At 42.0% G+C, this 144179-nt stretch overlaps 2 protein-coding genes and 1 non-coding gene across 4 annotated transcripts; 2 read left to right on the forward strand and 1 right to left on the reverse strand.

The window, feature by feature from the left end:
• Positions 1 to 4826: 4826 nt before the first annotated feature.
• Positions 4827 to 17519, forward strand: pafah1b2 (platelet-activating factor acetylhydrolase 1b, catalytic subunit 2). The gene is made up of 6 exons (XM_034178698.1): positions 4827 to 4962; positions 5221 to 5302; positions 10916 to 11005; positions 14287 to 14403; positions 15351 to 15473; positions 16178 to 17519. The coding sequence occupies exons 2-6, from the start codon at positions 5222 to 5224 to the stop codon at positions 16454 to 16456; spliced, it is 690 nt and encodes a 229-aa protein (XP_034034589.1). The 5' UTR covers positions 4827 to 4962; position 5221; the 3' UTR covers positions 16457 to 17519.
• A 12226-nt stretch (positions 17520 to 29745) lies between these two features.
• On the reverse strand, positions 29746 to 65822 carry LOC117517612 (transgelin-like). Of its 2 annotated transcripts, XM_034178700.1 has the most exons (7): positions 65815 to 65822; positions 48258 to 48263; positions 44024 to 44183; positions 32143 to 32329; positions 31870 to 32041; positions 31691 to 31793; positions 29746 to 31551 (listed from the first exon to the last, which is right to left on the reverse strand). In XM_034178700.1, exons 4-7 carry the CDS (start codon positions 32320 to 32322, stop codon positions 31404 to 31406), a joined length of 603 nt encoding a protein of 200 aa, XP_034034591.1. In that variant the 5' UTR covers positions 32323 to 32329; positions 44024 to 44183; positions 48258 to 48263; positions 65815 to 65822; the 3' UTR covers positions 29746 to 31403. The 2 variants fall into 2 exon arrangements, with proteins under 2 accessions (XP_034034591.1, XP_034034590.1); XM_034178699.1 differs by lacking the exons at positions 48258 to 48263; positions 65815 to 65822 and having other exon boundaries at positions 44086 to 44195.
• trnag-ucc lies at positions 32542 to 32613 on the forward strand. Its single transcript has one exon. It is a non-coding gene; the product is annotated as a tRNA-Gly (tRNA).
• Positions 65823 to 144179: the final 78357 nt, after the last annotated feature.

Genomic DNA, 144179 nt, shown 5'->3' on the forward strand with positions numbered 1-144179 from the left:
AGACAAACAGTAAGAACAGTAGGACAAGACTAGTAATAGTGTGTGAGCTTGGTGTTAAGATCCAGGTTAGACACGAAAGCTAGCAGAAGACATTAAGAAGCCACTGTTCTGAACATAGGTGTGCTGTAGTGTGCAGAAATGGCGAAAGAAAAAAAAACAAAAGAACGAGGGTTCTGGACCCCATGGACAGTCCTGTTATGCTACTTTTCTTTTTTGGATTGGGCTTATTATTAAAAGCCATAAGCACGGGACATGATGATAAGGATCACCTCCGCAGATTGCAGAGACCAAAAAGAAGTAACGAAGACCCCAGTCCGAAAATAAATGCCACAGTACATAGCTGTGATAGGAACAATGCGTACAGATTTGGTATACAAGCCTGCATTCCTAGAAAAGCTTCTGTGGTCATCTCTGTACCATATAGTGCTCTTACCCATGGAATATGGGATGGTGGGGATGGTGACAGAGGGACTAATTACGGAAATAGTTTCTCATGGTATATGACCAATGATCACAAGATAAGAGATGGGAAACGTTGGTAGCCGATGAATGGAGTAGATGGACACCAAGATGGCACAAACCGAGTGGGCTAAGTACCAGAGTCAAATTCTCAAAATGTATCAAACAGATGATAAGCTGTCTATAGTGGTGAATACCACAGAAAAAGGAACCATATTCCCACCTGATATAGAGGGAGACTGTTGGTTGTTCCTCCTTTGGGTATACAAACCAGGAAAAGATCCGTATTTCCATTTTTTCCTCTGTGAAACAGATAGAGTACAGCAACCAATATTGACAGAATTAAGTATGTCAAAGGGGGGTGTCCATACAAGCAAAGGGGGTGTCCATACAAGCAAAGGGGGTGCCCCATACAAGCAAAGGGGATGTCCGTACAAGGCACAAAAGACATGAAGGCAGATGACTGGTTCCTAGTAACTACAGAATTAGTGGACAAAATAACAATTGGCTTTTAATGGCAGAACAAGCAGGACTAGCAGCAAAGAAGGACTGTGTTGTATGTATGGGACCCAGACCTATATTACAGGTGATACCGGCAGCATTACCCAAAGACTGTCTGCTGACTGTTATGACACAGACATACATTGCAGCAAACAACTATTGTTCTAAGTGGGACAAGATCTATCCACTGACCAAATTGACTAAGATCAAACCTTTATTTTCAAGCAAAGTTGGGCATGCTAACCATACATGTGTACACTTGACAGGGACAAGTAAGACTTTGGGTAGCTTAAGCCACACTGCCTGGTGTAAGAATGTGGTCCATAGTACTCCCACATTCAAACCTGTTGGTAGGAGTGACGTATGGTGGTGGTGTGGTGATAACAGAATCTTTGACAGACTGCCACGAAATGTGTCAGGTTATTGTGCATTAATATCATTATTGTTACCAGTTAAAGCCATACCCATGACCCCTGAAGACGTTACGACATATGCAGCCTCTCTTATTCCTGAAGATTGGCAGAAAGGCATAGCCAGACACAGAGTAAAAAGAGAGTGGAAAGGAGTAGGAAATCCAACATATATTGATGCAATAGGAGTCCCCAGAGGAGTGCCTGATGAGTATAAACTGGTTGATCAAATAGCAGCTGGATTCGAATCTTTCATCTGTTGGTGGTGTTCAATTAATAAAAACGTGGACAGAATAAACTACATCCACTACAATGTACAGAAATTAGGAAATTGGACTGAGGAAGGATTTAAGGCTGTCCATTCACAGTTAGAAGCCACGTCCCTTATGGCCTTCCAGAATCGTATTGCTCTGGATATGTTGTTGGCGGAGAAAGGAGGTGTTTGTGCCATGTTCGGAGAACAATGTTGCACATTCATTCCCAACAACACAGCTGCAGACGGCAGTCTCACTCAAGCCATTGACGGGCTGAGGACGTGAACAGGAAGATGAAAGAGCACAGTGGAGTAAACACCGAAGGCTGGGATTGGTGGCTGGAAGGGATGGGAAGATGGAGGTCTTTGATTTCTTCACTATTAGTGTCTATAGCAGTATTTGCTGCAATTCTAACATTGTGTGGATGTTGTTGTATTCCATGTCTCCGAGGCCTTGTAAATAGAATGATAACCACAGCAATAAGTCCAGGACCAGGAGGGGGACCAGCATCATATCCACTCCTGGGGCAAGACGACACCGAGGAGGACGATGACTCCCATGACCTGTACCCAGACCAATGGAAGTATGATCTCAAAAAGAAGTGCTAAGCTAGGTGATAACTACTACTGTATGTTTAACAGGCGATAAACAGGAGGGGAATGTTAAAGATTTTGTATATATGTTATCACTGTTAAACATTTGGACCTTTGTCTTCTTTCTCATGAGAACGGTGTTGTGCTGTTTGCACTAACCCGAGAATGTACGTGTTATTCAACCTTGTTTTAGCATGCTGGGGTCAATCTGAACTGGGAATGAAGAGCTGGATGTACTTATTATTATTATACAACTTGTTTTTGTAGCCGCTAACACTGGGAGTGAAGCATGACGGGGTCAGTCATGAACTGGGAGTAATAGACCTGAAGGTTGTTTTGACTGTTGTGATGTGATGCTTAGTGTGAAGACCAGGACACTCCAGGCAGATGCACAACAGCTGATAACTGCAACAGACGAACGAGATGTGCTGACCTCCGACGATAAGAGTAAAAGAAAGAAACTGTTTTTCCTTACAGCTGCGCTTATTGACGTATGTGTTTATGTTACGGGAAGAAACTTGTCTCGCGTTGTCCCCCCCCCCCTTAGGACAAGTTTATGATGTAATGAGGGCATCTCTAATAAAAAGAGCGGGAGCACAGGCCAGACTTTAGTGTAGCCTTGGTGTACAGCCTGGACTGCACTCCGCGCGTGATTAATTTGACTTTCTGTCTCACTGGTGTTTCTTGACTCTGTTTGTCTTATCAAAGGTTTTAAGAATGTTTGGAGGAGAAAATACCCAACACCATACTACATCACAACAGTTCCGCAAGTGATCCAGGGTTTTTTCTGATTGGTTAAAATTGTGTCAATGGCAGCATTTATGAATTTGTCAATGATGGATGAATTCTGCTTAAATGCTGACTTTCAGAGGCAGGTATTTCAGTTGTAAGAGCTCCTTATGGGCATTGCACCAGTTGTCTTGTATAAAGTACCTCAAAGTGATACTTTAGTAATACAAAGTGATACTTTAGTGAAATCTTACCATAAAATGACTTTGGTAAAAGTTAAAGTCTGCTCTCATCTGTGAAAAGCACAGTGGTGGACCAGCCAGCTCTGCCAGTTTGCTGACACAACAGTGGCACTGATACCATTGACTGGCTCTCACACTCACCTGACCTAAATTCAATAGAAAACCTTTGGGACATTATGTTTCAGTCCGTCTGACGCACCAGGGTGCACCTCAATCTGTCCAGTAGCTAAGTGATGCCCTGGTCCAAATCTGAGAAGGGGATCCCCAGGATGCCATAAATTGTCTCATTAGGAGCATTCCCTGACCAGTGGTGGGTACAGCTAACCAAAAACTTTGCTTCAATAACCGTTAATCCACTAACTGAAAAGTTAACTTTTATAAAGATAAACGGATAAATCTCTAAACAAAAATTAGCAGAAGTTACACATAAAAGCTAACCCGATAACTTTCAGTATTGACTTCAGTACACAGCAGCTGCTGACACGAGTCAGTGCTTCTGTCTCAGATCAACCTTCTCTCAGCAAAGATACCCGGTGATCGGAGAGAGAGAAGGGAAAGGAAAAAAAAAGATAATTTCATTTCACACCATACAGACTTGCTGGTCATTTCACTGGAGCCTTGCAGGCAGACAGTTTTGACTTATGGTTATAATTTTAAACAAACTAATTCTGGACAAGTTATTGGAATTAACATCACATCTGTCTTTTTACAAAGTGAAAATATCAGCTATATGTTTTAGTTTTAAAGTTGTTGTTGTTGATTCGGCTGCTCCTGGTTTTGTTCGGGGTCGCCACAGTGGATACAGCCAGATCCGCATTGGTAATTGGCACACATTTTACGCCGGATGCCGTTCCTGACGCAACTCTAGTTTTACCTGGAGAAACACACACAGCCGCTGGTGTTCCAAAGAGGTCTCCCATCCAAGTACTAACCAGATTCTGCCCTGCTTAGCTTCTGAGATCTGACGGGATCAGACTGACACAGAGCAGACCGGCTGCTTGTTTTAGTTTTAAAGTAATGCACTAATTTGGAAGGGTTTTAGCATTTAGACACACATGCCACATTCCATTATGGGTACATTAGTTTCTTGATGTCAGTGGTTGGTTGGTCGGTATAACACACAATTACTGAAACGTGTGGTGGGTTTTATAAATAAATCTGTATTTGTAAATATGTCATTTTTTCATTTGTATAAAAAGGCAATTTGAAAATTCTGTTTAAGTCCTTCATCACTTTTAGAGAATGCGTGGCACACTGCCATGAACATTGCCATCTACTGTAGATGGCAGTGTTCTTACCTGGACAATTGTAATGTTTCCAATTCACCTAACCTGCGTGTCATTTTAAATGTGGGAGGAAACCGGATCAAACCCAGGGAGAACATGCAAACTCCACCCAGAAAGGCCACAGGCGGGAATTGAACCCATGATCTTCTCGCTGTGAGGCAGCAGTGCTAACCACTAAGTCACAGTTCAGCCAAATAAAGGAATTTTATCATGCCATAGGACTGACATAACTGGATCAAAGTCAAACAAATCCGAAGGCAAACTTCTCATGCTGTTCTCCTTAGAGGTTAAACTCAGGGGAAAATTATTTGCAATCTGTGGTGTTGTTACACCTTGTGGGCGCAGGTCGGCGCTGTTCCCCTGAAAGTTTGATTTGTTGACACGCCTTTTGTTGTCTGATCCGGAGGCTGCGTTTAACCAACGAGCATCGCTCACCGACAGCTTTGGGATTCATTTGAGCCCAAAAGCGACGGTTGACAGCCTGATAGGTAATTTGTCCTGTGAACTAGCAATGACTGGACATTTTGTAAAACTAACTTCTACCGTGTATTTCATGTCGAGTCAGGCAACGGTCTTCAGTTAGCTTAAAAGCTAACACCAGATAGCCATTAAGTTAGCCGTTTTTATGTAATATTTAAGCGGTTCCCATTTACATTCTTCTGTCTGCTCCATTCCTCGCTTCGTATTAGAGGCTACCGATACCTCCAGCACAGCATGTATTTTCTTATGTGAACTTTATTCTGCAGGATGAGTGGAGAGGACCTGAATCCAGCTGCAGTGGCGCTGCCAGTAGAAGATGTTCATGGAGATGGTCGGTGGATGTCGCAGGTTGGTGAGATTTCCTATTACAACCCCTGGCAAAAATTATGGAATCACCGGCCTAATTTTGTAGAAAAAAAAAGCAGATCACAGACGTGACACAAAATTAAAGTCATTTGGCAACTTTCTGGCTTTAAGAAACACTATAAGAAATCAGGAAAAAAAAATTTGTGGCAGTCAGTAACGGTTACTTTTTTAGACCAAGCAGAAGGAAAAAAATATGGAATCACTCAATTCTGAGGAAAAAATTATGGAATCATGAAAAACAAAAGAACGCTCCAACACATCACTAGTATTTTGTTGCACCACCTCTGGCTTTTATAACAGCTTGCAGTCTCTGAGGCATGGACTTAATGAGTGACAAACAGTACTCTTCATCAATCTGGCTCCAACTTTCTCTGATTGCTGTTGCCAGATCAGCTTTGCAGGTTGGAGCCTTGTCATGGACCATTTTCTTCAACTTCCATCAAAGATTTTCAATTGGATTAAGATCTGGACTATTTGCAGGCCATCACATTGACCCTATGTGTCGTTTTGCAAGGAATGTTTTCACAGTTTTTGCTCTATGGCAAGATGCATTATCATCTTGAAAAATGATATCATCCCCAAACATCCTTTCAATTGATGGGATAAGAAAAGTGTACAAAATATCAACGTAAACTTGTGCATTTATTGATGATGTAATGACAGCCATCTCCCCAGTGCCTTTACCTGACATGCAGCCCCATATCATCAATAACTGTGGAAATTTACATGTTCTCTTCAGGCAGTCATCTATAAATCTCATTGGAATGGCACCAAACAAAAGTTCCAGCATCATCACCTTGCCCAATGCAGATTCGAGATTCATCACTGAATATGACTTTCATCCAGTCATCCACAGTCCACAATTGCTTTTCCTTAGCCCATTGTAACCTTGTTTTTTTCTGTTTAGGTGTTAATGATGGCTTTCGTTTAGCTTTTCTGTATGTAAATCCCATTTCCTTTAGGCGGTTTCTTACAGTTCGGTCACAGACGTTGACTCCAGTTTCCTCCCATTCGTTCCTCATTTGTTTTGTTGTGCATTTTTGATTTTTGAGACATATTGCTTTAAGTTTTCTGTCTTGACACTTTGATGTCTTCCTTGGTCTACCAGTATGTTTGCCTTTAACCACCTTCCCATGTTGTTTGTATTTGGTCCAGAGTTTAGACACAGCTGACTGTGAACAACCAACATCTTTTGCAACATTGCGTGGTGATTTACCCTCTTTTAAGAGTTTGATAATCCTCTCCTTTGTTTCAGTTGACATCTCTCGTGTTGGAGCCATGATTCATGTCAGTCCACTTGGTGCAACAGCTCTCCAGGGTGTGATCACTCCTTTTTAGATGCGGACTAATGAGCAGATCTGATTTGATGCAGGTGTTAGTTTTGGGGATGAAAATTTACAGGGTCATTCCATAATTTATCCTCAGAATTGAGTGATTCCATATTTTTTTCCCTCTGCTTGGTCTAAAAAAGTAACCGTTACTGACTGCCACAATTTTTTTTCCTGATTTCTTATAGTGTTTCTTAAAGCCAGAAAGTTGCCATTTGAAATGACTTTAGTTTTGTGTCATGTCTGTGATCTGCTTTTTTCTACAAATTTAAACAACTGAATGAACATCCTCCAAGGCCGGTGATTCCATAATTTTTGCCAGGGGTTGTAGTCTGAGACAGTCACATGTACATACAGTGAGTGAGGCAGAAGTATTTGATACACTGTCAATTTTGCAAGTTTTCCCACCTAAAAGAATGGAGAGGTCTGTAATTTTTATCATAGGTAAACTTCAACTGTGAGAGACAGAATCTTCAAAAAAATCACATTGTTTGATTTTTAAATAATTAATTTGCGTTTTATTGCATGAAATAAGTATTTGATCCCCTACCAACCAGCAGGAATTCTGGCTCTCGCAGCACTTAGTTTTTTCTTTAGAAGCCCTCTTATTCTGCACTCTTTACCTGTATTAATTGCACCAGTTTGAACTTGTTACCTGTATAGAGGGTTTTCAATCACGTGACTGATTTGCTGCAGGACAGGTGCCGTCTCCATTCTGGATTACAAGGAGGCTGGCGCGTGATAGAAAAATGGAGAGAATGTACAGTTATTATGATGCTTTAAATGCTCGAGATAAAGCTATTTATCGTGATGAATGTGTAGCAGTTGGTTCAGTGGATCCGTATCTTATACCAGATAGTGAATTTAGGGGTGATGTAACGAACTGGCCAACAGTGTCACACTGCGATATTGTGAACTAGGAAGCTGCCGACCAGGTCAACCTCGCCGGCCTCCTGCAGAGCATCACAGCGGAGCTCTGAAAGCGGAGGTCGGTCTTGAAGTCCTAGAGCGATTTCTCTCACCAGGCGCTAGAAGGGCAGCTTGTGGATCAGCAGCTCGGTGCTCGAGGACCACAGTGTAAATAAGCATCCGTATTGGAAGCGTTCTTGTGTTATCCTCTGCAGTATTTTTATATATTCTTATATAATTTTATTGCAAAATAAAATAAAATAAAATTCTGGGAGCAGTGGGTTTCTGGTAGCGACGGATCTCTCTCAGCACCACGGTGCCGTGAGGCTTCTTCACACCGACGTTGAAGCTTCTGCAATTGTTCGCCAAATGCACGTAGTGTATTACAGCGGCCACCGCGTCGTAATCCAGAATGGCCGCGGGACACAAAATGACGTGACCGATACGTCACATGAAAACCCTGTATAAAAGACACCTGTTCACACTTTCAATCAATCACACTCCAACCTGTCCACCATGGCCAAGACCAAAGAGCTGTCTAAGGACAACAGGGACAACACTGTAGCTCTGCACAAGGCTGGGATGGACTACAGGACAACAGGCAAGCAGCTTGGTGAGAAGGCAACAACTTATGGCGTAATTATTAGAAAATGGAAGAAACACAAGATGACTGTCAGTCTTCCTTGGTCTGGGACTCCATGTAAGATCTTGCCTCGTGGTGTAAGGATGATTCTGAGAAAGCTCAGAACTACATAGGTGGACCTGGTCAATGACCTGAAGAGAGCTGAGACCACAGTCACAAAGATTACATTAGTAACGCATGATGCTGTCATGGTTTAAAATCCTGCAGGGCAGCATGGTCCCCCTGCTCAAGCCAGCACATGTCCAGGCCCGTTTGAAGTTCACCAGTGACCATCTGGATGATCCAGAGGAGGCATGGGAGAAGGTCATGGAGTTATTTGGAGATACTTTGGCTGTTTTTAAAAAGATGTGAAAGTTCACAAGACGCAGGCCACTGGTAAAGAATGGCATGCTGCTAAATCATACGGCCACTGCTGCTCCACTCGGATATTCCTCAGATTGTAAAACTTTGATGAGAAAAGCATCTCAAATTATTTTTGCCAAGGTGGTACTCTGTCAGTGAGTGACTCACTTTAAGTCACTCAGTGAGAGTGATGTTGTCTTCCTGTTAAGTGCTGTTTAAGTGACGAAGCAGATTCCATATATGAGGGAACCGATTCCTGTTCCATAATGTTGAATCTGGTAAATTTGCTGCTTACAAGGAGTAAAATAATCTTCTGCCTCTAGTAGAATCAGAAAAAGAATACTACAGTACCGTACTGAATTGCAGCTTCCTATTTTGTATTTAAATTTTTGGTATAACTTCTTTGCATCATGTTGAATTGTCTTGCATTGTGAGGGATTAAATTGGCATCAAATATATATCAATTTGCATCGAATCGGGAACAGGGGTGAATTGTATCGCTATATGTATCGTATCACTGGTAGTGTATCGAGATGCGTATCGAATCATTGTCAGTGATGAGATTCACATGCCTAGAAGAAATGTCGGACTTTTGTAATTGTAAACAAAGGTTTCTGTACCAGATATTAAGGTTTCTTTTTCTATTGTATCAAATACTTATTTCATGAAATAAAATGCAAATTATTAATTTAAAAATCATACAGTGTGATTTTCTGTTTTTTTTTCTTTGTTTGTTTTTTTTTTTTGATTCTGTCTCTCACAGTTGAAGTGTACCTACAATAAAAATTACAGACCTCTCCATTCTTTGTAGGAGGGAAAACTTGCAAAATCAGCAGTGGATCAAATACTTATTTGCCTCACTGTATGTATCCTTCTGTTATATAGCATTTGCAGTTTTTTCCTAATCATTTGCAGTCAGCGCTGTATTTGATCATTTAGAGCTGTAGTTGTTCATTGGGTCACCTTCAGTTAACCTTGATGTCATCAAGGCTTTGTAGCCTTGATGACTTGTCCTGCTAAAGTAACATTTGTCACACGATACATTCTCCTAGACATCATTTTGATAAGATATTGGCATGTTTGACAGCTTTATGAAACTGGTAATGTACCCTTTTGAAGAAGAATAAATTAGTCAAATGGCAGCAAAAGCAGACTTCTTAGAGCTGCAACACTTCACTTGTTTTATCTAACAGTGAAAAGACAAAAAGTATGCTAATATTAGTCATTTTTTAAAATAAAACACAAGAAAAGCAACATCTCAAAAAATGTTTATTCAAGAATAATGTGGATAATTAACTTTTAATCAGGTGACTAAATAAATCTTTCATCACTACACTGACGAGGTGATGGATGGACGCTGGCCCTGCCTGTGGTGCTAATGACTGTGTGACTGTTTGTTTTAGATGCTATTCTGTTTTTCTAGTTCCTGTTTCTTCAGCTTGGTAAAATTTTGTTAAAACCTTTTATTTATGTGTGTGTGTGTGTGTATGTATATATATGTGTATGTATATATATGTGTATATATATATATATATATATGTGTATATATATAGCATCTTGTCATAAGCGTTCAGATGCCCTACGTGCAATGACATGCAGTATTTTTGAGTAGGTTGCGCAGTATTCATGACTAGTTCATGAAATTATTCCATGCCAGAAGTTTTGAATATTTCAACATTTTCTTTGTGCGCTGGCACGTGGCCGCGCACAGTTAACAGTAGTGTATGACAGTGTCAAGGTGCATTTAGTCATGTGAAGCACCTTGAGGCAGCTTTGTTGGGATTTGATGCTACATAAATAAACTGAATTACACTTACCCTGAAATGGAGTAAGCGGTTATACAAAATGGATGGATGAATTACACTTCTGTTGAAATCCATGGCCAGTTTCACATATCTACATATATACATTAATTAATAAAGTCAAGTGACCTACATGTAATATCTACAATGTAATCTGTTGTCATATAAGTCACATTGATAGTGTGTAGTTTTTATTGTTAGTCTGCTTTTTTGTTGAGTAAATGCTATTTCCTCAGGTAGTCATTGACGTTCAGCCTTGTTGCACCACTTCCAATGTGGTTAAAATCTTCAAATGAAAAACAAATTGTAAGGGTTGATGTGGGTGGTAAACAACAGTGCTTTACAGCTGTCTAATAAATCTTGCCTTCATAAGTTCTAATGTTTACCAAGACATGAATTCCAGACTGGTGAGTGGCAGTCTGACTTGTGAAGTTAACCAGTATTATTATGCAAACACTTAAAAAAAAAAAAAAAAAAAAAAAAAAAAGATGAGTATTTACAGGGTGTATTTGGACTGAATAAAATGAGCCCCAAGGAAAATGGATGATTAAATTGTTTTTGTTTTCCTCAGCACACAAGGTTCAAGCAGGAGTGCAAAGATGCTGAACCAGATGTGCTTTTTGTGGGGGATTCTATGGTGCAGCTTATGCAGCAGTATGAGGTGAGAGAAGATGTTTACGGTCCGGTGAATATTTGCTGCCATTGCAGCGCTTGTATAATTCTGCATTTCAGTATCTGTGTATTAAATACTGTGGTATGACACATTTGACTTGCTGTGCTCAGATACGAGTCATCCACACGAAACCATTCATTCTCTATTTACCTAACCTGGATGTCTTTGGAAGTGGGAGGAAGCCGGAGCACCCACGCTAACACAGAGAGAACATGCAAACGCCACACAGTGATTCCCACGGCCTTCTGGCTGTGAGGTAACGGTGTTAACCACCGTGCCGCCCACACATTAAACCAAATTGTTCAAAACAAGCACATCTGTAGAACCTGTTCTCATAGATTGTTAAAGCCATGCATATGTGACATTTTGTTCCAGAGTTTAAAATGGGCTTGGTTATACATTGGTATACAAATTAATGAATGTTTGAGTGCAATGGTAAGACTATTTCATGAGGTGAAAGATGGAACATTCCACCTTTCATCGAATTAAATATTCTTTCCATTGAACAAATGTAAAAACAGTCTATTTGCTTTATATAACACCTAAAATAGATCCTTGTCATTTTATAGTTTATTAATTCATAAACAAGAGAAAAGGGGCTTACAGTTTGGTGTGCATCACTGGTACTTTGACATCAAGAGGTTCCAAACAGTCCACCACAAATTTTAAATAGCAGTCCAATCTGTTCCACAATTGTTCTCAGTGAACTTGCAAAAAACAGGCAGATAGTTCAAAAATAATCCTGACGACGTAGTCCATAACTGTTGCCGTGCACTGACTTATTTGTGTATAGACTGCAATTCTGCTTTACTCAGTCCAGTGAAAATTTGCAACAGAAATCGGTCGAGCTCTTCATCTGACAGCTAGATACGTCCCAGCGAATATTGCAAATGCCTCCAGGTGGCTTACGCTGTATTGGATTTGGTTTTTTGTGTGTGTGTGTGTGTGTGTGTGTGTGTGTGTGTGTGTGTGTGTGTGTGTGTGTGTTAGAAGAATGATCAGCATTAATAAGCTGCTAAGCATCATCGCTGGTAGTGTGTGCATGCGTTGGTTGCAGCGTACAATGGTGCAAAACATATGGAACTAACTTTGCATGCTAAATGGAACCAAATTTACATGGTAAATGGCAGTGTTGTATAGTAACGAAGTAAAAATACTTCACTACTGTACTTAAGTACGTGTTGGGAGACTTTGTACTTTACTTGAGTTTTTTTTTAATTTGGCTTACTTTCACTTTTACTTCACTACATTTCCGACCTTAATTGCATACTTCTACTCTGATACATTTTCTATACGCCATGCCGTTACTCGTTACAAACAAACACACACACACGAAAAAAGTCGTGTTTTCACCCAGAGACACCATTGATTACTAGTGACTGCAACGGAGTCAAGCCGATTTGTCATGTCCGGTAGGCTTTTTTGCAGTTGCGCACTTGTTTGTCAGGAAAATGATAATTTCTCTACATTGATTACAGACCTGCAGCGGGTCTGTAATCAACATTTCTGCAGCGCGGCTTTGCTTTGAACCTTGAACCAATCGAAGCAGTGATTCGCAGGTCGAAGCAGTGCTTCGATCTACGATTCGTGGATTTCGCTTTATCCTAATTTTTTTTCCCGCTAAAACCCTGAGGAGCATGTCTGTGAGTAATATTTAATATTTTTATGTTAAACCGACCTGTTATGGTCTTCTGAAACAGTTGATAGATGTATTTTATAACTTAAAAACGGGCCCGATGCTAACGCGTTAGCATGTCTATGGCGTTTTCAATGTTAAAGGTAGCACTAAGCTGTTCGCATCAGCACGTTTGTGTTGATTTGTAAGAGTCAAATTGTAATTTTTTAAATTTATTTTTATTCATATATTATAGCAACAACAATAGTCTACATAACAGACAATAATAGTCAATAATAATATACTAATGTTACAATACAATTTTAGAGAAAGAGACAAAAAACCTAATGAAACAAAACACAACAGAAAAGATAAAACTATGCAACAATGAAAATAAATAAATACATAAAGAAATAAGTAACTGTTTCCTGTGAACACCTAGTGAGTAGCCTACTCTCGTTTAGGTTTTGAAACCTTGTTTCTGAAGTGTTTTTGTGTGCTGTGCACAATTTTCAGTATTTTGACTAGTACTACCAGTCATTTACAAGCCTAGATAAACTTTTATTTAAAAAAAAATCAGTCCATTTTTGATTAACATTTACTTGTACTTTTACTTTCAATACTTGAGTACATTTAGTTGTACATTACTTGTCATACTTAAGTACAATAAATACTAGATACTTTGAAATGCTACTCAAAGTCTTAAAGTATCTATGACTTGAACTTCTACCAAAGTAATTTTTTAATGGGTATCTGTACTTTTACTTAAGTGTGATTTTCCGGTACTTTATACAACACTGGTAAATGGAACACAATGACAAGTGGGATGAATGATCAAGATCACGTAACAGATAAACCACCAATGAAAAGACAAGAATCTATTCAGACGTTATATAATTTGTGATATCTGCATTGTATAGGAGACCTGTGCATTAACTATGACCTCAAATGTGTGCTTGTGAAAATGTGCTCAGTTGTATGTGGGAACTTTATTGATTTATTGAGCTCATAACAGACAAAACATTATAAAATACAGAGAAATTCAAATGTTACATATAATTTCTAAAGGCTTGTGCACAGAACAGTGTACTAGGTTTTTTTTTTTTTAATAGCATTTGGGGTGGTGCAAAAGAGAAACATTTAGCCTAATGTCCAAGATAGCTGCAGCACTGTTTTTGACCTAAGGTTACATTGTATCTGCTTACAGTTTGGCCCAAAGGCTGCCTTCATTTCTCCTGAGACAAAATAGTTGATTGTTTTTCTGAGGTGTTAAGTTTGTGTGGAGCCGGTAGACCAGCCACAATGAATTATTGCCCAGATTAAATCCTAAGCTTTTAATCATAGAAAATGAGAAATGAGGCAGTTGTTGACATGTTGTTTTCTGCAAACTTACTGCCAGTGTAAAGTGAAATCTATATTTATGATGGTGCACATGTAGCAGTGTGAAGTGATCTTTTTTTTTCCCCCTGCTATTTTACACACTTACATGTGTTGGTGTTACATATCCAGTCACACACATCAAGGTGATGGTGACAGCATATAGTCCACAATAGAGTATTCTGGGTTTTGTTTGTTTGTTTTTAAGAAACGCACATCTTGTTTTTCTTTGGTAACTATTGGAATACAGTTGTCTGGGGATTTTTGGGTTCTACAGATCTGGAGGGAGTTGTTCTCCCCTCTTCACGCCCTCAGCTTTGGCATCGGCGGGGACACAACCTGTAACGTGCTGTGGAGGCTACAGAATGGTGAACTGGAGAACATCCGCCCAAAGGTGGGGTGCACCTTCAGATAATTGTGGAAATCATACGGAATATTAAATCTTGTAGAATTAGGTCTTTGTGTAGTGCTTGTTTTTAATATATACACACACATTAGCCATCCACTTATTTTTCAAGATTTTCTGTGTGAAAACTTGTTTCTGTGTATCTTTTGTGTGCTCATAACATTATGCAAAACAACTTGTAAAGAGCCAAATCATTTCTCAGAGAAGTCAATGTGGTAATGAAAGCTTTAGTCTTATTAAAAAAAAGCAATTAAAATGCAGTTGCATTTTTTTTTCTTGCACTTCATGTGTAACCTTTATCTGTTTACCCTGTGAAGGAAAAGGAGACACAATGAATAATACATTACATTAAATTCATACAGAAAATCTTCTGCAAGGTAAAATTTATCAGTTAAATGTAGTTAGTTAGATTGACTTTAGTGACTCTGTCACAGCACATTAATAACAGCATTAAGAACGTTTTTCTTTCATCCACCTACGTTGTATACTGAAGGAGGAAAAGAAACAAGGTCTTGTTTTTAACCCATTTCAGCATCACTGTGTGAACAGACCCACTGATGCCGGTTTAACTGAGTGACTTTGATTGCCTGCACTTTTGTTCAGCTTCAGTGTCACATAAACTTCAGCAGGGGGCGTCAGAGCAATCTGCCTTGAAATAACAGCAGACACCATTTAATTTCTTTTGTGTCAACTCCTTCCTGCCTGTAGGTTTATGAGAAAAAAAAAGGTAATGTTGGTGTTTAATAAATAATAGTTATAGAGACAGTATTGCTCATCCTGGTTTCAGTCTCTTCATTCAGTCTACTAACGAAGTTCAATTCATGTTTTGTGATCTTCCTGCATTACATTCTTCAATCAAATCTCAGTCTTGGATTTTGGACAGAGACTGTTTGCTGAATGACAGTGATGTCTGGTCTACCCGTGGTCTTATCCAGGTGGTGGTGTTGTGGGTAGGAACAAATAACTACGAACACACAGCAGAACAAGTTGCACGAGGAATTCTTGCAATTGCACAGCTGCTCACGTCCCGACTCCCCAAAGCAAAGATAATTGTTCTGGTAAGTTTCTTCTATTGCAGAGGTTTTGTCTTTGACTTACTTGTGTCTGTCTGGCTCTGTGTGTCCAGGATTAATCAAATGATTGTTTTTTTGGGGGGACGGTTGGCTTTTTTTTTTTTTTTTTTTGCTCCAATTAATGACTCTCAAAACATCTCCAATATAGTTTTGTGTTTAAAACATTTAGTTTGATTCAGATTCAGCTAAGGCAGGTGGTTTTCCCTCTGCAGAGGTGTTTGCTGTAATAAATGGTTCTCCCGTTAAATCTGTTTCAGTATTGATGTTATTGCCTGCATCCAGGGGCGCCACCAGAGATTTTGAACCCCACTCGGTACTTTAACGTTTCCCATAATCCCCCTGGCAGCTCCCTGCGCTTCCCAGAATCCACTGCGGCGCCAGTAGAGTTTCGACATCTCATGCATGTAAACATTGGCTAGGGAGGATGTGGATGGCGCTCTGGCGAGTTCACGGGCGATTAGTTTATCACTTAAAGTTTGGTGTGCTGACTACAGAGTTTAAATCCAAAATACAGAATTTGATGTGGATGCATGTTTCTCAATCACACTGCAAGTGCCAGTGTCCAGCAGCTGTAGGCATAGTTAGAATTTTTACCCTGTATGAGATATTTGTTTTTGATGAGGAAAAACAAATGCACATCGACAATGCTTTTTTAAATGTTTATTATTATTTTATTTATTTTACCTCAGGGACTGTTGCCTCGAGGGGAGCATCCCAACCGGCTGAGGGAGAAGAATGCGGCTGTTAATGGGTTTCTGCACTCTTGGCTACCACGTTTAGGCCAGGCTCAGTTCTTGGACGTGAGCAGGGAGTTTGTCCAGTCTGATGGAACCATCAGCTCACACGACATGTTTGACTTCCTTCACCTGACTTCAGCTGGTTACCACAATGTGGCAAAGCCCCTCTGTGACCTGCTGCTCCAGATACTGGAGGAAACACCAGAGGAGAGACGGGCGTCCCTGGTCTGAAGGCTGCGGATCAGCAACACATACTCAGAGGCATGTCTCGCCCACTGCTATGGTAGATGGGAAAGACATGCTCCTGGTACCTACAGGAGGAAGGGCCCATTCACAAAAGGACAAGGTGCTCTGGAGGCCAGTGGGATCACATTCATGAATGGATGGTTTGTTTGGGAGAGGCGATAACGAGGTAGTGTAGATGTAGACACTGTCTGTGCAGTAGCCAGCTTTATAGCTTGTAGTATATACTGGGTTCTCATTATTTTGAACACTCACCACTGCATAGGCATTCAGATTTATTCATTTCAACCTGTCTACAGAATGGGTGGTTCCCATTCCCACTTACACACCCGACAGCTTGAGTTTGTTATGAGACAAAAGATTATCGCAATATTTAACAGCAGTCTGGTGCAAAGACAGCCGCTGAGTAATGTACAAATAATGAGTGTTTACTGAGTGCAATGGTAAGAATATTTTCAGGAGTTGAACAATGGAACATACCCTTTAGCAAGTGCCAGCTGACTTGAATTGTACATTCCACCTTTCTGCCAATGAAAATATTCTTTCCATTGCATGAATGGAAAATATTGTTTGTTTTATGTGATACCTAAATAAATCTGTGTCATTTAACATTTCACTTAAAATTGGACTAGTGCTTCTTCTCAGAGCAGGAAATGTAACAGAGCAGTCGATGGAGACCTACCAGTTAAGTCCGTCCTGCGGGCAACTCTCAAACACACCGCTAAGTTCAGCAAGTGCCACTGAGGTGCTTAGCAGGATGTGTGTGCATGTATGGAGCACACACTTTGCTTTTGTCAGTCCAGCACAAATCATGATCAGAAATTTGTCTAATTCTTCATCTGACAACACTTAATCAAAGATGTGTTTTTACAAAAAAAGATAATGGGGCCATGCAGTACAGCAAAATGTGGGACAAAATGCACACTAAATGGTACAAAAATACATGGTATATGACTTTACTCATAGAATGGGATTAATAACTGTCAGGCGACATACAATCCAGCAGTCAATTGACAAGGAACTATTTAAGTGTCACATAACACAATTAAAGAAAACTGGTTGTCTGTTGTTTTGAATAAGTAAGTGTTTGTCAAACCATGGCTTTTCCCACCTTCCTCAAATTTGATTCATCCACCACACTCTGTTTAGGTAAATTTATATATTTTTATTTATTTTTATTTCTTTGTAGTGTTTGAGGCTGTTGGTAAGACAAAACAAGATATGTTAAAAATGCAACCCTTGGCTATGGTAAATTAAATTGCCAATTTTAGAATTATGTTTCTAAATGCCCACACATATTAATTGATATTTTAAAGAATACTTATCATTTGCAGTACCACCTTTAGCAAGTGGTCCATAATTACATGTCAGAAGGGAGCACTGATGTTGGCTTAATGAACACTGAGCCTCAACAGTGGATCTATTTTACTTGTCATAATTGAGATAAAAAATATAAAGGTTTGGGTCTGTGTGTGATTAGACCAAACATAAATCACTTAATGTATTAGCAAAATGCAGTGCACCCAGAAAGTATTCACAGCGCTTCACTTGTTCCACATTTTAAGTTGCAGCCTTATTCCAAAATGGAGTACATTAATTTTTTCCCTCAAATCCTTTGATATTCTGGCTGTGTGCTTAGGGTCATTGTCCTGCTGCCCCATTCTGAGGTGAGCTCTGGAGTAGGTTTTCATCCAGGATGTCTCTGTACATTGCTACATTTATCTTTACCTCAATCCTGACTCGTCTCCCAGTTCCTGCTGCTGAACAACATCCCCACAGCACGATGTTGCCACCACCATGCTTCACTGTAGGAATGGTGTTTGGTTTCCTCCATGACGCCTGACATTCACACCAAAGAGTTCAATCTTTGTCTCATCAGACAAGAGAATTTTGTTTATCATGTCTGAGAGTCCTTCAGGTGCCTTTTGGCAAACTCAAGGTGGGCTACCATGTGCCTTTTACTAAGGCCAAGGTTGGGTAGGATTACTTTGAAAGAATACATGTGGATTACATGTATGTATGTATGTACATACATTTGGATTACTTGTAATCGGATTACTTTAGGATTACATTTCAAAGTAATCCTACCCAACCCTACTAAGGGATATGGCAGCCCACCCTGACTAAACAGAAACATGATACCTCCCTCCCCCGATCGCTCAGTTCAGACAGGTGGCCAGCTCTAGGAAGAGTCCAGGTGGATACAAACATCTTCCATTTACGGATGATGGAGGCCACTGTGTTTATTGGAACCTTCAAAGCAGCATAAATGTTTCTGTACTCTTCCCCAGATTTGTGCCTTGAGGCAGTCCTGTCTTGGAGGTCTACAGACGATTCCTTTGACTTCATGCTTGGTTTGTGGCTCTGACATGCACTGTCAACTGTGGGACCTTATATGTAGACAGGTGTGTGCCTTTCCAAATCATGTCCAATCAACTGAATTTTCTAAAGGGGACTACAGTAAAGATGGAGAAACATCTCAAGGGTGATCAGTAGAAATAGAATGCACCTGAGCTCAATTTTGAGCTTCATGGCAAAGGCTGTGAATACTTGGGTACATGTAATTTCTTAGTCTTTTATTTTTCATAAATCTGCATATATATAGTCATTATGGGATACTGTGTAGAATTTTAACCCCTTAACGCCTATTGTCGTATATGCTACAATATTTGACTCAAATATGCAACATACCAAGTTGACCAGTATGCCTGTTGTCGCAAATTTGCAACATACCATTATTTTTATTATAACATAACATAAAGTCATTACCAAAATACCAAAATTACTATTTATTTTTTGTGCAAAAGTGAAATTAATAATCTCAACATTATTTACCATCTACTTAAAGGCAAAAACACACACAAAACATTTTTTTATATACAGCTATATAAATTCAGGCATTAAGGAAAAAAAATTAATTTTATCCATTTTGGAATCGGGCTGTAACAATAAAATGTGGAAAAAGTGAACTGCTTTGAATTCTTTGTGGATGCACCATCAATAATTTGATTAAATATACTTTATGGTTGGAAATAAATGTCTGTGCGAACAAAGCCAGCAAATATGAGATCCCCCTCTCCCCCAAAAAAGGAAAAGAAGTGAGATATTTACATCAATTTCCTCCAGTGATGAAGATGTTAATGTTTCTGTAGGTTTGGTTACTGAAATCAATGCTGACATTAAACTGCTTGTTTACATATTGGAACTCTATCATTTAAATGACCATGTCAGATGTGATTAAATAGACACTCTGTAGACATCTACAGTGTGGACCCTGCCAGCAGCCAATATTAAAATTTTTGTGTTTTCCCCATATGTTTGTTGAGACGTGACTTTGTGGTAGAAAGTCTATCAAGGCTTCATTACCTCATCATTGAGAACCATGTATTCCTTTATAAATACATATTTGATCCTGTGCTGATAATTCTGTTACACTAATTTATGTCAGTCTTCCAAATATTCACATATTCGTATATGCTAACGACTGATTAGATTCATATTCAGTCCTTAGTTGAATAACTTCACTCTTCTGTTTTATTTGTAAAAGTCCCTGCCATATGGAATTCAGATTGATGCATGAGTTCTAAATATGTAAATAAAACAACAAAGATTCTAACTAGGTTACACTGTTCAAGGGTGATTCTTTAACTACGGGCACTATTGGCCTTGTAAATGTAATTTCCACCACACCATTGCCTTACAATATAAAGCGCCTTGGGGCAACTGTTTGTTGTGATTTGGCGCTATATACATGTGCTCTGATGTCACTGTTTAACTCCATAGAAACTACCCAAACAATCTTTCATGCAAACTGTTTAGGGACATTACAGTGTTGTGGTGGAAATTATGGCAGTAGTGTGGGACAACTACATTTTATTTAAAAAAAAAATCACAACAGTTGTATGACATTGAATACCCCAATTATGTTTTGATTATTTTACTGATATTTTATTAAGAGATATTTTAAAACATTAGAAAAAATGTTTCTTTACCATTCATTTTTATCATTGAAGATCAAAAGTCTGGGTGTGGGACAAGCACAAAACGGCAATATTTGCATATAATGATGCTGGAAAAAAGGTGAAAAAGTCATCATAGACTACTAGAACAAATTTCTTAATACACTTTCATTGTAAAGATAACTATAAAAGTGTGAAATTTCCCCTTTTTTCTGTTTTTCATACAATATGAGTCAAAGGACATAAGTGCCCGTAGTCTAAGAATCACCCTCAAATGCATCGATTAAATGTTAAAGTACTTAATGGCACTGACATGCAATAATGGACATTTCCAGATGTATTTTTTATTCAGAAGTGCAAATCAGTGATTGTTTCAATGTCTGCTGCTACTTTCTTGTAGAAAATGTAAAACTGTGTTAGTAATAATCAGACGCTCTGACTGACGCGCGCTCTCCTTAAACTGTATATATACAGCATTTTCACATAGAAACACCTTTCCTGTTATCTCTTTGTATTATTAGTCAGCTGTCACCCTGCTGCTCTGGAACCCAACGTTGTAATCACAAGATACCTGCTGAATATTTCTGGACATAAAAAATAACTTGGCAGTTTATCTGACACGGTTATATGACAACACTAAGCGCTCAAATGCAATTACAGACATGCAAAGAAAACACTGTGGGCTTAGTTTGATGTTTATCGCTGAGTGAAGAGTTTTTGTTTTCCTTTGAGCATTGGATTACCCACCATTACTGCTGTCTTAAAAGCTGCACGTTTGTGTTCAGTATTTCTTTTACAGTGTTTGTGTGTGCCTTATGTGTAGATGAGAGCCTACACCATATGGGGATAATGTATATCTATTTGTGTGTGTTTGTGGACGTGAACCCAGTTATACAGATGTGAAGCTTGAGAAATTGAAGAGTGAAGTGGGTTCATATTGTGGGCGATTGCTTAGTGTGATTTTTAGTATTTGCACTGTTTCTGCTCATTGTGTCATTACTGATAAGGCATTCCAATAAAAAACAAAAATGTGATTTAATCACATGCTTGTGTGCTTTCAAATTTCTAATGTTGAACATAAATACAGTTGTTTGAAATGTGTGACCATACTGAGTTTAAAGAATTATACAGATGATGCACAGATTTATATATACATATATATTCACTCACACTCTCTCTCACTCACCAGCCACTTTATTAGGTACACCTGTTCAACTGCTTAACACAAATAGCCAATCACATGGCAGCAACTCAGTGCATTTAAGTGTGTAGAGATGGGGAAGATGACATGCTGAAGTTCAAACTGAGCATCGGAATGGGGAAGAAGGGATTTAGGTGACTGTGATATGGTTGTGGGTGCCAGATGGGTTTGTCTTGAGGCATACTCTCGCGAGTGCCACTAGCTTAGTTTATGGCAAGCTAAAAGTGGACGCTCTCCTTTTGGCTGAACAACTAACCAGTTTCTAGGTATTCTGTGTTAGTACACACCTGCGGCTGACGTGCTTGGTGAATTCCTGTGCAAAAAGTAGTTCCCAGATCTGCAATGACAGTGTGTTTTCATGGGTAACAAAAACATCAGCAGTATATTTGGCACAAGAACTTTTGTATCTCGTGTGTTTTTACGCCTAAATGATCCTACATCAATACTCACACTCATCCAGTAGCATCTTCTCATGTTGGCAAATTTAGCACTGGCTCAGGCGAAAGTAGTCCGACGAGCTATCCCATAATGCCAAAATAGCAGAGATGTCACTCTGAGAGTGGCACGGTCTTTAGTGTTTCAGAAACTGCTGATCTGGAATTTTCATGCACAACTTTCTCTAGGGTTTACGGAGAATGTTCCACAAAAGAGAAGATATCCTGTAAGCAGCAAAATGCCTTGCTGATGTAAGAGGAGAATGGGCAGACTGGCTGAATGGGCAACTGCGTGATACTACCATGTCAGTATGGACCAACATCTCTGAGGAATGCATCCAACACCTAGTTGAATCTATGCCACAAAGAATCAAGGCAGGTCTGAAGGCAAAAGGCTTTTAACACGGTACTAGCAAGGTGTGTGTGTGTGTATATATATATATATATATATGTAGCCAAATTAGCCCACCACTTAATTTTGCTCTAATAAACAATTTATGATTACTGTATTACTGCCCGACAGTATATGTTTGCATTTTGGTTTGTCGCAATAATCTTTTCCAACACGCAAAGCAGGATGGACAAATTTAATATAAAAATGAGCTATGTAGGACCTTGGACCAGTTTGTCTCGGATTACAGCTGTGCAGATTGAGACTATGCGGATTAGGCCCAATCTCCATACTCTACCTTCACCCTTTTATTTTGCACATTTACTTGAATGTGCAAAATTAAGGGAGTGTTGTGGGATTCTTGTCCCAGAAAACAGTTAGTGTGAGTAGGATTCAAACCCAGGTCTACAGATTTGTAGACCACCTCCTTATCCACTGAGCTACCTGCTATTTGCCCAATTTTGTCCTGAAGTGTGGCACGTGTGACATCTATAGTAGCAGCTTCAATCTGCCTTGAACAAAAACATGGCATTAGCCATTATGGAATTAGGGTAAACCGGGGCACAGTGAATCACAGGGCACAGTGAATCAGTAGCTATAGCTGCAAAACTACATATATATTTGCAGCAGTTGTGCCATATTTTTATGCGTAAAGACATCCCCCTTATAAATTAGTGTTTTGTTTTTGGATACATTAAGGGTAAAACTAAGTGGCAAGTGAAGTCAGTTTCTTCCTATCAAAGTAAATTTTGTGGATGTCAGTGTCTTTGTATTTATTTCTCACAACAGAGGAAAGGTGGCCCAAAAATTATTAGAAGACTACCCCGTCCAACTGACGAGCATGTGTTATGTCTTCTCCAGACTATCAGTGATTTGATAACATGACTCGTGTCACATGCACCTGGGGCACAGTGAATTGGGGCACAGTGAATCAGTCTAGAAAGTGATTTACTAAGCCCCAGTATCAAGTGGATGACATATATTACTTGTTGAAGATTATACATTTATTTGAATGTATAAATGTATGAATTATTTCTGTCATTTGTGTATAAACAACTGTTTTCACGTTTGAACAGAAATTATGACAGTTGTATTTATAATCGTTTATAAAGGACTTATATCACTATATAAGACACTCACACATTACATAGCTGGTTTGCTGGATTATAGTTTGTATATGCATCAGCATATATTTAATAATTTTGAAGAAATCTTTATAATCATGTGTTTTTTCATTATATTCTAAGTTGATTCACTGTGCCCTGTGAATTAGTGTCTGGGGCACAGTGAATCAAAAATTTTAAAATCGATTTTAAACACCTGTAAATTACACTTGGGGAGACATAAATAACACAGACTTATAAACAATAACTTGCTGTATTAAATCCACAATAGAATGACCTAAACCTATGTGTAATGTGTTTATGCTGCCACAAAACATTTCTGATCCACTGTGCCCCGGTTTCCCCTACATTCGTTTTCATACATAATGGTTGTGATATATTTGTTGACTGTTTAAAAGAAGCTGGAAGTCTGTACCTCAGTCACATACTGATTGTGTCATTTTAACTCCATTGTTGTGGTTTAGAGAGAATATTTTTTTAAATCACTTATTAGTACAGCAGATAACTGTAAGAATCGTTCAAATCCGGTTACAAGTACCAAAATTTGACTGTGTATACCTTTTGGTACATATTGTAGAAAAATGTTAGCCATTTGAATTTTCAATAGGGGGCCAAGTTGGGGTCAATTGAAGAACTGCATTGGGGTCAAAAAAAATGTTCCAATCATATTGAAAGTGATACCACATTATGTGTCTGATCACAAAGATTCCAAAAAGGTATAGTTTGGACTATCTATAACTGAATGTTCTGGAGTTATGGGGTAAAAACAGCAAGAATGGTGACAAAGGTCAGTTTCAGTTTGTACAGGGGTCAAAAGTTAAAGTTGCTCCAGTTTTGGAAAAACGTGGTGCAAATTATTGGTTGAACTAATAGGATTAACAAATGGAATAGTTCTGTGTTGAATGTTTGGTCTCCAAAGTAAAGGTCAAACAATGTCGACGTCCATTGGATTCTATGAAATGTGACATATGTTACCCTGTAACATGATAACTAAGCATGACACATGGTGCAAACTATTCCTTTTAAAATCCTACTAACTCAACCAATAATTTGCATCATGTTTTACCATAATTGGAGCAACTTTAACTTTTTACCCCTGTACAAACTGAAACTGACCTTGTCACCATTCTTGCTGTTTTTACCCCATAACTCCAGAACATTCAGTCATAGATAGTCCAAAGTATACCTTTTGGAATCTTTGTGATCAGACACATAATGTGGTATAGCTTTCAATTGAGTGGAACTTTTTTTTTACCCCTATGCAGTTCTTCAGTTGACCCCTACTTGGCCCCCCTATTGAAAATTCAAATGCTAACGTTATTTTTCTAAAATATGTACCAAAAGGTATACACAGTCAAACTTTGGTGCTTGTAACAGGATTTGAAGGATTCCTCTGCAAATATTCTGTATCTGCTGCACTATATGGACCTGACTGTGTCAAGTATCTGTGTTATGTTGTTATATGCCACCAGCAGAGGGAACCATTTAATCAGGCAAGTACACTCCAAAAATGAAATCAAAAGTTCCACCTTTTTGCCAGGAAACTTTACTTTGTCTCTCGAAGATAGAGACGTTTTTTCTCTGAATACTTTGATGGACTTAATAATAATACTGCCATACTAAAAATATACTCAGACTTCACAAAGAGTCAGTTCAATTTATTTGTATATCTCCAAATGATAATGCAAGAGTAAAGTCGAGAGTGAAGTTTTGCAGATACGTCACATCTGTCAGGGAGAGAGCACACCCAACAATCTTCTGGAGACAAGTACACGTTAATGATTCTCAAGAGAAACTGTGTAATGATCTCCTTTGTTCTCTCCATCGATAACAGTGCAGGGCTTGTACAGCAAAAAATGTAACTGGGTTTGTCTACTCCAGGCAGCGTGTGTGCAGATGGTAACGCAAATAAGTGTTATAATTTCTGTTTTGCCTGTGAGATTCCATAGACGTGCCTGCCTCGGCATGCACAGGTCAGCTCTGACATGATCCAAACCCACTGCTAAAAATAAATTATACACACCAAAAAGTTTTCTGAGTTGGATATCCCACACACTACCGCCACCTGTCTATAGCCACGCCCATCTGTCATTAATATTGAGCTTTTTGTCCCATGCTATTTGCTCATAATATTACATTACTTCATCTCTTTATGTAAAACTAAACAGAAACATGATACCTAAATACTGGATGAAATGTACAACAGAACAGGAAAATAAAGGCAGAATTAAAGAATGCATACAGCGGGTTTGAGAATGACACCAAAACTGTCGTCACTGCCCGTGAGTGATGGCTAACATGAAACACTGCTCCACAATGTTTTCAGATCTTTTTTTTTATCATTGTTCTTGAGTTTTTTCCAAAGGGAGACGGATTCTGTGCTAAAATAGGACGTCAGTGTGTCACAAACGGTTTCATACAAGTATTTAGAAACCTTCCAGTTCATTTGCACTTCTTGTGTTGAAACATCAACAGAATGTAGTAGGAACATGCGTATTTAAGTTCAGGGTCTGTACGTGTACTAGTGTAGGTGCTTGTTGTTATCCGTGTCAGCAAAAGCAGAGTAGGTCTAGTTTGACACTATGGGCCCTTTGGGATCAGGTGCAAAGCGCAGTTGGTAACGAAGTGCCATGCTGAGCCTTGTATTGTTTTCTCTAGAATCATGGGATGGATGAATGCCGGGTGTCCGTTACGAGACGAGGTGTCATCACTGCCGAAAAGCACCTTAACACTACACGTTTGTGCTGCTGAGAGTTTTGCAACAATTTGATAACAATTTGATCTTATATCACCCAATAAGAGAACCCAAAATGTCCCCACACGTTTGCCTAAAATTACTCTTATGATTTTGTGACTGTGGTCTTACTGTGGCTGTTTCGTTGTTCACCGAAGACTGAACAGCTGATTTTATTTAAAGGTTGCGTGCTTTGTGCTGCCTGTTTTAGCACTTCCACGCTGACTCCTGGTAACACTTCTGCACGAGATGCATGACCACGTCCATTTCTCAAATAATTCCTGCATATGACTGCATGAAGTTTGGTTGTGCAGTGGTAGTACTCTTGTAGTAGAAGTCTCCACCACAAGTATCTGTTTTCAAAACCCATTTGGTAAAATATGCCTTAATGAGCTTCACTCACTCAATCATCTTCAACTGCTTACTCCAGTTAAGCGTCGCGGGGGGCTGGAGCCTATCCCAGCAGTCATAGAGTGTGAGTCGGGGTACACCCAGGACAGGACGCCAGTCTGTCACAGGGCCACATATAGACAAACACATTCATGCTAAAAATCCAATTTGAACTGGCAACAAGGCGTAAAAGAGGTATTATGTTCGCACAATTGAGTCTTAAATTCCAGTCCCATAGAACCATATTTTTTTTAAGCAGGTTAGTCCCATAGAGATCGAGACCTCTTTCGTAAGGGAGACCTGGACAATCTAACGAGCCTGCATGTCTTTGAATGTGGGAGGAAGCCAGAGCACTCAGAGAACACGCAAACTTCACACAGAAAGGCCCCAGGTGGGAATCAATCCCATGTCCTTCTTGCTGTGAGGCAACAGTGCTAACCACTAAGCCACTGTACTGCCCTTAATGAGCCTCTTGTGGTCAAATTAATGTAGCTGTCTGCCTTTTTGGCTGACCCTGTATTAGGATTTGGCACAAGTTTGACATTGGATAGCCTTCCTAATGTAACTCCACTTCTACATGGAGAAACACACACACATACAGACAGACCTGGTGACACATGCAGTCATATTGCAACGCCTCTGTGTGGTTTACAGTTCTTTATCAAACTCACTCTGGCCTTCAAACTTGAGTCATTTACATATCACCCGTCTCATGGGAACCTCACCCTGGAGGCAAAACTTCTCTCCCCCACCGATTCACAAATGTAATTACGTACTGGATTTGCACAGTAAATGCATTTTGTTGTGCAGGCTGACAGAACAAAGCGGCGCCTGCTTTTCTACAGGGGCTGTTGTATGTGCATTAATCCTCATGTACAAATGATTACAAATACTAACAGTGGTTTTCATTAGTTTTTAGACAAAACATTATAAACCTGAATAATATACGTAATATAAAACATTCATGTTCGTGGAGCTGATACAGTAGGTTAAAAGTGATGTATGTACTCAGCCTTTTGTATTTTGCAGTGCAGCCAGAACGATGAAGAAAACAGGAATCTGATTGCTCTCTTCATACATTGTTTACTGGGTGCTCATGCATATTATCAGAAGAGAAGGCAAGGGAGCATGAACTCCCAACACCAAAGAAGCAAAAACATGAAGAGAAACAAAATCATGCTTTGCAGCGGCATAATGCAATCTGCAATCTCACCACTAGATGTTACTAAATCCTACAGACTGCAGCTTTAATCCTGACTTACCAAATGACTTGATTTTGTCTACTTTGTTATGAGGTGTTTAGGTTTTGGATCTAATACAAGTATTTCACTTTTGTCTTGTTCAGTTTTAAACCTTTATCTACAACCCCAAATCAAAAAAGTTGGGACGTATGTCAAATTCAAATAAAAACCCAGCAGTGATTATTGCATTTACTCTGATCAAGATATTTCATGTTCTGTCGCCACCCTTAATCACACCTTCATGTTCTTTTCAGTCCTCCACCTTGAGTGGACAGATTCCTTTCTTTGTCATATCTGCTTATCTCGGGTTAAATGCAAACAGAGCCCGCTGTTCGGATAAAGTGGCAGATTAAGTTTTATTTGGTGAAACCAGCATGATGGTGTGCTTCTCGCTTACATTTTAACCGGGTATAGGAAGATCAGTAGTCACACACTGATTTCAGCACAATGTGCAATCAATATTAACATTAAAGGTGTAGTCTCTTTTGATTTTTCAACAAAATTGACAAAATTTGTTTCATGATGAAATCTAGTTATTATAAAGTATTATATAACAGTGGAGTGGATCCTTGTCATTTGATTGGTGGCTTGTATGTCACATGACATGGATTATTTGTACCATTTGCCATTGTGTTTCATTTACCGTGCAATAGTTCTTTTCAGCATGCAATCTTGGTGCTATATGAAATGTGCTATTGCACGCCCCGACCACCGCGCATGCTGACACTACTGGGGGCGGTGTTTAGCTAAACATTGTTTTGCTGGCGAACAACAATTTATTGGAGCTAATTGACGCTGCTAATTCTTCTAACAAAACAAAACAAATCCACTACACTGTAAGCCGTCTGGAGGCATGAAGAGCTGTTAGGATGAAAAGCTGGGCAAATTTTGGACTGAGGAAGTACACAAAGTCTTTTTTTTTTAAGTACACAAAGTTAGTGCATGGCATCACGGATGACACTGTCGCAATTATTTTTGAACTATCTGTTTTTCCCAAATTGACTGTGAACAATTTTGGACTTGAATTTAAAGTTCATGTTAGACTGTTAAGCAGCAGTAGAACACCAAAATGTAAGTCCCTTTTCTGTTGTTTATCAATTAATAAAATATCAAATGAGAAGGATCTATTTTAGCCGTTATGTGAAACAAATAATGAATGTTTTTTCATTCTTTCAATGAAAGGAATATTTAATGCGGTGAAAGCATCCTTCACCTCATGAAATATTCGTACCATTGAACTCATAAACATTCAGTATTTGTATATCATTATTTCTGTGCTATATTGCCAAATTACAGCTAATTGTATTGCTGTTTTTTTTTTTTTGTTTGTTTGTTTTTTTTTTGTTTTTTTTTTCCATTTTGAAGGGACTCCACCATATAATATAGTGAATTAAAGACAACATGAAGGAGGAGTCGCATGTGCACAGGGGCAAGGTTCATGCTGGATTTGATGGAAGTTTGGAGCGGCAAATTCACGGCTTACAATTTGGAAAAGTACACAATAAAATATGGCCCAGTCTCCCCACTGACTTATTTTAACAAACCATATAAGAACCCAAGGTGAAAATGTAACCATCACAAACTGATAGAGTAGACCTGTGTGAGTGTTGTGTTACCTATCCAACCGATAAACAGCAAAACGTTAGTGTGGAATTTGGTCAGATGTTATCCAGAGTAAATCCCACTGTGATCTCTGTGTCCTATGTTTATCAGCGGTGTGTGTGGTTGTTTTTTAGTTTGTTTGTTTACACTTGAATCTCCACCAATTCTTTGTGTAAAAGAAAGAGTAAGTAAGAAAGCAACTACATCTTTAATAGTTGATTTATTATTGTTCCAGTCAGTCTATTTATTACACAAAAACCTGTTTACATTTTAACTGAGATTATTTCACATGACTTTTTGTCGTCATCATCATATGTGATTTTGGAGTCTAACTGCAGCTTTGGTAACAGGTATCTTGTAAAACATATTTTCATTAAACAAACAAGTAAAAAAAAAAAAAAGAGTCCACAGTGGAGTCGTGTAATTTAACCCATTAAGCATTGGATGGAAACGTGCTGTGGAAGTGGTCCACTGCCCATACACAGTCAGATTTATAAGTGACAGTGACAATATTATAATTTTGCGTCTGTACTTCACCACAGTACAGTTGAAAAGAAACTGTCATGGTGTTGTTTTCCTTGTGTTTGAAATGCTAAAAGAAAATAAAATAATTCTAAATTATTTTTCAGGGCTTTGAAAAGTTTGATAAACTCCCAGTTATTTTCATAAAATCATAGAGCCTGTCTGATATGGATATTTTGGGGGTCTATACAATACCGATATTTGGGAGTAAAATAAAATTTACAATACCAATATATCTCCCAATATGTAAAGGTTTTTATTTCTCATTAGCTTTTACAAAATATAAGAGGAAAAAGTGCCAGAAATATAAGATTTACACAGAAATACAGCTGTCTGGCAGCATATTGGCCATCTAGGATTATTGTATTCAAGCAACAAAACAATGTACATCATGTTGCCGTCTCGTTGCCTTGACTTGCATTGGTATTTGCATAAAATAGACTTCTTGTCCATTTTGGCCCTGCCTAGTTGTATAGCAACCAGTTGCCTCTTGTTGCTGTAAAATTCCCACTCTGATTAAAAATTAATGGTATCTGGTTCCTTAGCCTCCCTCTCTTGTAGCTAATGTGACCAAGGGGTGATGGGGGCCCTAGCCATGCTTGAGAGCATTGTTTAAAAAAATGCTGCAGGAGGACCCTCTGGCAAATGACCTAATGTCACCATTTACAGCAGCCAGTGTTTTCTGCATTGTTTGTTTTGTAAAATAAGTTTTCATGTCAGAAAAAATAACACAGATATTGATATGTTTGTGAAAAGCTCATATTGGCTGATAATATCAGCCAATTGATATATCGGTCGGGCTCAAGAAAATGATTCATAATTTCAAAGTGGCTCAAAACATTGAAAAAAGCAAACAATTTAGTTAATGATTCACAATTTCTAAAGGCTTAAGCTTCAACGTTAGTGACACCTAGTGGACAGCAGAGGTCACAGAATGCAACAAAATTGTTGAAAAATTGTTCGGAAAATTATTTTGGTTGTTCACAATTTGGTTTGTAGTTAATGCGGAAATGTGGAAAAAACACAAGGAAGGTACTTTTATAAATAAATGAATGCGAAACAAGGGGGTCAGATGATCTTATTGTTACATAAGTAACAAAGTGTTCAAAGTCTCAATATCTTTTATCTTTATGTTGTATGAATGTGCTCAAAACGGAGTGTATATTGTAGATTTATGTGTACACATGTTCCCATTCGTCCCTGTCTTGCTCCAGTTTGGTCTTTAAGGCAGTCGGGTCACATTTTTTCTCTTAGCCAGAATAAAAGTCAGAGCTTCTCCGCTACAGCTGGCCTTTAAGTGGCCGAAAGGAGGAGGAGCATCATCAAGAAGCTCAGGTTCAGGGGTTCAGAATCTGCCTTTGCTGCCCATAGCCTGTCATACCAGATTGAGATGCTCCTTTATTTGTGCCCATTTGCAGGCCAATGACACATTTGCCTTGGTTAAGCTGCTCTTCCGTGAATTCTCTCTTGTTCTCCTGTGCCTTCCTGTATACACACACACACACACATATAGGTATCTCACCGCACAGTTCATTTCTGTGTTCTAAAGTCAGACCTCCTTACTGTTAGCAATTTTCCACAGAGACATTCAGTGATAAACCTGGGAACATGTGCTCAAACTCACCGGTGGAACCAGTTGGGGTCTCCTTTGTAATTGCCGTCATCCTTTGTTACAGCCAAAGATCCTATCCCCATCAGGGTCCTCTGGACCGCAGCCATGTCCTTCCCTTAAAACGCACCACAATCTCACATGAAGGGATAGGAATTCCATCTCTACTGGGGATAATAATAAAGATGTCTTACCTTCGTAGAGATCGACGGTCTGGAACATGTCTGTTTTGGTGACTCCGTAGTTTTCTGCAGCCTTGAGGAACAGGGAAATTTGCTCCATCTGCTTAAATGCCATTTTGGTTCTGTTAATGGATTTGACTGGCTTGTTAGGACTGCATAGACTGTTGATGAGCTCAGAAAGGACCTGGAATGCCCAGAAGAAGAACAGATCTCCATGAAGGCACGGTTCACAGCAGGAATTACTTACTGTACAGAGGTATTTGTCCTTTTAAACAAAACACTCACACATCCATCCTTGAGCCACTTTTGGAAGCCAGCCTTGCCTGGCTCTGGTTGACCCACTGCAGGGCCACACTGGATTTGAATCCACTCAGTCAACCTTTGTTCCAGTTCAGGGTCATATTTTTGATCAATCTTCTTTTGTACCTCACGGCTCAGACCGTAGGCTGGACCTGAGGTTGCCATCTTGTTTCTGTTGGGAGGCAAAATCATAGTCGGTAAACAGCTTTAGTACTTATTAGCCTACATGAAGGTTTTCATATATGACATTAAATTGGTGTAACAATATTCATGTCAAATTCCCCACATGCTCACCTGTGTAGTTTAACATGTAGTCAGAATAAGTTAGATCTTAGTCACTGTTTTCTGATGTTTGCATGTATGTTTTATGCATCTTCTATGGAAGCGTTGGTGGTATAGTGGTTAGCATAGCTGCCTTCCAAGCAGTTGACTTGGGTTCGATTCCCGACCAATGCAAATTTTTGGGCAGTATGGTGGCTTAGTGGTTATCACTGTTGCCACACAGAAAGAAGGCCATGGGAACGATTCCCGCCTGTGACCTTTCTGTGTGAAGTTTGCATGTTCTCCCCTGTGTTTGTTTGGGTTCCCTCTCACATCTAAAGACATGCAGGTTAGGTGGATTGGAAACTTTATAACTGTCCTTGTCTCCCTGGTAAAAGAGATCTTGATCTCAATGGGACTAACCTGGTTAAATTTAATTTAAATTTGTGTTTGTCAGAGCCTAGTTGACTTGAACGCTGTCAGAATGAAGAGGTTTGTTTTCAGTGCTTTAATTTCCTCATTTCCTCAAATAGCTACTTTTGGAGATCAGAAATTACTGAAGTAAAAATTAGAAATGAATTAAGGTAATGGTCTCCAAGATGGTCCCCAGAACAGCCTGGTCAACCAAATCAAACACTTCATGAAAATCAACATATCCTGGTACTGTGTGTGCTGTATATGGTGGGGGATGACTCTGTCCGCATTCTTCCACCTGAATTCTGGCGTTCATCAGGGATGTGTTCTTGCTTCTTTGGTGAGGTAAACGTTTAATGAGCTTCACTTATTTGATGATGCTTTGATGTTTGAAGAATTCATGGATTCCCTGATTGAAGCACCTGAGATGCCAAATGAGTCAGGATGTCTGGGTTTGCAATTGTCTTGGATCAAGAATAAGAGCCAGGCTTTCAATGACTTCCTGTGCTCAATCATGAGAAGTGCACCTGTGTGTGGGGAAAGTGTCAAACTTGAGAAGACATCAACTTATTCATTCCTGTCTCTGACCCTTATCCTTTGACATCGAGAGATGCCCAAGAAGAGCTAATGGAGTCACGAGGTCCCTGTAGAGACGTGTTTGGTGATGCTAATATCTATGCAGGAGAATGATGGTCCAAATCTTTAGGGTCCTGGTGCTTCCTATGTTACTGTGTTCTGAAACTTGATCGCTAACCAGTGACCTCGGATGACAACTGCATGTTTTTGGTGCTAGGCTTTTTGGAGCATCTTTCGGTACCATTGGAAGGGCTTTGTGTCAAATGAGTGATTACTTACGGAGAGACATGAGTAATGTCTACTTGCACTATAAGGGAATGTCAAGGAAGACATTGTGGCTTTGTGGCACACTTTTCTGGCCTTGATCCTGGATGCACGTGCTTCAGTTTTGATGGCTCCATTGACTATAAAACACCACGAGGATGCCCACATATCATCTGGCTACGGTGGATAAAAGGCTACTTTCGGGAGGTGGGGATGGTGTGGTCATCTGGCTGGGTGGTTGCCATTTAGGAGTCAATGCATTTTAGGAGATTGGTCAGTGCCACGCTCTCAGACATGACGTGACCCGACCCGACATAAGAAAGTCAATGCATGAAGTAGGTACGTGATAAAAAAAAAAGAAAAGTTAACGGAATTGTAACAGAAATGGTGTGGTTGGAAAGAGCCTATAGAGACCTTCAAAATGGTGTTTAAATATTTGTTCTATGTCACATGTGAAAAAGGTATGAGCATTTGAAGGTCGGACGATCTTGGTAATTTTCGTCTGTGTGCTTAAGTGAAAAGCTGTGACCGGTGTCTCATTGTTTGCTTTTCAAAATGATGGTAGTGTTTTCGGACAGTAGTTGCCAAGCTAAAAAAACCTGGCTATTTCGCCATGTCCGCCGTCTTGCCGGCTTGACACTGGTGTTGCGGATCCAAAAAATATGCATGCGAACGCTGCAATCACCACCAAACTTCACAGCAAAGTACAGTATATATTCACATGAATCAAATGTTCTGTATTATTTGAAAACCAATCTTAGTCACCTTTACAAACAAATATTATCCACGCAATTTTCCAATTCCATTTTTCACAGATTTTCCTAACTTCTACTCGTCACAGGAATACCGTTTGAAAATGAGGTTGTAGGGGGATATTTCATCAACGTCATCAAATAGGGAGATTCCCGACTGTCAAAAAATAAACACATTCCTTGAAGCGCGAACTCAGCGTTACTGCCTGGAAAGTCTCACAAGCCAGAAGCAGCTGATATGTCCAAAACAGCCATATTTAAGTCATACGTGTGCCTACATGAAGTAAAATGGTTGTAGTTTGATTAAGGAAATGACTGGAAGCAACAGAGGCTCATCATAAGAGCACATGTATCTGTATGAGCATGCATGTGACCGCTTTTCTCCAACAAAATCTGTTCATTTTGGGAATAACCCTGTGATGGTTTGCAGATGCTCATGCTGGTTATACGGTCTATCTGCGACAGCACGAACATCCACAAACCATCAGACACAACAGGGTCATTCCCATTCTAATTCAATTCCATCGTTTGCACGGTTTATTTTTCTGTAGGTAATTCAGTCGGCGAGGCTTACCATCGAGCCGAGGCAGCGTTGCTCCAGCAGCGGTCAGGGTGTGGAATAATCTATTATATGTGAAAATCCATCAAATGTGAAATGGTAATTCTGTATAGAATCCACATCAGTACTTTCGTATGGTAGCTTAAATTCACCCATTTAGGCAGAGGCGTCAGTACGCAACTTTCTGTAGCTCTCAGCTAACAGGTAGCAGCGCACGCAGCCGGTGTTCTGTCGAATTGTACGTCTTGTCGCATAAAATGACAGTTGCGTGTCCTGATAATCAGAATACACATCAGTACTTTCATATGGTAGCTGAAATTCACCCATTTAGGCAGAGGCATCGGTACGCGACTTTCTCTCGCTCAAAGCTAACAGCTAGGAGCGTGCAGCTGGTGTTCTGTCGAATTGTGTGTCTCGTCGTATAAAACAACAGTTGCACATCCTGGCAATCAGAATCCACATCAGTACTTTCATATGGCAGCTTAAATTCACCCATTTAGGCAGAGGCGTCGGTACGCGACTTTCTGTCGCTGTCAGCTAACAGCTAGCAGCACGCGCAGCCGGTGGTCTGTCGAATTATGCGTCTTGTTGCATAAAATGACAGTTGTGTGTCCTGACAACCAGAATCCACATCAATACTTTCGTATGGTAGCTCAAATTTACCTATTTAGGCGGTGGAGTCGGTACGCAACTTTCTCTCGCTCTTAGCTAACAGCGCTATCAGCTAGCGGCGCTTGCAGCCAGTGTTCTGTCAAATTGTGCGCCTCGTCACATAAATCTACACTTCCACGTCCCGACAATATTGCGCATGTGCAATATTGACATTCACATTGACATTCAACAAGAATGACATCTCATCAGAACACTGGTCAGGGTGCGGAGTAATACATCCAAATGTGAAACGGTCAAATATTTTGCCACCGTTACCCCGACATTATGCGGTCTGAAATTTCACATGCTTAAGCAATCAAATTCACAGAAAAAATGTAATTGGATTAGAAATCTGCATTTAATCCTCATAATGCAATGTACAGCTTTTTCTGTAATGGCCACAATAATAATCAGCATGATGGTTTGTTTTTCATTAACTATTAAAAATGGGGGTTAACAAAAGCACTCAAAAGTGGCACTAAATGACTTGAGGTGACTGTGGTTGTTCAATAACCTGAGGGGTGTTGATTTGATCCCTGGCCATGTCTCTGTGTCTTTGAGCAATTGAACCTGTAATTACTTGGATGTACAAGGCAAGACTTTGCACGGAAAGTCCTGACGTGGGTAAAGTCCAATTACCCATTTAACACAAACATAAAACTACCATCACACTTCACAAAGAAACATGTCACCATTCATTAGTCATCATGATCTGAAGACAGTCACATCTGTAAAAATGCTGGTGAAGTACTCAAGCGTGGAATTAAGCAATTGCATCCTTCAGTCAAACGTCTCAGATACATGCATCGTTTCATTCACAGTCTTTCATGCATGCACACAAGTATGCACGCACACTGCACAGAGCACAGGTTTTGGGGCGTGGCCCCCTCAGTGTGTACAGGAGGTCACTGCCTAGCTTCTTCTCACTTGAACTTCCTCCGCTTTTAGCCAAGGTCATGAAGTACAGACCTCAATTCAATGTGGTGATGTAGTTGCAAAAAAACCAAAGAACTGCAGATTTTAGTGACAAATGTTTTGTTGATCATCAAAAATCAGCATTTAGAACAGAAGGATTGTATCATATATATATATATATATATATATATATATATATATATATATATATAATATAAACTCCACCGATTTCTGACTTTAACGCACTGTGAGGTTCAGCTCTGCAGTGCCTACTCCCTACATCCTGTTTGCTCATTTACTTCACTTCCTTCCTCTGTCCTTCGCAGAGTCACAGTTTAGACTCCTGTGTAGTAGGGCTCTAACAATACACCACTCGCTGTGTGTGTGTGTGTGTATATGTATCGGGGGGGGGGGGGGGGGGGGGCATCCTTTTCTTTGGCGCAGGCGTGAGTGGAAAAGCAGTATTAGTAAAAAAAAAAAACAAAAAAAAAAACAGGTCACTTATTGATGTTAACAGCTGTAATCAAAATCTACCTCTTTCTCTTCTCACCTTCCCACACAAATACGTACACGAGTTCACGAGTAAACTGAAGACATTATCCCGCGTGTTTCCCATTTGCTTCGTTTTCTTTGTGTTTCAGGTACACAATATGCAGCGTATTTGTCTTTCGGGGGGAGAGAGGCACATTCTTTGCAAAACACAGGCTTGTCAGTGTTGCACAACACATGCTGATAGTATGACATTTTTCTCAGACTGCCACAGGTCACACTCGTGTTTCTCTGCATTGTCTGAGCATGTCGTGTTTCCATAAAAACGTGATGAAGCACAGTTATTAAACAATCCCATTTGTAGGCATCTGAGCTCTTTCTCTGAGGATTTCCATCTGTCCCGACAGGCCCAGACACCATGCAGCAGAAGCACAAGTCAGGACGTTTCTGTGTGTGAAGCTAATGACGATAACGTCAGACAGGCTGTTGTCTCACATTAACCCTTATGTGTGCTGCGGTCTGTTTGGTACGGGTTTAAAACACTGGCTGGGTGCCACACGATGGTATCATGTGGTTGTCACCCAGGTTCAGAATGTTTCTTGATGCTTTTCAAACGTAGCTACTCAGAACCAAAACTGCACACCAAACAAATTCTTGAAATTGTTGAAATTATCCCCAACATACAAAACCATTTCCTTCCTGCATTTCTTCAGAGTCAGATTTATCTTTTAGTGGAACAGTTTGCTCATCTGTTCATAAAATACAGACCGGGGTCATTATACCCCCTGCAAACAACAATTTTGGTGTATGTGCCATACTGCATGATATTTGTTTCTTAAGGGCAGCACTTCCTAAACTGCTTCAATACATCATATTGATCAATTCCAATTAGTAAGACAGATCTGTGTAGTTTCTTCTTTCTCTTCATCTTTTACCCCACATTATCATGTAGTTCATGGTAGGTAGATGTATACTACAATCTTCTCCTGTATGAACACTTAGGATTCAGGAGCTAACTCCTATAATATTATGTAGTAACTATATTTCTTGTATATAATGTTTACTGCCCTGATTGTGTAAATGTCACTTATATACATGCTGTCCTTTTTCTTGAGCTGCTTAGGTGGGTAGGGAAAGTTCCAATGGGTTAAAAAAGCTTTTCAACCTACCATCCCTGGTTCTCAAGACCAGGCACCTAAGTGGCTCTACTCCTCTTTTTTTTTATATATATATAAGATCTTTAGATGTACCTTAGTATAGAGGTCCACCTTATATTTGTTGGAATGTATAATAGAAGATATACCTTACTGAATTTTCATGTGTTGGAGCGTTTATGTTCAAATGCTGAACCGTTTTGGCTCTTTCATCTCAGTCAAAGGTGAAATTAAACTTTCCAGTCATTTTGACAAAATGCTCAATTGGCTGAAATTGAGACTTGGAGACTCTACTCCAGCTGGTTCTGCTTATTTCAGGAAAACTGTTCAATAGGATAAAATAAAAGTTTAGGGTCTCAAAGTAATTTAATCCCAAAATCCTTTCTCCAACTGATTACTGTGATATAGTTGGGCGTAATGTTATTATGTTCAAAACAGGAACCTCTGGTTATTTTCTGGAAAAGTGTTCAGTAGAATCAAATACAAATTTAGGGTTTCAGAGTAATTTAATCCTAAAATCACCTTGCTACACCAACTCATTAATGGGATGTAGAATTTAATTTTTTTTTTTTTATATTGTCAAAACAGACATTTCTGGCTATTTTCTGGGAAAAATGTTCAACTCTATCAAATAGAAACATGGGGCCTTTACGTAATTTAAGCCCAGAGTTCCGTTTTTACTCTATAGTGAGATGTGTTTCATTTGTGTCAAAACTGGAATTTCTGGTTATTTTCAGGAAAAAATGGTCAAATAGAGCAATTGCATATAAATGCGAATGCTGACTTAGCCTGGGATGTCTTACCTTACAGAAATTAGGTAGAGGTGAATATTGTTGTTTTGACTGTTACCATGGTTGTGCTTCAGTCAAATGTCAAATGTTCCACAAGGGTCTGTAAAACTTGTATCTTGTAATTACCATTTGGCACTAACAGTAACGCTATAGGACCAGAGATAAGAAATAACAACCATGGAATGACAGACAGAAGAAATATAGAATACTGCATATTTATTTATTTGTGCAGACTTCTGTGATTGGATTCATACCTACATGTCAATGTAATCCAAGATTTATTGACCCTATTCAAGGTCAGAGCCAACTTTTTCAGCTTTTCCAATCGTCACCTTCCTAAAATAATGGCCTAAGTCATGTTTTCATGTTTTTGAGAAAACACAAAGGAAAACACAAAAGCTTCAGTGCCTGTGTAGAGTTTAATTTTCCTGAAGCAGTCGCAATTTTGAAAAGCTTCTAAAATTGCCTAAATCACATACTCTTTTGACTTAAAGTAATATGGCCTAAGTCACACTGTTGAGATAGGCCATTATACAACTGGGGTGGAATTGCATGATCTCCTCAACTGAAGATTTAAGAGATTTTACCACAGATGGTCAGTATCATAGGGAGTGGGAAAAAAAATTACTTTTGGAAAAAATAATTTAGGCCATTATTTTAGGAAAGTGACACAATGTCAAATCATTAATTAATCTACGTGTTTCTGGCAAACCTGTCACCACCCCGTATGCAAAAATCGAATGGTTATCTTAATCTGTCTGTAAATATATTTTGTCTTGCTGCATAACATTAAAAATTCTTCAGTGTTTCATTTGTTTTGACACTTACTTTGTGTTCCGTAGATCAGAACATGCTAAATCAGTCTTCTGGCTTGAGTCGTGTGAATATTGTAAACTGTTAATTTCCTTATGCAAGTTACAGGAAGGACATTACATCTGCTATATCATCTTTCACTGGGTTCACTCTCACTGCTCAGATAGTGCTTTAGTTGTAGGATGAACCTACTCAAATATTGTAGTGCGAAAGGTGTCACATACTTTTTCAACAGGCTAACTGTAGGCCTCCAGTTATCTTAAAAACAGATTTAAAAAAATTTCAGGTCTTTACAAAATACCCTTTTCCTGCTTTCCAGCTGCTGCTCCCCATGGTCCCTCCCTGAATGTTGCACAGTCAGTCTCCCTCTCACAGACTGTGGCATTGTTTATACCGGACAAACCCTGCGTGACATCAATCATATGTTTTCTACAGAGACCCGGAAGAGTCGATATGAAGCCCATACCTGGGCGTCGCCATGTTGGCAGTGCTGACTCTAGCTACATCACAACAAACCCATAAATGGATAAGTGGAGTACCCATAAGTGGGACACGAGTGACTCAGTTGTGTGACAAAAGATGCCTGAACACGCCCCTATCTTTATGTCCAAACCAGCAAAGCTAACTATTAAATCATATTTTTGGGGGACTGTGCTGTGGTTGTCATAATGGTTTGTTTTTCTGCTAGCCTTAAAAGTTATGAGCCGCTTATTTTCTTAGTAATAATGCAGATGTTGGGGAAGTGTAATGACACGGACCCACAACAGGGGGCGCAAATGAACAGTCAATGGGTAGTCAAATAAATACAATTTATTGTGGCAAATGTGCACAACAGGTCAAATACTATTTTTAGACAGTCAATTACAAAAGTCAACAGGTGACGTGTGGGCAGGTCCGAGGGTAGGAGACGCCTATCCAGAGAAGAGCCGGGGTCCACAAGGTTCCGCCTCCAACGAAGACCTGCAGCAAACCGAAGCCGCCAAGTCCCGGGTCCCCAGGTGGCCTCTACTTCAGCTGTCAGATCCGGTACTGCTGGCAGGAACAGAAGACAGGTTAATGGTGGGTGTGTGCACACCCAGCAGAACAATCAGCAATTCAGTTCAGTTCCTTTGTGGGAGAATCTCCACCTCCGACACAAAAACACAGAAACATGCAGAGACCAACTGTTACTTCTCTGGTTTGGAAAGAGGAGTGAAGTCCGTCACTCTTCTACGTCCAAAACCCAGCTCCCAGCTGACTGAAGATAACTGGTACTCCTGCAAAGGTTTTCAAAAGACAATGATACGTGCGTTCAGCACAGACACGGCTGAGAGTTTTACCTGAGTGGTAAACTGATATCTCGGCAGAGATGTGGTGTCTCCTCCAGTCTTATATGGGATGGGATGATGATGAGATGATTTCTGACAGCTGGTAGTCCTGGCTCCTGGGTGGTGACTGCGCCCTCTGGTGCCTGAAACCCGACTACAGGCAGGGTGCCCTCAGGTGTTGGCCAGCAGTACCTCCTCTTCGGGCGGCCCACATAACAGCAGAGCTCTCAAGTCTCATTCATTCGGAGTGAGAGTTATGCTTTAAAGCGGTCCTGTCATGTCTCACGCATTCGGTGTGAGACTCAACATGTTGTCACACTCTCATGCTAATACTGTACATGACATTCTCCAGCATTTCACGGCTATGACCTGCAAGACAAGATACGCTATGAGTCAGAGGCGCTTACCTCAGTAGTTGTCACTCAAAGCAACCACGTCCCTAACTTTATGGCTTAAAACGTTGGACTTCTGGACATTTTAACACAGACTTGAGTAGAAACCTGCTCCCTTTCTGAGCCACCAGTCAAGGTCACACATGGCAACTTTTTACTCTTTCAGGTGGGCTTCTTCTGAGACTACTGAAGCTTCCCACTTGGTGTTTGTATAAAATGGCGGAAGATGTCAAACACACTACACTTCCCACTCAGAGTAATGACAACATGACACTTAACTAAACTCACTAAACTAAATGAACTACAAAAACACAATAAATCATTAACACTAACAACACTGTTAAACTAACATGAATCACAATAACATTTAAACCCCAAAAGCCTGAACTCCCATGGTGCCTTGCAGCACAACATCCATTGTTCACTGTTGTTAGCCAATATTCCTAATTTGTCCAAAAATATTAGTCCTATCAACTTTCACAGTGTTCATCCTTGACCCAAAATACATAAGCATACCAAACGGCAAATGTCAGCTCTCCTCAGTTTCTCCATAATCAAAGCAATACACACACACACACACACATATACACACACACATATAGGCCACGTTTTCCGTGTTAAATTGTACAGTGTTTGAGTTATTTATGTGACTAATCATATCAGTGAGGATTCAACACCAAAAATGTAATCTAACTTTCTGAAGGAGTCATTTTTACTCTGGCCATTAGGTGAGAAACAAGAAAAACATAGTTGTGACGCATGCAGTAAGTTTTCAAAGGTGTAGCTTTGACATTGCTGTCACCTCATTGCCAAAAGGTTGCCACTTCAAAGCCAACCTGAGGCCTTTGTGGTATACCAATAAACTAAATTTCAAAAAGGTTACATTTTTTAATTAATTTTAGTGTTAAACGTTGCAGAGCAGGCAGCCCAGTGGGATTACAAACTGGATGATCAATATGTAGACCTGGATTTGATTCCAAGTTATACTGCCTGTCTATGGCCTCAGACAAGACACTTCATCTACATTGACCCAGTCCACCCAGTTGTAAATTGCGCAGTGAAGGCAGGGTGGACCAATTTTTAGTGGGGACCTTTCAGTTGGCGACACCGGCTTTGAATGGGTAGTTGTTTACGTTCATCTACTTCATGCTACATAATCCAACAATAAGTACTGGCATCACTGCCACTGAGGATTTTGCTGTGTCGTGGGAATGTTAGTCTGTAGTAAAAGAAAAAAAATTCTTTAGGTGATAATTCAGATTAAAATACACAATTATCAGTGTCAATATTACAAGATTGGGTGTTTTTCAGTATTTTGGTCTCCAACTTATTTATGTAACTTTATAATAATCAGAGGAGGGTGTGTGTCACACAACTTGACACAAATGCAGATGGGTTCAAATACAAATACAGATTCAGATCTGGTATATGGCTATGCACTAATGGGTACGGCCCTACGTACTTTGTTTCAAATTAATGGCATCTTGAGATGATTTTACCTCAGTAAAAATCATATTGGTGCAAACACTCGGTGGCTCTCCCACACTGCAGGTTATTTTAGTTATATGTGATTATTTCTTACACTCTACCTGGATGTATGTTCATTCACTCATGTTCTACCTCGCATGCCAATTCTTTGTCCCACCTTATCATTGCAGATAGTGAGTGCTGACGCACACTGCCCAAACCTTCAGTCCTGATAGAAATCTCAGTTTTTCCAAAGCATTTGATGACACATAATTCTTAATCCTGATCCATAAAAATTCCATAAAAGATTTTCCAACCTGCAGCCTCATTGAACATACAATATATGTGTAATGTACCATATTATTAGACGATAATGATGTGCGTGGGACGAGAGATTTGTCAAAGGCTGAAGCTATTAACATTCCCTGAAACGGTAAGGCCTACCATGACAACAGTGCTGAGAACTCAAAAATATAAACACAGTACTTTCATTTTCACTCCCATTTTTCATGAATTGAAGATAAACATAGAAGGCTTCGTCTATGCACACAAAAGGTTTATTTTCCTCGAATTTCCTCACAAATTTGGCAAAAACTGTATTACTGAGCACTTCATCTTGATATGCCACACCTATCAGCTAGATTCATTATCTTGGCAAAGGCGACATGTTGATTAACACAAATTTTAATAAATTTGTCAACAAAATTTTAAAGAAGCTTTATGTGTGCAAAGAAAAAAAAAAATCAGATCTTTGATTTATTTAATGAAAAACAGAAATGAAAAGAAAGGTGTGTTTTTGCTGAGATGTGAAACCTGAGAATTTACAGACCTCTGGGTTACTGACAGGGTGTCTAATCTGTAAAAGTAAAACATTAACTGAGTGTTTTGTCTTAACTGTGTATGATTAAACTGTGAAGAGTGGAAAGAGGGTGAGACAGAGGGTGGAGTATATGATGCAATATTCTTTTCAGCATGTCTCGTTTTACAGAATTATCCAACCGAGCAAGAAAGAAAAACTCGTAGAGAAATTGCTTGTAAAGTGTCGTTGGGTGTATACTCACTGTTTGTAGGAGCTTTCAGGTAAATGCAGGTGACTATGGGCTGGTTTCGTGCTGATCCTCACCTTCTTGTTTCCAGCACAGTGCAGAATGCTCGTTATGGGAGTGCCTGCATAAATACACCGTCTGAAATATATGACTTCACCACAGTGAGCAGAAAAAGGGAGAAAGAGGCCTTCAGGGCCTCTTATTTCACTCTACGCCCCGCCTCTTTTCTCTTTTTCTTTTTTCCTCTATTCAAATGATAACTCCTTATTTAGGAGAAGGACGGGGCATGTGGTCACTGAGAAGAATTCTATAAATTTCTCCCTCTACCGCTAAAGAACAAGGCAGGATTAGGAAGCAGGCGGAGCATCTGATAAAATCCCACAGAACAGGAAGTGTGCTGCAGTAATGAGAGAGCACTGAAGCACACGCACAGGATTATTTCCTGCCTGAAGTCATCTGGTGATATGTGTGAAATCTTTGAAAATTAAAGTGGCAGCTGTAGAATGTGTAAATCTCCCCCTCTGTTCAGTTTTCACATCAAGAGGAACATCACTACTTTTTTTCCCTGAAACAGTCACCTCTTGCGTTTCTGCCCTTTCACACAGTGTTAAGAGCTGCACAAACTACAGAGGATCTTCAGACAGCACAAAATCCCAGTTTACTTTAAACCGGTTAACACCTTGAGACAGAAATGAGTTCACCCTAAGGACAGGATCCCTAGGTACAAACAGAGCAATGTAGTGTATTCTATCAGATGTCAGGAAAACTGTAACGAACACTACATAGGTGAGACTAAGCAACCTTTACACAAAAGGCTATACCAGCACCGCAGAGAGGGTGCCAGTGGACCTCAGTCTGCAGTTCATCTCCACCTTAAAGACACTAACCACACGTTTGAGGACAAGGAAGTTAAAATATTAGCCAGAGAGAAGAAATGGTTTGAGAGAGGGGTCAAGGAGGCATTCTATGTGAAACAGTTGAAACCCAGCCTTAACCGGGGAGGCGGTCTGAGACACGCTTCGTCCCCTGTTTACAATGGGGTACTCAGGTCAAAGCAGTTTCAGTCTTTTGTTCATGGTAATGAGTCATTCACGTCATCAGCAGAGTCGTCAAGGGAGGCATCAGGAGAGGGACAGCTGCCCTGTCATTAGGAGGGTGCTAACTAGCGCACAATAGGTGCTAATTAGAGCTATTATTTAGTCACCAGCCTATAGCAGTCTGCCTCTCGGTAAGAGGGGTCTGGTTAGGTTTAAAACTCCAGCTTTTGTGACTTCTTGATTATTCTTCTCTACAAGAGTCAAGACAGAAGTCAGACCACCAGAGCAAGAATTTTAGCTGAGGAAGCTTCTGCGATTTGAAGCGAAACGTCCTCGCGTCAAGCAGCCCAGTCCAGTCGAAGATTCAAGCTTCTCTACTAAAGAGCTGCACAACACAGCCAGATGGTTTCTATAACAACAAAACTAGGCGCATCTCCTGAGGCATTTCAATCACGTGAAAGGAAGCAAGTCAGGACCTGGTGAGATCAAACGATGACATCAGAGATGATAAAGCTGGGAGGAGCTGACAGTGTGTGAAATTACAAGCTGACAACAACAACAAAAAAAACTACTGGAGCACATCTGATTGTGAATGCACTTATTTATGTTTTAGCTGATTTTCTTTCCTTTTTTTTTGTAATTCAAGTTTTTATTTACTTTCTCCTTGGTGGTTAACAGTACAACATTTTGAATTGTGAGATGTTTCTTGTTTTACATATTACACAAAACAGCAGTGGCTTAAAGATAAAATGAAAATAATACAAACATACAGTTCAAATAAGACCCCTTGCATAAAAGGACATATCAGTAGTCACATGACTAGGTAGAGTAAACATATAGCAGATTATAATGTTGGATACATCTGGATACAATTGGATATACTAAGAGGAAGGTGTTCATGCTGAAGGCTTATAAGGTAACGTGATGTGAGTCCAGAATAAAGCCCAGGTTGGTGCCTTATTCTTGTTTCTATTGTTCATCTTGAGTTCATATGAGGCTGCTTTTATCATAATGTTAACCCACGCTCTCAGTTCTGGGGGCTTGGGTGTTTTCCATAGTCTAAGTATCGTCCTGGCAGCTGTTGTAATACCTGCCATGGTAACAGAGAAGTTTCCAGTTGATATGTTGTGTATTTGGCTTCGGTCTCCAAGTAGACAGAGTCTGGGTGATAATGGTATGGCACTTCCCAGCCAGTTGCTCACATTATCCAAAACTGTTTTCCAGAAAGGTTGAATGACAGGACACTCCCAAATGCAATGTAGCAAAGTACCAATGTCTTTCTGACATTGCCGGCACCAGTTGTTATTTGTTATACCTGCTCTGTTGAGTCGTTGTGGTGTCCAGTAATACCTGTGTGTGATTTTATATTGTGTAAATTTACCTTTAACCTTCCTGATGTATTTCCCATTGTTTGATATTATTTTCATCCATTCCTAATCATTCATTCATCCCAGGTCTTTCTCCCATTTTGTTTTCAGGCTCTGACAACCATTGCTGAGCAGTTGCTTGGTCATTCTATAAAATATAGAGGCTCGGTGGTGATCAACAGGTAGCGTGAAATAGTCCATGATGGGGTTTCCATCTTTGTATTGGATCCTGGAGGTAATAGAGTCCCTGATATGCAAATACTTCCAAAAATGTTCCCTTCCCTCAAGACCATATTTTCTTATCACTTTGGAAAATGACAAGAACACCCCTTCTTCATATAACGTGACATAACCCTTTAAGGTGCCATTCTTTCCAGTATACTGATGCCAATGTTGATCACCGGATTATGCCACAAAGAAGAATATGTTTGTTTACAATGTGATAATTTATGCATTTTATGTATTTTAGTCCAGATCTCTTTGGAGTGAGACATAATTGGATTCAATACCTTGTATGAGGAATGGGATAATCTATCAATAGGAGTAAAAGGGAATGAAAGGTTATTTTCTATAGTAACCCACTCTGGATGGCTATCTTTATTCCAATATTTGGCTAGTTTGGCCATTTCACATGAGATATGATATAATCTTGGGTCTGGCAACCCAAAGCCCCCTTTATCTCTTGGAAAGCAAAGTTTACTGAGTTTAACTCTAGGTCTTTTTAAAGATCTGAGGAGATATAGTTACTGACAGCATCATGAGTACATAGTTAAATTGTGGTGCAATCACCATTTTGATCACATTAACTTTCCCCCATAATGTAAGCCTAAGTTTCCCCCATTTATCCAAATCAGTTTTAATTTTTTGCAGCAATGGTTCTAAATTTAATGGAGGTATTTCCTCCACCTCCCTGCTTAGTTTTATTCCCAATATGTCATCCCTTTTGGTATCCATTTAAAGCCAGAATTTGTCAGTAAGTTTGAATAGTGTGATCCAGATATAGGCATAGCTTCTGACTTAGTCCAGTTAATTTTGTATCCTGATAGTTTGGAATAAGATTATATTGTTTCCATCAGATGTGGTATTGAGTGGGGTGGCTCTTATCATTAGCAAAATATCATCTGCATATAATAATAATTTGTGCTTTTTCCCTCCCCCTTCCACCCTCCTAATAGCAGCATTTGCTCTGATGGCAATGGCCAATGGTTCCAATACAATATTGAACAGTAACGGTGAAAGGGCACAGCCCTGTCTAGTGGCTCTGGTGAGGCTAAAAGGAGGCAAGATTACACCGTTGCCTTGGGGTTCTTGTATATAGTTTTAATCCATTTAATTTTGTAAAGGTTGGTCTAAATCCAAAATGTGATAAGGCTGCAAATAGAAATTCCCACTATACTCGGTTGAATGCCTTCTCGACATCAAGCGAAAGGGCAACGACAGGATCTTTATCTGACCGATTCAGCCAGATCAGGTGCAGTAATCTTCTCATATTGTCCGTCAAGGACCTATTTTTCATGAATCCAACTTGGTAGGTATGTTTAATGCTTGGCAGTGCTTTCTCCAGGCGTGTAGCGAGGATCTTAGTTAGTATCTTGTAATTCAAGTTTATCAGACTTAGAGGTCAGTAGTTAACATGATTTGTGGTTTCTGTAGCTTTCTTAGGTACCACTGACATTAAGGCCTCATCAAATGTCAGGGGGAGGGTTCCTAGTTTAAAAGCTTCATTGTATAATTGTTGTAATATTAATGCAAGTATATCTATATATTGCTTGTAGTATTCCACAGGAAATCCGTCGAGACCTGGTGATTTCCCTACTTTCATACTTGAAACTTCATTCCTGATTTCATTCTGTTATTAAATTATCTAATAATTCTACTTGCTCAGGTGCCAATCTAGGCAAATTAATTTCAGAGAAAAATTGTGTCATTTGTCATTGTTTGGGATTGATGTCTGACATATATATAGTTCTTTGTAAAACTGTTGAAAGACCTTATTTATTTCCTTTGTCGAGGAAGCTATTTCATCACCTCTTCTAACTGCTGGTATTACACTGTTTGAATTTTGTTGCTTCAGTTGCCTAGCAAGCAGCTTACCTGTCTTCTCTCCTCCTTCATAAAAATTTGTCCCCAATCTAAATAAGGCGCATTCCACCTTTTATTGTAAATTTCTTGCAGTTGAAACTTAAGTTTACATATATCTTGATGTAGTTTGTCTGAGAAAATTTTTGATAGTTCTATTTCCTGATTTCTAATTTCATATTCCAATTCCTTAATTCTCTTCATAGCCTCTTTTTTCTTGTTAGACGAATACCTCTGATGTATGCTTTTGATGCTGCCCATTCTATTGCCTTTGAGCTTGCACTGCCAGCATTAATTTCAAAAAAAGATATAAGGAAAGCCCCCCCTTTTGTGGGCCCATGCCAGCGCCCTGTGTGCTTCCCTTGGGTATGGGGTTGCTTCCTGTGCCTCCGTGGGAAGGGGGAAGGGGGTGTTGGGGGTGTGTTCCGGTGTCGCCGGGCCGTTCCCCTAGTGGTTCGTCGTGCTGCCCCAGTGCTCTGGTGGCTGCCCTTCCTGGCCCCTGTGCCCTTCTGCTGCCCTTTTTCTTCTGGTCCCTGCATCCTGGACCAATTTCTGTCTGTTGTGTACAGTCGGCCATATGGCTTCTGACGTGCCAGAGTGGTTCACGTCATATGGTAAGGTTCTGTACTCTTGTCTTGGCCCAACACACCAGCCACAGTAGTGATCGGATATTTAGCTGTGATCTGGGTCTCTGTGTGAGGATGGTTGTGTGTTTGTGGCCATCACCACAATTCAGTTTTGGGTGCTCTCAAGGGGATCAAGACTCTGGTGTCCTAGATTAAGGTATGAATGCTCACTAACTAGACAACAGACCTTTGCTGTCACTACTTGTTCATGTGTGGTTGTTTCTCCTTGTAAGTTGTATGGTTGGGGCCCCGTCTGCTCAGTGTCTCACTTCTCATCACTTCACAGTTATTGCCTTCACCACTTGTCTTTCGTTCTCATCTGTCTTCGTATTGTTTTGGTGGTTAGCCCTTCCTGATAGAAGTTGTCGGTTGGCTTTGAGTAGGATGCTGTAGGCTGACCTGGAAGGGCGGATAGAGGTCAAACACGCACACCATGTTCACTCACACACTTCATACCTTCTGTCTTGCAAGAATAAGTTGCATATATGTGTATTAATCTACATAAATGGTTCTGCCAGTGTGGCATTTACCATTACTATATATGCAGACAGGGGAAAAAAGATATAAGGTCATCCTTTAACAGTTGGCTGAAGGTTTCATCCTGCAACAAGGATGTATTCATTCGCCATCTGCCTTTTTTCTCAGTGTCAGTATTTATGTCAATAATTTCTACTGCTGCATGATCTGAGGGAGCCATTGCATTAATTTTACAATTTACAACTTGTTTTATTAGAGTATTTGATATCAAAAACATATCAATCCTGGAATAGGATTGGTGGCAGTGTGAGAAAAATATATATTCCCTGTCATTATGATTTATCATATGTCCACCAATCCCATGCCCTCACCTATCATCTGTATTGTAGCTCTATCCCTAGCTGTTATTGGGCCACTAAATTTTCTCCTATCGAGAAAGAGATCTGAAATTTGGTTAAAGTCTCCTGCTAATATTATCTGACCCTCCTCTTCACCCAATACATTATTAACTTCATGGAAAAAATGTGGGTCTCCCTTATTCGGAGCATAAATGTTGCACAATATCATCTTAGTTCCATTTATTAGTGCCTGTATGCATACCATTCTGGCCTCATCATCTTTAATCTCCTTAAGGAAAAGAAAATTCATGTTTTTGTTCACCAGTATGATTACCCCATTTTGTTTACTACAGAAAGAACTATGAAAAATATGACCAACCCAACCCCATTTCAGTTTACAAAGTGTGTTTCTTGTATGAAAGCAATGTCTGCTTCATTGTACTTCAGAAAGGCCAAACCCCTCCCTCTTTTTGCAGGATTTCCACATCCATTGATTTTTCAACTTATGCATGTACGAGGTCTGTTAGAAAAGTATCCGACCTTATTATTTTTTTCAAAAACCATATGGATTTGAATCACGTGTGATTACATCAGACATGCTTGAACCCTCGTGGGCATGCAAGAGTTTTTTCACGCCTGTCGGTTACGTCATTCGCCTGTGGGCAGTCTCTGAGTAAGGAGTCGCCCACCCTCTCATCGTTTTTTCATTGTTTAGGAATGGCTCAGAGACTGCTGCTTTGTTTGATAATTTTTTTTTTCAAAAGCTGTAAGGCACAACTGAGTAGACACCATTCGATAAATTCAGATGGTTTTCGGTAAAAATTTTAACGGCTGATGAGAGATTTTGGTCTGGTAAGAGAGAAAACTGACCCACCTTTCGTCAAAAAAGTGACAGCTGCCAATCAAAATCGGCCACGTCACTAAGCCCCGCCCCCTCTATGACGTCATAGCCAATCAGAATCGATGACGTCACTATGTCCCGCCCCTAAGCCCCTCCCCTAGTCCCGCCTCCAAGCCCCGCCCCTTATGACGTCACAGCCAATCATAATCGATGACGTCATTATGCCCCGCCCCTAAGCCCCGCCCCTGATCCCGCCTCCGAGCCCCCGCCCCTTATGACGTCACATCCAATCAGAGTCGATGACGTCAGTATGTCCCGCCCCTAAGCCCCGCCCCCAGCTCCTCCCCTAGTTCCGCCCCTGGCTCCTCCCCTAGCCCCACCCCCAAGCTCCTCCCCTAACCCCGGCCAAGCACCGCCTCCAAGCCATACCTCCCCTCCCACCCAGGGTCTAATATTTTAATGTCACTTTATTTCATGAATTAAAGAACGATTAAAAATACCTAGATCTTTTTAATGTATTAAAGAATTAACTAATTCTGAAATAATTAAACATAAATCAGTGTCTATTATTTAATGCCCCTTTAATATTTTTAATTCTTAAATTATTACGTTTCCTTTTCTGTTTTTTAATTCGTAAATTAAAGAAGGGGGTACAAATAGCCGTCTCTCGGCTGTAAGTCTTTGCAGCAAGACGGTCAAATACCCACGCATAGAGCCGCTCGCGGAAACATGACCCCACGGCTGTAAAACCTGTTGCAGAGCTGTGTCTGTGTGAGTGCGTGTGTGTGTGCGTGTGTGTGTGTGTGTGTGTGTGTGTGTGTGTGCGTGTGTGTGTGTGTGTGTGTGTGTGTGTGTGTGTGTGGCGGGACACCCGCTGAGCGGAGATGCTGCCCCGAGGTGATGAACCCGAAGAACAATAAACAATGCTCCTTATCACTCACGCCAGATGATGTTTTCTTTTAAGATATTAGCCGATCGATCATGGGGCGCGGGACACCCGCTGAGCGGAGATGCTGCCCCGAGCCCGAACAATAAACAATGCTCCTTATCACTTACGTCCCTGGGAACGAGTCAGCGAGCATTTCCACTACAACCGGTGAAGAGTGAAGATGCCTGGACCCCCAGCTATGGGTATAAAATAGAATAAATTTGCGGAAAAAATCCTGGAAAACCATGTTGTTTAATTAAGTTTTCTTGTCTTCGAGCAGAGTGCGAAAACCGCATCAGCTTTCAGGGTAAGTGATTTAAGTAATCTGTTTTGATAGAAATGAGTGTTTTTAAATGATGCACGCCGTCTGAAACTGTTTTTTTTTATTTTTTTTTAGACAAAACCACGCAGACGGTCCAGAGCGCGTTCGGACCCGTCCTCGGTAATATATTTGAAATAGTACAGAATATCCGCTTGCGAGGGTGATGCTTTGTATTCATTTATTTATGTTAATTCTAGAAATCAAGTCAGAGCCCCCTGAAGAAGTTCGAAGGCTGGAAGCCCCGACTTCACCACGCAGATGTAAGTACAGCGATCGAGATTAAATCACGATTAAAACTCTGGAATAACCCGATTTTTTCTGTCACAGCCCATGGAGAAGCGGGTCAGTGGGAGAGACCCGTAAAACGATCCGCGGATGTACACGGTAAGGAGTCGGAGTTTATGTATTTATTTATTTTAAATATTTAATAACTAACGATTTTCTCTTTTTTCAGCACGCGGTGGAGGGAGACCGTCTATTTTCCACAGAGACGCAAGGCTCGAAGATATTCTGAGCTGGGATTAACCTCATCACGCAACTTTCTTGAAAATGTGTAGTCTGTTTTTATTTTTTTATTTTTTCTCTTATTCCGATGGAACGGGAGAATTCATTTTGAAGAGGTATATTAACTGAATTTCTTGAGGTAGATTCTTCCTGCTACAGATTTTAAAAGATGGAAGGAGAGAATTCACATCGGGAAAATAACTTCGGACGTGTATTGGATTTAAACGCTTCAATAATCGACTCAGCGGGGAGCGCTCCTGGAGCAGATGGTCCATTACCCGAGGCGTTAAATTCGCCGCCTCAAAATAACATCGAGTCCGGAGAGAGACTTTTAAGCCGTGTTCGTTTAACACCGTTAAATGAGGCTCTTAACAATTTAGCGGCTGAACGAGAATCGGAAGAAATTAACCCCTACATCATTTCTGCGATTAACGCTATAAATTCGACGGTCCAGTCTGATACTGAAGAGCCCCCTGACCCCCCGCACACCTCACCTCCAGACGAGTCCGGTCCCGCGGCGTTGAACCAGGTACGTCTGACTCCGTTAAATAACGCCGTAAACCTCCTCGCGTGTGAAGTTAATCCTCACGTCCAATCCGCGGTGGATGAATTAAATCAAACGCCTAACGACGCTCGCGCTTTTTCACCTTTAAGAAGTCCCTCCCCGCGCAATGCGCGCGGAGAAGAGATTTTAAACAGAGCTCGTTTAACCCCGATAAACGCGGCGATCTCTGTTTTGATGGAAGACGGAGATGATGCACGACCGGGACCCAGCCGACACTCTCCCATGACGGGTGGTGGGGCTGCTAACGTCATCAGGAGACCTGCTTTTAACAATATCGAAATCAGGCTGCCTCTCAATTTCCAGCGCGCCGACGAAATTCCCGACTACGCGGAATTTTACCGTAACGTCGTTGGGGCTCTTCATAACTCGGTCGAAAAGGCTTTAACACACGCCAGGGCCGGGGACTTTATCCAAATGGAGATTCGTGGGGACTCAGTCTACAACGAGGCCGCTTTGATCAGCTCATATAACGACGCTGGCGATGTGACGGGCTTCCAAAATCTGTTAGAACGATTGATACAATCAAATTCCAACGTTTTAGCCGACGAGTCTCTGGAATTAGTGGTTCAAGTCATCCGCAACCAGAACGGCGCGGGGAAGCGCAGAATAGATGACCTCCTCCATCACGAGGTTCTGAGGAAAAAATCCAAATGCCTTAATATCGTGTATAATCCTGACAACAGTTTATGTTTCGCGATAAACCTCGTTCAGTTATTGAATCCTCATCTGAGTACGCACGAGGCGGAGCAGCGCGGACTGGCGTTACAAAATAGCGTCGGATTAACGGAAGCTACGCCGGTATCTTTAGAGCAGGTGGGAAAATTTGAAAACGCTCTGGGTTGTAAAATTGTGGTGTTTTTCAGAGCCGAAGGGGAGAGAAAGCTGACAAAATTCCAGACAGGAATACCGGCGCAGCAGAAAACTCTTTTCGTTTTTCTGTTTAATAATCATTTTTACGGAATCATCGATTTAAAGAGATTTTTGGGAGTGAAATATGTATGTAAGTTTTGCTTTGAGGGGTACAATAACCACGCCTCCCATAATTGTCCGTCATATTGTAAAATTTGTGAATCCACGCAGTGTTATGAGAAAAATAACCCTGTATTCTGCAGCGAATGTAACAAGGAGTGTCGCTCTCCCACCTGTTACAGCCTGCATAAACAGCCGAAGTATCGTCCTTCCGCCGGTAAGTTCGTTAATGTGTGTGATAACAGAAAAAAATGCTCTCGATGTAAACGTGAGTATTACATAGCGTTTTCTAAAAACAGCGCTCCGCACGTGTGTAAGCAGAAGAGGTGTCATATATGCGGCGAGGCTCTCCAGGAGCCGAGCGAGGGTCACCTCTGCTATATGACCCCGCTCAAAGCTGAAGAGACGCATTCAGAGAAATATGTTTTTTATGATTTTGAAACGTATGTCGATAATAACGGGGAACACGTACCGTTTTACGTCAGCGCTGTAACAAAGACGGGTGATTTTTGGAGCGCATGGGGGACAGACTGCGTAGCCCGCTTCTTTAAACATTTTAGAACGAGAAAATTCAAAGAATACGTGTTCATCGCTCACAACTCAAAAGGTTTTGACGGCTATTTGCTTCTAAAGTATTTAGTCCAGCAGGGCGTAACCCCCGCTGTGATTATGACCGGGAGTAAACTATTACTCATGACAGACGCCGCCTTTAAACAGAAATATATAGATTCGTTATCTTTCCTTACAATGCGCTTATCTCAGATGCCTAAAGCCCTGGGGATCCGGCTGAAAGACGAAATCATCCGCAAAGGTTACTTTCCGCACCTGTTCAGTTCAGAAAAAAATCTGAACTATGTCGGTCCGTACCCTGACTCAGCGGCTTACGGGGTCGCAAATATGTCAGAGGGAGAAAGAGAGGAATTTAACGCGTGGTACGTGCGGAAAAAAAAACGCAATTTTCGATTTTAAAGCCGAGGCCGTTATGTATTGTGATAACGACACAAAAATCTTGGCTGCAGCCTGCTCCAAATTTATGTCTGAATTCATCGCTGAAACACTCGTGGATCCTTTTACCTGCGTTACAATCGCCTCGGCGTGTATGAAAGTCTTCCAAACTAACTTTCTTGCTCCAAAAACGCTGGCGATCCCCTCCGCCGACAATTATAGAACGAGGCATAAAAAATATTCGGACGTGGCCGTGCAATGGTTAGAATGGGTTGCTGAGACGCAAAACATTATCATCGATCATGCTCTAAACAGGGGCGAGAAAAAAATAGGAGGTTATTATGTTGATGGGTATGCTCAGATTGACGGCCGGATAAAAGTGTGGGAGTTTCTCGGATGTTTTTACCACGGGTGTGCAAGGTGTTTTACACAGCATGAAATAAACCCTCTCACAAACACCTCATTTGGAGAGCTCCACGCAGCGTGTCAGAAAAAAATAGCCTTTCTGCGGGCTATGCCGGGCGTCACCCTCAACGTAATTTGGGAGCATCAATGGCTTGAAATGAGGCTGAGGGATGAGAGCGTTCGGTGTTTCCTCGCCCGCAGGGGGTTACCGCCGCCCCTCGAACCTCGCGACGCTTTATACGGCGGTCGGACTTGCGCGGCCCGTCTGAGGTACACGGCTGAGCAAGATGAGACGGTCTATTACGTCGACGTGACCTCGCTGTATCCTTACGTTAACGTAAATTTCACATATCCCACGGGGCATCCGGAAATTATAGAGAGAAATTTCAGAGATCCCAGGACTTATTTCGGGCTCATCAAAGCCATCGTGTACCCGCCCCAGGGGCTAAAATTCCCCGTCCTCCCACACAGAACTCCTCACGGTAAACTGGTGTTTACTCTGTGTCGCACCTGCGCTGATGAAAATAATCAAGCTGCAGCGTGCACACACAGTCAGCAGCAGAGAGCTCTGTCTGGGACTTGGACGACCCCGGAATTCCACAAAGCTCTGGATACAGGCTATGCTGTAGCTAAGATTTTTGAAGTCTGGCATTTTGAGGAAAAAAGTGATAAAATCTTTGAGGGGTACATAAACACCTTCTTAAAACACAAGCAGGAAGCCTCTGGTTTCCCTCCCGAATTTGATAAAGACTCCGAGAGCAGAGAAAAATACATCACGGACTACTGGCTGAATCAGAAGATTCGTTTAGACCCAGAAAAAATCAGTCACAATCCGGCAAAACGTCAGATGGCTAAGATCTGCCTCAACTCCTTCTGGGGGAAATTCGCCCAGAGGGCAAATCTGACGCAGACCGCGCTCGTTAAAAATGCTGACGATCTGTTCAGGTATCTGTTTTCTGAAGAGTACGAGGTCACATATCTAACATTCCTCAGCAGTCAGGCGGCTATGGTTCAATGGAGGTACGGCCCGCGGCACGTCAGCCGACCGGGTAAAACCGTCAATATTTTCATCGCGGCGTTTACAACGGCGTACGCGCGTTTGACCTTGTACGGTTTTATGGAGGCTGTGGCAAATCCTGACAGGATTCTGTATTATGATACCGATAGCCTGATTTACGTTTGTAGGCGGGGTGAAACCCCGCTGCCTACCGGTAATTATCTGGGGCAGCTCACCGACGAGTTGAACGGCGACGTCATCACAGAGTTTGCAGCGGCGGGACCTAAAAGTTACGCATATAAAACCGCACGAGGTAAAACGGTCATGCGTGTGAAGGGGATCACTCAAACCCACGAAAGCTGTCAGAAAATAAACTTTGACAGCGTCAAAGATCTGGTCGAGGGTTATATAAAAGATCCCGCCCTCGCTGCATCTATCATAACGCCGCAGCAGGGAATTAAACGTCATAAAAGCAGTTTCAGTTTGACAAACGTGTCATTTCAAAAATCCTTCAGGGTGGTGTATGACAAGCGGCGTCTTTTAAAGGACGGGGAAACCGAACCGTTCGGATTTTGAAACATGTCTCACTCTGGAAATACGGTGGAGATTGACCCCAGACTTCAGCTCCCATTCTCCTGTCTCATCGTTGGACCGAGTGGTTCGGGAAAGACTGTGTTTGTGAAAACATTGCTGGAAAATTGTAGCCACGCTATGAGACATGTGCCTGACAACATTGTATGGCTGTATACGTCTGAACAACCTCTGTATTCTGAACTGAAGAATAAAAATATTAAATTTGTAAGAGGACTCCCTGACTCATTTCTGGACGACAGCCTTTTCCCTGAAGGTCAGAGCCATCTGGTTATTTTGGACGATCTCATCTTTCAAGCAACGGATCATCCTGAAGTTGTAAGAATTTTCACCCAGTACAGACATCACCGGAATATGAGCGTCATCATGATCACACAGAACGTGTTTCATAAAGGGAAATACAGTCGAACCATCAGTTTGAATTGTAATTATATGGTGCTGTTTAAAAATCCCAGAGACAAGTTACAGATGAACATTCTGGCTCAGCAAATGTTTCCCGGCAGAAAACAATTTTTTTTGGAGGCACTTGATGATGCTACGAGCGTACCTTACGGGTATTTATTACTGGATTGCACGCAGGAGTGTCCAGATCAGTTCAGACTGAGATCGGGATTACTCCCGCACGAGTGGCCCACAGTTTATTTACAGAAAGATAAACGGATATGAGCTCTCTTTTAAAAAGGAACGCCCCCGCTCTTAAAGCGCTAATCAGAGCCGGGGCGAGGGAGCGTCACCACAGCCTGAAGACCTGCAGGGCGGAGCTTCTGAAAACTTTATCCGAGATCGCTTTGAATATATTAAAGGGGAATATCGCCTTGAGCGACTCTCAATTCCGGGCCTTGAAAAAACGAAAAAGAGTTTTACGTCTTCTGGCCGACAGAAAAACCAGTTATAAAAAGAAGCGGGGAGCGCTGATTCAGACGGGCGGCTTTCTCCTGCCTCTGCTCGCCGCGGCCCTGCCCGTTATAACGAGTCTAATAGTACCCAGAGGATAATGGCGTTCAAAGCGGCGCAAAAGATGTTTTTACTCACTCCACAGCAGATGCTTCAACTCAGTCATTCCGTTCCGCCGAGCGGAAATAACATCAGACAAACGGCGGAAAATGATTTAGACTCGCGAATGCGAGGTATACTGGAAGAACGTACTCACTCTCCTTATGAAAAAATTAAAAAGTATGAGGCTCTGCTGCAGCGCTATTTAACCCTGATCAAGCAGGGGGAACTCGAATCACGCGTTTCACCCCCGCAAGAGACTCGCGTCGCTAAGCAACCTGAGGAGGAGGGGGTGGAGGAGGAGGAGGAGGAGGATGAGACTGTCACAGAGGTCCTGAAGAATATCCCCTCCAGAGAGCGTAGAAACGCTGAATATATTATGAGGAAATTATCGAAGGGTGATACGCGCTGGAGTCCGTCGGGGGAATTTATTTACAAGGGGAAAGTCGTGAGGGGGTCTCACGCCATAGATCTTATGAAACATCTCGGATCCTCGTTCAAGAAATCGAGCCCTCCTACAGGCTGGGTGAAGTTCCTCAATATTTTACAGGAGCGGAACATCCCGGTGGCGTGCGTATCAAACCCGCAAGCCCGCGAGCAGCTTCAGAAGCTTAAAAAAGGCCGGAGCAGCTCGCCGGATGAATCCCTTCTTTTAACCGATTCGCCGGCCAGGAAGAAACTTAAGAAAAAAAAAGACTTCCAACGCTGGGAAGGTTTCTCACCATAAAAGGAGGGTATCGAATTAAAAACTGACTGGATATTATGATCAAGATTCTTTAAAATACATCGCAGTCAGTCACGTTTTTGTATATTGTTACTAATAAAACACAGACTGAAACTCATCTCCGGCCTTCATCACTTTTATTCGGTATACGGTTTAAAAAACAACTTTCAACACTTCTCTACTTAATAACAACGATGCAAAAACATTAAAGGTATGATCGGGGGTGCATTTTCTACACATTCGGAACATTTTTCACAAAAAAACACATAAAAAAAATCAAAGGTCAAAGGTCAAAGCTTCTTTCTACGTTTAAAAACGGGGGTTTACATCATGCAAACGCGATAAAACTTTAAAGGTATGATCGGAAGGCCGCTCTCACACATCCACCCCGTTTTCAGGCGAAAAAAAACATAAAAAAAATTTAGGATCAAAGATTAACACTTCTTTCTGTACTTAATAACAATGTTTTAAAGCGTGCAAACGCGATAAAACTTTAAAGGTATGTTCGGAAGGCCGCTCTCACACATCCACCCCGTTTTCAGGCGAAAAAAAAACACATAAAAAAAATCAAAGGTCAAAGGTCAAAGCTTCTTTCTACGTTTAAAAACGGGGGTTTACATTATGCAAACGCGTTAAAACTTTAAAGGTATGTTCGGAAGGCCGCTCTCACACATCCACCCCGTTTTCAGGCGAAAAAAAACACATAAAAAAAATCAAAGGTCAAAGGTCAAAGCTTCTTTCTACGTTTAAAAACGGGGGTTTACATTATGCAAACGCGTTAAAACTTTAAAGGTATGTTCGGAAGGCCGCTCTCACACATCCACCCCGTTTTCAGGCGAAAAAAAACACATAAAAAAAATCAAAGGTCAAAGGTCAAAGCTTCTTTCTACGTTTAAAAACGGGGGTTTACATTATGCAAACGCGTTAAAACTTTAAAGGTATGTTCGGAAGGCCGCTCTCACACATCCACCCCGTTTTCAGGCGAAAAAAAACACATACAAAAAATCAAAGGTCAAAGGTCAAAGCTTCTTTCTACGTTTAAAAACGGGGGTTTACATTATGCAAACGCGTTAAAACTTTAAAGGTATGATCGGAAGGCCGCTCTCACACATCCACCCCGTTTTCAGGCGAAAAAAACACATACAAAAATCAAAGGTCAAAGGTCAAGGCTTCTTTCTACATTTAAAAAACGGGGGTTTAAATTTTCCAAACGCAATAAAACTTTAAAGGTATGATCGGGAGAGCGTTCTAAGACGGGGGTTACATTTTCACACGGAAAAACATAAAAAAATAGGAACGCCGGTTAACACAAGCCGTGACAATATTTAAACTCATGCAGAGGCCCTGCTAGCTGGTTACAGGAGGTATTGCAGCTTTTCTTAAGGCAATAACGATATCTTTTCACAAAATCAGAAACCAAATCATCGTTCGCGATAGTATTTTCGGAGTATAAAGACACCACGTCCCGGTACGACTTCCCACTGGCTCTGTTATACAGATAATACACGCAGTGTTGTCCGCATACGTCGGATAACTCGTGCTGAAGCTGCTTGTTGTGATACAGAATGTTTTTAACATCTGGGAGATTCTCCAGATATTGCAGGATGCTTTTAGGGTAGTAATCAAAGTCAGGGCTGAGGCCGAACGAGTCAAAAAATGTGGCTCGACCATTTTTTTCAACGGTGAGCGCTAACCAGTGTTCTCCCGGTAAATGTCTAGGGTGGGTGTTTACAATGAAATATACGGGAGGGCCCGGCTTGATCCGGAATAACTCGTCAGACGCAAAAACACCGGCAAACAGGTCTCCTATTAAGCCCCTCATAACTGCGTCCAATTCCAGGGTGTTCATCAGTAAAAATCCACAAGGACCTGTCGCTTGGAATTAATCTCCAGGAGAGAATCATAACACGCGTACACTATCAGCGTGGTGGTATGCGGAGTCGCGACTCTGAATCTCATTTCAAGTCGCAGGGTGCCTGTGGAGACGGGGCTCAGAGCGCCGCTGTCCTCCTCCGGGTTTAAATTGAAGACGTACAGCGCGTAGCCGCGCGCAAAATCCTCCCGGTCTATACAGAGAGGCTGGTCTTTGAGGTGTCGTCCGGTCGCGGTGTAGAGATTGTAAAACTCCCTGACAGAGAGTTCGTTGTTAAATTCAGGCTGGAAAGCTTTAGCCGGCAGCTGTCTCCCGTTTTGACTGAGTGCGAGGTACTCCAGGTCATAGTGTGCAAATTCAAACGGGGACAGATCTCTTCTCCCACTGAATGCATTGTGATTCACCATACCCAGAACCACATATTTGGGCATGGTTCCTAAAAACAGGTTCTCCTGGTTGCATATCCTGGAATGGCTGGGGATCACGTAAGTCTTAACGTTGATTCGTGATAACGGGTACACGGCGTTCCCTTTCATGAGAGCCGCGGAGTGGCCCAATCTCACTGCAGGGGATACGGTGACTTTCTTAACGAATAGGGATGCGCCCAGAATTTTCAGCTTGAAAGTGGAGGCCGCCAGCCCCATCAGGCAGAAAGCATCGCTGGCTCGAATTAATTTAACTCTTAGATCAATGTTATTCAGAAGAAGCCTCTCGCAGAAAAATATGTCCGCGTGCAGCGGACCCTGAACTTGAAATTCACGCGATTCGGCGCTAAAGCGCGCTCTGCTCACGAGGCCTTTATTCGGGCCCGCGTCATCCACAGCGGTCGAATTGTGCTGACCCGGGGTGTCCTTGTAAAACAAACCGCCCGTGAACTGCGATTTCAATGAAGCGGGGGAAAAGTTCAGCAGCGTCTCAATCATTGCCCTGTACGGGTGCGTCGCGCTGGACTGGGAAATCAGCCGGTCACCCAGAGTCACGTCGACTTGTGAGAAAATCGTATTGAGAGGATAATTTATGACGCCCACGCGGGCGTCATTAGCCAGGTCAGTCCCGTCGGCGTTTGTAATTTTCATTCGCAGATAAAGCAGCGTATTATTGAGGTCTAAATACCTCTCACCGTCTCCGGGGATAAAAAACTCGATAGGGCCCATGTCCGTCAGGGCTGATAACGGGCTGACTTCAACGTATTGGCTTTGCTCGATGGACAGCTGGGTCCCGGGGACGGCGAATAAATCCAATTCGCTCATGGTGCATTCGGGGGAATTATTTCGCAAAAGAGACATTGTTTAAGAGAAAATATCCCCGGACAACCTCCTCTTCTTATGCTTCCTTCGAACTGTTCTGCTTTTTCCGGGGGTCTTTCGCTTTTTAACTGTTTTGACCCGTTTCCCCGGGGGGCGTTTCCGGGGCCTTCTTGAGAGCACCATGATCCCGGACCCCCGCTGCTGCTCGGGCTCCTGACTCCGTCCGGCCCTCTCAACAACGCGGCTCACTACGTCGGAAGCGATGCTTCGGGCTGCGTTTTTCAGGTGAGGTTTGGCGATCGTGTATCCTTGTTTAATCAGCGGCGACACAAATTTGAACAGTTTCGAAAATATGTTCCCGAGCCCGCGCCCGTACATAACAGGAGCGCCGTGGAAGCCGTGAAGGCCGTTCCCGACTTGATTTTCATAGTAAGGCACAAATCTATAAATGTCGGCTTTGTGCGCTGCCCCAGCCATTTTTTTTTTATCCCGCCGGTTTAAAATGTAATGTCACAACCACTTTACCGTATCTGAAATCCACCGTTTGATCTTGATCGCTTTTGATTTCGATGCGTATTGTCTCAATATGTCTTTTGGAGACCGGGATGTAATAAGCGGGGTTGAATTTCTTTGTAATTATTTCCCCGAAACGACCTCCAATTTCGAACGCTCGGAGGAGAGGAGCAAAAGCGTCACCCACCGCCTGAGGCTGTACAACGTCTGTATAACAGAACAGGTGATACATCCCTGCTTTTATATCGGGGTAGCGGGGACAGCTCGTGACCCCGGGTCCGCATCTCAGCCATTGATTAGGGTGCATCCCCAGCATGTACGCCGTCGGGGCTTCAAAATATACCTGGCTGGTACCGTCTCCTTCCCACAGAAACTTTTTCTGGATATCGTCATATTTTAAAGTCAGATTCGGATCTATAGTCTTCAAACGAGGGTTTATCAGCCCTGCAATAACCTCAAAGTTATCATAATATCCCGTGTCAAAATATCGCGAGTGAACGGCGAGTTTGTTCTTGCCCGTAATTTTCATCACCTGGAACGTACAGGAAGGCTTTTCCGGGATATTTAACCAGGTGTGCGGATAACAAATTTCCGTCAGCGCCACATCCCAGTCACCCTCTAGATCCAGGTGTCGAGCCAAGTCCACCTGGTAGCATGAAATTGTGTTGTCCGGGAATACTTTTAGGCTGGCGTTTGAAGGCAGAGTCATATAAAATCCGTGTTTCAGATCCCGATCCATTTCTCATATGTCGGTTGAAGATGGAAGTTCTCATATTTATACGGCCATCAGCTGGTCCACGGGAACCCAGGAGTTAAATTTCTCGGGCCAATTTTTCCATCTGACAAATACAAATTTCTTTCCCTTGGTAAAACGTTCACGAATAATTTCTTGAACCTGATACGGTCTGTCTTTTGCTATTTTAACCTTCTGCAATTCCGGTTCATAGAATGAGCCTTCAATGATCTCACCGTCATAATCTTTCAATTTATAAACGGGCGGCGTACGTTGTATACATTCTGACACCGTGAACATTTCATCCGTAAAACTTTGTTCATATTTTTTATCAAAAACTCCCCTGAGCTTGGAGACCCTGACTATATCTCCGACCTTATATTTACACTTCACAGGCCTCCTGCGTAGGGTGGATGCCCCATACAAATTTTGAAACACTTGATCGACATTTCGATCATTAACCTCATTCGGCCTCATCTTAATGCTTTTATGATAACTCTCGTTATAAGCCGTGAGTAAAGACGGTAGGACGTCGATGTATCTTCTCGTGTTTTTAGCAGTAAAATATCTCCACATTCTCGTCTTTAGCGTGCGATTAAACCTCTCGACAACCGAGGCTTTCAGATCACTTGCGGTGGCAAAATGTAGAATCCGGTGTTTTTTCATTAAATCCTTGAACGATTTGTTAAAAAACTCTTTCCCGGCATCAGTCTGCATCTTCAGAGGCACCCCGCTCTGCTTTAAGAGTGAGGCAAAGGCCTGTGAGACTTCGCGCCCTTGCTTTGACTTCAGAGGTCTGGCATACGCTTTTTTTGAGAAGATATCGATAACGGTCAGCAGGTACTTGTACCCGTCGTTAAAATCTGATAACCCCTGCATGTCGCATAAATCCGCCTGAAATTGGTTAAGCGGGTTTGTGACAAATACTCTATTTCTTGGAAAATGCGTCCTGGCAGGTTTGTGTAATGTGTATGCATCTTCCCCCGACAGGAAATCTCTGATATGCTTCATACGAATTTTAGAGCTGTGTTGATCATGCAGAGCCCTGCGTAAACGCTCCGGCCCTCCAAAACTCCCCGGATTTACCGGACTATAATATACATCCTTCATTAAACCCTCATCACCCATCTTTTAAGACGGATCTCTTCAGAATGATGAACCGGATAGTCCTTTTGCATTTTTATATGTTTTAGCGACCATAAATATTAGTCTTTTGTTTTAAATTGAACTCTGATTCAGCACCGCGGAGAGCGCTCACAGAGCAGCCTCGAGCTTTTAATAAGACCGTGTTAAAACCCCTCATTAATTCATACGAGCACCTTTTTTCCACCAAAACCTCGTTTGTATGACTCTGTCTTGCAATATGAAGCGCCTTGAGGCAACTGTTTTGTTGTGGTTTTGGCGCTATATAAATTTGATTTGTAAAACATTTCACCCTTTTTCAACAATATTATAGGAAAGAACACAGGCCGTATAAGGTTTAGAATATATGCTTTATTACATTCATTAAAGTCACGCACAGAGAAAAAAGCAATTGTTCATGTTTATTAAACACAACATGTGTGAAGGAAAAAAGTATACGTTTTAAATAGGAGCTCTTGGAAACGTTAAATTGAACTCTGATTCAGCACCGCGGAGAGCGCTCACAGAGCAGCCTCGAGCTTTTAATGAGACCGTGTTAAAACCCCTCATTAATTCATACGAGCACCTTTTTTCCACCAAAACCTCGTTTGTATGACTCTGTCTTGCAATATGAAAAACATTTCACCCTTTTTCAACAATATTATAGGAAAGAACACAGGCCGTATAAGGTTTAGAATATGTGCTTTATTACATTCATTAAAGTCACACACAGAGAAAAAAGCAATTGTTCATGTTTATTAAACACAGCATACGTGAAGGAAAAAAGCATACGTTCACGTACAAAACTGGAAAACTCTCAGTAATACATCTCCCCCGCATTTACGGTTTATTTCAGTATTCAGCTGTAAAAGTGTAGGAACAATCTCCCCTCTGGACACCCCCATCTGTTTCACCCGGCACGCTATCACATCCACAAACAGAGTGTATAATGTAAGCAGATGCATCGTATTACACCGTGTAAAATCGTCAGTGGTCAAAACAGAGATTTTCAGTAATACGTTGTACAGAGATTTTTCAGATGAATGGAGAGCCGCGCTGTAGATATGATCTGTCCAGACTCCGGGCCCGGGGCGACGTCTGATAACGTCGAAAACCCTCTCCATAGCGCATAAAGGCGGGGCGTCTGGGATCTCCAGCCTGCGAATGACTACCCGCTCCAGCTTATACGAGAGTCCACGTATAATATAAACTTCCCGCAAACTTTGAAAGAGAATCATCACACAATTACCCATGACTGTAAAACAATATAATGATATTTAAAAAAAAAAAAAAAAAAAAAAAAAAAAAAAAAAAAAACAACAGGTTTTTCTTCAGTCGTCTGGGTTATAGACGGCTACCATCCCCTCCAGGTCGAGATCTGCGTCTTCACCGAAACATGTGTACAGTTCGTTGATCTTTGCTTCAAAAGTATCAGTGTATTTCAGCTCAGTGAGGATGTTTTCTACCACCCCCTGAACCCTCGCAGCCGATGGGTTGAGGAAGCGCTGGGCTAGGAGCTTTACCACAGCCGGGATGAAGGTCGGTCTCCAGAGTCTCACCATTAATCTCTCAAAATGTCCGGTAAAGAAATATTCATTTAACGGGTCCAGGCACTCGTGCTGGCGCTGGCTGGGGTGATCGATCTCACACCCGTAACAGAGTTTTTGTCTGTAACTTTTGATCACAGCCAAAAGTAAGTGTGCCACGCCGACTTTCACCGTTTTCAGGAATTCCTCTGACAGGAACCCGTCAGGCCGGTCAGATGCGTAAGATGTGGCGTATTTCTCAGCCGGCTCGAGGTCTTGTACCTCCCGCGGACTCGCGGCCTCCGTGACAGCGGGAAGAGACCCCACGCCTCCCGGGCTGGAAAGCGCGTGAGAAGGATGGATCTCGCCCCAGACCGCCTCGAGCTGAACTCCCCACGGGCTCTCGTACCCACCGCGGGTCCGTGAAGCCTGGCTCAGGGAGGGCCGGTCTCTTCCACAGTCGAGCGCGCAGTCACAAGCGATGTCGTCGGCCGCTGCAATGGGAGAGGTTGAGGAGCTCATGCTGGTTCGTCGTCCGATGCTTGAATGAGATGTGGTCCCCTGGTTTTTATAGAAATCCCCGTGCATGCGGGGAGGAGCTACGTCAGAGTTTTTTTATTTTTTTTATTTTTTTTTATTTTATTTTTTATTTTATTTTTTTATTTATTTTTTTTAAGTAAAAAGAGGGGCCAAGTTTTTTCGGACTTCGATAACGTCCCTCCAGGCCAGGCACCTTGTAAAGAGGCCCGTAATCCTGTCGTTGCAGGTGTTGAACATCTCATGCCAGCTCTCAGCCGCAGCTGTGACGCTTCTGACGTGGCCGCTGGCACTAACCCGCTCCAACTTAATTTCACCCTCAGAGACAGTGTCAGGAGGTCCACGCTGGAATATCACCCTATAGCGAGGCCCCTGGGCGCTGAGCCAGGTGAGTTGGAAGCGTGTTTTCTTCTTTTCCGGCGTCCGATCTCCTGGAGGTTCAGGGTTGACCGTGTCGCGAATCATCGAGCCCGCCGCCGCGGAGAAGACACCCCAATCGGCGGAAGTAAGCGCCACCCGTGGGGTTCCTCGAGTGGCAGTCTCACCCTCGGTCAGAGTGAAGAAACTTACTTGGGCATAATACGGGTCGAACGTGTAAGTTAAACGTTCGTGCCCCTCCAGGCTGTACGTCAGATCTTCCTCCGGTATCGGCTGGCTCAGACGGCTGACGTACATTCTCGCTTTTTTTGGGGCAAGCGAGCCTTCTGTTGTCATGGTGATGTTAACCGGGGTCTCGCAGATGTAGCGGAGGATCGGAGTTCGTCTCGCCATGGTGAATGCTGTATGTCACTCTATCGTCGAAAGGGGATTTTTAAACCCTTCTTCGTCCGCGGGGCGTAATTCCTTACCTTTTGCTCTAAAAACACCGTTTGGCGTAAGTGATAAGGAGCATTGTTTATTGTTCGGGCTCGGGGCAGCATCTCCGCTCAGCGGGTGTCCCGCGCCCCATGATCGATCGGCTAATATCTTAAAAGAAAACATCATCTGGCGTGAGTGATAAGGAGCATTGTTTATTGTTCTTCGGGTTCATCACCTCGGGGCAGCATCTCCGCTCAGCGGGTGTCCCGCCACACACACACACACACACACACACACACACACACACGCACACACACACACACACACACACACACACACACGCACACACACACGCACTCACACAGACACAGCTCTGCAACAGGTTTTACAGCCGTGGGGTCATGTTTCCGCGAGCGGCTCTATGCGTGGGTATTTGACCGTCTTGCTGCAAAGACTTACAGCCGAGAGACGGCTATTTGTACCCCCTTCTTTAATTTACGAATTAAAAAACAGAAAAGGAAACGTAATAATTTAAGAATTAAAAATATTAAAGGGGCATTAAATAATAGACACTGATTTATGTTTAATTATTTCAGAATTAGTTAATTCTTTAATACATTAAAAAGATCTAGGTATTTTTAATCGTTCTTTAATTCATGAAATAAAGTGACATTAAAATATTAGACCCTGGGTGGGAGGGGAGGTATGGCTTGGAGGCGGTGCTTGGCCGGGGTTAGGGGAGGAGCTTGGGGGTGGGGCTAGGGGAGGAGCCAGGGGCGGAACTAGGGGAGGAGCTGGGGGCGGGGCTTAGGGGCGGGACATACTGACGTCATCGACTCTGATTGGATGTGACGTCATAAGGGGCGGGGGCTCGGAGGCGGGATCAGGGGCGGGGCTTAGGGGCGGGGCATAATGACGTCATCGATTATGATTGGCTGTGACGTCATAAGGGGCGGGGCTTGGAGGCGGGACTAGGGGAGGGGCTTAGGGGCGGGACATAGTGACGTCATCGATTCTGATTGGCTATGACGTCATAGAGGGGGCGGGGCTTAGTGACGTGGCCGATTTTGATTGGCAGCTGTCACTTTTTTGACGAAAGGTGGGTCAGTTTTCTCTCTCTGGTAGTGTCGCTTTAAGGACGGCCCACAGCGCCTGACGGCGATCTGCGCTTCGAGGCGGCAGCGTCTCGCCGTTTCAAGTTGAAAACTTCCACATTTCAGGCTCTGTTGACCCAGGAAGTCGTCAGAGAACAGAGAACTTTCAGAAGAAGTCGGCATGAGGAGTTTATTCGGACATTCCATTGTTAACGGACATTTTGTAATGAAAGAACGTGCGGGCAGAGTCGCATGTCGGGCCGGACCCGACCGCGGGGGGTCGCGACAGGAAAAACACCTCCGTTGGAAACCTTAACGGGCAAGTTGGAACATGCCCAAGCTGTTAAACAATTTCTCAGTTACTCACTTGTTGAAAGCCATCAAAAGCCGCCTGAATTTTACAAATGGTTTTCAACACGGAGGTGTTTTTCCTGTCGCGGCGCACACAGATTCACCGAGTCGTCACGGAAACAACTCGGCGAATTTGCGTGCACGTCTTTCATTACAAAATGTCCTTAAACAGTGGAATGTCCGCATAAAGTCCTCATGCCGGCCTCTTCTGAAATTTCTCTGTTCTCTCACGACGTCCTGGGTGAATTAAGCCTTAAATTAGGATGTTTTCAGGTCAAAACAGGCTGACAACGGCACCTGGAAGCGTTGCGCGACGTCCCGCTCCGTGGGAAGTCCTTACACCGACAGAAACACCCCATAATCTCTCATCAGCCATTAAACTTTTCACCGAAAACCAGCTTAATTTCTCGAATAGTGTCCACTCGGATATTCCTCACAGGTCCAGAAAAAATGTTGATAAAGCAACGCGCGCCGTCTCGAGCAGCGTGTGAAACAAAAAAATTCAGCCGAGAGGGCGGGACCACATCTCACTCAAGGCCTGCCCACAGGGAAATGACGTCACCGACACGCGTGAAAAAACTCACGCATGCGCATGAGGGTTCAAGCATGATTGGTGTAATCGCACGTCATTCAAATCCATATAGTTTAAAAAATAAAATAAAAGTGTCGGTTTCTTATTTAATACACCTCGTGATATAATTCCCAGTCATATTGTGTGTGTTTAAAAAATATATATATTATATATAATATTGAATGTGTCCCTTTGACATGTTTCATATAATCTCAACATCTCACTTGTCTCGTTGATTTTATCTGTTATCACCAAACGCAGCTCAATGCGAACCAGCTTGTAAAGAACAGTGTAACCTTTAATAAGAGGCAAAGAAAAAATACAAAAGACTAAATTGAAAAAGCCCCACATAACATAAGTTGGGGCCCCTGGCTTTCCTCCAGCCATGCTAAAACTAAAGCAAAATAGGAAAGAAAAATAAGCGATGTTTTGGTCCATGGGGTACTACACCTCTAGCCAGTTCTCTGTGACTTACTGCTCAGACAGTACAGGATCAGGTCTAAACCCCCACCGATGTCTGTTACACATTCAGTTGTCCACTTTTAACTCAGTCCATTTCTCATTGTCCATTTCACCTGTTATTGTGCATCATTATCACCTTACCGAGGTGTTGCTAGGCTGGTAGCGTAGATTTACGTCGACGCTACCTAGTTATACCCACCCGCTGTGCGTAAACAAATGACGTCATAGCACGCAGCCCAAGAGCTGTCCGCAGACGATAACATGAAAAGGCGAGAAGTGTGTGTTGGTCCCACTATGGATATTCCAGATGATTTTATCATGGATCGTACGACAATGAACAGCAGCCAAAGCAGCCAGCTTGATAAAGGATGCACTGGCGAATTTGGAGAGCAGCGCGCGCCAGCCAACACCACAAAAGTTAAAGTGAGCCAACTTTTTATGTACGCGTTTTCTGGGTGTCGTGCATTTTGAAATGACATTAAATATTGTTAATGTGATTCCACGTGTTGTGTATCTCAGTAAGTGATAATAATGCAAATAACATGCTGTTGTCGTGCGGTATGCCTTTTCTGAGTCCCTCCGTCCATGCTGTCGCCCACAATGACAGATATTCGCCCTTGTCTAACTTGGGCGAATAGCTGTCATTTTGGGTGACTGGGCGTGAATGTCAGGCCTCTGAAAATGCATACCGCCCTCCAAAAGCATGTTATTGTATTAGTATTTCTGCTTTAAGATAGAACATTCATGCTCACCCATCTACATTGCTGTGTGTTCTGATGAATTTCTCTGCCTCCTTGGCACTTTTAAAGCCCCGTTTTTTTCCTTCCCATGTGAATCGGAGGGTAGCCGTGTGAGCCAGCGTGTATCTCAGGTTGAGTCGCTGCAGTATTTTCTTCGCACATGTGAAGGTTTTCCTCTTCTCGGCCAGTTACCTCGATATGGAGAGTCTCAGTCCTTCCCACTCAAGCCCTCGTTTTTCTCTCACAGCTTTCAAAACTTTCACCCTCACTGACTGCCACAGGAGTCTGATGAGCACCAGTCTAGGTGACTGCTTCTCATTGGGAGCGGGAGCTAGCGCTCAATGAGCCTGCTTTATTTCAAATTCACCTCCGACATCCACTCCGAGCCCGACGCTCAATATTTCCCTCATGTAGTCCTCCATTGTGCTGTTCGTCCCGTAGGTTTGTTTCAGCCAAAGTAGCCTCACGTTGTTTCTTTTGCTGTGGTTTTCAAGCATTTGTATAAGATCCCATAAAACTTTGATCCTCTTCTCTCCATGCTCCCAGTTTCTCACCAGCCATTTAGTGGTGTTCTCCAAGTGAAAAATCCGACCCTCCACAGGGCCGTATATAGGAATGTGAAAGGGGGGGTTCAAATCCTTGAGCTGGGGGTCCAGGGGGCTGCAGGTCCCCCGGTGGGGTCAAAGCAGAAGCTTTTTGAGGATTTCGAGGGGTAAAAAGCTACATAAATTTCATTTCAAACCCAAAATGAATCATTTTAGGAAATATATTTTTATATACAAATAGTCCTTGCTTGGGATTGGATCAGTTGCCATAAGAACCACCCAGGAAGAACCAAGATAACATTAATGCAAACTTTATACACGAACACCTTAACAATTACATAAAATATACCTGTAAAGTACATAAGCATTTTTAAACAGGCACCTACAACAAATATCATCACATACATAATAATAATTGGGAGCGAATTTTCGCAGCGAAAGTCCACCCAAGCAGAGTGACACACCGGGCGAAGGAGGCGCGTCCGTCGCCTGGCAACCCACGCAAATTTGTAGGCACTTTTATACAAAAGAACAAAATTAATTAGTACTGTAAAGGTACAAATATTCGCTGGGATTATATTTCGCGTTTTTTGTTTTCAAACATATTTAGCGGTATTAATATTCGCGTTTACATTATGAATATGTACGTATATGTACGTTATGTATTAAAATAGCGGTATTTAATTTGGCGACCTTGTTTAACTCGCAAAATTCGCATAATAAATCTCTCTCGGGGGGGGGTTCGGTTGAACCCCCTGAACCCCCTCTATATAAGGGCATGCTCCACCTCCTCCAGTCTGTCTTATATACCATTCACCGTGTCGTTTAACTCACTTGTTGTTTCTTTAATAGTATGTCTGCAGCCACTCCCTGTAGTGTGGTGCTCATCTTTGAAATTTCAGCAAACATATTCTCCAGGCTTGCAGTTTTTTCGGCATGTTGTTTTTCTAGGTGAGCAGGCGGCGGTGAGTGTGAAGTAGTCTTTTCCTCAGTCGGCGGAGGGTTTTTCCTGGTAGCCATGCGGACCGTATCTTTAAAATACTTCGATGTGGTTGCCATTGAAGTCCAAAAAACACTTCGAGCTATTATATATAGTTTGTGACCACAAGGAAAGTCTGTTTTGCTTAAAGATTGTGGGTTTTCTTTCATACAGTCAAATGTTGTAAATATCGGTGGGTGATCGGAACCCGTCTACTGTGCCGCCATCTTGCTTGGAGTACCCACGTGACTCTGTTTTAGTTGATTTTCAATGTCTGAATGATTTGTAACTACGGAAACATCTACACCTTTAATCCTGGGGATAATCACATCCAAGCCAATAAATAGTTGCATGAGAATATTTGCTCTTTTCTGAATGTATACTTTACCTCTTATGAAAGCTTTACACACTTTACACATGCAGTATTAGTCATATATTATTCCAGTTTGACTTCATGTTGAAATTCAAAGTAGAAGGGCACCCAGAGAGTAGTATGGAGCACATACCTACAACATCATCCAGCAGTCCTATTTTTATGGCTCTGTTGACATTACCCTTTAGTCTCTTTATTTGTTATTGTCAAAAGTAATTCCTTTGATCTATTCTGTAGCATTCATTGATCCTGGTAACTTATCTTTGATTCTGTTTGCTAATCTTTGATCCTTGCTGAGGAAGATTTGTTTTTGTCAGGTTGCTTTTTCATTGGGATCAAAGGAATCTAGATCAATCAATGGATCATATCTTTGGATCCTGATAGTAGAAAAAGAAGAAGAACCTTTGGTGTAATTGTATATGCACTTCAGTCTAATAAGCAGTGGCGGAAGGAAAAAATATGTTTTATTTTCCAAAACAGAAGTAGGTTTTGACCCATAATCAACTTAAGAAAACCCCAGAGATGAAAAATTGTCTTTCACAACTCAAAGACTTTCCAAAAAAGGTTTAAAACAAATAGTTTCTTCCTCCTTTTAATAACTGTTAGAATGTCAGTAGTTTCCTGTTGTCAGAAGTCTTTTTCCTGTCACCTTTGTTGTCTCCTTCAGCCCTACTCACTGTCTTGTATATTTGTTCTGACTCCCCCAATGTATTCTGGGAGATGTAGTCTGTTCTGCAGTGGCCATTTTGGAGTGTGGCAGCCAATCCTGTACAGGGTCATACTGTCCCCTGTTGTAATTGTCCCCTGGTGGTTGGCTCTCACTGCGGTATTGTATCACTTCCTGTTCCGGAGCACAGCGGTGTTTTGCTGTATCTGTTAGCTGTTTAATCTGCGTAGTTAGATTGATCTAGATATCTAGATAACTAGATAACGATTTGTTTCACAGTGTAATCTTCACATGCCTTAACTAAAGCACTCCCTCTGCTGAATCACCTCTAAATTATTTACACATTATTCACTTTGTGTGTTTTTAGGAATCCGCTAGCTTAGCGCAGCTACTAGCTCTTAGCCGGTTTAGCATGGCGGCTTCTCCTGTCTCTCCCGCACTTTTCTGCTCTGTGTGTGAAATGTTTAGTTATTCCTCGGCCTTGTTTAGCAGTAATGGTACTTGTAATAAGTGTAGCTTATTCGTAGCTTTGGAGGCCAGGCTGGGCGAATTGGAGACTCGGCTCCGCACCTTAGAAAATCCTACAGCTAGCCAGGCCCCTGTAGTTGGTGCGGACCAAGGTAGCTTAGCCGCCGTTAGCTGTCCCCCAGCAGATCCCGAGCAGCCGGGAAAGCAGGCTGGCTGGATGACTGTGAGGAGGAAGCGTAGTCCTAAACAGAAGCCCCCTGTATACCACCAACCCGTTCACATCTCTAACCATTTTTCCCCACTCTGCGACACACCCGCTGAGGAACAAACTCTGGATATTGGCGACTCTGTTTTGAGAAATGTGAAGTTAGCGACACCAGCAACCATAGTCAGTTGTCTTCCGGGGGCCAGAGCAGGCGACATTGAAGGAAATTTGAAACTGCTGGCTAAGGCTAAGCATAAATTTGGTAAGATTGTAATTCACGTCGGCAGTAAGGACACCCGGTTACGCCAATCGGAGGTCACTGAAATTAATATTGAATCGGTGTGTAACTTCGCAAAAACAATGTCGGACTCTGTAGTTTTCTCTGGGCCCCTCCCCAATCGGACCGGGAGTGACATGTTTAGTCGCATGTTCTCCTTGAATTGCTGTCTGTCTGAGTGGTGACCAAAAAATGAGGTGGGCTTCAGAGATAATTGGCAAAGCTTCTGGGGAAAACCTGGTCTTGTTAGGAGAGACGGCATCCATCCCACTTTGGATGGAGCAGCTCTCATTTCTAGAAATCTGGCCAATTTTCTTAAATCCTCCAAACCGTGACTATCCAGGGTTGGGACCAGGAAGCAGAGTTGTAGTCTTACACACCTCTCTGCAGCTTCTCTCCCCCTGCCATCCCCTCATTACCCCATCCCTGTAGAGACGGTGCCTGCTCCCAGACCACCAATAACCAGTAAAAATCTATTTAATCATAAAAATTCAAAAAGAAAAAATAATATAGCACCTTCAACTGCACCACAGACTAAAACAGTTAAATGTGGTTTATTAAACATTAGGTCTCTCCCTTCTAAGTCCCTGTTAGTAAATGATATAATAATTGATAAACATATTGATTTATTCTGCCTTACAGAAACCTGGTTACAGCAGGATGAATATGTTAGTTTAAATGAGTCAACACCCCCAAGTCACACTAACTGTCAGAATGCTCGTAGCACGGGCCGAGGCGGAGGATTAGCAGCAATCTTCCACTCCAGCTTATTAATTAATCAAAAACCCAGACAGAGCTTTAATTCATTTGAAAGCTTGACTCTTAGTCTTGTCCATCCAAATTGGAAGTCCCAAAAACCAGTTTTATTTGTTGTTATCTATCATCCACCTGGTCGTTACTGTGAGTTTCTCTGTGAATTTTCAGACCTTTTGTCTGACTTAGTGCTTAGCTCAGATAAGATAGTTATAGTGGCCGATTTTAACATCCACATAGATGCTGAGAATGACAGCCTCAACACTGCATTTAATCTATTATTAGACTCAATTGGCTTTGCTCAAAATGTAAATGAGTCCACCCACCACTTTAACCATACTTTAGATCTTGTTCTGACTTATGGTATGGAAATTGAACACTTAACAGTATTCCCTGAAAACCCCTTTTTGTCTGATCATTTCTTAATAACATTTACATTTACTTTAATGGACTACCCAGCAGTGGGGAATAAGTTTCATTACAGTAGAAGTCTTTCTGAAAGCGCTGTAACTAGGTTTAAGGATATGATTCCTTCTTTGTTATGTTCTCCATTGCCATATACCTGTTGTGAAAGTGACGTGACACGGACCCACAACAGGGGGCGTAAATGAACGGACAATGGATAAGCCAAAAGTCACAATTTAATGTTGTGAATCGCACAACGACGTACAGACAATAACAATATGGTGGACTGTCAATCATACACCAGGTGACGTGTGGGCAGGCTCGACGATAGAAGACGCCTGGCGAGAGAAGAGCTGGATCCCCACACAGCTTCCACCACCAACGGAGCTGAAGAACACCGGAGCCGCCAAGCCCTGCGCCCCAGGTGGCTGCTGTCTTCAGCAGTCAGACCCGGTACTGCTGGCAGAGAACAGAGACAGTGCTGATGAGTGTGAGTTCGCACACTCAGTAATCCCACAGTCAGTGTTTAGTAAAGGAGGGAGAACCTCCACCTCCAATCACACACTCGTGCAGCTCCTGGTTAACCACTTATCTGGGTTGGGGTGTGAGGCGAAGCCGTCGCTGTCACACCAAACGCCAATACCTCAGACAAGGAAACACTCCAGGAAAATGGCTGCAACAGAAGTTCAGGTTATACACACAAAGTGTCTGTCAGCAGAGAAATTACCTGAATGGTAGTTGATTTCTTGGCGGGGAGGTGGAGTTGCAGTCCGGCCTTTATGGTGGTGGTGATGAGTAGTGGATGAGTGACAGCTGGTACGGATGATGAGTGACAGCTGTCACTCCTGGTTGCTCCGACGCCCTCTCGTGCTTGAAGCCTGCACTTCAAGCAGGGCGCCATCTTGTGGTGGTGGGCCAGCAGTACCTCCTCTTCAGCGGCCCACACAACAATACCAACACGGTGCAGAGTAGCTACCTAAACTCTGTGAGTGAGATAGAGTATCTCATCAATAGTTTTACATCCTCATTGAGCACAACTTTGGATGCTGTAGCTCCTCTGAAAAAGAGAGCCTTAAATCAGAAGTGCCTGACTCCGTGGTATAACTCACAAACTCGCAGCTTAAAGCAGATAACCCATAAGTTGGAGAGGAAATGGCGTCTCACTAATTTAGAAGATCTTCTCTTAGCCTGGAAAAAGAGTCTGTTGCTCTATAAAAAAGCCCTCCGTAAAGCTAGGGCATCACTAATTACTACTCATCACTAATTGAAGAAAATAAGAACAACCCCAGGCTTCGTTTCAGCACTGTAGCCAGGCTGATAAAGAGTCAGAGCTCTATTGAGCCGAGTATTCCTTTAACTTTAACTACAACCCCTGGCAAAAATTATGGAATCACCGGCCTCGGAGGATGTTCATTCAGTTGTTTAATTTTGTAGAAAAAAAGCAGATCACAGACATGACACAAAACTAAAGTCATTTCAAATGGCAACTTTCTGGCTTTAAGAAACACTATAAGAAATCAAGAAAAAAAAGATTGTGGCAGTCAGTAACCGTTACTTTTTTAGACCAAGCAGAGGAAAAAAATATGGAATCACTCAATTCTGAGGAAAAAATTATGGAATCACCCTGTAACACCTGCATCATATCAGATCTGCTCGTTAGTCTGCATCTAAAAAGGAGTGAACACACCTTGGAGAGCTGTTGCACCAAGTGGACTGACATGAATCATGGCTCCAACACGAGAGATGTCAATTGAAACAAAGGAGAGGATTATCAAACTCTTAAAAGAGAGTAAATCATCACGCAATGTTGCAAAAGATGTTGGTTGTTCACAGTCAGCTGTGTCTAAACTCTGGACCAAATACAAACAACATGGGAAGGTTGTTAAAGGCAAACATACTGGTAGACCAAGGAAGACATCAAAGCGTCAAGACAGAAAACTTAAAGCAATATGTCTCAAAAATCGAAAAATGTACAACAAAACAAATGAGGAACGAATGGGAGGAAACTGGAGTCAACGTCTGTGACCGAACTGTAAGAAACCGCCTAAAGGAAATGGGATTTACATACAGAAAAGCTAAACGAAAGGCATCATTAACACCTAAACAGAAAAAAACAAGGTTACAATGGGCTAAGGAAAAGCAATTGTGGACTGTGGATGACTGGATGAAAGTCATATTCAGTGATGAATCTCGAATCTGCATTGGGCAAGGTGATGATGCTGGAACTTTTGTTTGGTGCCTTTCCAATGAGATTTATAAAGATGACTGCCTGAAGAGAACATGTAAATTTCCACAGTCATTGATGATATGGGGCTGCATGTCAGGTAAAGGCACTGGGGAGATGGCTGTCATTACATCATCAATAAATGCACAAGGTTATGTTGATATTTTGGACAATTGAAAGGATGTTTGGGGATGATGAAATCATTTTTCAAGATGATAATGCATCTTGCCATAGAGCAAAAACTGCAAAAACATTCCTTGCAAAAAGACACATAGGGTCAATGTCATGGCATACGGTCAGTGTCAACGAGCAGATCTGATTTGATGCAGGTGTTAATTTGGGGGATGAAAATTTACAGGGTGATTCCATAATTTTTTCCTCAGAATTGAGTGATTCCATATTTTTTTCCTCTGCTTGGTCTAAAAAAGTAACCGTTACTGACTGCCACAATCTTTTTTTCTTGATTTCTTATAGTGTTTCTTAAAGCCAGAAAGTTGCCATTTGAAATGACTTTAGTTTTGTGTCATGTCTGTGATCTGCTTTTTTTCTACAAAATTAAACAACTGAATGAACATCCTCTGAGGCCGGTGATTCCATAATTTTTGCCAGGGGTTGTAGTAATGACTTCATGACTTTCTTTGCTAATAAAATTTAACTATTAGAGAAAAAATTACTCTACTAACCCATCCCAAAGACATATCATTATCTTTGGCTGCTTTCGGTAATGCTGGTATTTGGTTAGACTCTTTCTCCCCGATTGTTCTGTCTGAGTTATTTTCATTAGTTACTTCCTCCAAACCATCAACATGTCTATTAGACCCCATTCTTACCAGGCTGCTCAAGGAAGCCCTACCATTAATTAATGCTTCGATCTTAAATATGATCAATCTATCTTTATTAGTTGGCTATGTACCACAGGCTTTTAAGGTGGCAGTAATTAAACCATTACTTAAAAAGCCATCACTTGACCCAGCTATCTTAGCTAATTATAGGTCAATCTCCAACCTTCCTTTTCTCTCAAAAAATCTTGAAAGGGTAGTTGTAAAACAGCTAACTGATCATCTGCAGAGTTTCAGTCAGGTTTTAGAATTCATCATAGTACATAAACAGCATTAGTGAAGGTTACAAATGATCTTCTTATGGCCTCAGACAGTGGTCTCATCTCTGTGCTTGTCCTGTTAGACCTCAGTGCTGCTTTTGATACTGTTGACCATAAAATTTTATTACAGAGATTAGAGCATGCCATAGGTATTAAAGGCACTGCACTGCGGTGGTTTGAATCATATTTATCTAATAGATTACAATTTGTTCATGTAAATGGGGAGTCTTCTTCACAGACTAAGGTTAATTATGGAGTTCCACAAGGTTCTGTGCTAGGACCAATTTTATTCACTTTATACATGCTTCCCTTAGGCAGTATTATTAGAAAGCATTGCTTAAATTTTCATTGTTACGCAGATGATACCCAGCTTTATCTATCCATGAAGCCAGAGGACACACACCAATTAGTTAAACTGCAGGAATGTCTTACAGACATAAGACATGGATGACCTCTAATTTCCTGCTTTTAAATTCAGATAAAACTGAAGTTATTGTACTTGGCCCCACAAATCTTAGAAACATGGTGTCTAACCAGATCCTTACTCTGGATGGCATTACCCTGACCTCTAGTAATACTGTGAGAAATCTTGGAGTCACTTTTGATCAGGATATGTCATTCAATGCGCATATTAAACAAATATGTAGGACTGCTTTTTTGCATTTACGCAATATCTCTAAAATTAGAAAGGTCTTGTCTCAGAGTGATGCTGAAAAACTAATTCATGCATTTATTTCCTCTAGGCTGGACTAGAGGAAATAAATGCATGAATTAGTTTTTCAGGTTGTCCTAAAAGTTCCCTAAAAAGCCTTCAGTTAATTCAAAATGCTGCAGCTAGAGTACTGACGGGGACTAGAAGGAGAGAGCATATCTCACCCATATTGGCCTCTCTTCATTGGCTTACTGTTAATTCTAGAATAGAATTTAAAATTCTTCTTCTTACTTGTAAGGTTTTGAATAATTAGGTCCCATCTTATCTTAGGGACCTCATAGTACCATATCACCCCAATAGAGCGCTTCGCTCTCAGACTGCAGGCTTACTTGTAGTTCCTAGGGTTTTTAAGAGTAGAATGGGAGGCAGAGCCTTCAGCTTTCAGGCTCCTCTCCTGTGGAACCAGCTCCCAATTCGGATCAGGGAGACAGACACCCTCTCTACTTTTAAGATTAGGCTTAAAACTTTCCTTTTTGCTAAAGCTTATAGTTATGGCTGGATCAGGTGACCCTGAACCATCCCTTAGTTATGCTGCTATAGACTTAGACTGCTGGGGGGTTCCCATGATGCACTGAGTGTTTCTTTCTCTTTTTGCTCTGTATACACCACTCTGCATTTAATCATTAGTGATTGATCTCTGCTCCCCTCCACAGCATGTCTTTTCCCTGATTCTCTCCCCTCAGCCCCAGCCAGTCCCAGCAGAAGACTACCCCTACCTGAGCCTGGTTCTGCTGGAGGTTTCTTCCTTTTAAAAGGGAGTTTTCCTTCCCACTGTCGCCAAGTGCTTGCTCACAGGGGGTCGTTTTGACCGTTGGGGTTTTTCTGTAATTATTGTATGGCTTTTGCCTTACAATATAAAGCGCCTTGGGGCAACTGTTTGTTATGATTTGGTGCTATATAAATAAAATTGATTTGATTTGATTTGTGATATCACATATCCCTCACCTTGGATCCGACATCCTCAACTGGTTGAACAAGGCCCACAAAGCATCACTCCGGGATAGCGCATCTGCATTTCCATGGCGACGTCCTTGATTGTGAATGACAGCCAGGTTATCCTGCTGTTTGTCTGTGTTTTTGAACATCCATTGTAATAGAGAATGATCCATCACTAGAGTGAACTTCCATCCATGCATGTAGTATTTGAGTGTTTGCAGGGCCCATTTTATGGCTAGGCACCCTTTCTCTATTGTGGCATAATGCTTCTCTCTTGGAAACAACATTCGACTCAAATAAAGAACTTGGTGTTCCTCACCTTTACCGATCTGGGTTAGCACCACGCCCAAACTCACCTCAGATGCATCCACCTGGATGACAATCCCTTTACTGAAGTCTGGGGCCATAAGAACTGGATGTGAACATAAGGCCCTCTTTAAGTTGTCAAATGCGTCTGCCATCACTGTGGTCCATTTCAACAACTGAGAGTGTTGTTTAGTTGTCAGGTCTGCGAAAGGGGCAGCTACCAAGTCAGGGATAAGTCATCTGTAATAATTTGCTAGGCCCAAAAAAGATCTCACCTGCTTCTTTGTCAGTGGATTTGGGCAATCCTGCATAATACAGTGTTTTTCCTCCTGGGGTTTGACAAGGCATTGTCCTATGGTGTACCCTAAGAATGAATTCACCTACTTTGGGCTTGGATATTGCAGACTGTCGAAGCCCCTACTCTTTTAGTTGATTAACCATTGTCTGCTGTTGCAACAAGGCCACATTGGCTTCTTATTGTGCCCTCTGGGCCTCCAGCAGTGCCTGCATCAACAGCTCCATTTAAGTTGGGTAGTTGTTAGTTTGTAGTCCTGAAAAAAGATTGGGTCAATCTTCAATGTCTTCACTTCCACACATCCGCATTTAAGCCCCGTTGCCTGCATTCTCCACCATGTGTAATGTCATGAGAGAGAATGGCAGGATAGGATGGAGCAATGCACTTCAGTCTAGTGTCCCCTGTCCCTACCTGTCCCCTTGTGATACTACAATATCAATTAGAAACCCGATTATAGCCATAGAAAAAAATTTAAAATCAAAGCACCAAATACATGCATATGAATCACTAAAATATAGTTAAATTAAAGTCATAGTCTAATTGTAAGCAATAATCAGATAGTGGAAGCTGAAGTTGGAAGACTGTCATGTCAAACTCAGGGTGGGGGCAAGACAGGCATTGAATGGAGACGAACTGATTTTTGACAACAGGAAAACTACTGCAGATATGGTGAGGGAGACGGCTATGAAGGTAGGTGTGACACCTGGACAGAGCAAGGAAGGCAAGGAGATCTGGTAGTACAATGTACAGATTCAGAAAGTATGAGGAGAAAGAGCTTGGAGAAAAAGTATTGGGATTGGTGGAGAAATGTTGAAAGTAGGCAGTAAAATGGAGAGATTGGGCAGAATGTGAAACGAGATGTGGCAAAGGCTAAGGAAAGGGCATATAGTGAACTATACGAGGTCTGTCAATAAAGTATAGGTCCTTTTTTATTTTTTCAAAAACTATATGGATTTCATTCATATGTTTTTATGTCAGACATGCTTGAACCCTCGTGCGCATGCGTGAGTTTTTCCACGCCTGTCGGTGACGTCATTCGCCTGTGAGCACTCCTTGTGGGAGGAGTCGTCCAGCCCCTCGTCGGAATTCCTTTGTCTGAGAAGTTGCTGAGAGACTGGCGCTTTGTTTGATCAAAAATTTTTCTAAACCTGTGAGACACATCGAAGTAGACACGGTTCGAAAAATTAAGCTGGTTTTCGGTGAAAATTTTAACGGCTGATGAGAGATATTGAGGTGATACTGGCGCTTTAAGGACTTCCCACGGTGCGAGACGTCACGCAGCGCTCCCAGGCGCTGTCGTCAGCCTGTTTCAAGCTGAAAACCTCCACATTTCAGGCTCTATTGATCCAGGACGTCGTGAGAGAACAGAGAAGTTTCAGAAGAAGTCGGTTTCAGCATTTTATCCGGATATTCCACTGTTAAAGGAGATTTTTTTTTAATGAAAGACGTGCGGATGGATTGCAGCGTCGGCTCGCAGCCGCCGCGACGCTCCGCCATACGAAAAACACCTCCGTTGGAAGCCTTAAGGACAAGTTGGAACATGTCCAGCTGTTAAACAATTTCTCATATACTCACTCCACTGAAAGTCATCAAAAGCCGCCTGGATTTTACAAATGGTTATCAACACGGAGGTGTTTTTCCTGTGCCGCCGCACCACGCCGGCTGCGTCCCCGACGCGCAGACCTGTCCTCAATGTCAGTGTCCTCAATGATGTTCTTAGCTTTTGAGAGGATGCTGCTGTTTGCGATGTCTGCCAGAGAGGGGAGGGGCAACCAATGATTTTTTTCTGCTGTCTTAATGATTCTCTGAAGAGCTTTCGTGTCTTCAACAGAACATCCAGCAAACCACACAGAAATGCAATAGGCCAGGATGCTCTTGACTACTGATTTATAAAAGGACATACAAATGTTTAGGTGATATCGCGATATCGAGTTTTTAATCAGATTGTTTAATAAAATCTTTGAAAGTGAGAGGATGCATAAGGTGTGTCTGTGTTCTGCAGTCCAATGACCAAGGAAACAAAATAAGCCCACATCCTAAGGGCCCTGTCCCACTGGCGTTTAGGAGGATTTGCGGATGGAATGAGGAGACAAAAGCTGAGCGTCCGCAACAAAGGTGGGCGGAAATGACACATGTCCCTGGGTGGATCAGCGAATACATGAGGAAGAAAAGCGGATATAACAGGGAACAGAAGCGAAGGCGACCGTGGAGGCGCCCCCATGAGGGGAACAGCGGCCGTGATGCACATCGCTTCATCCGTGCCCACTCTGTCTGCATTAGAGGATGACATTTTTCGGGAATTCCCGTGGGTCACGTAATTCCTGCGGGATTCCCGCGGGATGGGAGTCAAAATTTTATAAATCCCGTGATTGGGATGGGACGGGAATAAAAATGAACGGGAGCGGGCAGGAGCGGGAATGCCAAAAATAGAAAAATCAGATTTTCATCTATTTAATGTCGTGTTCACGCCGGGCGCGATCAGATGCTACAAATTCGCGGGGGGTCACGTGGCGACGGACGCGCCTCCTTCGTCTGGTGTGTCGCTCTGCTTTTGCTGTGAAAATTCGCCCTGGTGCATCATCAAATAGGAGGAGCTTCCATTCCGCTCGCCGGCTCCGGATGTCAGTCAAGTTAACATGACGGACCTTGATCACACGGAACGAGTTGTGAAAAGCTCCCAATACAGAGAGTATCATTATTTGCTGCAGGAGCTGCGTCTGGATGACGGCTCCTTTCAGTGGTCCTTCCACCTCTGCAGGACCCAGCTTGAGGACCAACTGTCCCGTTCACACGCGCACATGTAAACAATAAAAAAAAAAAAAGAAACTCTGCTGCTTGCTGCAGCTCGCTCTTCCACCAAAAAACTCTGTCATAATTGTGTTTAGAAACCAGTCACCATTTGTTCTATTATACATCTGTGTAGTTAATAAAATAATCTCCATTCGCTTGCGCGCATGTAACATAAAAGAAAAAGAAACTCCGCTCCTGTTGCTGCGGGGTTGCTGCTCGCTCCAAAAACTCTGTCATAATTGTGAAATAAAGGACAAAAGAGACATAAGTCCTGCTCACAGGCTGCTACAGTGACAGGACATGTTCACATCTTCAGTCAAACTCCAGACATCTCCACGTCACTACATATTCAATCTCTGATTGATCATCATGGCGCGAGACATACGGGAGTGGGATGGGAGTGGGACTGATTTTTTTACTCCAGTCCAGGATTGGGACAGGATGGGGGAAGTGAAAATCCACTCCCGTTGTCATGCTCTAGTCTGCATGCAAGACATACCATTTGCCACATCACATACCCGTGATGTGGCCGGCTGGGCACGCGTCATATCTGTTTGCACGCTGTCCCAGTCCGCTGCCTAGCTGCGCCAACCCGTCGGTTGCGGATATCAGCGGATGACAGGGGATATGCGGCGTGTTGGTTGTGTATGTCCTGCGTATGTCTTCAGTATGTGTTCAGGCAATGATGCGGATCTCATCCGCAGCAGGATTTTTGAGCCGCTCAAAAATCCTGGCTGCGGACATGCATGCCTCTGCGGATGATCACGGACATGTTCGGATGGCGGCCCGACTCATACAGGAATGTTACATGGTTATTGCGGTTGTTTGACGGATGTGGGCCACTTTTGTGCGCGTTCCATCCGCAAATCCTCCTAAACGCCAGTGGGACAGGGCCCTAAGAACTTAGGGCAGGAGATGGTACATAAGGCTCAATACGTTCTGTAAGATAAGAGAGTAACTATTCAGACCCTTATAAGTAAAAATAACACCTTAAAATCTGCTTTCACATTCACAGGAAGCAGTAAACAGAAGCCGGGGCAAGCGTGATGTGATCTCTCAGTTTTACTGCAAGCTCTAGCAGCCATATTCTGAATCATATGAAGACATCTTATTCTCTATGCAGTAAACCAGAAAATCATATATTAGGGCCCCTTCACACATAGTACGAATAAGTACAAATCAGGGTGAAACAACTCGTATGAGCGAACCGGGAAAACATCGACATTTTAGTATTTGGCATCCTGTGTCCTTCACCAAGTGGTTAGCATGGTTTTGTTAGTTTTTACTTTGAGCTGTAATAATCATCCAGCTAAGTCAGTCTGCTTGCTTCTGGAGTCCTAAATCTGTTTAGCTCTTGGTCACCACCCCTGACATAAAATGCCTGATATCAACAAGTAGATAAATGTATTTAAAAAGAAAACCACACACCATAAAAAACACCGCATTTTATTGAATCACTCCTATCGAGCGGACAATACAAGTATAAACCATCTGTTCCTCTGAGGTGACTGGCTCCTTACTGCATTGCTACATGCATTGTTGAGTTGACTTCCTGTTCCGGAGCACAGCGGTTGTTCTGCTGTATCTGTTAGCTGTTTGAACTGAGCTGTTTGAGTTCTTTGAATTAACAGTCTTTTTCAAGACTTTTTTACTTTTTACTTTTTTTTACTTTTTCACCGTGCTCCAACGCCTAAGGAAGACCTCTAACGGTCGAAGCATCGCGACGGAGCTCTTTTATCAGCTGGCCTTCATCAGCGTTGGCAGGCTAACTAGCTTGCTAACGCTTTCGTTTTTATTTTTGTTTTATTTTTAGCACTGTTGTCGTGCTGCTCCACAGCTTGCCTAGTGGATTTTTATTTTATTTTAGCACTGTTGTCGTGTGTTACCTGTGCTGCTCCACAGCCTGTTCAGTGGATTTTTATTTTATTTTTTAGCACTGTTGTCGTGCGTTACCTGTGCTGCTCCACAGCCTGTTCAGTGGATTTTTATTTTATTTTTTAGCACTGTTGTCGTGTGTTACCTGTGCTGCTCCGCAGCCTGTTCAGTGGATTTTTATTTTATTTTTTAGCACTGTTGTCATGTTACCTGTGCTGCTCCACAGCCTGTTCAGTGGATTTTTATTTTATTTTTTAGCACTGTTGTCGTGTGTTACCTGTGCTGCTCCACAGCCTGTTCAGTGGATTTTTATTTTATTTTAGCGCTGTTGTCGTGTGTTACCTGTGCTGCTCCACAGCCTGTTCAGTGGATTTTTATTTTATTTTAGCGCTGTTGTCGTGCGTTGCCTGTGCTGCTCCACAGCCTGTTCAGTGGATTTTTATTTTATTTTTTAGCACTGTTTTCGTGCGTACCTGTGCTGTTCCACAGCCTGTCCAGTGGATTTTTATTTTATTTTTTACCACTGTTGTCGTGTGTTACCTGTGCTGTTCCACAGCCTGTCCAGTGGATTTTTATTTTATTTTTTAGCACTGTTGTCGTGCGTTACCTGTGCTGTTCCACAGCCTGTCCAGTGGATTTTTATTTTATTTTTACCACTGTTGTCGTGCGTTACCTGTGCTGTTCCACAGCCTGTCCAGTGGATTTTTATTTTATTTTTAGCACTGTTGTCGTGCGTTACCTGTGCTGCTCCACAGCCTGTTCAGTGGATTTTTATTTTATTTTTTAGCACTGTTGTCGTGCGTTACCTGTGCTGTTCCACAGCCTGTCCAGTGGATTTTTATTTTATTTTTTACCACTGTTGTCGTGTGTTACCTGTGCTGCTCCACAGCCTGTCCAGTGGATTTTTATTTTATTTTTTGGCACTGTTGTCGTGTGTTACCTGCGCTGCTCCACAGCCTGTTCAGTGGATTTTTGTTTTGTTTTTTGGCACTGTTGTCGTGCGTTACCTGTGCTGCTCCACAGCCTGTCCAGTGGATTTTTATTTTTTTTTTGCACTGTTGTCGTGCGTTACCTGTGCTGCTCCACAGCCTGTCCAGTGGATTTTGATTTTGATTTTATTTTTTTTAGCACTGTTGTCGTGTGTTACCTGTGCTGCTCCACAGCCTGTCTAGTGGATTTTTGTTTTATTTTTTACCACTGTTGTCGTGTGTTACCTGTGCTGCTCCGCAGCCTGTCCAGTGGATTTTTATTTTATTTTTTAGCACTGTTGTCGTGCGTTACCTGTGCTGCTCCACAGCCTGTTCAGTGGATTTTTATTTTATTTTTTAGCACTGTTGTCGTGCGTTGCCTGTGCTGCTCCACAGCCTGTCCAGTGGATTTTTATTTTATTTTTAGCACTGTTGTCGTGCGTTACCTGTGCTGCTCCACAGCCTGTTCAGTGGATTTTTATTTTATTTTTTAGCACTGTTGTCGTGCGTTACCTGTGCTGTTCCACAGCCTGTCCAGTGGATTTTTATTTATTTTTTACCACTGTTGTCGTGTGTTACCTGTGCTGCTCCACAGCCTGTCCAGTGGATTTTGATTTTATTTTTTTTAGCACTGTTGTCGTGTGTTACCTGTGCTGCTCCACAGCCTGTCTAGTGGATTTTTGTTTTATTTTTTACCACTGTTGTCGTGTGTTACCTGTGCTGCTCCGCAGCCTGTCCAGTGGATTTTTATTTTATTATTTTTTTTTTTTTTTTTTTTTTTTTTAGCACTGTTGTCGTGCGTTACCTGTGCTGCTCCACAGCCTGTCCAGTGGATTTTTATTTTATTTTTTAGCACTGTTGTCGTGCGTTACCTGTGCTGCTCCACAGCCTGTCCAGTGGATTTTTATTTTATTTTTTACCACTGTTGTCGTGCGTTACCTGTGCTGCTCCACAGCCTGTCCAGTGGATTTTGATTTTGATTTTTTTTTTTTTTTTGGCGCTGTTGTCGTGCGTTACCTGTGCTGCTCCACAGCCTGTCCAGTGGATTTTTATTTAGCGCTGTTGTCGTGCGTTACCTGTGCTGCTCCACAGCCTGTCTAGTGGATTTTATTTTGTTTTAGCACTGTTGTCGTGCGTTGCCTGTGCTGCTCCACAGCCTGTCCAGTGGATTTTTATTTTTATTTTATTTTATTTTTTAGCACTGTTGTTGTGCGTTACCTGTGCTGCTCCACAGCCTGTCTAGTGGATTTTTATTTTGTTTTAGCACTGTTGTCGTGCGTTACCTGTGCTGCTCCACAGCCTGTCCAGTGGATTTTGATTTTGTTTTAGCACTGTTGTCGTGCGTTGCCTGTGCTGCTCCACAGCCTGTCCAGTGGATTTTTATTTTTATTTTATTTTTTAGCACTGTTGTCGTGCGTTACCTGTGCTGCTCCACAGCCTGTCTAGTGGATTTTTATTTTGTTTTAGCACTGTTGTCGTGCGTTGCCTGTGCTGCTCCACAGCCTGTCCAGTGGGTTTTTATTTTTATTTTATTTTATTTTTTAGCACTGTTGTTGTGCGTTACCTGTGCTGCTCCACAGCCTGTCTAGTGGATTTTTATTTTATTTTAGCACTGTTGTCGTGCGTTACCTGTGCTGCTCCACAGCCTGTCTAGTGTCGGATTCCCTGTTTGGGAATCCGCTAGCTTAGCGTAGCTACTAGCTCTTAGCCGTTTTAGCATGGCGGCTTCTCCTGTCTCTCCCGTACTTTTCTGCTCTGGGTGTGAAATGTTTAGTTATTCCTCGGCCTCTTTTAGCAGTAACGGTACTTGTAATAAGTGCAGCTTATTCGTAGCTTTGGAGGCCAGGCTGGGCGAATTGGAGGCTCGGCTCCGCACCGTGGAAAATTCTACAGCTAGCCAGGCCCCTGTAGTCGGTGCGGACCAAGGTAGCTTAGCCGCCGTTAGTTCCCCCCTGGCAGACCCCGTGCAGTCGGGAAGGCAGGCTGACTGGGTGACTGTGAGGAGGAAGCGTAGCCCTAAACAGAAGCCCCGTGTACACCGTCAACCCGTTCACATCTCTAACCGTTTTTCCCCACTCGACGATACACTCGCCGAGGATCAAACTCTGGTTATTGGCGACTCTGTTTTGAGAAATGTGAAGTTAGCGACACCAGCAACCATTGTCAATTGTCTTCCGGGGGCCAGAGCAGGCGACATCGAAGGACATTTGAAATTGCTGGCTAAGGCTAAGCGTAAATTTGGTAAGATTGTAATTCACGTCGGCAGTAATGACACTCGGTTACGCCAATCGGAGGTCACTAAAATTAACATTGAATCGGTGTGTAACTTTGCAAAAACAATGTCGGACTCTGTTGTTTTCTCTGGGCCCCTCCCCAATCAGACCGGGAGTGCCATGTTTAGCCGCATGTTCTCCTTGAATTGCTGGCTGTCTGAGTGGTGTCCAAAAAATGAGGTGGGCTTCATTGATAATTGGCAAAGCTTCTGGGGGAAACCTGGTCTTGTTAGGAGAGACGGCATCCATCCCACTTTAGAGGGAGCAGCTCTCATTTCTAGAAATCTGGCCAATTTTTTGGGATCCTCCAAACTGTGACTGTCTAGCGTTGGGACCAGGAGGCAGAGCTGTGGTCTTATACACCTCTCTGCAGCTTCTCTCCCCTGCCATCCCCCTATTACCCCATCCCCGTAGAGACGGTGCCTGCTCCCAGACCACCAATAACTAGCAAAAATCTATTTAAGCATAAAAATTCAAAAAGAAAAAATAATATAGTACCTTCAATTGCACCACAGACTAAAACAGTTAAATGTGGTCTATTAAACATTAGGTCTCTCTCTTCTAAGTCCCTGTTGGTAAATGATATAATAATTGATCAACGTATTGATTTATTCTGCCTAACAGTAAACTGGTTACAGCAGGATGAATATGTTAGTTTAAATGAGTCAACACCCCCGAGTCACACTAACTGTCAGAATGCTCGTAGCACGGGCCGGGGCGGAGGATTAGCAGCACTCTTCCATTCCAGCTTATTAATTAATCAAAAACCTAGACAGAGCTTTAATTCATTTGAAAGCTTGTCTCTTAGTCTTGTCCATCCAAATTGGAAGTCCCAAAAACCAGTTTTATTTGTTATTATCTATCGTCCACCTGGTCGTTACTGTGAGTTTCTCTGTGAATTTTCAGACCTTTTGTCTGACTTAGTGCTTAGCTCAGATAAGATAATTATAGTGGGCGATTTTAACATCCACACAGATGCTGAGAATGACAGCCTCAACACTGCATTTAATCTATTATTAGACTCTATCGGCTTTGCTCAAAAAGTAAATGAGTCCCACCCACCCACTTTAATCATATTTTAGATCTTGTTCTGACTTATGGTATGGAATAGAAGAACTTAACAGTATTCCCTGAAAACTCCCTTCTGTCTGATCATTTTTTAATAACATTACATTTACCCTGATGGACTACCCTGCAGTGGGGAATAAGTTTCATACACTAGAAGTCTTTCAGAAAGCGCTGTAACTAGGTTTAAGGATATGATTCCTTCTTATGTTCTCTAATGTCATATACCAACACAGAGCAGAGTAGCTACCTAAACTCTGTAAGGGAGTTAGAGTATCTTGTCAATAGTTTACATCCTCATTGAAGACAACTTTGGATACTGTAGCTCCTCTGAAAAAGAGAGCTTTAATCAGAAGTGTCTGACTCCGTGGTATAACTCACAAACTCGTAGCTTAAAGCAGATAACCCGTAAGTTGGAGAGGAAATGGCGTCTCACTAATTAGAAGATCTTCACTTAGCCTGGAAAAAGAGTTTGTTGCTCTATAAGAAAGCCCTTCGTGAAGCTAGGACATCTTTCTACTCATCACTAATTGAAGAAAATAAGAACAACCCCAGGTTTCTTTTCAGCACTGTAGCCAGGCTGACAAAGAGTCAGAGATCTATTGAGCTGGAGTATTCCATTAACTTTAACTAGTAATGACTTCATGACTTTCTTTGCTAACAAAATTTTGACTATTAGAGAAAAAATTACTCATAACCATCCCAAAGATGTTACGTTATCTTGGCTGCTTTCAGTGATGCCGGTATTTGGTTAGACTCTTTCTCTCCGATTGTTCTGTCTGAGTATTTTCATTAGTTACTTCATCCAAACCATCAACATGCTTATTAGACCCATTCCTGCCAGGCTGCCTCAAGGAAGTCCGTACCATTATTTAATGCTTCAATCTTAATATGATCAATCTATCTTTGTTAGTTGGTTATGTACCACAGGCCTTTAAGGTGGCAGTAATTAAACCATTACTTAAAAAGCCATCACTTGACCCAGCTATCTTAGCTAATTATAGGCCAATCTCCAACCTTCCTTTTCTCTCAAAGATTCTTGAGAGGGTAGTTGTAAAACAGCTAACTGATCACCTGCAGAGGAATGGTCTATTTGAAGAGTTTCAGTCAGGTTTTAGAATTCATCATAGTACAGAAACAGCATTAGTGAAGGTTACAAATGATCTTCTTATGGCTTCGGACAGTGGACTTATCTCTGTGCTTGTTCTGTTGGACCTCAGTGCTGCTTTTGATACTGTTGACCATAAAATTTTATTACAGAGATTAGAGCATGTCATAGGTATTAAAGGCATTGCGCTGGGTGGTTTGAATCATATTTGTCTAATAGATTACAGTTTGTTCATGTAAATGGGGAATCTTCTTCACAGACTAAAGTTAATTATGGAGTTCCACAAGGTTCTGTGCTAGGACCAATTTTATTCACTTTATACATGCTTCCCTTGGGCAGTATTATTAGACGGTATTGCTTAAATTTTCATTGTTACGCAGATGATACCCAGCTTTATCTATCCATGAAGCCAGAGGATACGCACCAATTAGCTAAACTGCAGGATTGTCTTACAGACATTAAGACATGGATGACCTCTAATTTTCCTGCTTTTAAACTCAGATAAAACTGAAGTTATTGTACTTGGCCCCACAAATCTTAGAAGCATGGTGTCTAACCAGATCGTTACTCTGGATGGCATTTCCCTGATCTCTAGTAATACTGTGAGAAATCTTGGAGTTATTTTTGATCAGGATATGTCATTCAAAGCGCATATTAAACAAATATGTAGGACTGCCTTTTTGCATTTACGCAATATCTCTAAAATCAGAAAGGTCTTTATCAGAGTGATGCTGAAAAACTAATTCATGCATTTATTTCCTCTAGGCTGGACTATTGTAATTCATTATTATCAGGTTGTCCTAAAAGTTCCCTAAAAAGCCTTCAGTTGGTTCAGAATGCTGCAGCTAGAGTACTGACGGGGACTAGCAGGAGAGAGCATATCTCACCCGTGTTGGCCTCCCTTCATTGGCTTCCTGTTAATGCTAGAATAGAATTTAAAATTCTTCTTCTTACTTATAAGGTTTTGAATAATCAGGTCCCATCTTATCTTAGGGACCTCGTAGTACCATATTACCCCATTAGAGCGCTTCGCTCTCAGACTGCGGGCTTACTTGTAGTTCCTAGGGTTTGTAAGAGTAGAATGGGAGGCAGAGCCTTCAGCTTTCAGGCTCCTCTCCTGGAACCAGCTCCCAATTCAGATCAGGGAGACAGATACCCTCTCTACTTTTAAGATTAGGCTTAAAACTTTCCAACTCGCTAAGGCTTATAGTTAGGGCTGGATCGGGTGACCCTGGACCATCCCTTGGTTATGTTGCTTTAGACGTAGACTGTGTTTCATAATTATTGTATGGCCTTGCCTTGCAATGTGGAGCGCCTTGGGGCAACTGTTTGTTGTGATTTGGCGCTATACAAGAAAAAAGTTGATTGATTGATTGATTGTAGATGACCCATGGTCACAGACGTACAGTCATGAAATGACATGAATGAAGCAGTTTGCTCTTATCATTTGCACATCTGCTGGCCCGGTGTGTCCAGTCAGCCCCGCGCATGTGCCTGGCCCGACATGTGTGTCCCGTGGATGGCGCGCCGCAGGACAGACACCGTGCCACGTGGAACACAGCTCACGTAGGTGATGTGACATTTACATCGCCTGATGCGTGTTATGATCTGACGGTCCATTTCACCTGGGGCAGCCTGTCAATGTGCGCGCCGTGCGCTCACTCACTGCAACCCGTCGCAACAACGATATATGTTTTTATGTATGTCTGTGTGAGGCCAGCAAGCAGACACGCATCACAGTGGACAGTTGTTAGGTCATGTCCGTCCAAACATGGTACGTGTTCCCCAGCTGGGACGTCCAGAGCCAGAGAGCTCAACAGCAGCTGCTGTCAGCTGACACACCCCCTGTCAGTTCAGTGCACACACCAACATGTCACACTCTGTTATGCGATCTTTTTTTTTTTAGTTATTTGCTATGTAATTGTGTATGTAGGTAGTGTACTACTTATTAAAATACCTGTCCTGGCTGTGGTCTCTGTGTTTATACTGTCACACGTGTGTGCACTGAGCAGTCATTTGTGTCTCTTGTCAGCACCTGGGAGGCACCTCCCCATGCTGTGTGCACTCTGACCTGGCTATTTGGCCTGCATGTGTTCATGTCTGTACAAGTACATATATATAAGCATTTTCTGCAAGTGTGCTGCCACCCTCACACCCCCCCCCCCCCCCCCCGCCACCACCACACCACCTTGTGTGTGTGTGTGTGTGTGTTGGGGGGGGGGGGCATCTGCACACGTGCGAGACACATGCACCACATGTGTTGCTTTTTGCAACTAGTGTGGGGCACTTAGACAAATTTCACATCCAGCTCGAAAGTGATCGTCTGCCGACTGTTTTCGTGCTGACAGCGCAAATGGCCACCCATTTTCTAAGTATCAGGCGAACAGTGTTGGATGTTCATGTGTGACACCAGGAATTTGGCTGACACCTGCCACAAAAGTGTTCGAAAGAGCTCTCACAGAGGCTAATCGTGTCACAAGACTGAAAGTGGTTTCATTGCAGGGGAATGTTTCCTGTTTTCTTTTCATTGCAGGGGAATATTTCCTGTTTTCTGAAAGTGTTGAATCGAAAATTACACCAAAATTTTTAACTCTTTCACTGTGATGAACCACACATTCACCCAGTGACAGTGTTAATTTATCATAAATACTGTATATTGTTGTCCAACAGGTCCAGTTACATCTTCAGAGTCAAAAAATACAAAATTAGAAGACAACCAACTTTTCACTGCAGCCAGGCAAACCTCCAAATTTGCAATATGAGACACATTATCTAAGTAAACACTCATGTACAGCTTTGTACACTTAAAGGTAGTCACATGACTATGAATAAGATAGCCAAGGTATATAACGTAAAGAGAAAATAACTGTGGACCCAGAACAGAACCTTCAGGTATCCAACACTAAATTGGTAAAAATTAAAATGCTAAATTCTTCTTCTTACTTATAAGGTTTTGAATAATCAGGTCCCATCTTATCTTAGGGACCTCATAGTACCATATCACCCCAATAGAGCGCTTCGCTCTCAGACTGCAGGCTTACTTGTAGTTCCTAGGGTTTGTAAGAGTAGAATGGGAGGCAGAGCCTTCAGCTTTCAGGCTCCTCTCCTGTGGAACCAGCTCCCAATTCAGATCAGGGAGACAGACACCCTCTCTACTTTTAAGATTAGGCTTAAAACTTTCCTTTTTGCTAAAGCTTATAGTTAGGGCTGGATCAGGTGACCCTGAACCATCCCTTAGTTATGCTGCTATAGACTTAGACTGCTGGATGCACTGAGTGTTGTGTGGGCCGCCAGAAGAGGAGGTACTGCTGGCCCACCACCAGAGGGCGCCCTGCCTGAAGTGCGGGCTTCAGGCACGAGAGGGCACTGCCGCCATGGACACAGCCGGGGGTGACAGCTGTCGCTCATTACCTCTTGACAGCTGTCACCCATCTACTCAACATCATCTCACTCCATAAAGACCAGACGTCATCTCCACCTCGTTGCCGAGATATCATACTTCATTGGAGGTAATATCCTCAGCCATTTGTGTTTCTAATAAGCTGTATATTGTGAGTGTTTGCAGGAGTACTGGTCCCTCTTCTTGTGGAGGCTGAGTGAGTGCAGGACGGCACTCTTTTCCTCTGAGGGATCACTCAGTACCAGATCCGACAGTCGGGGACGGTGATCACCTGGGAATTCGGGACTTGGCGGCTCCAGTATTCACCAGGTTCTGGGGCGGCGGAAATCGTGTGGTTCCGGCTCTTCTTGGGACGGACGTCTTCTATCCTCGAGCCTGCCCACACGTCACCTTTGTGTATTGACTGTTATGATATTCTGAGATTGTCTGTATGTTCGTTGTGCACATTCACAACATTAAATTGTTATATTTTGGCTCATCTATTGACCGTTCATTTGCGCCCCCTGTTGTGGGTCCGTGTCACTACACTTTCCCAACACTGAGTGTTTCTTTCTCTTTTTGCTCTGTATGCACCACTCTGCATTTAATCATTAGTGATTGATCTCTGCTCCCCTCCACAGCATGTCTTTTTCCTGGTTCTCTCCCTCAGCCCCAACCAGTCCCAGCAGAAGACTGCCCCTCCCTGAGCCTGGTTCTGCTGGAGGTTTCTTCCTGTTAAAAGGGAGTTTTTCCTTCCCACTGTCGCCAAGTGCTTGCTCACAGGGGGTCGTTTTGACCGTTGGGGTTTTTACGTAATTATTGTATGGCCTTGCCTTACAATATAAAGCGCCTTGGGGCAACTGTTTGTTGTGATTTGGCGCTATATAATAAAATTGATTGAATTGATTGAAATCATTTTAGAGAACACTGCAACTGATATGACAAGTAAAATCTCAACCATATAGGGATGCATTGAACCAACCTGAAATGCAAAAGAATAAATAAATACTAATTAAAAAAAATTACGTCCCCAGCAAAATGCAGCAATCAACTGTGTCAAAGGCTTCATCTGTTGTCAATTTCCTCTCCTTTTCTTCAATCATTTTCTATATCTGCTTACTCCAATCAAGGGTCACAGGAGGGCTGGAGCCCATCCCAACAGTCATAGGGCATGAGGCAGGCAGTCTATCGCAGGGTCACATATAGACAAACAACACTTTCACACTTGCACTACAGTCAGTTTAGAGTCAAAATTTCACTTAACCTACAAGGAGAGAACATGCAAACTCTAAACAGAAGGGACCAGGTGAGAAACGATCTCACGATCTCCTTGCTGTGTGGCAAGCCACCGTGCTGCCCTTTCCCTCCTCTCTTACTTCTTGAAAAGATAAAAGTAATAAACTTGCACTGACACCCAATTTTCACCTTGATTGAAATTACAGTATCCAGATAAAGAAAGAACAGTATTCAGTTTGAGTATATGCCTGAATTTCTTGATAATCCTGTATTAGAAATTAGCCTTAATTGTTCATATATATATATATATATATATATATATATATATATAATATGATAAAGGTACAGACACAAATGGAGATGCAGTCACAAAAAAAGTGAAGTCTTGTATCATGAACTGAGATACGTGAATGTGGTTTTGGAGAAGGTCATGTCCACATTCAGTTAGATAACAGAGGCCTATTTATGTTGAGCACATGTTCATCATTATCCAGCAAAACTGTCAAAAATCCACAGAGGTGGGAAATTTCACATGTGAGTGAGATCTGAGTGAGCGAGAAATGCGGCCAACTTTTTTTTTAAAACTAGTGGCAACAGTTCTGAATGAACTTTTTTCTCCTCAATGGAGCTTCATTGTTAAAACGATGTTAGTTTCTCACAGTCAGCTTTAATTCAACATTTTCTGCCATCCATCTGAAGTGAAAATAAATCTCATTATCTTGCAAATAGCCTTTTTTCCAGGTGGTAAGATCAGATCTTGTTTTTGTAGCGTTTCTTTTATATATCAGTCCTCTGCAGCTCTCCTGGTCAGTTCTGTACGACAGCAACATCTGGTGGCTCAGAGGGGCCGACTGAAGCTTTCACTAATCGTTTGGAGCCAAGTTCCCCCCCACGGATTATATGGCAAAGTAAACAATGTTTATTTTTATGCATTTATTTATTTATTTAGCTCAAGGAGAAGATAATTTGGTGCACCCATTGTTCTCTACATCGTTCTGGAAAACAAGTGTGATAACTGACACACTGAGTTTAGTTTGCGGTAGAAGGGCTCACTGCTGGGTGTTGAAGACCCGACTGAGAACTGTTAATTGGAAACAAAGCTGCCTGCTGAACACAAAGGTGTAATGATTGAAGCACAAACTGTGAATCAGCTCTATAGTGATTGGTAGTGGCGGTGTCCTAGAGATTAGAGAGGTGGGCTCGTGACCAGAGGCTCTTTAATTCGACTCCTGGTCCAACACAGAACTCGCAAAGGTACCCTTGAGCAAGGTCCTTAATCCTCACAGTGTGTGTGTGTGTGTGTGTGTGTGTGTGTGTGTGTGTGTGTGTGTGTGTGTGTGTGTGTGTGTGTGTGAGAAGCTCTTTGAGCAACTGTGTCAGAAGTAAACACTCAATAGAAATCCAGTCCATTTACCAAATGGACAGATAAAAATAAAAAGGCGTTAACACATGAAGCATATCTGAGCATCTTTTTTTAGATGAACGTGGTTGGATTTTGTTTTTTCTAACATAGAACTCAATAATTTAAGCAGAAACCTATTTTGATTTGAAAAGCTGGATGTGATGTTCACAAAAAAAAAAAAAAATGAGAGCTACAAATAATCATAGCAGACTGGACAGTCTTTGGTGATTGTTCAGCGTTGTAATATATTTACCTGGCGGAGGTAAATATATTACAACACTGAACAAGGCCGTAGGTCAAAGTCAGGAAAAAATGGGAGAAATCCCTATCCTTTAACATCGAATGAATTTTCAAAAGTTCATAACTCTGTCAAAAAAGGTTGAATTTCTTTCATATTTGAGATCATTTTGTAGGATGGTATCTTTTATCGAGACACAAAGGTTTTATCCAGATCTGGTGCAGATTATAGATTTTGTGGCCATTGAAATCCCCATTTAATGTATATTTTACATTATATCTTAAACAAATGGGGCCCAGTCACTGTCATATGTGAAAGTGACGTACAGACTGGCACTCACTATCGCCTGACAAAGTTTGATCCGGATTTGATTCGGATTGTGGATTTTGTGGACATTTGTATAATATTGAAAAGCCCATTTGATGTACATTTTGCATTATATCTCAATCAAAAGAGCCTCAATTGCTCTCATTTGTGACAATGAGGTGCAAACTGGCACTCTCGATAAACAGACTTAAGTTTGATACGCATCTGATCCGTATTGCGGATTTAGCAGATATTTGATTTTAACATTGAAAAGCCCTTTTGAACTATACTTTGTATTATATTTTAGCTTATGAAAAGCCACTTCTAACAGGACTTGGACCTTAAAATTTTTTTTCCAAGGTACAAATTGGTGGAATTGGAAAGTAGTGTTGGTGGAGGTTTGCTCTCTACGAGAGCAGTGCTCTAGTTCAAATTGTGTTCAGTGTGCACATTTACACACATAAGAATTCTATTTGTGTTTCTGCACTTTTGTAATAACAAAATGAAACCTGGCAGATTATGACCTCAAATTCTGTTCTGCTGCAAAATAAAAACATGGCGCTCACACTCCATGGAGGCTTGTAGTAATCACAGATTAATCACAGTTTTAATTATAAGCATGTCCCAATATTATTATTATAGTATTATACATTGTATTATTGTATTATGTATTGCATTTACTTATTATTAGATTAAGTTCTACATAAATCCTGTAATGAAAGAAAATGGAATCATTTTATGTAATATGTTGTTCCATAAGTGCATCCATAAATTGCACAGTACTGTGCAAACACTAACATGCCTCAGACAGTTGCAGTCCTGTATACCAGGGAAGGTGACACACCTCAGAAATGTTGCTTCCAAAATGCTCTGGATTACTCAGAGGTTTAGCACAAAGGTCTTTACCGGTGTAATTTTAGTTTCATTGGTAGAATGTAATTACATCTGATATGTCAAAAATGTTATTTATTTTAAACTTGTGATGTTTATATTATTGCATTAAACAATGTTGACTCTGTGATTAAATCAAGACCAAACATTAATTAAATTAAAATTTTTGGAAGCATGTAACTGTTCTTTTAATTTTTAAGATTTTAATAATGGATTATCTTTGATAATGTGGTCTATTAATGTCCAATAGATGTGGCATTTGGTGCTTAAAATATTGTATGCAGTGTGCAGTAATTAATATCTGGTGTACAGCACTTTAATTACTATCTAGTATTCACTAAGTGCTATTCTTTGCACAGTAGTTAAAATTGTCTGCAAACCACATCATGTATAATGTGCACATGTGCATATTTTGTGCACAGCTTGTTCTATCTGTTGCACTGAAATTACTTTGAAATATTCACCATCTATTTTCTACTTCACACTTTTATTTTTCTGAATTTTTCAGAATATTTAAGCTGCCCTTCTATCACAACGTTTGAAGGACAAACTATTCTGCAGTGTCCACACATAAGTTGGTTCCACTCCTCCAGCCAATGCAAAGAAGTCGGTATCGGGTTATTTGGTCATGTGACTTTTAGTCAGGATTCTGACATTTTGCTGATTGGCTGAGACATGCCGCTCTCTGATTGGCTGCAGTCTTTGCCTAAGGCTATGAAATTGGGCTATTAGTAAAAAAAAGTAGAAAAGGGGGTGTTCACAATAATAGTAGCATCTGCTGTTGACGCTACAAACTCAAAACTATTATGTTCAAACTGCTTTTTTAGCAATCCTGTGAATCACTAAACTAGTATTTAGTTGTATAACCACAGTTTTTCATGATTTCTTCACATCTGCGAGGCATTAATGTTGGTTTGGAACCAAGATTTTGCTCACTAGTGTGCTTGGGGTCATTGTCTTGTTGAAACACCCATTTGAAGGGCATGTCCTCTTCAGCATAAGGCAAGATGACCTCTTCAAGTATTTTGACATATCCAAACTGATCCATGATACCTGGTATGCGATATTAGGCCCAGCACCATAGTAGGAGAAACATGCCCATATCATGATGCTTGCACCACCATGCTTCACTGTCTTCACTGTGAACTGTGGCTTGAATTCAGAGTTTGGGGGTCGTCTCACAAACTGTCTGCGGCCCTTGGACCCAAAACGAACAATTTTACTCTCATCAGTCCACAAAATTCCTCCATTTCTCTTTAGGCCAGTTGATGTGTTCTTTGGCAAATTGTAACCTCTTCTGCACATGTCTTTTATTTAACAGAGGGACTCTGGGGGGAATTCTTACAAATAAATTAGCTTCAGACAGGTGCCTTCTAACTGTCACAGCACTTACAGCTAACTCCAGACTGTCTTTGATCATCCTGGAGCTGATCAGCGGGTGAGCCTTTGCCATTCTGGTTATTCTTGTATCCATTTTGATGGTTGTTTCCGTTTTCTTCCATGTGTCTCTGGTTTTTTGTCCATTTTAAAGCATTGGACATCATTGTAGATGAACAGCCTATAATTTTTTGCACCTGTGTTTAAGTTTTCCCCTCTCCAATCATCCCATAAAACTTTGATCCTCTTCTCTCCATGCTCCCAGTTTCTCACCAGCCATTTAGTGGTGTTCTCCAAGTGAAAAATCCGACCCTCCACAGGGCCGTATATAGGAATGTGAAAGGGGGGGTTCAAATCCTTGAGCTGGGGGTCCAGGGGGCTGCAGGTCCCCCGGTGGGGTCAAAGCAGAAGCTTTTTGAGGATTTCGAGGGGTAAAAAGCTACATAAATTTCATTTCAAACCCAAAATGAATCATTTTAGGAAATATATTTTATATACAAATAGTCCTTGCTTGGGATTGGATCAGTTGCCATAAGAACCACCCAGGAAGAACCAAGATAACATTAATGCAAACTTTATACACGAACACCTTAACAATTACATAAAATACCTGTAAAGTACATAAGCATTTTTAAACAGGCACCTACAACAAATATCATCACATACATAATAATAATTGGGAGCGAATTTTCGCAGCGAAAGTCCACCCAAGCAGAGTGACACACCGGGCGAAGGAGGCGCGTCCGTCGCCTGGCAACCCACGCAAATTTGTAGGCACTTTTATACAAAAGAACAAAATTAATTAGTACTGTAAAGGTACAATATTCGCTGGGATTATATTTCGCGTTTTTGTTTTCAAACATATTTAGCGGTATTAATATTCGCGTTTACATTATGAATATGTACGTATATGTACGTTATGTAAAAATAGCGGTATTTAATTTGGCGACCTTGTTTAACTCGCAAAATTCGCATAATAAATCTCTCTGGGGGGGGGTTCGGTTGAACCCCCTGAACCCCCTCTATATAAGGGCATGCTCCACCTCCTCCAGTCTGTCTTATATACCATTCACCGTGTCGTTTAACTCACTTGTTGTTTCTTTAATAGTATGTCTGCAGCCACTCCCTGTAGTGTGGTGCTCATCTTTGAAATTTCAGCAAACATATTCTCCAGGCTTGCAGTTTTTCGGCATGTTGTTTTTCTAGGTGAGCAGGCGGCGGTGAGTGTGAAGTAGTCTTTTCCTCAGTCGGCGGAGGGTTTTCCTGGTAGCCATGCGGACCGTATCTTTAAAATACTTCGATGTGGTTGCCATTGAAGTCCAAAAACACTTCGAGCTATTATATATAGTTTGTGACCACAAGGAAAGTCTGTTTTGCTTAAAGATTGTGGGTTTTCTTTCATACAGTAAAATGTTGTAAATATCGGTGGGTGATCGGAACCCGTCTACTGTGCCGCCATCTTGCTTGGAGTACCCACGTGACTCTGTTTTAGTTGATTTTCAATGTCTGAATGATTTGTAACTACGGAAACATCTACACCTTTAATCCTGGGGATAATCACATCCAAGCCAATAAATAGTTGCATGAGAATATTTGCTCTTTTCTGAATGTATACTTTACCTCTTATGAAAGCTTTACACACTTTACACATGCAGTATTAGTCATATATATTCCAGTTTGACTTCATGTTGAAATTCAAAGTAGAAGGGCACCCAGAGAGTAGTATGGAGCACATACCTACAACATCATCCAGCAGTCCTATTTTTATGGCTCTGTTGACATTACCCTTTAGTCTCTTTATTTGTTATTGTCAAAAGTAATTCCTTTGATCTATTCTGTAGCATTCATTGATCCTGGTAACTTATCTTTGATTCTGTTTGCTAATCTTTGATCCTTGCTGAGGAAGATTTGTTTTTGTCAGGTTGCTTTTTCATTGGGATCAAAGGAATCTAGATCAATCAATGGATCATATCTTTGGATCCTGATAGTAGAAAAGAAGAAGAACCTTTGGTGTAATTGTATATGCACTTCAGTCTAATAAGCAGTGGCGGAAGGAAAAATATGTTTTATTTTCCAAAACAGAAGTAGGTTTTGACCCATAATCAACTTAAGAAAACCCCAGAGATGAAAAATTGTCTTTCACAACTCAAAGACTTTCCAAAAAAGGTTTAAAACAAATAGTTTCTTCCTCCTTTTAATAACTGTTAGAATGTCAGTAGTTTCCTGTTGTCAGAAGTCTTTTTCCTGTCACCTTTGTTGTCTCCTTCAGCCCTACTCACTGTCTTGTATATTTGTTCTGACTCCCCCAATGTATTCTGGGAGATGTAGTCTGTTCTGCAGTGGCCATTTTGGAGTGTGGCAGCCAATCCTGTACAGGGTCATACTGTCCCCTGTTGTAATTGTCCCCTGGTGGTTGGCTCTCACTGCGGTATTGTATCACTTCCTGTTCCGGAGCACAGCGGTGTTTTGCTGTATCTGTTAGCTGTTTAATCTGCGTAGTTAGATTGATCTAGATATCTAGATAACTAGATAACGATTTGTTTCACAGTGTAATCTTCACATGCCTTAACTAAAGCACTCCCTCTGCTGAATCACCTCTAAATTATTTACACATTATTCACTTTGGTGTTTTTAGGAATCCGCTAGCTTAGCGCAGCTACTAGCTCTTAGCCGGTTTAGCATGGCGGCTTCTCCTGTCTCTCCCGCACTTTTCTGCTCTGTGTGTGAAATGTTTAGTTATTCCTCGGCCTTGTTTAGCAGTAATGGTACTTGTAATAAGTGTAGCTTATTCGTAGCTTTGGAGGCCAGGCTGGGCGAATTGGAGACTCGGCTCCGCACCTTAGAAAATCCTACAGCTAGCCAGGCCCCTGTAGTTGGTGCGGACCAAGGTAGCTTAGCCGCCGTTAGCTGTCCCCCAGCAGATCCCGAGCAGCCGGGAAAGCAGGCTGGCTGGATGACTGTGAGGAGGAAGCGTAGTCCTAAACAGAAGCCCCTGTATACCACCAACCCGTTCACATCTCTAACCATTTTTCCCCACTCTGCGACACACCCGCTGAGGAACAAACTCTGGATATTGGCGACTCTGTTTTGAGAAATGTGAAGTTAGCGACACCAGCAACCATAGTCGTTGTCTTCCGGGGGCCAGAGCAGGCGACATTGAAGGAAATTTGAAAACTGCTGGTAAGGCTAAGCATAAATTTGGTAAGATTGTAATTCACGTCGGCAGTAAGGACACCCGGTTACGCCAATCGGAGGTCACTGAAATTAATATTGAATCGGGGGTAACTTCGCAAAAACAATGTCGGACTCTGTAGTTTTCTCTGGGCCCCTCCCCAATCGGACCGGGAGTGACATGTTTAGTCGCATGTTCTCCTTGAATTGCTGTCTGTCTGAGTGGTGACCAAAAAATGAGGTGGGCTTCAGAGATAATTGGCAAAGCTTCTGGGGAAAACCTGGTCTTGTTAGGAGAGACGGCATCCATCCCACTTTGGATGGAGCAGCTCTCATTTCTAGAAATCTGGCCAATTTTCTTAAATCCTCCAAACCGTGACTATCCAGGGTTGGGACCAGGAAGCAGAGTTGTAGTCTTACACACCTCTCTGCAGCTTCTCTCCCCCTGCCATCCCCTCATTACCCCATCCCTGTAGAGACGGTGCCTGCTCCCAGACCACCAATAACCAGTAAAAATCTATTTAATCATAAAAATTCAAAAAGAAAAATAATATAGCACCTTCAACTGCACCACAGACTAAAACAGTTAAATGTGGTTATTAAACATTAGGTCTCTCCCTTCTAAGTCCCTGTTAGTAAATGATATAATAATTGATAAACATATTGATTTATTCTGCCTTACAGAAACCTGGTTACAGCAGGATGAATATGTTAGTTTAAATGATGTCAACACCCCCAAGTCACACTAACTGTCAGAATGCTCGTAGCAGGGCCGAGGCGGGAGGATTAGCAGCAATCTTCCACTCCAGCTTATTAATTAATCAAAAACCCCAGACAGAGCTTTAATTCATTTGAAGCTTGACTCTTAGTCTTGTCCATCCAAATTGGAAGTCCCAAAAAACCAGTTTTATTTGTTGTTATCTATCATCCACCTGGTCGTTACTGTGAGTTTCTCTGTGAATTTTCAGACCTTTTGTCTGACTTAGTGCTTAGCTCAGATAAGATAGTTATAGTGGCCGATTTTAACATCCACATAGATGCTGAGAATGACAGCCTCAACATGCCATTTAATCTATTATTAGACTCAATTGGCTTTGCTCAAAATGTAAATGATGTCCCACCCACCACTTAACCATACTTTAGATCTGTTCTGACTTATGGTATGGAAATTGAAACACTTAACAGTATTCCCTGGAAAACCCCTTTTGGTCTGATCATTTCTTATCTAACATTACATTTACTTTAATGGACTACCCAGCAGTGGGGGAATAAGTTTCATTACAGTAGAAGTCTTTCTGAAAGCGCTGTAACTAGGTTTAAGGATATGATTCCCTTCTTTGTTATGTTCTCCATTGCCATATACCGTGTGAAAAGTGACGTGACACGGACCCACAACAGGGGGGCGTAAATGAACGGACAATGGATAAGCCAAAAAGTCACAATTTAATGTTGTGAATCGCAACAACGACGTACAGACAATAACCAATATGGTGGACTGTCAATCATACACAGGTGACGTGTGGGCAGGCTCGACGATAGAAGACGCCTGGCGAGAGACAGAGCGGATCCCCACACAGCTTCCACCACCAACGGAGCTGAGAACACCGGAGCCGCCAAGCCCTGCGCCCCAGTGGCTGCTGTCTTCAGCAGTCAGGCCCCGGTACTGCTGGCAGAGAACAGAGACAGTGCTGATGAGTGTGACGTTCGCACACTCAGTAATCCCACAGTCAGTGTTTAGTAAAGGAGGGAGAACCTCCACCTCCAATCACACACTCGTGCAGCTCCTGGTTAACCACTTATCTGGTTGGGGTGTGAGGCGAAGCCGTCGCTGTCACACAAACGCCAATACCTCAGACAAGGAAAACACTCCAGGAAAATGGCTGCAACCGAGGTTCAGGTTATACACACAAAGTGTCTGTCCGCAGAGAAATTACCTGACTGGTAGTGATTCTTGGCGGGGAGGTGGAGTTGCCAGTCCGGCCTTTATGGTGGTGGTGATGAGTAGTGGATGAGTGACAGCTGGTACGGATGATGAGTGACAAGCTGTCACTCCTGGTTGCTCCGACGCCTCTCGTGCTTGAAGCCTGCACTTCAAGCAGGGCCCGCCATCTTGTGGTGGTGGGCCAGCAGTACCTCCTCTTCAGCGGCCCACACAACAATACCAACACGGTGCAGAGTAGCTACCTAAACCTCTGTGAGTGAGATAGAGTATCATCAATAGTTTTACATCCTCATTGAGCACAACTTGGATGCTGTAGCTCCTTGAAAAGAGAGCCTTAAATCAGAAGTGCCTGACTCCGTGGTATAACTCACAACTCGCAGCTTAAAGCAGATAACCCATAAGTTGGAGAGGAAATGGAGTCTCACTAATTTAGAAGATCTTCTCTTAGCCTGGAAAAAGAGTCTGTTGCTCTATAAAAAAGCCTCCGTAAAGCTAGGGCATCACTAATTACTACTCATCACTAATTGAAGGAAATAAGAACAACCCCAGGCTTCGTTTCAGCACTGTAGCCAGGCTGATAAAGAGTCAGAGCTCTATTGAGCCGAGTATTCCTTAACTTTAACTACAACCCCTGGCAAAAATTATGGAATCACCGGCCTCGGAGGATGTTCATTCAGTTGTTTAATTTTGTAGAAAAAAAGCAGATCACAGACATTGACACAAACTAAAGTCATTTCAAATGGCAACTTTCTGGCTTTAAGAAACACTATAAGAAATCAAGAAAAAAAGATTGTGGCAGTCAGTAACCGTTACTTTTTTAGACCAAGCAGAGGAAAAAAATATGGAATCACTCAATTCTGGGAAAAAATTATGGAATCACCCTGTAACACCTGCATCATATCAGATCTGCTCGTTAGTCTGCATCTAAAAAGGAGTGAACACACCTTGGAGAGCTGTTGCACCAAGTGGACTGACATGAATCATGGCTCCAACACGAGAGAGTTCAATTGAAACAAAGGAGAGGATTATCAACCTCTTAAAAGAGAGTAAATCATCACGCAATGTTGCAAAAGATGTTGGTTGTTCACAGTCAGCTGTGTCTAAACTCTGGACCAAAGACAAACAACATGGGAAGGTTGTTAAAGGCAAACATACTGGTAGACCAAGGAAGACATCAAAGCGTCAAGACAGAAAACTTAAAGCAATATGTCTCAAAAATCGAAAAATGTACAACAAAACAAATGAGGAACGAATGGGAGGAAACTGGAGTCAACGTCTGTGACCGAACTGTAAGAAACCGCCTAAAGGAAATGGGATTTACATACAGAAAAGCTAAACGAAAGGCATCATTAACACCTAAACAGAAAAAAACAAGGTTACAATGGGCTAAGGAAAAGCAATTGTGGACTGTGGATGACTGGATGAAAGTCATATTCAGTGATGAATCTCGAATCTGCATTGGGCAAGGTGATGATGCTGGAACTTTTGTTTGGTGCCTTTCCAATGAGATTTATAAGATGACTGCCTGAAGAGAACATGTAAATTTCCACAGTCATTGATGATATGGGGCTGCATGTCAGGTAAAGGCACTGGGGAGATGGCTGTCATTACATCATCAATAAATGCACAAGGTTATGTTGATATTTTGGACAATTGAAAGGATGTTTGGGGATGATGAAATCATTTTTCAAGATGATAATGCATCTTGCCATAGAGCAAAAACTGCAAAAACATTCCTTGCAAAAAGACACATAGGGTCAATGTCATGGCATACGGTCAGTGTCAACGAGCAGATCTGATTTGATGCAGGTGTTAATTTGGGGGATGAAAATTTACAGGGTGATTCCATAATTTTTTCCTCAGAATTGAGTGATTCCATATTTTTTTTCCTCTGCTTGGTCTAAAAAAGTAACCGTTACTGACTGCCACAATCTTTTTTTCTTGATTTCTTATAGTGTTCTTAAAGCCAGAAAGTTGCCATTTGAAATGACTTTAGTTTTGTGTCATGTCTGTGATCTGCTTTTTTTCTACAAAATTAAACAACTGAATGAACATCCTCTGAGGCCGGTGATTCCATAATTTTTGCCAGGGGTTGTAGTAATGACTTCATGACTTTCTTTGCTAATAAAATTTTAACTATTAGAGAAAAAATTACTCTACTAACCCATCCCAAAGACATATCATTATCTTTGGCTGCTTTCGGTAATGCTGGTATTTGGTTAGACTCTTTCTCCCCGATTGTTCTGTCTGAGTTATTTTCATTAGTTACTTCCTCCAAACCATCAACATGTCTATTAGACCCCATTCTTACCAGGCTGCTCAAGGAAGCCCTACCATTAATTAATGCTTCGATCTTAAATATGATCAATCTATCTTTATTAGTTGGCTATGTACCACAGGCTTTTAAGGTGGCAGTAATTAAACCATTACTTAAAAAGCCATCACTTGACCCAGCTATCTTAGCTAATTATAGGTCAATCTCCAACCTTCCTTTTCTCTCAAAAAATCTTGAAAGGGTAGTTGTAAAACAGCTAACTGATCATCTGCAGAGTTTCAGTCAGGTTTTAGAATTCATCATAGTACATAAACAGCATTAGTGAAGGTTACAAATGATCTTCTTATGGCCTCAGACAGTGGTCTCATCTCTGTGCTTGTCCTGTTAGACCTCAGTGCTGCTTTTGATACTGTTGACCATAAAATTTTATTACAGAGATTAGAGCATGCCATAGGTATTAAAGGCACTGCACTGCGGTGGTTTGAATCATATTTATCTAATAGATTACAATTTGTTCATGTAAATGGGGAGTCTTCTTCACAGACTAAGGTTAATTATGGAGTTCCACAAGGTTCTGTGCTAGGACCAATTTTATTCACTTTATACATGCTTCCCTTAGGCAGTATTATTAGAAAGCATTGCTTAAATTTTCATTGTTACGCAGATGATACCCAACTTTATCTATCCATGAAGCCAGAGGACACACACCAATTAGTTAAACTGCAGGAATGTCTTACAGACATAAAGACATGGATGACCTCTAATTTCCTGCTTTTAAATTCAGATAAAACTGAAGTTATTGTACTTGGCCCCACAAATCTTAGAAACATGGTGTCTAACCAGATCCTTACTCTGGATGGCATTACCCTGACCTCTAGTAATACTGTGAGAAATCTTGGAGTCACTTTTGATCAGGATATGTCATTCAATGCGCATATTAAACAAATATGTATGACTGCTTTCTTGCATTTGCGCAATATCTCTAAAATTAGAAAGGTCTTGTCTCAGAGTGATGCTGAAAAACTAATTCATGCATTTATTTCCTCTAGGCTGGACTAGAGGAAATAAATGCATGAATTAGTTTTTCAGGTTGTCCTAAAAGTTCCCTGAAAAGCCTTCAGTTAATTCAAAATGCTGCAGCTAGAGTACTGACAGGGACTAGAAGGAGAGAGCATATTTCACCCATATTGGCCTCTCTTCATTGGCTTACTGTTAATTCTAGAATAGAATTTAAAATTCTTCTTCTTACTTGTAAGGTTTTGAATAATTAGGTCCCATCTTATCTTAGGGACCTCATAGTACCATATCACCCCAATAGAGCGCTTCGCTCTCAGACTGCAGGCTTACTTGTAGTTCCTAGGGTTTTTAAGAGTAGAATGGGAGGCAGAGCCTTCAGCTTTCAGGCTCCTCTCCTGTGGAACCAGCTCCCAATTCGGATCAGGGAGACAGACACCCTCTCTACTTTTAAGATTAGGCTTAAAACTTTCCTTTTTGCTAAAGCTTATAGTTATGGCTGGATCAGGTGACCCTGAACCATCCCTTAGTTATGCTGCTATAGACTTAGACTGCTGGGGGGTTCCCATGATGCACTGAGTGTTTCTTTCTCTTTTTGCTCTGTATACACCACTCTGCATTTAATCATTAGTGATTGATCTCTGCTCCCCTCCACAGCATGTCTTTTCCCTGATTCTCTCCCCTCAGCCCCAGCCAGTCCCAGCAGAAGACTACCCCTACCTGAGCCTGGTTCTGCTGGAGGTTTCTTCCTTTTAAAAGGGAGTTTTTCCTTCCCACTGTCGCCAAGTGCTTGCTCACAGGGGGTCGTTTTGACCGTTGGGGTTTTTCTGTAATTATTGTATGGCTTTTGCCTTACAATATAAAGCGCCTTGGGGCAACTGTTTGTTATGATTTGGTGCTATATAAATAAAATTGATTTGATTTGATTTGTGATATCACATATCCCTCACCTTGGATCCGACATCCTCAACTGGTTGAACAAGGCCCACAAAGCATCACTCCGGGATAGCGCATCTGCATTTCCATGGCGACGTCCTTGATTGTGAATGACAGCCAGGTTATCCTGCTGTTTGTCTGTGTTTTTGAACATCCATTGTAATAGAGAATGATCCATCACTAGAGTGAACTTCCATCCATGCATGTAGTATTTGAGTGTTTGCAGGGCCCATTTTATGGCTAGGCACCCTTTCTCTATTGTGGCATAATGCTTCTCTCTTGGAAACAACATTCGACTCAAATAAAGAACTTGGTGTTCCTCACCTTTACCGATCTGGGTTAGCACCACGCCCAAACTCACCTCAGATGCATCCACCTGGATGACAATCCCTTTACTGAAGTCTGGGGCCATAAGAACTGGATGTGAACATAAGGCCCTCTTTAAGTTGTCAAATGCGTCTGCCATCACTGTGGTCCATTTCAACAACTGAGAGTGTTGTTTAGTTGTCAGGTCTGCGAAAGGGGCAGCTACCAAGTCAGGGATAAGTCATCTGTAATAATTTGCTAGGCCCAAAAAAGATCTCACCTGCTTCTTTGTCAGTGGATTTGGGCAATCCTGCATAATACAGTGTTTTTCCTCCTGGGGTTTGACAAGGCATTGTCCTATGGTGTACCCTAAGAATGAATTCACCTACTTTGGGCTTGGATATTGCAGACTGTCGAAGCCCCTACTCTTTTAGTTGATTAACCATTGTCTGCTGTTGCAACAAGGCCACATTGGCTTCTTATTGTGCCCTCTGGGCCTCCAGCAGTGCCTGCATCAACAGCTCCATTTAAGTTGGGTAGTTGTTAGTTTGTAGTCCTGAAAAAAGATTGGGTCAAATCTTCAATGTCTTCACTTCCACACATCCGCATTTAAGCCCCGTTGCCTGCATTCTCCACCATGTGTAATGTCATGAGAGAGAATGGCAGGATAGGATGGAGCAATGCACTTCAGTCTAGTGTCCCCTGTCCCTACCTGTCCCCTTGTGATACTACAATATCAATTAGAAAACCCGATTATAGCCATAGAAAAAAATTTAAAAATCAAAGCACCAAATACATGCATATGAATCACTAAAATATAGTTAAATTAAAGTCATAGTCTAATTGTAAGCAATAATCAGATAGTGGAAGCTGAAGTTGGAAGACTGTCATGTCAAACTCAGGGTGGGGGCAAGACAGGCATTGAATGGAGACGAACTGATTTTTGACAACAGGAAAACTACTGCAGATATGGTGAGGGAGACGGCTATGAAGGTAGGTGTGACACCTGGACAGAGCAAGGAAGGCAAGGAGATCTGGTAGTACAATGTACAGATTCAGAAAGTATGAGGAGAAAGAGCTTGGAGAAAAAGTATTGGGATTGGTGGAGAAATGTTGAAAGTAGGCAGTAAAATGGAGAGATTGGGCAGAATGTGAAACGAGATGTGGCAAAGGCTAAGGAAAGGGCATATAGTGAACTATACGAGGTCTGTCAATAAAGTATAGGTCCTTTTTTATTTTTTCAAAAACTATATGGATTTCATTCATATGTTTTTATGTCAGACATGCTTGAACCCTCGTGCGCATGCGTGAGTTTTTCCACGCCTGTCGGTGACGTCATTCGCCTGTGAGCACTCCTTGTGGGAGGAGTCGTCCAGCCCCTCGTCGGAATTCCTTTGTCTGAGAAGTTGCTGAGAGACTGGCGCTTTGTTTGATCAAAAATTTTTCTAAACCTGTGAGACACATCGAAGTAGACACGGTTCGAAAAATTAAGCTGGTTTTCGGTGAAAATTTTAACGGCTGATGAGAGATATTGAGGTGATACTGGCGCTTTAAGGACTTCCCACGGTGCGAGACGTCACGCAGCGCTCCCAGGCGCTGTCGTCAGCCTGTTTCAAGCTGAAAACCTCCACATTTCAGGCTCTATTGATCCAGGACGTCGTGAGAGAACAGAGAAGTTTCAGAAGAAGTCGGTTTCAGCATTTTATCCGGATATTCCACTGTTAAAGGAGATTTTTTTTAATGAAAGACGTGCGGATGGATTGCAGCGTCGGCTCGCAGCCGCCGCGACGCTCCGCCATACGAAAAACACCTCCGTTGGAAGCCTTAAGGACAAGTTGGAACATGTCCAGCTGTTAAACAATTTCTCATATACTCACTCCACTGAAAGTCATCAAAAGCCGCCTGGATTTTACAAATGGTTATCAACACGGAGGTGTTTTTCCTGTGCCGCCGCACCACGCCGGCTGCGTCCCGACGCGCAGACCTGTCCTCAATGTCAGTGTCCTCAATGATGTTCTTAGCTTTTGAGAGGATGCTGCTGTTTGCGATGTCTGCCAGAGAGGGGAGGGGCAACCAATGATTTTTTTCTGCTGTCTTAATGATTCTCTGAAGAGCTTTCGTGTCTTCAACAGAACATCCAGCAAACCACACAGAAATGCAATAGGCCAGGATGCTCTTGACTACTGATTTATAAAAGGACATACAAATGTTTAGGTGATATCGCGATATCGAGTTTTTAATCAGATTGTTTAATAAAATCTTTGAAAGTGAGAGGATGCATAAGGTGTGTCTGTGTTCTGCAGTCCAATGACCAAGGAAACAAAATAAGCCCACATCCTAAGGGCCCTGTCCCACTGGCGTTTAGGAGGATTTGCGGATGGAATGAGGAGACAAAAGCTGAGCGTCCGCAACAAAGGTGGGCGGAAATGACACATGTCCCTGGGTGGATCAGCGAATACATGAGGAAGAAAAGCGGATATAACAGGGAACAGAAGCGAAGGCGACCGTGGAGGCGCCCCCATGAGGGGAACAGCGGCCGTGATGCACATCGCTTCATCCGTGCCCACTCTGTCTGCATTAGAGGATGACATTTTTCGGGAATTCCCGTGGGTCACGTAATTCCTGCGGGATTCCCGCGGGATGGGAGTCAAAATTTTATAAATCCCGTGATTGGGATGGGACGGGAATAAAAATGAACGGGAGCGGGCAGGAGCGGGAATGCCAAAAATAGAAAAATCAGATTTTCATCTATTTAATGTCGTGTTCACGCCGGGCGCGATCAGATGCTACAAATTCGCGGGGGTCACGTGGCGACGGACGCGCCTCCTTCGTCTGGTGTGTCGCTCTGCTTTTGCTGTGAAAATTCGCCCTGGTGCATCATCAAATAGGAGGAGCTTCCATTCCGCTCGCCGGCTCCGGATGTCAGTCAAGTTAACATGACGGACCTTGATCACACGGAACGAGTTGTGAAAAGCTCCCAATACAGAGAGTATCATTATTTGCTGCAGGAGCTGCGTCTGGATGACGGCTCCTTTCAGTGGTCCTTCCACCTCTGCAGGACCCAGCTTGAGGACCAACTGTCCCGTTCACACGCGCACATGTAAACAATAAAAAAAAAAAAAAGAAACTCTGCTGCTTGCTGCAGCTCGCTCTTCCACCAAAAAACTCTGTCATAATTGTGTTTAGAAACCAGTCACCATTTGTTCTATTATACATCTGTGTAGTTAATAAAATAATCTCCATTCGCTTGCGCGCATGTAACATAAAAAGAAAAAGAAACTCCGCTCCTGTTGCTGCGGGGTTGCTGCTCGCTCCAAAAACTCTGTCATAATTGTGAAATAAAGGACAAAAGAGACATAAGTCCTGCTCACAGGCTGCTACCAGTGACAGGACATGTTCACATCTTCAGTCAAACTCCAGACATCTCCACGTCACTACATATTCAATCTCTGATTGATCATCATGGCGCGAGACATACGGGAGTGGGATGGGAGTGGGACTGATTTTTTTACTCCAGTCCAGGATTGGGACAGGATGGGGGAGTGAAAATCCACTCCCGTGTCATGCTCTAGTCTGCATGCAAGACATACCATTTGCCACATCACATACCCGTGATGTGGCCGTGCTGGGCACGCGTCATATCTGTTTTGCACGCTGTCCCAGTCCGCTGCCTAGCTGCGCCAACCCGTCGGTTGCGGATATCAGCGGATGACAGGGGATATGCGGCGTGTTGGTTGTGTATGTCCTGCGTATGTCTTCAGTATGTGTTCAGGCAATGATGCGGATCTCATCCGCAGCAGGATTTTTGAGCCGCTCAAAAATCCTGGCTGCGGACATGCATGCCTCTGCGGATGATCACGGACATGTTCGGATGGCGGCCCGACTCATACAGGAATGTTACATGGTTATTGCGGTTGTTTGACGGATGTGGGCCACTTTTGTGCGCGTTCCATCCGCAAATCCTCCTAAACGCCAGTGGGACAGGGCCCTAAGAACTTAGGGCAGGAGATGGTACATAAGGCTCAATACGTTCTGTAAGATAAGAGAGTAACTATTCAGACCCTTATAAGTAAAAAATAACACCTTAAAATCTGCTTTCACATTCACAGGAAGCCAGTAAACAGAAGCCGGGGCAAGCGTGATGTGATCTCTCAGTTTTACTGCAAGCTCTAGCAGCCATATTCTGAATCATATGAAGACATCTTATTCTCTATGCAGTAAACCAGAAAATCATATATTAGGGCCCCTTCACACATAGTACGAATAAGTACAAATCAGGGTGAAACAACTCGTATGAGCGAACCGGGAAAACATCGACATTTTAGTATTTGGCATCCTGTGTCCTTCACCAAGTGGTTAGCATGGTTTTGTTAGTTTTTACTTTGAGCTGTAATAAATCATCCAGCTAAGTCAGTCTGCTTGCTTCTGGAGTCCTAAATCTGTTTAGCTCTTGGTCACCACCCCTGACATAAAATGCCTGATATCAACAAGTAGATAAATGTATTTAAAAAAGAAAACCACACACCATAAAAAACACCGCATTTTATTGAATCACTCCTATCGAGCGGACAATACAAGTATAAACCATCTGTTCCTCTGAGGTGACTGGCTCCTTACTGCATTGCTACATGCATTGTTGAGTTGACTTCCTGTTCCGGAGCACAGCGGTGTTCTGCTGTATCTGTTAGCTGTTTGAACTGAGCTGTTTGAGTTCTTTGAATTAACAGTCTTTTTCAAGACTTTTTTACTTTTTTACTTTTTTTTACTTTTTCACCGTGCTCCAACGCCTAAGGAAGACCTCTAACGGTCGAAGCATCGCGACGGAGCTCTTTTATCAGCTGGCCTTCATCAGCGTTGGCAGGCTAACTAGCTTGCTAACGCTTTCGTTTTTATTTTTGTTTTATTTTTTAGCACTGTTGTCGTGCTGCTCCACAGCTTGCCTAGTGGATTTTTATTTTATTTTAGCACTGTTGTCGTGTGTTACCTGTGCTGCTCCACAGCCTGTTCAGTGGATTTTTATTTTATTTTTTAGCACTGTTGTCGTGCGTTACCTGTGCTGCTCCACAGCCTGTTCAGTGGATTTTTATTTTATTTTTTAGCACTGTTGTCGTGTGTTACCTGTGCTGCTCCGCAGCCTGTTCAGTGGATTTTTATTTTATTTTTTAGCACTGTTGTCATGTTACCTGTGCTGCTCCACAGCCTGTTCAGTGGATTTTTATTTTATTTTTTAGCACTGTTGTCGTGTGTTACCTGTGCTGCTCCACAGCCTGTTCAGTGGATTTTTATTTTATTTTAGCGCTGTTGTCGTGTGTTACCTGTGCTGCTCCACAGCCTGTTCAGTGGATTTTTATTTTATTTTAGCGCTGTTGTCGTGCGTTGCCTGTGCTGCTCCACAGCCTGTTCAGTGGATTTTTATTTTATTTTTTAGCACTGTTGTCGTGCGTTACCTGTGCTGTTCCACAGCCTGTCCAGTGGATTTTTATTTTATTTTTTACCACTGTTGTCGTGTGTTACCTGTGCTGTTCCACAGCCTGTCCAGTGGATTTTTATTTTATTTTTTAGCACTGTTGTCGTGCGTTACCTGTGCTGTTCCACAGCCTGTCCAGTGGATTTTTATTTTATTTTTTACCACTGTTGTCGTGCGTTACCTGTGCTGTTCCACAGCCTGTCCAGTGGATTTTTATTTTATTTTTAGCACTGTTGTCGTGCGTTACCTGTGCTGCTCCACAGCCTGTTCAGTGGATTTTTATTTTATTTTTTAGCACTGTTGTCGTGCGTTACCTGTGCTGTTCCACAGCCTGTCCAGTGGATTTTTATTTTATTTTTACCACTGTTGTCGTGTGTTACCTGTGCTGCTCCACAGCCTGTCCAGTGGATTTTATTTTATTTTTTGGCACTGTTGTCGTGTGTTACCTGCGCTGCTCCACAGCCTGTTCAGTGGATTTTTGTTTTGTTTTTGGCACTGTTGTCGTGCGTTACCTGTGCTGCTCCACAGCCTGTCCAGTGGATTTTTATTTTATTTTTTGGCACTGTTGTCGTGCGTTACCTGTGCTGCTCCACAGCCTGTCCAGTGGATTTTGATTTTGATTTTATTTTTTTTAGCACTGTTGTCGTGTGTTACCTGTGCTGCTCCACAGCCTGTCTAGTGGATTTTTGTTTTATTTTTTACCACTGTTGTCGTGTGTTACCTGTGCTGCTCCGCAGCCTGTCCAGTGGATTTTTATTTTATTTTTTAGCACTGTTGTCGTGCGTTACCTGTGCTGCTCCACAGCCTGTTCAGTGGATTTTTATTTTATTTTTAGCACTGTTGTCGTGCGTTGCCTGTGCTGCTCCACAGCCTGTCCAGTGGATTTTTATTTTATTTTTTAGCACTGTTGTCGTGCGTTACCTGTGCTGCTCCACAGCCTGTTCAGTGGATTTTTATTTTATTTTTTAGCACTGTTGTCGTGCGTTACCTGTGCTGTTCCACAGCCTGTCCAGTGGATTTTTATTTTATTTTTTACCACTGTTGTCGTGTGTTACCTGTGCTGCTCCACAGCCTGTCCAGTGGATTTTGATTTTATTTTTTTTAGCACTGTTGTCGTGTGTTACCTGTGCTGCTCCACAGCCTGTCTAGTGGATTTTTGTTTTATTTTTTACCACTGTTGTCGTGTGTTACCTGTGCTGCTCCGCAGCCTGTCCAGTGGATTTTTATTTATTATTTTTTTTTTTTTTTTTTTTTTTTTTAGCACTGTTGTCGTGCGTTACCTGTGCTGCTCCACAGCCTGTCCAGTGGATTTTTATTTTATTTTTTAGCACTGTTGTCGTGCGTTACCTGTGCTGCTCCACAGCCTGTCCAGTGGATTTTTATTTTATTTTTTACCACTGTTGTCGTGCGTTACCTGTGCTGCTCCACAGCCTGTCCAGTGGATTTTGATTTTGATTTTTTTTTTTTTTTGGCGCTGTTGTCGTGCGTTACCTGTGCTGCTCCACAGCCTGTCCAGTGGATTTTTATTTAGCGCTGTTGTCGTGCGTTACCTGTGCTGCTCCACAGCCTGTCTAGTGGATTTTTATTTTGTTTTAGCACTGTTGTCGTGCGTTGCCTGTGCTGCTCCACAGCCTGTCCAGTGGATTTTTATTTTTATTTTATTTTATTTTTTAGCACTGTTGTTGTGCGTTACCTGTGCTGCTCCACAGCCTGTCTAGTGGATTTTTATTTTGTTTTAGCACTGTTGTCGTGCGTTACCTGTGCTGCTCCACAGCCTGTCCAGTGGATTTTGATTTTGTTTTAGCACTGTTGTCGTGCGTTGCCTGTGCTGCTCCACAGCCTGTCCAGTGGATTTTTATTTTTATTTTATTTTTTAGCACTGTTGTCGTGCGTTACCTGTGCTGCTCCACAGCCTGTCTAGTGGATTTTATTTTGTTTTAGCACTGTTGTCGTGCGTTGCCTGTGCTGCTCCACAGCCTGTCCAGTGGATTTTTATTTTTATTTTATTTTATTTTTTAGCACTGTTGTTGTGCGTTACCTGTGCTGCTCCACAGCCTGTCTAGTGGATTTTTATTTTATTTTAGCACTGTTGTCGTGCGTTACCTGTGCTGCTCCACAGCCTGTCTAGTGTCGGATTCCCTGTTTGGGAATCCGCTAGCTTAGCGTAGCTACTAGCTCTTAGCCGTTTTAGCATGGCGGCTTCTCCTGTCTCTCCCGTACTTTTCTGCTCTGGGTGTGAAATGTTTAGTTATTCCTCGGCCTCTTTTAGCAGTAACGGTACTTGTAATAAGTGCAGCTTATTCGTAGCTTTGGAGGCCAGGCTGGGCGAATTGGAGGCTCGGCTCCGCACCGTGGAAAATTCTACAGCTAGCCAGGCCCCTGTAGTCGGTGCGGACCAAGGTAGCTTAGCCGCCGTTAGTTCCCCCCTGGCAGACCCCGTGCAGTCGGGAAGGCAGGCTGACTGGGTGACTGTGAGGAGGAAGCGTAGCCCTAAACAGAAGCCCCGTGTACACCGTCAACCCGTTCACATCTCTAACCGTTTTTCCCCACTCGACGATACACTCGCCGAGGATCAAACTCTGGTTATTGGCGACTCTGTTTTGAGAAATGTGAAGTTAGCGACACCAGCAACCATTGTCAATTGTCTTCCGGGGGCCAGAGCAGGCGACATCGAAGGACATTTGAAATTGCTGGCTAAGGCTAAGCGTAAATTTGGTAAGATTGTAATTCACGTCGGCAGTAATGACACTCGGTTACGCCAATCGGAGGTCACTAAAATTAACATTGAATCGGTGTGTAACTTTGCAAAAACAATGTCGGACTCTGTTGTTTTCTCTGGGCCCCTCCCCAATCAGACCGGGAGTGACATGTTTAGCCGCATGTTCTCCTTGAATTGCTGGCTGTCTGAGTGGTGTCCAAAAAATGAGGTGGGCTTCATTGATAATTGGCAAAGCTTCTGGGGAAAACCTGGTCTTGTTAGGAGAGACGGCATCCATCCCACTTTAGAGGGAGCAGCTCTCATTTCTAGAAATCTGGCCAATTTTTTGGGATCCTCCAAACTGTGACTGTCTAGCGTTGGGACCAGGAGGCAGAGCTGTGGTCTTATACACCTCTCTGCAGCTTCTCTCCCCCTGCCATCCCCCTATTACCCCATCCCCGTAGAGACGGTGCCTGCTCCCAGACCACCAATAACTAGCAAAAATCTATTTAAGCATAAAAATTCAAAAAGAAAAAATAATATAGTACCTTCAATTGCACCACAGACTAAAACAGTTAAATGTGGTCTATTAAACATTAGGTCTCTCTCTTCTAAGTCCCTGTTGGTAAATGATATAATAATTGATCAACGTATTGATTTATTCTGCCTAACAGAAACTTGGTTACAGCAGGATGAATATGTTAGTTTAAATGAGTCAACACCCCCGAGTCACACTAACTGTCAGAATGCTCGTAGCACGGGCCGGGGCGGAGGATTAGCAGCAATCTTCCATTCCAGCTTATTAATTAATCAAAAACCTAGACAGAGCTTTAATTCATTTGAAAGCTTGTCTCTTAGTCTTGTCCATCCAAATTGGAAGTCCCAAAAACCAGTTTTATTTGTTATTATCTATCGTCCACCTGGTCGTTACTGTGAGTTTCTCTGTGAATTTTCAGACCTTTTGTCTGACTTAGTGCTTAGCTCAGATAAGATAATTATAGTGGGCGATTTTAACATCCACACAGATGCTGAGAATGACAGCCTCAACACTGCATTTAATCTATTATTAGACTCTATCGGCTTTGCTCAAAAAGTAAATGAGTCCACCCACCACTTTAATCATATTTTAGATCTTGTTCTGACTTATGGTATGGAAATAGAAGACTTAACAGTATTCCCTGAAAACTCCCTTCTGTCTGATCATTTTTTAATAACATTTACATTTACCCTGATGGACTACCCTGCAGTGGGGAATAAGTTTCATTACACTAGAAGTCTTTCAGAAAGCGCTGTAACTAGGTTTAAGGATATGATTCCTTCTTTATGTTCTCTAATGTCATATACCAACACAGAGCAGAGTAGCTACCTAAACTCTGTAAGGGAGTTAGAGTATCTTGTCAATAGTTTTACATCCTCATTGAAGACAACTTTGGATACTGTAGCTCCTCTGAAAAAGAGAGCTTTAAATCAGAAGTGTCTGACTCCGTGGTATAACTCACAAACTCGTAGCTTAAAGCAGATAACCCGTAAGTTGGAGAGGAAATGGCGTCTCACTAATTTAGAAGATCTTCACTTAGCCTGGAAAAAGAGTTTGTTGCTCTATAAGAAAGCCCTTCGTGAAGCTAGGACATCTTTCTACTCATCACTAATTGAAGAAAATAAGAACAACCCCAGGTTTCTTTTCAGCACTGTAGCCAGGCTGACAAAGAGTCAGAGCTCTATTGAGCTGAGTATTCCATTAACTTTAACTAGTAATGACTTCATGACTTTCTTTGCTAACAAAATTTTGACTATTAGAGAAAAAATTACTCATAACCATCCCAAAGATGTATCGTTATCTTTGGCTGCTTTCAGTGATGCCGGTATTTGGTTAGACTCTTTCTCTCCGATTGTTCTGTCTGAGTTATTTTCATTAGTTACTTCATCCAAACCATCAACATGCTTATTAGACCCCATTCCTGCCAGGCTGCTCAAGGAAGTCCTACCATTATTTAATGCTTCAATCTTAAATATGATCAATCTATCTTTGTTAGTTGGTTATGTACCACAGGCCTTTAAGGTGGCAGTAATTAAACCATTACTTAAAAAGCCATCACTTGACCCAGCTATCTTAGCTAATTATAGGCCAATCTCCAACCTTCCTTTTCTCTCAAAGATTCTTGAGAGGGTAGTTGTAAAACAGCTAACTGATCACCTGCAGAGGAATGGTCTATTTGAAGAGTTTCAGTCAGGTTTTAGAATTCATCATAGTACAGAAACAGCATTAGTGAAGGTTACAAATGATCTTCTTATGGCTTCGGACAGTGGACTTATCTCTGTGCTTGTTCTGTTGGACCTCAGTGCTGCTTTTGATACTGTTGACCATAAAATTTTATTACAGAGATTAGAGCATGTCATAGGTATTAAAGGCATTGCGCTGCGGTGGTTTGAATCATATTTGTCTAATAGATTACAGTTTGTTCATGTAAATGGGGAATCTTCTTCACAGACTAAAGTTAATTATGGAGTTCCACAAGGTTCTGTGCTAGGACCAATTTTATTCACTTTATACATGCTTCCCTTGGGCAGTATTATTAGACGGTATTGCTTAAATTTTCATTGTTACGCAGATGATACCCAGCTTTATCTATCCATGAAGCCAGAGGATACGCACCAATTAGCTAAACTGCAGGATTGTCTTACAGACATTAAGACATGGATGACCTCTAATTTCCTGCTTTTAAACTCAGATAAAACTGAAGTTATTGTACTTGGCCCCACAAATCTTAGAAGCATGGTGTCTAACCAGATCGTTACTCTGGATGGCATTTCCCTGATCTCTAGTAATACTGTGAGAAATCTTGGAGTTATTTTTGATCAGGATATGTCATTCAAAGCGCATATTAAACAAATATGTAGGACTGCCTTTTTGCATTTACGCAATATCTCTAAAATCAGAAAGGTCTTGTCTCAGAGTGATGCTGAAAAACTAATTCATGCATTTATTTCCTCTAGGCTGGACTATTGTAATTCATTATTATCAGGTTGTCCTAAAAGTTCCCTAAAAAGCCTTCAGTTGGTTCAGAATGCTGCAGCTAGAGTACTGACGGGGACTAGCAGGAGAGAGCATATCTCACCCGTGTTGGCCTCCCTTCATTGGCTTCCTGTTAATGCTAGAATAGAATTTAAAATTCTTCTTCTTACTTATAAGGTTTTGAATAATCAGGTCCCATCTTATCTTAGGGACCTCGTAGTACCATATTACCCCATTAGAGCGCTTCGCTCTCAGACTGCGGGCTTACTTGTAGTTCCTAGGGTTTGTAAGAGTAGAATGGGAGGCAGAGCCTTCAGCTTTCAGGCTCCTCTCCTGTGGAACCAGCTCCCAATTCAGATCAGGGAGACAGATACCCTCTCTACTTTTAAGATTAGGCTTAAAACTTTCCAACTCGCTAAGGCTTATAGTTAGGGCTGGATCGGGTGACCCTGGACCATCCCTTGGTTATGTTGCTTTAGACGTAGACTGTGTTTCATAATTATTGTATGGTCTTGCCTTGCAATGTGGAGCGCCTTGGGGCAACTGTTTGTTGTGATTTGGCGCTATACAAGAAAAAAGTTGATTGATTGATTGATTGTAGATGACCCATGGTCACAGACGTACAGTCATGAAATGACATGAATGAAGCAGTTTGCTCTTATCATTTGCACATCTGCTGGCCCGGTGTGTCCAGTCAGCCCCGCGCATGTGCCTGGCCCGACATGTGTGTCCCGTGGATGGCGCGCCGCAGGACAGACACCGTGCCACGTGGAACACAGCTCACGTAGGTGATGTGACATTTACATCGCCTGATGCGTGTTATGATCTGACGGTCCATTTCACCTGGGGCAGCCTGTCAATGTGCGCGCCGTGCGCTCACTCACTGCAACCCGTCGCAACAACGATATATGTTTTTATGTATGTCTGTGTGAGGCCAGCAAGCAGACACGCATCACAGTGGACAGTTGTTAGGTCATGTCCGTCCAAACATGGTACGTGTTCCCCAGCTGGGACGTCCAGAGCCAGAGAGCTCAACAGCAGCTGCTGTCAGCTGACACACCCCCTGTCAGTTCAGTGCACACACCAACATGTCACACTCTGTTATGCGATCTTTTTTTTTTTAGTTATTTGCTATGTAATTGTGTATGTAGGTAGTGTACTACTTATTAAAATACCTGTCCTGGCTGTGGTCTCTGTGTTTATACTGTCACACGTTGTGTGCACTGAGCAGTCATTTGTGTCTCTTGTCAGCACCTGGGAGGCACCTCCCCATGCTGTGTGCACTCTGACCTGGCTATTTGGCCTGCATGTGTTCATGTCTGTACAAGTACATATATATAAGCATTTTCTGCAAGTGTGCTGCCACCCTCACACCCCCCCCCCCCCCCCCACCGCCACCACCACCACACACCTTGTGTGTGTGTGTGTGTGTGTGTTGGGGGGGGGGGGGGCATCTGCACACGTGCGAGACACATGCACCACATGTGTGTTGCTTTTTGCAACTAGTGTGGGGGCACTTAGACAAATTTCACATCCAGCTCGAAAGTGATCGTCTGCCGACTGTTTTCGTGCTGACAGCGCAAATGGCCACCCATTTTCTAAGTATCAGGCGAACAGTGTTGGATGTTCATGTGTGACACCAGGAATTTGGCTGACACCTGCCACAAAAGTGTTCGAAAGAGCTCTCACAGAGGCTAATCGTGTCACAAGACTGAAAGTGGTTTCATTGCAGGGGAATGTTTCCTGTTTTCTTTTCATTGCAGGGGAATATTTCCTGTTTTCTGAAAGTGTTGAATCGAAAATTACACCAAAATTTTTAACTCTTTCACTGTGATGAACCACACATTCACCCAGTGACAGTGTTAATTTATCATAAATACTGTATATTGTTGTCCAACAGGTCCAGTTACATCTTCAGAGTCAAAAAATACAAAATTAGAAGACAACCAACTTTTCACTGCAGCCAGGCAAACCTCCAAATTTGCAATATGAGACACATTATCTAAGTAAACACTCATGTACAGCTTTGTACACTTAAAGGTAGTCACATGACTATGAATAAGATAGCCAAGGTATATAACGTAAAGAGAAAATAACTGTGGACCCAGAACAGAACCTTCAGGTATCCAACACTAAATTGGTAAAGATTAAAATGCTAAATTCTTCTTCTTACTTATAAGGTTTTGAATAATCAGGTCCCATCTTATCTTAGGGACCTCATAGTACCATATCACCCCAATAGAGCGCTTCGCTCTCAGACTGCAGGCTTACTTGTAGTTCCTAGGGTTTGTAAGAGTAGAATGGGAGGCAGAGCCTTCAGCTTTCAGGCTCCTCTCCTGTGGAACCAGCTCCCAATTCAGATCAGGGAGACAGACACCCTCTCTACTTTTAAGATTAGGCTTAAAACTTTCCTTTTTGCTAAAGCTTATAGTTAGGGCTGGATCAGGTGACCCTGAACCATCCCTTAGTTATGCTGCTATAGACTTAGACTGCTGGATGCACTGAGTGTTGTGTGGGCCGCCAGAAGAGGAGGTACTGCTGGCCCACCACCAGAGGGCGCCCTGCCTGAAGTGCGGGCTTCAGGCACGAGAGGGCACTGCCGCCATGGACACAGCCGGGGGTGACAGCTGTCGCTCATTACCTCTTGACAGCTGTCACCCATCTACTCAACATCATCTCACTCCATAAAGACCAGACGTCATCTCCACCTCGTTGCCGAGATATCATACTTCATTGGAGGTAATATCCTCAGCCATTTGTGTTTCTAATAAGCTGTATATTGTGAGTGTTTGCAGGAGTACTGGTCCCTCTTCTTGTGGAGGCTGAGTGAGTGCAGGACGGCACTCTTTTCCTCTGAGGGATCACTCAGTACCAGATCCGACAGTCGGGGACGGTGATCACCTGGGAATTCGGGACTTGGCGGCTCCAGTATTCACCAGGTTCTGGGGCGGCGGAAATCGTGTGGTTCCGGCTCTTCTTGGGACGGACGTCTTCTATCCTCGAGCCTGGCCACACGTCACCTTTGTGTATTGACTGTTATGATATTCTGAGATTGTCTGTATGTTCGTTGTGCACATTCACAACATTAAATTGTTATATTTTGGCTCATCTATTGACCGTTCATTTGCGCCCCCTGTTGTGGGTCCGTGTCACTACACTTTCCCAACACTGAGTGTTTCTTTCTCTTTTTGCTCTGTATGCACCACTCTGCATTTAATCATTAGTGATTGATCTCTGCTCCCCTCCACAGCATGTCTTTTTCCTGGTTCTCTCCCTCAGCCCCAACCAGTCCCAGCAGAAGACTGCCCCTCCCTGAGCCTGGTTCTGCTGGAGGTTTCTTCCTGTTAAAAGGGAGTTTTTCCTTCCCACTGTCGCCAAGTGCTTGCTCACAGGGGGTCGTTTTGACCGTTGGGGTTTTTACGTAATTATTGTATGGCCTTGCCTTACAATATAAAGCGCCTTGGGGCAACTGTTTGTTGTGATTTGGCGCTATATAAATAAAATTGATTGAATTGATTGAAATCATTTTAGAGAACACTGCAACTGATATGACAAGTAAAATCTCAACCATATAGGGATGCATTGAACCAACCTGAAATGCAAAAGAATAAATAAATACTAATTAAAAAAAATTACGTCCCCAGCAAAATGCAGCAATCAACTGTGTCAAAGGCTTCATCTTTTGTTGTCAATTTCCTCTCCTTTTCTTCAATCATTTTCTATATCTGCTTACTCCAATCAAGGGTCACAGGAGGGCTGGAGCCCATCCCAACAGTCATAGGGCATGAGGCAGGCAGTCTATCGCAGGGTCACATATAGACAAACAAACACTTTCACACTTGCACTACAGTCAGTTTAGAGTCAAAATTTCACTTAACCTACAAGGAGAGAACATGCAAACTCTAAACAGAAGGGACCAGGTGAGAAACGATCTCACGATCTCCTTGCTGTGTGGCAAGCCACCGTGCTGCCCTTTCCCTCCTCTCTTACTTCTTGAAAAGATAAAAGTAATAAACTTGCACTGACACCCAATTTTCACCTTGATTGAAATTACAGTATCCAGATAAAGAAAGAACAGTATTCAGTTTGAGTATATGCCTGAATTTCTTGATAATCCTGTATTAGAAATTAGCCTTAATTGTTCATATATATATATATATATATATATATATATATATATATATATAATATGAAGATAAAGGTACAGACACAAATGGAGATGCAGTCACAAAAAAAGTGAAGTCTTGTATCATGAACTGAGATACGTGAATGTGGTTTTGGAGAAGGTCATGTCCACATTCAGTTAGATAACAGAGGCCTATTTATGTTGAGCACATGTTCATCATTATCCAGCAAAACTGTCAAAAATCCACAGAGGTGGGAAATTTCACATGTGAGTGAGATCTGAGTGAGCGAGAAATGCGGCCAACTTTTTTTTTTAAAACTAGTGGCAACAGTTCTGAATGAACTTTTATTCTCCTCAATGGAGCTTCATTGTTAAAACGATGTTAGTTTCTCACAGTCAGCTTTAATTCAACATTTTCTGCCATCCATCTGAAGTGAAAATAAATCTCATTATCTTGCAAATAGCCTTTTTTCCAGGTGGTAAGATCAGATCTTGTTTTTGTAGCGTTTCTTTTATATATCAGTCCTCTGCAGCTCTCCTGGTCAGTTCTGTACGACAGCAACATCTGGTGGCTCAGAGGGGCCGACTGAAGCTTTCACTAATCGTTTGGAGCCAAGTTCCCCCCCACGGATTATATGGCAAAGTAAACAATGTTTATTTTTATGCATTTATTTATTTATTTAGCTCAAGGAGAAGATAATTTGGTGCACCCATTGTTCTCTACATCGTTCTGGAAAACAAGTGTGATAACTGACACACTGAGTTTAGTTTGCGGTAGAAGGGCTCACTGCTGGGTGTTGAAGACCCGACTGAGAACTGTTAATTGGAAACAAAGCTGCCTGCTGAACACAAAGGTGTAATGATTGAAGCACAAACTGTGAATCAGCTCTATAGTGATTGGTAGTGGCGGTGTCCTAGAGATTAGAGAGGTGGGCTCGTGACCAGAGGCTCTTTAATTCGACTCCTGGTCCAACACAGAACTCGCAAAGGTACCCTTGAGCAAGGTCCTTAATCCTCACAGTGTGTGTGTGTGTGTGTGTGTGTGTGTGTGTGTGTGTGTGTGTGTGTGTGTGTGTGTGTGTGTGTGTGTGTGAGAAGCTCTTTGAGCAACTGTGTCAGAAGTAAACACTCAATAGAAATCCAGTCCATTTACCAAATGGACAGATAAAAATAAAAAGGCGTTAACACATGAAGCATATCTGAGCATCTTTTTTTAGATGAACGTGGTTGGATTTTGTTTTTTCTAACATAGAACTCAATAATTTAAGCAGAAACCTATTTTGATTTGAAAAGCTGGATGTGATGTTCACAAAAAAAAAAAAAATGAGAGCTACAAATAATCATAGCAGACTGGACAGTCTTTGGTGATTGTTCAGCGTTGTAATATATTTACCTGGCGGAGGTAAATATATTACAACACTGAACAAGGCCGTAGGTCAAAGTCAGGAAAAAATGGGAGAAATCCCTATCCTTTAACATCGAATGAATTTTCAAAAGTTCATAACTCTGTCAAAAAAGGTTGAATTTCTTTCATATTTGAGATCATTTTGTAGGATGGTATCTTTTATCGAGACACAAAGGTTTTATCCAGATCTGGTGCAGATTATAGATTTTGTGGCCATTGAAATCCCCATTTAATGTATATTTTACATTATATCTTAAACAAATGGGGCCCAGTCACTGTCATATGTGAAAGTGACGTACAGACTGGCACTCACTATCGCCTGACAAAGTTTGATCCGGATTTGATTCGGATTGTGGATTTTGTGGACATTTGTATATAATATTGAAAAGCCCATTTGATGTACATTTTGCATTATATCTCAATCAAAAGAGCCTCAATTGCTCTCATTTGTGACAATGAGGTGCAAACTGGCACTCTCGATAAACAGACTTAAGTTTGATACGCATCTGATCCGTATTGCGGATTTAGCAGATATTTGATTTTAACATTGAAAAGCCCTTTTGAACTATACTTTGTATTATATTTTAGCTTATGAAAAGCCACTTCTAACAGGACTTGGACCTTAAAATTTTTTTTCCAAGGTACAAATTGGTGGAATTGGAAAGTAGTGTTGGTGGAGGTTTGCTCTCTACGAGAGCAGTGCTCTAGTTCAAATTGTGTTCAGTGTGCACATTTACACACATAAGAATTCTATTTGTGTTTCTGCACTTTTGTAATAACAAAATGAAACCTGGCAGATTATGACCTCAAATTCTGTTCTGCTGCAAAATAAAAACATGGCGCTCACACTCCATGGAGGCTTGTAGTAATCACAGATTAATCACAGTTTTAATTATAAGCATGTCCCAATATTATTATTATTAGTATTATACATTGTATTATTGTATTATGTATTGCATTTACTTATTATTAGATTAAGTTCTACATAAATCCTGTAATGAAAGAAAATGGAATCATTTTATGTAATATGTTGTTCCATAAGTGCATCCATAAATTGCACAGTACTGTGCAAACACTAACATGCCTCAGACAGTTGCAGTCCTGTATACCAGGGAAGGTGACACACCTCAGAAATGTTGCTTCCAAAATGCTCTGGATTACTCAGAGGTTTAGCACAAAGGTCTTTACCGGTGTAATTTTAGTTTCATTGGTAGAATGTAATTACATCTGATATGTCAAAAATGTTATTTATTTTTAAACTTGTGATGTTTATATTATTGCATTAAACAATGTTGACTCTGTGATTAAATCAAGACCAAACATTAATTAAATTAAAATTTTTGGAAGCATGTAACTGTTCTTTTAATTTTTAAGATTTTAATAATGGATTATCTTTGATAATGTGGTCTATTAATGTCCAATAGATGTGGCATTTGGTGCTTAAAATATTGTATGCAGTGTGCAGTAATTAATATCTGGTGTACAGCACTTTAATTACTATCTAGTATTCACTAAGTGCTATTCTTTGCACAGTAGTTAAAATTGTCTGCAAACCACATCATGTATAATGTGCACATGTGCATATTTTGTGCACAGCTTGTTCTATCTGTTGCACTGAAATTACTTTGAAATATTCACCATCTATTTTCTACTTCACACTTTTATTTTTTCTGAATTTTTCAGAATATTTAAGCTGCCCTTCTATCACAACGTTTGAAGGACAAACTATTCTGCAGTGTCCACACATAAGTTGGTTCCACTCCTCCAGCCAATGCAAAGAAGTCGGTATCGGGTTATTTGGTCATGTGACTTTTAGTCAGGATTCTGACATTTTGCTGATTGGCTGAGACATGCCGCTCTCTGATTGGCTGCAGTCTTTGCCTAAGGCTATGAAATTGGGCTATTAGTAAAAAAAAGTAGAAAAGGGGGTGTTCACAATAATAGTAGCATCTGCTGTTGACGCTACAAACTCAAAACTATTATGTTCAAACTGCTTTTTTAGCAATCCTGTGAATCACTAAACTAGTATTTAGTTGTATAACCACAGTTTTTCATGATTTCTTCACATCTGCGAGGCATTAATGTTGTTGGTTTGGAACCAAGATTTTGCTCGTTTACTAGTGTGCTTGGGGTCATTGTCTTGTTGAAACACCCATTTGAAGGGCATGTCCTCTTCAGCATAAGGCAAGATGACCTCTTCAAGTATTTTGACATATCCAAACTGATCCATGATACCTGGTATGCGATATTATAGGCCCAGCACCATAGTAGGAGAAACATGCCCATATCATGATGCTTGCACCACCATGCTTCACTGTCTTCACTGTGAACTGTGGCTTGAATTCAGAGTTTGGGGGTCGTCTCACAAACTGTCTGCGGCCCTTGGACCCAAAACGAACAATTTTACTCTCATCAGTCCACAAAATATTCCTCCATTTCTCTTTAGGCCAGTTGATGTGTTCTTTGGCAAATTGTAACCTCTTCTGCACATGTCTTTTATTTAACAGAGGGACTCTGGGGGGAATTCTTACAAATAAATTAGCTTCAGACAGGTGCCTTCTAACTGTCACAGCACTTACAGCTAACTCCAGACTGTCTTTGATCATCCTGGAGCTGATCAGCGGGTGAGCCTTTGCCATTCTGGTTATTCTTGTATCCATTTTGATGGTTGTTTTCCGTTTTCTTCCATGTGTCTCTGGTTTTTTGTCCATTTTAAAGCATTGGACATCATTGTAGATGAACAGCCTATAATTTTTTGCACCTGTGTTTAAGTTTTCCCCTCTCCAATCAAGTTTTTAATCAAATTACGCTGTTCTTCTGAACAATGTCTTGAATGTCCCATTTTCGTCAGGCTTTCAAAGAGAAAAGCATGTTCAACAGGTGCTGGCTTCATCCTTAAATAGGGGACACCTGAATCACACCTGTCTGTTCCACAAAATTGACGAACTCACTGACTGAATGCCACACTACTATTATTGTGAACACCCCCTTTTCTACTTTTTTTTACTAATAGCCCAATTTCATAGCCTTAAGAGTGTGCATATCATGAATGCTCGGTCTTGTTGGATTTGTGAGAATCTACTGAATCTACTGCTACCTTGTTTCCCATGTAACAATACGAAATTTACTCAAAACCTGGATTAATCTTTTTAGTCACATAGCACAATTATTATTCTGAACACTACTGTAAATACAGGCCCAGTATCACTGATATCGATACCGATACTTTTTCATATTTAAGCTTCATAGATCCAAAGGATCCAAAAGACCTAGGATAGAATTTCGCCAAACATTGTACATGACAACAAAATACTTTTGTTGTATGGCTGGGGGGGCCTGGCTGCCTTTTTGTTTCTGTCTTTTGGTTTTCCTTCCAGGTGGCTTGCATTTGGGACTGAGTGGCTGTGTTGCTGAGGTTATCAGGACCTCACCCTGATCACCTGCGGCTCGTCAGGACTCACAGCTGAGGTGCATCTATATGGATTGGAACATGGTGGCATTTAAGACTGGAGTATACAGTGTGTATTTGCCAGAGACTCGACCTTGTGACCAGACGGGTGAGATCGTCGTCTCGGGAGCCATCTCATCATCAGTGGATGCAGAGAACGTCCAGGGTTTGATGCACGGTCTGTGAAAGAGGAGGGGGTGAGGTCTCACGCTCGTCAGCACACTTCCTGAGGTACGTTAGATTTTGTGACTAACATTTATACAGTCAGTAAATGTGGTGTCCCTCACACCTTTATTATATTGAGCTGTATGTTAGTCATGTATCGGCTTCCACTGCAGTGGAGTTTTGTGAACTGGATGTTCCATGCCTGCAGGTTGGGAAGCTGATTAGTAATCAAGCCAGGAAGTGTTTGCTGTTTGTACACCTTTAAGTGTTCTCTCTGTGTGTAGAGTGTGGACTCACATAATGGTTCCTTCTTTCACAGACTCGGTTTGTTGCGGCCACCTGGGGGGTGTCGGCGGGGTCCTTGGGTCCGAACAGCTTCTGGCTCCGGACCGTTAGCGCTGCTGGGAGCGCACCATGCCAGACCGCACTTTCTGTTATTTTTGTATCACTGTTATGTATTAAATTCAGTTAGCCTTTGTACCGTGCTCTGCTTATTTCATACTGGGTCCTTCAAACGCTGGTCGGTTCTCCGAGCTGCGTCCGACACATAACTTTATTATCACAATCAACATTTTTGTTTGAAAAAATATCACTCAACACAACTTAAAACAAAATCTCCTGAGGTAGAAGGCTGACAAACCACAATACAAGGGTGCGCTGCTCCGTGTTGTGTGACACAGCGCAGCGCTGCTCTTACAGACAGAGAGTAGACTTTGATGAATCTGCATACGCAGCAGTCAGTGCGTGTGGGAGAGGAAAAAAGCTTGAGTATCGATCTTCTTACACGAGGATCGTTCAATATCAATACCAGCGTTGGTATCGGTATTATCAATATTAGGATCGATTCGCCCACCTCTAATGTCCACACATAGCTTTGCTGTTAATACATCATCACTGCTGCAGTGATACGTTTTGCAAATTCTGAATGTAAAAACAAAACTCTGATGAAACAGCAGTCCATGCAGGTAGACAGAGGGAATAAATTTAAAATTAATTTTTAATTTGACTATGGACAGGTAAATTAAGAAAACTACATTTCTGTGAATTCACTGCCATTAGCATATCACAGAAAAAGCATTTTGTGTCTGGTTTATTTTCTCGTCTGTGTAAAAGAGTGTAGTGTGCAGTCTGTTCCTTGTGGGGGCGCTGTGTTTCAGTTTGAACTGTAAACAGCTGATTTTCAACTTGTAATATTAATGTTCTCTCTGTCACTTCTGTTTGATATCTGTGTCATTATGGAGATGTTTGTTGTACCGTCTCTCTGTCAAATAACTGTTCCCACTCTTATAAAATATCAGGATGGTTGGGTGGTACAGATGATCCTTGATGAAGGCGGGGGTTTTTTAAACCCACCTTTGCCCAATCTACCACTACATCTGGAGGCTGTGCCAATAAAGGCATCGGGTGTACATCTTATGCCAAATAAACATGTGGATCTCCACCAAAGTAAATCAAGAACGGCCAAAAGATTCACACACACATACACTTTCTTGGCTGATTGTATTTCATCAACAAAATGTCACTCTGTCTGTGATCATTTCATCTTCTCAGAAATCTTTATCTCTCTGTTCTTCTGACAGATCATTTTGTGTTTGAAAATGGTTAGAAATATTCAAAACTAGCTGAGTTGCCTGATCTACACACAGGTAATAGAAAAGAATTTTAGCCATGTCATTGTATATTTCATGTCACTGTAGTTAAGGTGTAGTAAGTTGCACTGCATTGTGTGTATGTTGTCATCATTCATTTTCATGGAGCAATTTGTGACATTCATGAGACTCAAATGAATAATGATAAAAAGGTGATAGCGTGTCATATCACTGCAGTGTTCTGGGATATATAATGTTAGTGTCTCAGTAGTGTGTTATTACATTTCATCCATTTAGCCCTTGGGGTTTTACGACCTAACGCCAGTCACCATAGCAAGTTTGGTGTCGATTGCTTAATTGTTGTGCATAGCGAACACACACACACACGGTCAGCTTTATATATTAGACAAGCTGAGTTACCTGTTCTACGCACAGGTAATAGAGAGGAATTTTAGCCATGTCAGTGTACGAGGGGATATCAAAACGTTTGGAGCCTCGCACATTTTTCCCAGTCAGATACTACAATGCATCACACCTGATCTACATCAATGCCTTAGCTACTTATTTCATGGAGGATCATGTTGCTCACTTCAATTGTTGAGTCATAACGCTGTGTGGAAGAGACATACCCTCCAGTGTCAGTCGTGACATTCTGCTTCACCAGGATAACGCACCAGTCCACACCAGCCGGGTTGCCATGGACGCTGTGCGCGAGTGTGGCTATGAAACAGAGCAATGTAGTGTATTCTATCAGATGTCAGGAAAACTGTAACAAACACTACATAGGTGAGACTAAGCAACCTTTACACAAAAGGCTATACCAGCACCACAGAGAGGGCACCAGTGGACCTCAGTCTGCAGTTCATCTCCACCTTAAAGACACTAACCACATGTTTGAGGACAAGGAAGTTAAAATATTAGCCAGAGAGAAGAAATGGTTTGAGAGAGGGGTCAAGGAGGCATTCTTTGTGAAACATTTGCAACCCAGCCTTAACCGGGGAGGGGTCTGAGACACGCTTTGTCCCCTGTTTACAATGGGGTACTCAGGTCAAAGCAGTTTCAGTCTTTTGTTCATGGTAATGAGTCATTCACGTCATCAGCAGAGTCGTCAAGGGAGCCATCAGGAGAGGGTCCCTCCAATCATTAGGAGAGACAGCTGCCCTGTCATTAGGAGGGTGCTAACTAGAGCACAATAGGTGCTAATTAGAGCTATTGTTTAGTCACTAGCCTATTGCAGTCTGCCTCTCAGTAGGAGGGGTCTGGTTAGGTTTAAAACTCCAGCTTTTGTGACTTCTTGATTATTCTTCTCTACAAGAGTCAAGACAGAAGTCAGACTACCAGAGCAAGAATTTTAGCTGAGGAAGCTTCTGCGATTTGAAGCGAAACGTCCTCACGTCAAGCAACCCAGTCCAGTCGAAGATTCAAGCTTTTTCTACTATGGAAACCACCTGGACAACTGAGAGCCTACACAGAAAAACTGATAGCCTACACACAAATGTGGCTATGAACGTCTTTCTCACCCACCCTATCCTCCAGACCTAGCCCCAAGCGACTTCCACCTCTTTCCCAGGCTGAAAAATACATTTGGGACCAGAGATTTGAAGATGACAATGAGCCGACTGCTGCAGCAGAGGGCTGGTTAGGGTTAACCACTAGATGGAACAAGTGTATGGAATTGGAAGGGGTCTATGTTGAAAAATAAAACATTATAAATCCAAATATCTTGCTCTTACTGTTTGAGGCTCAAAACCTTTTGATATCCCATCTTATATTTCATGTCACTTTAGTTAAGGTGTAGTAAGTTGCCTTGCATTGTGTGTGTTGTCATCATTAATTTTAATCGAGCACTTTGTGACATTCATGAGGCTCAAGTGAATGATGATGAAAAGTGATAGCATGTCATATCACTGCAATGCTGTGGCATGTCGTACACAGCAGGCACATTTTAACTGACAAACGCGCACCTTAACACATACGCGGCGCGCTGGCTGTTGTAATTAAAAGTGCACCCTAGCCAGCGCTACTATGTAGTAAGTAAAGTGTAAAACTTGCTACCTGACCATGTGAACTGTGAAAATAAGGACTCCAATGAGCAGGTCAGGATCTAATATATAAGGTTGACTGTGTGTGTGTTCGCACATGAATGCTTTCAACCTACTGTAAGGGCCCCAGTGCCCCCCCCCCCCGGTGCCCCCAGTCACCATAGCAAGTTTGGTGTTGACTGGTAAATTACTGTGGCTGTGCATAGCAGAGCAGGTTGTGATAAAATATATAAGGCTAACCATGTGTGTGTGTGTGTGTGTGTGTGTGTGTGTGTGTGTGTGTGTGTGTGTGTGTGTGTGTGTGTGTGTGTGTGTGTTCGCGCACGTACGCATTGAACGAAACTCGTGATGTCTACAAAAAAGTACAACCTGCTTATTTGATCCCATACCAACAAACTGTTTAAGGACCTGTGGCCCACCCTTGGGCCAACTGTGCTGGAAATTGTTAATCTCTCACTAACTTCTGGATCTGTTCGGAAATGCTTTTAATCTGCAGTGATTAAACCATTACTTAAGAAATCTAATCTTGACCCTAGTGCATTGAAAAATTGTAGGCCAATATCAAATATATCATTTTGTTCTAAAATTCTGGAAAAAGTACTTTCACGGCAGCTCGGACCACCTTACTGAGAATAATGTTTTTGAGCCATTGCAGTCTGCTTTTAGAAAATGTCACTCCACAGAGACAGCTCTCACTAAAGTGGTAAATGATCTTCTGTAGGCAATGGACTTGGACACTACCATGGTTTTGGTGCTGTTAGATTTTAGTGCTGCGTTTAGGCTGAAGAATTATTTTGGGATTACTGGAAGCCCCCTTGCATGGTTGATGTCATACCTGTCCAGTTGTTCTCATTGTGTTTTGTACAATAACACTACTTCTAATCTTAGTGATATGAAGTTTGGGGTTCCACAGGGATCTGTCTTGGGCCCACCCCCTGTTTTTTCCCTGTATGTAGCACCCCTTGGGTATATACTGCACCGTTTTGGGATTGTCTTTCATTGCTATGATGATGATAATCAATTGTACATGCCGATAACTGCTGGTAATCTCAGTCAAATAAAATCCTTAAAAGATTGCCTTGCATCAGTGAGAAGTTGGATGTCTAGTAACTTCCTACTTTTAAACTCTGATAAGACTGAAATGATGGTTCTTGGTCCAGTGAGGCATCAGCATCAATTTGACCAGCTAACGCTTAGCTTGGGTTCGTGTGTTGTACATCATACGGACAAAGAGAGGAATCTTGGGATAATTTTTGATCCTACATTGTCTTTTGACCTCTACATGAGAGACATCATGAAGGCTGCTTTCTTCCATTTGCAGAATATGGTGAAGATTTGTCCCGTCCTGTCTATGGCTGATGCTGAGACTTTGATACAAACAACTTTGATAAAAACACATCTTTTTACCCAGTCTTATGGCTAGCATCCTTTTTTAATTCTTTTAAATTCTTTTAATTTTAATGTGTTTTATTGTGAACTTTGATTGTGTTTTTGATGTTTTAATTTTATTTTACATTGTTTTTTATTATTTTATATTGTTTTTGAGCTGTTTTTATGTGGCACCTTGAGGCGACGTCACGATTTGGCGCAATATAAATTGAATAAATTGAAATTGAATTGAACCTAAGGGCCCCCAGACACCATAGCAACTTTGATGTTGATTGTTTAATTACTGTGGCTGTGCATAGAGAACACACATGCACGCACACGCGGTCAGTTTTATATGTTAGATTTAGGATTTCTCCATGAGGCCTGTTGACGTACCCTTCTGAATTTTCCCCCGATACTTCTGATAAGTTTCCTTGAGGCACACTGGTTGTGTCTCAACATCAAAACATGCATTTTTCTTTCTCAAGAGGGCTGGTGGTGAGATCTGCACATTCAGGCCGGGATGAAGACGGGTCTGATTCTAAAGTGTCCTCTCACACAGGGGATGGTAAAGCAATATCAGGCCCAAGAGTAGAGAACTGATAAGGTCAGGGGTGCAGCGATGGTGGATGTGTTTGTGGAAAGGCAGATGAATGACTCAGGTGGAGGACGAGAGGACCAGATGGAGAAAGAGAGAGACAGAGAGAGAGAGAGAGCAGGGAGATTTGCTGAGCCAGGAAATAGCGCAAAACAGCACTAAGGCACTTACAGAGGGCAGAAGAGAAAACTGACACAAATTGATGGTCTGACGTATTAAGACGCTGGAAGCAGACCAGGCTTCAGAGAGAAATAAGCCAACTCCAATTTCATCTTCATGAATCAGCACAAGGGGCAGAGCAGGCGAATAATGAAATGAGTCTTCTCGAAGTGCTGTCTTTTGACGAGGATAATTAATATGACTCATCCATAGAGAGCAATGCATGAAAATTTGATGAAGAGGGAAGGATGAACGCCTGCGCCCATCTGTTAATATTGATTCATCCTTACAAGGACATAAAAAGACCAGTTTTGTTCAGTTGCTGTAGATGTTAACTGTCACAAAAGGAGACAAACTGATGAAAGTTGAAAGAAAATACATAATGCTGCTGCATTGGGACTTAAAAGAGCATCCTACTTACAACCCCAATTCCAGTGAAGTTGGGACATTGTATAAAATGTAAATAAAAACAGAATACAATGATTTGCAAATCCTCTTCAACCTATATTCAATTGAATAGACCACAAAGACAAGATATTTAATGTTCAAACTGATAAACTTTATTGTTTTTGTGCAAATATTTGCTCATTTTGAAATAGATGCCTGCAAAATGTTTCAAAAAAGTTGGGACAGTGGTATGTTTACCACAGTGTTATATCACCTTTCCTTCTAACAACACTCAATAAGCATTTGGGAACTGAGGACACTAATTGTTGAAGCTTTGTAGGTGGAATTCTTTCCCATTCTTTCTTGATGTACGACTGCAGTTGTTCAACAGTCCGGGATTTCAGTTGTTGTATTTTGTGCTTCATAATGCGCCACACATTTTCAATTGGGCGACAGGTCTGGACTGCAGGCAGGCCAGTCTAGTACCCGCACTCTTTTACTATGAAGCCATGCTGTTGTAACACGTGCAGAATGTGGCTTGGCATTGTCTTGCTGAAATAAACAGGGATGTCCCTGAAAAAGACGTTGCTTGGATGGCAGCATGTGTTGCTCCAAAACCTGGATGTACCTTTCAGCATTGATGGTGCCGTCACAGATGTGTAAGTTGCCCATGCCATGGGCACTAACACACCCCCATACCATCACAGATGCTGGCTTTTGAACTTTGCGCTGCTAATAATCTGGATGGTCTTTTTCCTCTTATGTCCACAATTTGAAATGTGGACTCATCAGACCACAGCACACTTTTCCACTTTGCATCTGTCCATTTAAAATGAGCTCGGGCCCAGAGAAGGTGGCAGTATTTCTGGATGTTGTTGATGTATGGCTTTTGCTTTGCATGGTAGAGTTTTAACTTGCACTTGTAGATGTAGCGACGAACTGTGTTAACTAACAATGGTTTTCTTAAGTGTTCCTGAGCCCATGTGGTAAGATCCTTTACACAATGATGTCAGTTTTTAATGCAGTGCTGCCTGAGGAATCGAACGTCACGGGCATTCAGTGTTGGTTTTCGGCCTTGCTGCTTACATGTAGAAAATTCTCCAGATTCTCTGGATATTCTGATTATATTATGGACTGTAGATGATGGAATCCCTAAATTCCTTGCAATTGAATGTTGAGAAACATCGTTCTTAACCTGTTGGACTATTTTTTTCACAGTTGTTCACAAAGTGGTGATCCTCACCCCATCTTTGCTTGTGAATGGATGAGACTTTTGGGGATGCTCCTTTTATACCCAATCATGACACTCACAATTAGTGTCCTCAGTTCCCAAATGCTTATTGAGTGTTGTTAGAAGGAAAGGTGGTGTAACACAGTGGCAAACGGCTTTTTTGAAACGAGTTGCAGGCATCAATGTCAAAATAAGCAAATATGAGGTCTGTGAGAAAAGAAACGGACCTTTTTATTTATTTCAAAAACTATATGGATTTGAATCACGTGCAATTACATCAGACAAGCTTGAACCCTCGTGCGCATGCGTGAGTTTTTTCACGCCTGTCGGTTGTGTCATTCGCCTGTGGGCAGGCTTTGAGTGAGCACTGGTCCACCCCCCTCGTCGGACTTTTATTGTCAGGGAAATGGCAGAGAGACTGGCGCTTTGCTTTATCAAAATTTTTTCAGAAACTGTGAGGCAGATCCGAGTGGACACCATTTGAGAAATTCAGACGGTTTTCAGTGAAAATTTTAAGGGCTGATGAGAGATTATGAAGTGTTACTGTCGCTTTAAGGACTGCCCACAGAGCCGGACGGCGCACCACGCTCCGAGCCGCCGTCGTCCTGTTTCGAGCTGAAAACTTCCAAATTTAAGCCTCTGTTGATCCAGGACATCATGAGAGAACAGAGAAGTTTCAGAAGAGGTCGGGATCAGCAGTTTATCCGGACATTCCACTGTTAAAGGAGATTTTGTAATGAAAGACGTGCGGACGGATTTGCGCGTCAGCACCCAGCCGCTCATGGCGCGACGCCACAGCAAAACACCTCCGTTGGAAGGCTTACAGGACAAGTTTGAACATGCCCAGCTGTTAAACAATTTCTCGGATACTCACTCGACTGAAAGCCATCGAAAGCCGCCTAAATGTTACGAATGGTTATCAACACGGAGGTGTTTTCATGTGGCGCCGCGCGATGAGCGGCTGCATCCCGACACGCGAATCCGTCCACACATCTTTCATTACAAAATCTCCTTTAACAGTGGAATGTCTGGATAAACTGCTGATCCCAACCTCTTCTGAAACTTCTCTGCTCTCTCACGACGTCCTGGGTCAACAGAGGCTTAAATTTGGAAGTTTTCAGCTCGAAACAGGCTGAGACGGCGGCTCGGGGCGCGGCGCGCTGTCCGGCTCCGTGGGCTGTACTTAAAGCGATAGTAACACTCCATAATCTCTCATCAGCCCTTAAAATTTTCACTGAAAACCGTCTGAATTTCTCGAATGGTGTCCACTCGGATCTGCCTCACAGTTTCTGAAAAAATTTTGATAAAGCAAAGCGCCAGTCTCTCAACAAGTTGTCAGACAAAGGAATTCTGACGGGAGGGGTGGACCAGTGCTCACTCAAAGCCTGCCCACAGGTGAATGACGCAACCGACAGGCGTGAAAAAACTCACGCATGCGCACAAGGGTTCAAGCTTGGCTGACGTAATCACACGTGATTCAAATCCATATAGTTTTTTTTTTTAAATAAAAAGGTCCGTTTCTTTTCTCACAGACCTCGTATTTGCACAAAAACAATACAGTTTATCAGTTTGAACATTAAATATCTTGTCTTTGTGGTGTATTCAATTGAATATAGAGGATTTGCAAATCATTGTATTCTGTTTTTATTTATTTATTTAGTTATTATAACAAGAAATAAATCCATCAGAAGGGTCAGCTTGTCATTCCCTTTAAGAGTCAGGTGCACCACTAAGTCCCGCATTGCTCAGAAGTGAGAGCTGTTCTGGCGAGGAAAGACATTTGTGTAGAAAGCATCAAAATGTGCATGTGCAGGAGCAACAGTCATCCAGTGTAGCTTCTTGAAGTATTAGAACACCTCCTCCAGCACCTCGTCATCCTCCTCCCTGCACCGGATTTTCGTAAATGTCCCACCACCCTGCTGTTTTTGACCTGGTTACAGTGTTTCTGACTTGACGTTATTGACCTTTGCTGTTGTTCCTGATTCCTGTTTTTCATCTGCTGTTTTGGACTGTGTGTATGACAGTTCCTGGTTACTGAACTGATTATTTATTTTTGAAAATTCTGCAGCTTTATACATTGAATAAGTTTTGTTGTTGATGAACTCTGGTTTTTGAACTCTGCCTGTGGCTCTCGATTGTTATTCTGTGTTTTTTCCTCAGAGAAGCTGAGGCTGTTTTTGGACTCATTACCATGTTCCTGACCCAAGCCAGTGTTTCTGAGTCTTCCTGTCTGCCATGTTTGCAGCTCTGTGCCATATTATTATCATTTATTTAGAACAATAAAATCAGTTTGAACCATCCTTCATTGTGGTTCTCTGCATTGGGTTCCTTGACTATCGATTACAAAGAGACATTGATGTTGAAAGCTTCTGCATAGCTCTTCCTAGAACTATTTTATGAGGTCTGGTGGTGCGACTCCCCTAGTTTGGAGGTCACAGCCCTGAGAGCTCCTGTTACCAGTGGGAACACTTTGTATTTCTTCTTTCAGCCCTTGGTACTCCTTGAGCATTTCTGTGCTCTGGTTCCGTGGTGGTGCTGTCACATTTGGAATACCTCATCTATTGTGTCATTATTATGTGATACTTGTCTTCATCAGCCCACCATGGTGTCGGGTTTAAGTAGCCCGTCCATGATTGTGAGCCTGGATCATGATGTCCCACGGTTGCTCTCTGTCTTTCTCCATCACTGTTTTGAGTGGGGTTTGCCATGCTAATTCCCAGTTGTTGAAACAGGTAAATTAGGAAATAAAATGTTGATGTTACATTCACCATAAGAGATGTCTTCAGCAGAAATACGCTGTACATATACTTAGCAGCAGGAGTGCAGAAACAGGCACAATTTGTTTCTAACTTTCTGCACGAATGAGTCTGAACCCCAGACAGTCCTGTAGATGGTGCAGCGCTGTGTCGTCCCAGCGGTGCTTAACGTCATTACTGCGCTATTGTCACCACAGCAACCATCCTGGCTACATCCTCAACCATGCTTTTGCTTTTGTTGATGTGAATGCATACTGCACACAGCATTGCAGCACTGCTATCCACATGTCAGTCAGAACACAGCAATAGCTGAATAAACTACGAGGTCTGTCCATAAAGTATCATACCTTTTTATTTTTTTCAAAAACTATATGGATTTCATTCATATGTTTTTACGTCAGACATGCTTGAACCCTCGTGCGCATGCGTGAGTTTTTCCACGCCTGTCGGTGACGTCATTCGCCTGTGAGCACGCCATGTGGAAGGACTGGTCCCGCCCCCTCGTCGGATTTTCATTGTCTGGAAATGGCGGAATGAAAAGGACTTTTTTTCCATCAGAATTTTTTCAGAAGCTGTTAGAGACTGGCACCTAGAAACCATTCGAAAAATTTATCTGGCTTTCAGTGAAAATTTTACGGGCTTCACAGAGAATAAGGACTTTAACTACAGCTTTAAGGACCCCTTTAAGGACCCCTTTAAGGACGGTCGGTGCGCCGCGCTCCGAGCTGCGACGACGCGGCACAAACCACTGGATCATTTCTAAGCTGATGGCTCTGTGGATACGAGACCGTCGTGTGCTCTTTCTCTGGTTATCACAAGACCTGGACATCAGCCATTTTCCGGCAGATTTCACTTTTAACAAGAGATTTTGTCATGGAAAGCCGCGCGGAGGCTTCGCGCGTCATGACCGATTCGCTGATGAAGCGAGACAAAGGAACACCTCCGTTTCGGAGTGTTAGAGGACAAGTTGGGACATGTCCAGCTCTCCACAAGTTCTTTTATACTCACTCGACTGGTAAGCACTGAAACCCGAGATAGACATGTCCCAACTTGTCCTCTAACACTCCGAAACGGAGGTGTGCCTTTGTCTCGCTTCATCAGCGAATCGGTCGTGACGCGTGAAGCCTCCGCGCGGCTTTCCATGACAAAATCTCTTGTTAAAAGTGAAATCTGCCAGAAAATGGCTGATGTCCAGGTCTTGTGATAACCAGAGAAAGAGCACACGACGGTCTCATATCCACAGAGTCATCACCTTAGAAATGATCCAGTGGTTTGTGCCGCATCGTCGCAGCTCGGAGTGCGGCGCACCGACCGTCCTTAAAGGGGTCCTTAAAGCTGTAGTTAAAGTCCTTATTCTCTGTGAAGCCCGTAAAATTTTCACTGAAAGCCAGATAAATTTTTCGAATGGTTTCTAGGTGCCAGTCTCTAACAGCTTCTGAAAAAATTCTGATGGAAAAAAAGTCCTTTTCATTCCGCCATTTCCAGACAATGAAAATCCGACGAGGGGGCGGGACCACTCCTTCCACAAGGCGTGCTCACAGGCGACTGACGTCACCGACAGGCGTGGAAAAACTCACGCATGCGCACGAGGGTTCAAGCATGTCTGACGTAAAAACATATGAATGAAATCCATATAGATTAAAAAAAAAAATAAAAAGGACCGTTAATTTATGGACAGACCACGTACAAATGCTGTGGCATAGCCCCCATACTGCAGTTTAACTGAGCTGATCAATTAGATTCTAAACAAAATGTGTTTGAACTTTCAACAACAGTAGCTGGAGCTGTGTTCCAGCTACTGTTGTTAAACTGAAGTAAGTTAATATACACAAAAATCTAATGTTACAAATGCAGTGTTAATAAAATCTAGCAGAATACATTATGAGCTCTCAGATGTGCTGATTTGCAAGTCAGTTTTATGCTAACTAGCTGACATGGCCATTAGCAAGAAAATTAATAGTTTCATGAAGGGAGAATAATTGTACTATACAATGCTGTCTTGTTACTGACTTCAAATTATTTTATCAATGATATTTTTTTACAATTTATACTTTGGTAGGGCAATAGTTCATAAAATGAGAAAAAGTATCAGCAGTGACAGCTATTAGCATTGTATATAGCACAATGTAGGCCATGTTAGCTTGTGTTTGCACAGCAGTTGACTCGGTAGCACATGGAAATATAGACTGGAATGGACGTGCGCACCTCAATCTATTAGCGTCGCTCAGGACAGGAAGGCGCCATTACTAAGGGTGGAGATGTGCCGATCATCAATAATAAACTGACCGCTTTTTTGCACTAGCGTTGCTATTTCTTTACGGATTTTAATAAATATAGGCTTGTTTTAAAGCCATGTGAAAGCTCTTTCCAACGAACCTGTGCATGCGTGGGTGAAAAAAAAAAACTTTTATGTAAAATGCAGAAATTTGGGGAAATTATGACAAACTGTGCTGCTTTTCTCTCTCTATTGTCGCTATTTGTTAACAGATTTTAATAAAAGTAGGCTTGTTTTAAAACCCTTTAATTGCTTTTTCTAATGAACCCATACATGTCTGGGTAGAAAAAAATGTTTTATGTAAAGTGTGGACTTTGGGGAAAATATGCCATTCTGTTCATTTACTGTGATGTTTTTTTTTCTCCCGTCATCATAATTCTCAATGGATTTTTATAAATGAAGCCTTGTAAGTTGTATTCATGCTGATTAAAAGCTCTAATGAACCCATACATGCCTGGATAAAACATGCCTGGATAAAAAATGCTTATGTATTAAAATATAAATTTGAAGTATGCCTTGTCGTGGTCATTTACCTTGCTGCTTTTTCCACTGTAATATTATTGCTAGTCTTTTAATGACAACAACATATATATACGAGGTCTGTCCAAAAAGTATCAGACCTTTTTATTTATTTCAAAAACCTTATGGATTTGAATCACGTGTGCTTGCATGAGCCAACCTTGAACCTTCGTGTGCATGCGTGAGTTTTTTCACGCATGCCGGTTGCGTCATTCGCCTGTGAGTAGGCTTTGAGTGAGCACTGGTCCTCCCCCCTCGTTGGATTTTCATTTCGAGGAAAATGTCTGAACGATTGGAGCAGCGTTGAATCAAATTTTTCCAGAAACTGTGAGATACAGCTAGGTGGAAACCATTCGGAAGATTCAAACGGCTTTCGGTGGCTTTTCAGTTGAGTGAGTATCCGAGGAATTGTGTAAGAGCTGGACATGTCACAACATGTCCTGTGAGACTTCCAACGTCCGCACGTCTTTCATTACAAAATCTCCTGTAACAGTGGAATGTGCCGAAAAAGTGCTGATGTCCACCTCTTCTGCAATTTCTCTGGTAGTCAGACGACGTCCCAGATCAACACAGCATTCACTTTGGAAATGATCTGGTCGTTTCAGCCTGTCGATGGCCGCTCGGAGCGTGGCGCACCCTCCGCCATTGTGCGCCGTCTTTAAACGGTTGTAACACTCCTTAATCTGTGTGATGCCCATAGGATCGTCACCGAAAGCCGTCTGAATCTTCCAAATGGTTTCCACCTGGCTGTCTCTCACAGTTTCTGGAAAAATTTGATTCAGCGCTGCTCCAATCGTTCAGACATTTTCCTCGAAATGAAAATCCAACGAGGGGGGAGGACCAGTGCTCACTCAAAGCATACTCACAGGCGAATGACGCAACCGACAGGCGTGAAAAAACTCACGCATGCACACGAAGGTTCAAGGTTGGCTCATGCAAGCACACGTGATTCAAATCCATAAGGTTTTTGAAAAAAAATAAAAAGGTCTGATACTTTTTGGACAGACCTCGTATGTGTGGTAGTGTGGAGTGTGTATGCCCTCCCCTACCTGTTTTTGGTAGTGCGCACCTGGGTTGATTATGTTTGATGTGAGCCAGGGATATAAATTCAGCATTGTTTTGTGGCTTCGTTCCTCTTTTGCTTCCTGGTCTCTCCTGTGAGGCAGCATTGGAGTGGCTTTACATGCTGTGGTGACTGCGTGCGTTCATCATTTTCCTTCCTCTCTGGAGCTTTGGGTGGCTCTTTATTAGTGGCTTGGAGTGCTGCTTTACTCTGAGTACCACTGCCGCTTACAGCTGTTGCTGTTCGTGGGCCACCAACGTCTGATTTGGGGTAAGCGGCTGGCTTTGCCTTTTTGGTCCATTCAGTTGTCTTTCGTCGTTTTATAGCAGGGGTGGGCAATTAATTTTTACAAGGGGCCACATAGGGAACCTGAATTATGTCAGAGGGCCACACCATCGATAACTCGGCTGTCTCCCATTACAAATTTTACAAAAAATTACCTATTTAATAGCTTTTATAGGTAATTTTTATTATTGTAATAATATGTAAATATTTAAATATACCTAAATAAACCTCTCTAATGATTTGCAACACACAAGCTTGACATTTTTAACCCCGGGCCGCAGTTTGCCCAGGTCTGTTCTATAGTGTCGTTTTTTCTTATAGCGTGGCACTTTGTGCGCTCTTACGCACGTTGTCTGGAGGCTGGGAGTGCGGCTCCACTGGGGTCTTGAGCAGACCGGTGCGTCCTCTTACTGGTGAGTTGCTGGCTTCTGTCTTTTATAAACAATTATAAATTATTTTGGTCTGCTAATGTGGTGTTTACATCACAGCGGAACCAGGCTGCACCT

The sequence above is a fragment of the Thalassophryne amazonica genome, chromosome 9 (assembly GCF_902500255.1).
Source record: "Thalassophryne amazonica chromosome 9, fThaAma1.1, whole genome shotgun sequence".
Taxonomy (NCBI): domain Eukaryota; kingdom Metazoa; phylum Chordata; class Actinopteri; order Batrachoidiformes; family Batrachoididae; genus Thalassophryne; species Thalassophryne amazonica.

Bases quoted from the DNA above. Each gene is read 5' to 3' on its own strand.
- pafah1b2 (XM_034178698.1), top strand. From the start codon at position 5,222: ATGAGTGGAGAGGACCTGAATCCAGCTGCAGTGGCGCTGCCAGTAGAA. The intron at 5,303-10,915 runs GTTGGTGAGATT...TGTTTTCCTCAG, and splicing joins ATGGTCGGTGGATGTCGCAG to CACACAAGGTTCAAGCAGGA. The intron at 14,404-15,350 runs GTGGGGTGCACC...GGTCTTATCCAG, and splicing joins TGGAGAACATCCGCCCAAAG to GTGGTGGTGTTGTGGGTAGG.
- LOC117517612 (XM_034178700.1), bottom strand. From the start codon at position 32,322: ATGGCAACCTCAGGTCCAGCCTACGGTCTGAGCCGTGAGGTACAAAAG. The intron at 32,042-32,142 runs GTGAGTGTTTTG...TGGGCATTCCAG, and splicing joins AGTGGCTCAAGGATGGATGT to GTCCTTTCTGAGCTCATCAA. The intron at 31,794-31,869 runs GTAAGACATCTT...GTGCGTTTTAAG, and splicing joins GACCGTCGATCTCTACGAAG to GGAAGGACATGGCTGCGGTC.